This window comes from Patiria miniata, unplaced genomic scaffold (assembly GCF_015706575.1).
Source record: "Patiria miniata isolate m_02_andy unplaced genomic scaffold, ASM1570657v1 HiC_scaffold_7, whole genome shotgun sequence".
In the NCBI taxonomy this organism is placed as follows: domain Eukaryota; kingdom Metazoa; phylum Echinodermata; class Asteroidea; order Valvatida; family Asterinidae; genus Patiria; species Patiria miniata.
Genome location: NW_024037074.1, coordinates 31,991,182 through 32,098,179, shown reverse-complemented (window position 1 = coordinate 32,098,179; position 106,998 = coordinate 31,991,182). Strand labels below are relative to the sequence as shown.

Below are 106,998 nucleotides of genomic sequence, written 5' to 3'. Positions count from 1 at the left end.
GGCTCTATTTTGCACTGTAGCGTAGGCGTCCATTTTCAAAGTGGGGAAGGGCTTCAGGATTGCTTTTAGGGGTGATCATCTTTGGATGGAATTTTCTCCCGAAAGTCATCCGTTAACCCCCAGAAAATTGAACCGAAAATGAAAGATGATGAAATAAGCTTTAATTTGATGGACGTCTCGAACACCTTGGAGAGTTGTGCGTATTTTTCCCGAATTTCTGAAGTGAGGGCATTTATCATTGGGGTCCATGGAAACTTACTTACTGGTCTGCAATAAGAGAGACGCGCGCACGTGCCGAATGATTTTTAAATTAGTCAGGCAGATGGCAACTTCGTCCCCAGTGCTTACTTTATTTCCAACCGTGTTTCCAATAGAGCAGGTAGTGATAGGCGCGTACTGCTCGACACCATGGGGTCGAAGTTGGGCAGATGGTACTGTGTACTACTACTAGCTGTTTTTGAACACAAGGAACCCGACCATATAGCACTGTGATGTAGCGAACGGCTTCGTAAGTGAAGTTCATGTTAAAAATCTTTCTTGGTTGTCTCAGATCTCGTTAGACAACCAATTTTGATATATTGATAACTGCATGTAGTTACAGACACCCCTGGTCCAATTTCGCTGGATTTCTATGTTGCTTTTCAAAGCTTGAAGCCCTTTGGCATGTCTTTTCGTTCTGTTTTTGTGCAAGTGATTTTGCGTTTCTCCGTGCCAACTATTGAGGGCGCTGTTTTGGATTGGGCGCTTCTTTTGCAAATTTCATGCATTTGGACTCGGAGCAGCAGGTTCGAATGGGCTGGACTACTTAATTCTAGCATGGAGCTATAAACCCATGGTCCAACTCCTATTTATATTAATCACTCACTTACTTCATCGAGATTCGAACCTCTGACTCTCGTTTGAAACACAACACTTTTCCCGATACTTGCTAGCCCCACTTGTGTGGCCTCTGTATTGCTGCGCTGTACGTAGCTGGAGTTACCCAGCCCTGAGTTTTATCATTGGGTTGTCTATAAGGGCTGGAGCGAATTTTTCTCGTAACTTGTAGTATTTGCAAAAATTTTTGGAAAATGTTCAATTTTGTCCCCGTTACACACTAATTGCAACTGCAACTCACCCCAAACTTGCCTGGAATAACCATTACACAGGTCCTTGGAGTAAAAAACGATTCACGATGAAGATTCAGCCTACAATTGCAGTGAAAACAGGAGGAATAACCGCTAACTTGACAACCTTGCTGGATTGGCCAGGACCGCAATTGGTTTGTGCACAAGAAAAATTGTGTACAATGAATGGCGGTCGATTAACAGGCACAGAGAGCGATCGCTGTCAACTACTCGTTTTTGCCGGCTGCGCTGGCTGTTGGCGCATGACGTCACGTGGAAGCGTAACACCCGATGACTGTTTCATGCACTAATATGAGGTTTACCACTCGCATCACAGCTTTGGTACTGGAACCGCAACCAATAGTGCATGAAACAGTCATCGGGTGTTACGCTTCTGCGTGACGTCATGCGCCAACAGCCAGCGCAGCCGGCAAAACGAGTAGTTGACAGCGATCGCTCTCTGTGCCTGTTAATCGACCGCCATTCATTGTACACAATTTTTTTTGTGCACAAACCAATTGCGGTCCTGGCCAATCCAGCAAGGTTGTCAAGTTAGCGGTTATTCCTCCTGTTTTCACTGCAATTGTAGGCTGAATCTTCATCGTGGATCGTTTTTTACTTCAAGGACCTGTGTAATGGTTATTCCAGGCAAGTTTGGGGTGAGTTGCAGTTGCAATTAGTGTGTAACGGGGACAAAATTGAACATTTTCCAAATTTTTTTGCAAATACTACAAGTTACGAGAAAAATTCGCTCCAGCCCTTATAGACAACCCAATGATAAAACTCAGGGCTGGGTAACTCCAGCTACGCTGTACGTTAGGCCACACGTCTGGTTTCCCAATCTTACTGAGGAGTTGAGAAACTTGCACATCAGGACTCCACAGGGGTGTGAAATCTCAGCTTTAAAGCTGATTTCAGCTTTTTTTGTTTGGGATTTCAGCTTTTTTCCCTACTTGCTGTGTACAAAAGTATAGGAGATTTCCAAAGTTCAGCTTTTTTAAACCTTTTCCAGCTGTTTTCAGCTATTTTTATCAGTGGTTACTCACACCCCTGACTCCAGAAAGATGTCTAAAGTTCTCTTAAAATTGAAGAAAGATTACCTTATCTACCCAGAGGGCAAAAGATAAGACATCATAGAATACAACTGTATGCAGTGGTATGTAACAAAAAAAATGCCAAAAAAAATGCCAAAAAAAGGTGCGCCAGTGTTTGGACTAAACTCCTCAGTAGGTTGGGAAACCAGACGTGTGGCCGAACGTACAGCGCAGCAATACTGAGGCCACACAAGTGGGGCTAGCTACTTGCTACGTAGCACACGATTGCTTGTTTATATAATGATCAATCTTTGGACGTATTTAAAGTATGCATTGGAATAAACTAAATAGTCATCACTGGTCATGAGAAATTAAATATTCATAATGACGTATTGCACTGTCATTGGCCGGCTCATGCGTTGTCATGGTTGGCGATGTCATGCGTATAAGGTATTGCTGTCTTCCAGACTCTTCGAACAATGTGACCGGTTGCCTCCATTAGTTCTGCACGACGTGTGCTTCCAAAATGTGCTTTAAAAACACATTTTTTTTCTGAAATTTTGTTCGCATTGCCAGAGCTTCTTGGATTCGTCTTGGGTGAAAGTACAAGGTGAGGTGAAAATTGATGCGTTTGGCAGCAGGTAAATAGTGGCCCAATACGCAATTCTTTCCGCAGTTTCTGATGGCTTATCATGAGTTATAGGTCACTGAAGGGAAAAATTAGTGATGGCCAGATATGGGAATCTTTACCAAATGAATTGTGACTACGCCAGGGTTCTCTCATTCTGAGGGCTAAGGTAAGGCTCAGAACTTTTCAACCAACACTGTACTCAAATCTGGTCGAAAGGGTCTCATGCATTTTAAAAGTTTGAGTGTTTTTCATATCTGTGCCAAGAGCACTATTTTATTAGTCGGATTGTTTCATTATTCGCAGAGATTGACAACATGTTCAGTGTGAAGAAGTCCGAGGTCCTGTCTCCCCAGTGGCTGGAGAGTGTGGTGACTGCGGCTGGGGTGCTGACCATTGCGCTCTCCGAAGCGGACGAATTAATTGGAGCAATGCTGACCACAGGTACTAGATAGAGAGAATGAGAAATTCCCGCTGATTGTTTTTGGTGTTTTACTCAGGGGCGTAACTTGGGTGAAACATCTAGGGGGGGGGGTACCTGGGGGTGCACACATTCTTTCAAGGGGTTACTGACAGTAATTAAACTGCGGCTTGCCTTTTTCGTTTTTGGACTGATAAAGGTCTGCCTGCATATATATGGGAGTAATTGCAGAATACCCCGCCACTCGGAAATACACCCCTAAAATCTCTGGCGGTTGGAATCACTGGAAAAGAAACAATTCAAGTCCATGCCAGCTACGCGGATACTGAGTGGGGGTCCATTATTTGAGAACGAAGCAACACAAAAGGAATGGGAGTTGCTGAAAAAAATTGTAAGTCCAAACCAACCACCCTGTTGCCGGCTACGAGGCTACGGAGTGGGAGTCCCCTTGAATATGCTTGAGAACGAAGCAACACAAAAGGAATGGGAGTTGCTGAAAAAATTCTAAGTCCAAACCAACTACCCTGTTGGCGGATACGGAGTGGGAGTGCAGTGGAGCATGACACATAGTGCATACAAGTAGCGCTGAGAAGGTTTATTGAGGGCAATCAACCGTGACTCCGTAGCCGGCTACGAGGTGGATAGATTGAGTGGCGGGGGTTTCTGCAATTGTGCCTATATATGGACGTAAATGCTATAGCTGTTACTGAAACACAAATCACAGGGAGTCACGCTCCCGTTGTTACCAAATCTTACCAATAAAAATTAAAACAACTGGATTTTTCTATTGTTGTGCTTTCCGGAAAAGATGTTTGTGGAGTCCGGTTTTTAGGGCAGGCATGAGAATGAATTTCAGTGAAAAAAAAAGGAAACTTGTGCAAAAACAGGGGAAAAAAAGATGTGAAATCGGGCAAAAAAGCCCCCAAATAGGCTCAAAATAAATAAAAACGTGGACATTTGGGCAACAAAAAAACCAGGAATTCCTGTTTACAGGAATATTCTCATGCCTGTAAGGAGTTAGGGACTCCGCTAGCCCAGGCTGGACTCTGTTGCGTACCGACGCGACGGTCAGTCGTAATGCAATGAAGACGTCGTCCAACCTGGGCTCATTTTGAACCTATAGTTTAAACTCCAGCGTTATATGTCGAATTCCTGATGATCATATGCGCCGGAGTTACTCAAGCTATCTCTAACTAACGTTATATATTTGTTTCGTATGACTGCAACAGTGGATTTTGTTCTCAGTATCCCTGGAGCAGAGCCAGTAACTATACCTCAAACAGCACACTCCCAAGAATGAATGTATAAATGAAATTATGAACAGCTACAAAAATCAGCTTATAAACTTATGAAAAACATACTCACAGGGAAGACATTTCTTGCGAATAGGCCTACCCACTCGGTAGTATGGCATTCACTGTTTCAAAACTTGCAACTACAAATGCTACTAACGGCGAGCTTGATGTGTTCATGAAATTCACAGTGCATGCATTCGACATTATGCAATTATGCGTAATTATTGCGGCGTTTGCCCAACAGTTTTGGCATGAAAAAAGTGTAAATACTTGGCGTAGCGTACGTAATAATACAGGTTGATACGTTACTTGCTTTTAGATATGAACACTAGTCCAAGCGCTCATTTCGACAGCGCGGTGTATAATTTTTTTTTTTTCATTTCAAGATTTCAAATTGGGGGGGGGGGGGGGGGGCACCTGGGGGGCACGAACATCCGCTGGGGGGGGGGGGGGGGGGAGAGACGTGCCCGCCCCCTCCCCCCGTAGTTACGGCACTGGTTTTACTTCAGTGTTTTCTGGCCTCCTTTGTAAGCACTGAGCAGTATATGAAGTCTGATTTAAAATGGTCATTAATTAGAAGCCAACAATTTTGAAATTTGTCCATGAGCACTTTTATTACTATGTTCTACATTGACTAATTGATAAATCCACCAACCATCGAATTCTTGGGCAGTTTGGGGCAGTATAAGGAGTAACTGGCAGGGTGCTTTGGGGCGGTACTGGGCGTAATGGGTTAACCCTAATCCAAACATTTGGGACTCTCAATATACTCCCAAAACTTCAGATAGTAAAAACATGCAACATAAGATATTACTGGCACATGAAACGACCAGTCCAACACCCCTTTATAGTACTGCATCAATCAACTCATCTGGTGCCTAGTCTCTATTTCTACACATTCTCTCAATAGTCATGCCACCAGACTACTCAAGGGTCACTCTTTCCAAAAAATGTTGGACATGTACATGTATGTACACACACTAGTCTCTGAGCCTCAAATTGATTTTTTTTTTACTCTCAGATCAGGTGCAAAATGTTAAAGAAAAGTCTCCTTTAATCCTAACTCCCTAGACCTTTTTGCTAGGATGTACATGTAGCCTCAATCTTGCAAAATCTTCCAATTGGCCTCATGGCAAAAATAGCATATAGCCTCAATCCTGCAAATTCCTCCATTATTTCTTGAATATGGTCCGTGGAGGGGTGACCACTGCCTGAATTCTGCAAAATCCTGCAGCAGTGACTGTCAATATGTTGAGGCTTGGCCAGTGACATCCTGCAGCAGTACAGAGGATTTCAAGCGTAATCCAGGCCTATATCTATGCATGGCTGAGCAAAAACAACACAAGGTCCGGCCCAAGACCTTAACATCATACGAAATCAGTAACACACTTTTGCCATGTTACCTCAATCCTCCAAATTCCTTCACTTTGGCAAAGAGGATTTTGAAGGATTCAGGGCGGTTAGGGTTAAAAAATTGAATTGATACCTCAAACTTGGCTGGTGAGGAGTATTAGAGGACCTTGTCTTTGCCTCATGAACTTTTTTTTTTTTAGAATTTTGTCAGCAAAAGTAAAGAGTGAGTAAAGTTGGCCTGATTTTGTTTTGCATATATTTTTCTGCACTTAACGTCTTCCAATTATTCAATCGTAATAATAAAATCAAATACCAAAACCTAAGAAATAAGTGTAAAAGGATTAATACGTTTTTACATTTTCCTCCACAGTATTTTTGGTAGGATTTCTTATCCAAGAGATGGCAAAAGAACGGGAGGTACCACTGTTTAGAAAAATACATTTCAGGTGAGAAGAATTAACATTAATTCACAATAAACCATCCAAGATCTTTAACCACTTAATGCCAGAATTATTTTTCTACTCGACTTGACTTTATTTCTATCCATGATAGGTACATATACAATAATTATTATACAAAACCATGACAACATAAACTACTTTTCGTGGTGTTAGGAAATATAAAGCATGGAATTTTGAAAAGAAATTAACCGCTTCAAACTCCTCACTGACTGGATTGACCTGAAATATACCATAGAGCAAGGACCCAAGGAGTTCGTACTCCAAGACTTCAAATATAAAATGATCGTCGCCGCGTTCGAAAGCTACAATAGAAAGCACCTGGCGCCAGCTTGCTCAGTTGCTCACTACGCTAATCTCGACACAATAGAGATCCGCGCTCACTAATGCCAAAAAAAGGAGTTTGCATGGCTTCGTAGACAGTACCATGGTAAATACGCATGCACAGTTGTCATACATCGCTAAAAATGAATGATTTTGAAGTGTTTGTTCGGAGTTGGCTAATACTGGCTCACAATGTGGTCAACATCACTGAAACAATCATTTCATGAAGAACAAAATGCTCTGTACCTTTAGTGTGAAAACTTGTGAAATTTTCCAAAAAAACACATTTCATCAATGATATATTGCCAATTAAAATGTCTGAAAATACATGAAACCTTATCTGAAAGAAATCCAATTTATCTCCAAATTACAGGGACAGATAACGCTTTTAAGCACCAACAACTGCACATTGCTAACTTGAGTTCATAACTCACATCTAACAACTGCGCAGTTGTAAAAACCTATCTTGTCGTAAAATATATTTTTCAAAAAAGAGCAGTGATGTGACATGACTTATTATGCAGCATATAGGGAGGTTGTTGGTTACCAACTAAAAAGGCGGCGACGATCATCGTGTTCAAAGGCCGCTGGCATTCACGCTTTGAATGGTCGAGGCTTGCGGTCACAGTGCTGTAGCTATAGACATTCCCGAGGGATTGGTATGTTAATGGTCAAAATGTAAATCGCCCAAGAGTTCTGACTCCTTGGGTCCTTGCTCTGTGAATATACAAAGCAAACATTTAATGTGGTATGACATTTTCTTCGGAGGCAAATGGCGAAGGCCTTGCTAAGGCTGAAATATTAGGCCACTTCAGTTTTTTGATTGGGAGTATTTTTGGCCAAAAAAACCCATTTTTGAAAGAACCAAAAGACATTGGCCAAACTTTAAAAAGTCAAACGCCACAAATACTGACTCTTGAGAAGCATTCATAAAGTAGTTGTTCGTTACTTCACGCCGTAACTTCATGTCATTTAATTATTTTGCAAGAAGTAACGGAAATTCAATATTCCGAGAAAAAAGTCCAGGGAAAAGTCCTGGAACCCTGCACAAGTAACCCATGCGTGATATTGCGTAATACTTGGCAGTCTTCCAGTTCAATTGTAAATGCTTTTGTGGTACTCAGTGGTCTTGTGTGCTATAGTTTCAATGTGATGACTGGCCAGTGTATTGTAAATATGCTCCAAAGATGCTATTAAAAACTGTGTAAGAATTGGTCATGGAAAGCCCTTATTTTGACCTGGAAAAGTCCTGGAAAGGTCCTGGAATTCCATTTAAAGATTTCCGTGGGAACCCCGACATTTCAGTTTTTGGTTTTAAGAAAAACCCTCGTTTAACCCTCTTGACAGACCGCACAGCAATTCCGGGCTATTGCTAGGCAACCTTCTCACCCCCATGGTAACGGCATCCGCACTTCTGCGGGTCGACGCTCCGCAAGTAAACCAGTATGTGGCAGCAGTCCTTTTCCTATGTGCAGTGGTACCAGTGGCCGTGCTTCTGTGTGCAGTCAAGAATTTCAGACTCTCTGGTGTTTCGAAGCAACGTTTTGCACACCAGCTTTGGGTCATTCCCGTCTTCGGACTTCTTGTGTGGTCATCGTGGTCAGAACACCAGTTATTGTCCCTTGTCGCTTTGGCCGTGACAGGTTGGTCCTTTTTACACAACTTTTATCGGAGTAATGGAGCATGAAAGTTTGTTTCATCAGAGTAGAAGATGTTTTGTGGTAACACCATGTAGTCAAATTGCTTTTGTGACTTTGTGTAATTCTGACTCGAAGCTTCAGTTCAGACAGTTCAAATATTGTAAGCTCTGACAGGAGACTCATCAAGAGACTTGGTCTTTGGTCTCCTGAAGATGGAAAAAGCTTGTTTTTAATCATTTTATCGTTATCACAATTTGTATCGTTGAGTACCTCATTGTGCAGAAAGTTCAAATTAATTAGACCAGCTTTTGTTTGTTGCACCTCCTAATTGTATTTCCAAAACAAAAAAGTCACAAGTTTTAGACTGGTTGTAGACTAATGGAGAGAGTCGGGCAGTGCTATTGTATAGGATTACCCCATTTACTTTTTTGCTGGTCCTAGAGTGCCAGACTAGTGTCCTTTTGCACCCATCTCAATGACGGACTGACTGACTGACCGACTCCTGTGATTAAGGCTGCATCCGAATCAGCTGTCTAGAGCTAGGTCTAGGTCTGCGCCCATTGAAAATACGCGGGGACGCGCTGACAATAGACGTAGCCGTAGCTCTGGAAGCCCGTTTTGGATACGGCCTTAGACTGGTTGTAGACTGGTGGAGAGAGTCGGGCAGTGCTGTTGTATAGGATTACCCCGTAACGCCCATAAATGTGCTAAACCAGGTTAAGTGTGTATGACCAGATGCATGTGAAGACTTTCTTGCCTGGGTCTTGTTTTTAACGCATTGTCCATTTTGTTGGCTGTTATTTTCAGCCTATTTCTTCCTGACGCGGTTGCTGTATTTCCTACCCAAGAGTTTCACATTGGGTGAGGTAGTCCTCATCTCCGAGGCCTTGACGCTACTCACACTACAAGCTGCTTTCTCACTGACGGAAGGGGTTGGGAGTCTACTCGCTTGCTTACAGGTCAGAGAGTGACGCCTTATAATTTCTGTATTGCTATTTACCCTAATAATCCCAAATCCTCCAAAATCCTCTTTGCAAAATGGAGGATTTTGCAGGATTGAGGCTACATGGCAAAAGTGTGTTGCTGATTTCGAAGGACGCACTGTGTCAAGGTCTTGGGTCAGACCTTGTGTTGTTTATGCTCAGCCGTGCATACATTTTATACTTGAAATCCTCCGCACTGCTCCAGGATGTCACTGGCTCTGCCTCAACGTATTGACAGTGATTGCTGGAGGATTTTGCAGGATTGAGGCAGTGGTCACCCATCTAAGGTCCATATTCAAGAAATAATGGAGGAATTTGCAGGATTGAGGGCGTATGCTATTTTTTACAAGGAGGCAGTTGGAGGATTTTGCAGAATTGAGGTTACGTCCTAGCAAAAATGCCTGGGGAGTTAGGATTAATAACCATCCTGCAGTCTTCTGCGCTTCAGGTTTTACAAAACCACTTTTTCCCCTAGAGTTAACACCCACACTTTAAAATTCCTTTGAGGTAATCTTCTGTGGAATATGGATAACGTAAATCACTGCTCAAGTCTTTTGTGTAGTTAAGCGCAGGGCAAGCAGGCAGATTCGGTCACGCATCACTGTTCTCCACAGTGCTGCTGAGTGATTCTCTGTGACACAAGTTACTTTAACACCTCGTATCCCTTCACCTGAAACTGACCTGCAGGTTTTAAAGGTTTTAGGGGTGCTGTGGTCCAATGGTTACGGTGTTCGACTCGTGAACCGTGGTACATGGGTTCGAATCCTGACCGTGGGAACATGGTGCTGGTGGTCTTGAGCAAGGATGTAAAGCCGTAGGTCCCGTGTGTTGTGTAATGCACGATAAAGAACCCAGTAACACTTATCGCTAAGAGAAGGGGTTTGCCCCGGTGTTTCTGGCAGTGGCTGCAATATGCGCCGCAGCACCTTGTAACCCAAGGTGCTACATAATGGGTTTCATATTTCTCATATTGAGGGCCTCCATGGAAAGCAGTGCTTTGCACTGATCGGAGTTAACCCTCATTAAAGATGACGTAAATAAATTACATATTGCTCTGAATAAGTGACTTCCCACTAGGAGGGTTAATTCAATTTTTGTTTAATGTTATTGTACATGTACTAACATTTTCAAATCAGGTTTTGCCCTTCACCGACGTATAAACGCTGTATACTCGGTGTGCTACCTCCTGAGTGAAAGTTGGAAAAAAATCACTCGGGTGAAGGGCAAAACCTGATTTGATTTACAGCACCCCGACGCAAAAATTCCATCTTATGAGTACTAACATTTTGTTACATTTCAAAAAGTCGTTGTTTGCAGTAGGCCATGCTGTATTGGACTCAAATTGGCCAACCTACCTTTAAGCGTTAAGGTTCATAATCCAAGCAAAAACTGAGGTCTCATATACATTGTAGGTGCAGTCAAGTATAATTTTGTTTTTGAGTTGAAAATATCTTCTTCCCTATGCATGGAGGGAAATGGGCATCCCTCTTCACACAACACAACAATCACATCTGCGTTTAAATACTATTGCAATCACTGAAATGCTCATCTGACTTTAGGACTTTCTGTTGTTGTGTGTACAGGTTTTGGTTCTAGGATGTGTAGTCATTGCTATAGCCATTTATCCAGTCGCAACAAGATTACAGACTTTGTCACATGGTCAGCGTACCAGCTGCAAACCATCAAAGTGAGTAAAGATAACGTCACACAATCTCAAAATCAAGCAAGAGTTTGACCGGCTCACTGACTAAATAACGCACTTGAGAGACGGGCAGTGCTATCGAATAGGATTACCCCTTAACACTGACCCTCCAGGATATATGTGACACTTGTCTAAATGACAAGCCTGCCCAGTGCAGCAAGATCCATCAGGTCAAATGTCTCAAGGCCAAACTGTCTCAGAGTCTGTGGTCACCAAACGTAGCAGGATACAACTGTGGCATTGTTAAATGGGATTAGCTCTCATTGTCTCAGAAGCGGCCGTTTATGCACTGGTGTTGATAGATAAACGCATCAAAGTGCACCCGACTTTTCCACCTGATGCACTGTGTTGCGTCTGGCAGGGTTAGGGTTAACGTCAGTGAGTGGGCAAAATCTAGCCCATTAAAATGTAGACCAGATGTTTTGTACCTTTCGCTCACTAGTGACTGACTAACTGACTGACTGTTACTTGTGAACTGGCAGTGCTATCATATAGGATTACCCCGTAATACCATCATGACTGCGCTGAAAACCAGTCCCACTGTGACGACAAATGCATGAAAAAACTTCCAGTAAAAAAGCCATTCTAAAATCAATCGAATAGAATTTTGTGTGCCCTGGTACCAGCTTTACTAATCTTGTCTTGTTACATGTCATATCAGAGCCCAATTTCATGGCTCTGCTAACCACGGAATTCCGTGCTTATGATCACTATTGTGTGGTAACCACGCTATCAGAAAAATTCTGTGCTAATCCTGTAAGCACAGAATCCTCTAGTTACGAGATGTACGCATGCGCAGATGCCAAAATTCCTCGCTAACCCCTGAAATACGCTTACCGAAAGCACAGAATTTTTCTGCTACAGTAAGCTGGGATTTTTCGCTAACGGTAAGCAGAGCCAAGAAATTGGGCCCAGGACAGTGTATTTCACTTTTGCTAAACTAGTTTTATATTTCAAATTTCTAGGCAAGCCAACATAGCGTACTTGAAGCTGTCAGCATATTTCTACCTGTGCCTTGCAGCAGCCGTCGTTCTCGTCCTTCTTCCCTGGCTTGGATACTTGCTTGGACGTGGCCCGCTCCGCTGGGGCATACTCTTTGTGATTGCGACCAAAACAAGAGTAAGAACAATGCACTTCATACGATGGAATTTTTGCGTCCGGGTGATGTAAATCAATATTAGGTTTTGCCCTTCGCCGACGCGCTCAGATGGACAGTGGACTTGTTATGAACAGTTCGGTTGCGGTACCTGCTGCTGTATCAGATTCGAACCAGCCAGCCGGCCCCGGCAAGCTCGGTGGTCGCTTGGTGGGATGTCTGCACTATGTAAACAGGAGGTCGTGGGTTCGAGTCCCACCTGAGTGGTTTGTGAAATTTTTCTCACAATCACTTGGGACAACACTGAGTATACAGTGATTATAAACTATGAGAAGGGTGAAGGGCAAAACCCTACAGCGAATTTACATCACCCCGATGCCAAATCCATAGACACTTTTTAACTTTTATTCTCACAAATACAAACTCCGAAACCTGTTCTAGTCCCAGAGAGGGCCAACCTGTGGCCCATTCCAAGTACGCTATCACTGTACCGGGTGACCCCCAAAAAATTGCAACCCTAAAACATTTGCCTTTAAAAAAAAGGGATTGGTGGATTTTTATGTTTTTGGTATCAGATTAAAGCTGAGAGCTTTTTTTTTCAAATACTGAAAAAATCATGAAAATAGCACTTTGGGTTGCTGAGGAAATGCCAATTATGTAAAAGTAGTCATTTTTCACTGCAACACAGTGCATCGGGTGGGAAAAGTCTGGTGAACTTTGATGCATTCAGGATCAGCTATCAACACCAGTGCATAAACGGCCAGTTTGAAACAATGAGAGCTGATCCCATTAAACAGTGCCACAGTTGTATCCTGCTGCATTTGGTGACCACATACTCTGAGTGTTGCATGTTGCTACGTTTGGCAGGGTTTCTAGTTAAAGCCCTTGACAGTTGTAAAATGCTTACTGAAAAACACTCAAGAGGACCATATCTAGGGCCGCCCACAAAGTTTAACTGGCACACTCTGCTTGCAACTTATGACCAGCACGCACAAATTTCAACTGACGCGGAACACAGTTGCATCTGGCTATTTCAAATATCCGAATATTTGGTCAAATGCAGTTTCGAGTAATCGAATACTAAACTACTCGAAAATGGACAACCTTACACTCAAGCTGTCCTCTTCAGTGGAGGAACCATTGATACAAATATCGGCAAAGAGTCAAGTCTCCATACAAACAGCGAAAGTCAATTTTTAATTTCGATCGCATTGTTACCACTACAGCTTATTCTACAAACGTTTTCAGCCAATCCGAATTAATTCGGCCGATTCACAATGCAGTGCGCCACCAAGAGTTTGCCACGGAGAGTTAATTTTTCCCAGTGCATTGTGGGAGATGGTCGACAAATTAGCAGCGCGGGACATTTAAAATTGTTTTGACTTTTTTCCGGTCAGTTGTTTCGTAAGCGTATGATTGGAGGATCTGTTTGCCCTTTTTCTTTTCTTCTTATCAATATGGTGTTTTTTGTAAGGCGGCAGAATGCTATGCTCCAATCTATAACATACTAGCTCAAATTGTCTACTGACACTCATTCAAATGGACCATGTTTTGTCGACTGTAAACCTGAAAAATGGACTCTCCATGGCAAACTCTTGGTGGCGCACTGCATTGTGAATCGCCTGAATTGAATGGAATTCTGTGCACTCTGGGACCAGCTTTACTAGTTTTGCGTTGTCTTGGTATTTTTTCGTTTTCTCCCAGATTCTGTTGTTCTGTCTGTGGGTGCTTCTCGTCATGGGAGCAGTGGGCGTAGTCACGCTGTGGGGGTCCTCATCTACCGTCGTCAGAAAGTACTTCCACCTCTTGGCTGTGTGTATTTACGTCCCTGGTATCCTTTACGATGTGCACTTACTTCATCTAGCATCGGCGGGAACCCTTTTCATCTTTATTGTTTTGGAGGTCAGTTTTTCAATGAAATATCAAATCAATCTAAGTCTACAACTTGCGAAAATGATCCGAAACCATTGGACTGTACCCAGGTACCCGACCACCGATATCAGGAACCGGTTCTGCATTATGGGATCGTGTACCCTAGGACTTCGCTCGTACCCCCGCCTTGCAAACAGGGTGCTGGGAAGGGCTGATGAGCTTCACAGAATCTTGTGAGGGAAGTACGATGGCATTCTGGGTAACTTATCATGACCTTTCCATGCATTAAATGCAGCTAGCATGCGCTACGTATTATAAACAACTGCAGCTAGGGTGTGTGTGTGCTGCATGCTACGACACAGATCTGATACACCGGGCCCTCTGGAGACATGCACACAATAGGGAACAAAAGATTGTATACGTCTCCACAAGGTTTTCACGAAATAGATATATGGATTTTACTCAAAAACTAGGAATTTCCAAGGTGGGTTGATCCGTCGCAAACGGAAGAGTTTTAGAAAAGGGATATTAAGTCCGCATTTTAGCCAAAGAAATTAATTCTGGTTAAAATAAGAGCATTTTGAAACTGTACTTTCAAACTCGAAAACTTTAGTACACGAGAACAAAGAAATGTCTCCACAAGGATAAAAATGTCAGTATTGCAGGTCATGCAAAATCTATCCAATGAGAGCTCAAAGAGATCAGCCCTTCCCAGCGTCCTGTTTGCAGGGCCGGGGGTACGAGCGAACCCTAGGCCTAGTTTTTACTAGGCTTGTCTATACTTGCTTTTTTTTTCTAATGAATTCTGTATCTCTCTGAATATTGCAGTTCCTAAGGATTTTCCGCGTGTGGCCCATCGGTGACATTCTACACGATGCCTTCCAGGTGTTCACAGATGCTCAGGACTGTGGGGTGGCCATTCTGACACACATCTACTTACTGCTTGGAATGGCCTTACCTGTCTGGCTGTACATGGAGTCCCCACACAGTCAATTTGGTAAGATATAGTGGTGTTCCCTAACGTGGCGCACTTCGACGTTTACCCCGACTTTCCTCATGTAGTGTTGCCAAACTTCTTTGTTGACAAACTTCAAATTCATTCAGTGAAATACTGGTACTTTTACCTTATAAGTAATGCTTGCTATTTAACCTCTGTGAACAATTTCGGTGTCATGAAACTTGATCCGAAATTCAAAAACAGTGGCGTCCGGAAATTGTGCACAAAATCGGTTGAGTGTTTCCTAACGTGGCGCACTTGAATACATCTCGGAAAATTCCAAATTAACATTTAAGAATTTCTGTAAAGTTAATATATTCTGATAAACCTTTATTATCTCTACTTTACGTACCCAACTAAAAGTTTGTCAGAAAATCATTTTCTTATTTTTGGGGGACATTTTCCAAGGGTTCACTGTGCACTTCGAAATAAAATCGGAAAATCACACCGAAATACATTTTTCTTTTAACTTTGTAACGGGTAGATAAACTCGTGATTCATGAACAGGAGTGTTTAGAACTTCATGAAATTTCACTTTCTGTGAAATTTCAGGTAAAACTTTTGCTCTAGATTGGCGATACAGACGAAAATTCAAAGTGCGCCACGTTAGGGGCTGCGCCATGTTAGGGTACATCAACAATAACTGTTTCTAAAGTGGATTTTGTTAGGGCTGTGATGGATACTCGACTACGAGGTACCTGGTCCATTTTATTATCCAAAACATTCTTTGAAGATTCGGACAAAAGCTTTATGAATGGGAAATACGGCTTTTTGTGTCCAAGAATTCCTTTGTTTTGAGTACAGTTTTTGAAGTCTGGGTGATTTTTTTCCCTCCAGAGATGATCACCCCTAAAAGTAGTCCGAAAGCCCATTGCCAATTTTGAAAAAATGATCCCTCCAATCCCATTGCAAAATACTGCGACTTTTGGGTCCGATTCCATCCCCAAATTTCTCAGAAATACTAGTTAAACAACTATTTTAGACCTGGTACCCTTCATTTCGACATCCTCTCATGTTTAGGGGCCACTTGAAACTCTCAATTGAGAGAAAGAAACTGAGGGTATACAAATCGTGATTTGGCCGGCGTAGTGTTTATCTGAATGTGTATAGACCCCTTGTGTAGTGGTGTGCATTTACTGGTAGTATGGGAACCAGGTACCCTATTGAAGTAAACCACGGATACTCAGAAACCCATAAAAGAAACCCAAACCAAAATCCAAATCCTGGAAATTGCCTGAAGGGTTAGCTTTATGGTGTAAACTGCAACTTTTACAAGTGTCATCTGTCTCGCGTTACAGTGCACATAAACATGAAATCTGTTTGGTTTTCCATGTATAGCCAGGTTTTCATCTTGAAAATTCCCCACAAATGGCATTAAAAACCTTTCGGACCACCAACATGTTATTACAACTTGGACTTTTGTTGTTGTATACATCAAGAACTTAGTCTGAAACTCTGTTTTGTTGCAGGGACCTCGTTGGCCATTTACAGCGGTGTTCTGTCCCTGGGCGTTGGTGACACGGCTGCATCTGTTGTAGGTTCCCTATACGGCAAGATCAGATGGCCAGGTAGCTAGGCATTCCATCCTCTCCTTCACTTGTCTGTTTTTTTTAGCCTAATTAACTCTTTTCAAACAGAAGTAATTGCCTAATATGTATGGGCTTATTTCTTGCTGGAAGTTCCTTAAGTTGCCACTGATAATTTACTAAGTTGGTAAGATGTGACCTGCTTTGTAAGAAGTACAGGTTGCCAAAAAAAGTTACCTTTACCATTCATAATTGACATTGGACAATATATGAAGAGAATTGTTGTTAATTTCTCATCTCTTGATGAAAGCAATAATTAGCTCCCCCCCCCCCCCCCCAAAAAAAGACTTGTTTTCTCCAGAGTTGAAGTCAAGTCCTGACATGCAGGGGTAACATTTATCAAGATTGTTTCGGATATCAGGTTTTAAAAAAATATCTTTTGGAATCTGGAATTCCTGACATTTTACAATAAAGGCTTATGTAAAACAAATGAAATTGGTATTTTAAGGAGTGCTTTAGGCAAATACAAGCATATGCCACAGACCCTATGTTGCTCTGGGGGCCTCAGCAGCCCTTACCCTCTGCCGATAATTTTTAAGATTGTTCATTTTCTCCCAATCTCTCCCCCGCCCCCTGCCCAAGTCAATCACATGTCCCTCTGTCTCAGTCAACTAATCAACTATTCCATTGACATAAATGCATTCGATTTCTTTTGTCATTGTTTATTATTGTCCTGTTGCTTGTGACCAACAGGTAGTAAGAAGACTGTGGAGGGGACATGTGCGGCCATCTTGTCTCAACTGCTCGCCTGTCGTCTGCTCTTCTACCTGGACCCAAGCCTCTCTGCTCATCCCCTAGGATGGTCTGGCGTCCTATGGGTGGTTAGCTTAACCTCCGTCTTAGAGGCCGTGACCACGCAGATAGATAACCTAGTCTTGCCGCTATTCATGTACTCCCTGTTGCTGAGTTTATGATAAAGATTGTGGCCGATGATTTTTATGCCAAAGACTATGGCTATGTCCAAATTACATGACTGTGGCTTCCTATGGCTATGGCTTCCATATTTACGCATGCACCTATGGAAGCGGCTGAGAGCCACTTCGCATTGATGTGTGTGATACAGCCAGCCATAGTCATGTACATTGAGGGACAGCCTCTGGATAGTACGGGTGCTTATTGCTTATATATTTAACCACGGTAAACACATTTGCAGTTTCTGTCCAATTATCTGACGGCCAAGATCAAAGAAGTTAAACATGTGATTTCCCTAAGTTATGTCAATTTTAATAAGTGGGAGGTAGTTAAATATCTTATCTGTCAATGGAAAATTGTGTACAGAATTTTTTCAAAAGTTTTTACCTGGAACCTTTGAATAAACAAAACTTAGTTAAAAATACTGTTATGTTAAGGAAAAGCTTTCAAAATATTTTCAAAAGTTTTCACTAATCAAATATTTTTATACTTGAATCATAATATTTTTACTCTATTTTTATACTTTTTAACAAGTGTGTCTCTTGGGAAAAAAGAAATGTATACGTAATTACAGTAGAATAAAACCGAGTTGGTTTTTCGAAGGAAGAATGCATGTTTATATTGTGTACATGTGTTTGTGTTCATTTTTTTCTCAAGAAATCTACTCAAGGATTAAATTGACCAAACAAAAATGTTTTATAAGAACTGGGGAAAAGTTGGCTGTAGCTTGATGCATGAGTTTAGTTTCCCCACTGGATTTAAAGGGAATGTACATCATTGGCTTTTGCTGTAATTTTCAGAAATGAACTAATTGACGGGTGAGTATAATAGATCAACGAAATGTTGGCAAAACCAAGACAAACAAAAAAAGTTAAATTAGTCTGGTTCCCTGACTCCACTAAAGATGAAATGGGTACATTTTCAATATAGAAGCCAGAAAATTGTAAGGTATAAGGGAACCAGTCAAGCTGGCCTGCACCCGTTCATGAACTTGTAACCAATAGAAAACAAAATTTGGACTGAAAAAAAAATGGTACATTCGGAGCAGTAGTTGAAAAATAGGTAATTTCCAGCAGTGGTCGACCGACTACCATTGGAAATTTATACAAAAATACCACTTTTCTTGAAAATGACTTCACACCAGGTGACATAATTTTACAGGATGCTTTAGACTGTCATTTACCAACATCCTATTTCGTAAGAAATTGGTAGTTCTGTTTTTCGATGTTTGCAAATGTATATTCCCTTTAAGGAACACAGACATTGCATTGTTTACAAATAGCGCCCTCTCTTGAAAGAACGTGGCATGCACTTCCGGGTTGTAGACCGTACCATTAGAAAGTAGGGGGAAAGGGAAATATATAACATTCAAAATCAAAGTAGTAAATAATTATCCCAGATATTGTTATAGAAAAGTGTAAGCACTCCATTGTTATATTCGATTCAGTATTTATTTAGGGAAAGCTCAGTCAATAATTTCCAATCATGAGCTGGAATAAAATAATTCGCAAAAAAGGGTTCCCTATCAATTGGAATAGAATAACCTGACAACAAGCGCGTCATAGGATACAAAATGGCAGCCCCCAGTTTCGTGTAAAGTTTTTGCGGAACTTGAATCAACTAATTCTGGTGTTTTTGAAGGGTTTTATAGTTTACAACACACATTATGAGTTCACCTAGGCCAAAGTCGTCAAAGCCCAAAGCGTACCAAGCAGAGGCCCGATCTGGCTCGGGTGCAACGAGGCCGAAGACCTCGGGCAGCGGAGTCCAGCATAGAGGGCCGACCAGCATGACCAGACAGACGAAGCAACCGCCCGTGGGAACAGCAGGCGCGTCCCGTTCCCAGCCGGCCAGAGCCCAACCCAAGTCAACGGGCCCAGGCACCAAGGCCCTAGTCCCACGAGGCTCTCGTAATGCGCCGGGCCCAATGGAAGTCTTTCGTAATCCAGACAAGCGGATCGCAATGTCCAAGCATAATGGCCTACTCCATCCGGAAGGTAGGCCTACTCATTTTGCCTTTTTTGGCAAGAATTAATTCCTTACTGGATGGAGCCTAGCCCCACTTGTGTGGCCTCAGTATTGCTGCGCTGTACGTAAGCCACACGTCTGGTTTCCCAATCTACTGAGGAGTTTAGTCCAAACACTGGCGCATATGCAATGATATGGACTCCAGAAAGACGCTAAAAAGAAGAAATATTACCTAATCTACCCGGAGGGCAAAAGATGAGAAATCATAGAATACAACCATGAACAGTGGTATGTAAAAAAAAATTGCAAAAATATTGCAAAAAAAGGGTGCGCCAGTGAAATAAACTCCTCAGTTGTACTGGAGAACCTGGCGTGTGGCCAGAGATACAGCGCAGCAATATCGCGGCCACACTAGTGGGGCTAGATGGAGCCTATTTTTCTGTGCACCAACAGAAAGCAATAACAATGAATAACATGTCCTAAAAGTCAAATTTAGCCGGGAAAATATTGAAGCATTTACTGAGAAAACAATTGGATTTTTTATTTTAAGACCAGTCTCATACAGCACACTGTTTGTGCACAGGGTATCAAGTGATGTCCAGGTATACCGGGAACTCTTTCCGCCAAATGTGCTGACATTATTTTCAGTAGCATTGTGTAAAGGTCTCATCTGGCTATGTACGAATGTAATATGGCGTACCACCTTTTCTTCACATTTTATTCTAAGAAATATTTCGATAATATTTTCAAAAATATATCTCAAACTAATGGCAACATATGAAGTCAAATTTCTCACCTCCAGGCTCCAAAGTTAAATATATAAGATAGACTTCTTTTCCTTTAATACAATACATATTTTGTGTTTTGGAACATTCAAAATACTAATTATCAGACATTCATTTGAAGACCGTTACTTTTGCGTGGTTACTGATTACCCCTAGAACCATAGTTCTTTCGTTGGACTCCTTACCTCACACAGACCCAGTGAAAATTGGGGTGCTAAAACTCCTTTTTTTGACATTTTTGCTGGTTCATACTTTGTGAGAAAGAGAATGCAAACAGCAAAGGAAATTGTATGACTTCACGGCAAGAGTTTCAAACAGCAAAACCTTTTTTAGTTGTAGTGCATCAAATTTCAAATTTCAGGTTACAGTATGCGGCCCATCATCCCCGCTGAGAAGGCCGAGCTGATATCTGTCGCCCGCGCCATGAACCGCGAGGAGTTTGGACCACGCCTCCAGAAACTGTTCCATCCTGAGACAGAAGCAGCCACTGAGGCTATACAAACCGGTAAGCACTAAGAATAACGGCTTCCTTAGGCCTAGCCCCATAAATGTGGCTGAAATACTGGACACAATTATCAGGCAAATTATCACATGTACAAGGTAATCCTACACAATTGTACTGTCTGGCCGTCTTCATCAGCTAACAGCCAGGCTAAGCCACCAGTGACAATCAGTCAGTCAGTCAGTCAGTCAGTCAATGAGATAGCCACAAGGGAACCGCAGGAATGCCCTCTGAGACTAGCAAAAATGCAGTGATCAAAGATCAAGCAGGAACGACAAAGATGGGTAGTAATTAAAGGGAAAATACAACATTTGCAAACATCAAAAAATAAAACTACCAAATCATTTTGAAATACCTTGCTTGACTGTTAGTGAATGACAGTGTAAAGCATCCTGTAAAATCATGGCACCTGGTATACTGTCATTTTCAAGAAAAGTGGTATTTTTGTATCAAGTTCCAACGCTGATCGGCCGATCAGCGTTGGAAACAACTGGCTTTTTTTCAAATACTGGCCCTAATTGACCATCGCACTTGTTTGCAATCGATTACAAACCTATGAACGGGTACGAGCCAGCTAGAGTGGTTCCCTGACCTTACAATTCCCCAATGTATGTAAACTGCTCTGTTTCTTCTTATATGGAGTCAGGGAACCAGACTACAGGAAAATGATCGTTTTTCTTGAATTTTATAGCATTTTCGAACCCAAAACCTTAAAAAAGTCAGTGTAACTATATTTGCTATATATTTCCAACCCCCCAATTCCATCCATTTCTGAAAACTACAGCAAAAGCAAATGATGTATATTCCCTTTAAGAAGATACATCTACAAGAAATATTCTTATTGACCATGTCTGTACTTATATATCATTCTTAAAAAAAAAATCTGTTTTATTTCAGGGGTCTACATAGGTTGGAGATGTCCAGAGTTCACCTGGGATTGCATCCGAGTTGGGAGGGAGTCCAGATGCTTTTGTGGCCACATTTTGAGTGAACATGCACCGTACAATGGTGGGTCCTTTGTCGGATATATGGACTCTGAGCTAAGCACCATCGATATCAGAATTTTCAATAATCAATATATCGGAAATCCAATATCAAGAATATTCGATATATCGAGTATCTCATGCAAAAGTTAAAGACCATATAGAAGACACTTGGATTAAACAAAAAAAAATCGTAAGTCATAATGTTCCATGCTTTTCTATGGAGCATATTGCTCAAACTTTTTCTCAGCACTGAGAGTTTGTCCAGAACGGGCGGTTTCTTTTGAGGTTTTACATTGGGGAGACCACGAATTCCAGCAAACGCAGAGCACAAAGCCGCTTTGCATTTCGTGATTGCCGCCGGCTTTTATTTCATTATACAGCAAACGTTAAAACACAAAGTAAAAGCACAAACGGGAGATTTATTTTGACAATAATCTGACGCATTTTCAATATATTCGAAATCATTCCTCAATATTGAAAATTTCGATATTTAAAAAAAATGATATCGGCGATATTAATATCAAAAGTACCCCCTCAACAGTTACAAAGGGAGAGTTGGAGAGACCACTGGGAGGGGCATTTAAATCTCTGTACATGTATACTGCCTGTATGTTTTGACCCATTGTTTAACCCATGTATTAGCACCTGTACTACATTGTATTACATTGTATTATTCACTGTTGAATTCATAAACCATAGAGTGCTGGGGCAGTTTGGACAGTACAGGGACTCATATGTTAAACAGAAAGTTGAGTACAAAAACTTAAACATTGCAAACAATTTGGGTCCCCCATATTTTGGTTGTCCAGGAAGTTTTCTGAGTCTTTGTTTCTTTTTTTTCTCCCCTTTTTTCCAGGTCGAAGTGTCCAGGTCCCCTGTCGACACTGCCCCTGTCGGGCATTTGCCTTCATCCCCGGCAGACCGGAGGACATCGGGGAGTTTTGGTTCCAGCGACGGCGGGACTTTGATCCGACGACATGGCGTGCCAAGTGCCGCTGCAAACACACCCACGAAGATCACGACTGCACTGGGATCAGGAGGTGTAGAATGAGAAGTATGTTTATCTTTGCAGTGTTTAATTGAGCTAAGTCCATCACAAGTTTGTCATAATTCCGTTCAAAAGTAAATCACAAGTCCTTTCATGAGTCCAGTCACAAGGAGGGACTCATGAGGACTTGTGATGGACTCAACTACAACAATGGTTTACCATGCAGCATTCCAGGCCAAGTTCGCGTAAGGACTATAGTTGACCAATGGTTAACCATAGATCGACTAACGCTTGCCCGAACTCTGTCTAGTCGACGGTGGTTGACTACGCTAGTCGACTATTTGGAACCAACCTACTGGGGCTGGTTGCATCGCTGGTAACCAATAGCCGCGGGCATTCATAACGCTAGCAGAGAGCCAGGATCCAGAAGTTTTGCGATGACATTTTGACCAGCGTTTGACTAGAGACGTTCGCACGTTGCTATCAGTGCGCAGGCGTAAGGTATGTCACAAATCAACCACTAGTCGACGAATGGTCCTTGCCCGAACTTGGTCCTAGGCAGGCTTGTCCTCACAAGTCCCCGTAAGTCTATCACAAGTCCTCCAGTCCGAAGTTAAGTCACAAGCTATTCGAATGAACTGCGACGAAGACGTTCCTTTGTGATTGTTACTTACCGGGCATGTGAACTGCCTTGTGATTTACTTGTGACCAGACTATGATGCTGAGCACATCGATATGCTACAAGTTTATTAGCGCCGGACTAACAAGAAAGACACAGCAATAGTGACAATGTTTTTGTTTTTTTCACATTAACCCAAGGCAAGCTTCAGCGAAAACCATTTTCTCACGTAATAATTTCATCATTTAATCAGAATATTTTTTTAAATATTTTTTGTAGGACTCATTAGACTACAACTTTTTTTTTTCTGGGGGGGGGGGGCTATTAACATTTGTTCCTTGACAATTTTAATAAAACAATAGAGAGTTGGGGCGGTATGAGAAGTGGCAGAGTGTTTTGGGGTGGTACAGGGACTAATACGTCTAGGCGCAATTCGTGATTTTTCTTTTTGACGGTTCCTTTTGTGAGATGACATCTGCCATTCAAGCACAAATATCCCATATACTTTACTTAAACTTACTTATTTGATCAACTGTTTCCCCAGGTTGTGGGTGCGGCGCGTTCAATTCCAACTTCCTGTGTGCTGCATGCAACAGACACTGGGAGGATCACGTGACGGTGTTCGAAACAGAAACCGAACGACATCAGAAAAAAATCCCATACGGTAAGCAAAGATCCTATTCCACCTCTGTTTAGGTGTAGAAAAATGACTATGAGCAGTAAAGGGCCCATGTAATGTTTCTTTAATCAGTCCTTGAAAACGCACCTTGAAAATTCACCTGCAACCCCACACATATCCTGACAAGCTTGCCGCAAGCTTTAAGTTGTCCATGTACAATTAGCTCAGCTAGCTGTTAATTGAAACAGTTCATGTATCGCAGAGTATTTTTTGGGGCAGCCTCAATATTATTCCGTTTCTCATTTTTCTTCCCAGGTGAGGATTACCTGCCGTTTGCCGAGATGCCGGACCTACGCAACATGGCCCTGACGGGTGTGGACAGCGACCCTGGGATCTACAGAGATCTGGTGGAGGGCCAGGGCAACATACCGAGGGGCCGGCCGGCCATCGGGCAGGACACCCCAGTCAAACCGCCCAAGAACAGTGGATTCAATCCGGTGTGGGACTGATCAGACTAGCTATGAGGCCTTTTCACACTATGGTCCCGATAACCCGAGGCCTTTCACATTATCCAAAATCTCGTGAGTCCTCTTGTGTCCAACACAGAGAGTTTGAGAACCTTTTTTATACTAGCAAGAATCCAACACAGTTCTACATGGGTCCAGCGCTCTGCAAGTGTAACCTGAAAAAAATTACACACTATGGGGAACTTGCACAAACTAATACAACTAAACTAAACTTAGGATCTTTGAAGGGAAAATTTGCAAGGAAAGTGAATTAATAGGGACAAGAGCAAAATTCTAAATTTCAAACCAAAAAAAACCCAAAAACCAAAAAAGGGAATTTATTTACAAACAAATTCAAGACTTAACAAAACTAAGTGAAAAAACCAAAACAAAAACCAAAATAGGACTGAACTCAGAAAAAAGAGAGACCAAAACCATGAAGACTAAAAACCAAAACAATCTAAAACCAGAAACTTCAAACAGACCAAAAACTAATACCAAGAAAACCAACACTAAAAACCAGAAGTTCAAACCAACACAGTGTGAATTAAGTGGATCTTAACTTTAGACTTGTGTTGATTTCAACACGTGTAGGTGAGACGGGAGCAGAACTGCGTCCGATTGAACACCTACACCAGTCTGTACATTGGTTTTCCCACCCGTGGTGTCTGGGTAGAACCTCTCAGCTCATGCCCCAACCAAGGCTGAGTTATGCTGGTATGGAAACAATGTTTGATTCTTTCTAGTGCCAAAGAGGTTTTCAAAATCTCAGGGTTTAGTCAATCTGGGCTGAATCTTGAGATTTCCAATAGAGCGAAAGTATACCTCTAGTTTGAACAAATAGAATAGCCAGCGCATCTTCCGTAGGACCACAATGCAGGGACAGTTATATATGTAAATCAAATTTGATCGAGAGTTATATCTCATTGTCAAGTCTCAAAAAAGGCACTGTAATGACACCAATTTTTTGTTGGGGGGGGGGGGGTGTGATGTGAATTGAAGGTTATTGATGCAAGCTCACACGTTGCTGTCATTTTAACATTACTTTCACAGTTTTAAATTTTTAGATTGAAGGAGAGTGACTGCTCGTACAATTTTGCTTCAGTAGATGTGATATTTCTACAGTTTCACTTCAAACCCCTAGATTAGGTCATTACAGCATCCTGACACTCGCTAATAAATACGGCCTATTGAAAATAAATATGCCACCTTAAATATTGCTGCTATGTCTGTTTTAGGGATAAATTGTACACATTATGAGCAAACTACAAACTTAACGCTTAAGGAATATGATGCACTTTGGAGGTTAAAATTGTTCCTTAGGACAAACTGTTTTAGATTATCGATTAGGGACAAAACAACAATGAATATAATACGGGAGAGGTGCCTGAGGGGGGCGTGTGTGTGTCATTTTGTTGGCAAAATTAATTCTTACATACTGGCAAATTATGCAACAGTCAGCCTTTAACAGCAGCGACATTTTAGTGTCAGATAGTGTCAAGTCCTGTCAACTGATGAAAGCCTGGAAGAAACAAGGGATCAACAAGAAAAAGTTAAAAAAACTTGTAAGATCAGTATTTTTTTGCCAGTGATCAGGGGAGTCAGGTTGGCATTGTGGTACTTTCCTCGCCTTCCACCGCTGTGACCCGGGTTCGAATCCCGCCTGGGCCAATAATATGGATTGGGTTTTCAGTCCCTACCTGATTTCGTGGGTTTTCCTAGAATATTCTTCTGGGCTTTTCCTCCCACCTCTAAAACTTTAATTTCGTCTCATTGTCTTCTCTCTACAGGTTTCTTCAGGCTTGCGAGCTACATTACCTAGGGTACTCTTAAGGATTCCTTGGTTTCATTATCAGAAATAAAATAATAATAATAATTATAGTAACAACTTTTATCCCAAGTGAGTACGCCATAATTTGTTGATGCAGTCAGCTTATGGAGTCTTTTTTGAACCAACTTCAATTTTTAATTTGTTCCTAGTGAATGTATATATTTTCATTTGAGATAAAACAGAAATTTCTCAGTTGGATTACAGGAACTTTAAAAGAAAAGATTAAAATCGAGAATGCAAATTCAAGGATAAAACTATTTTTGTAAATATAGTGTGTATTAAAGAAGCCTTGTGTGTTCCAAAAAGTTTTATATTTTGTCAAATAAAAATATAATTTTTATTTCATATTGTGGCTTTTTATCTGTCTGCCATTTGTTGGATTAATAAATTAAAAGTGATGCGATCAAGCTAAATGAGTCATTTGTCTGGAACTTTCATTTGGAGATTCAGGCCAAAATAGGGCCACTTCATCACATCACTTCATCATATCTCTTGGTGTGCCAACCTCCATAATTTTTGAACTAAAGATGGTATCAGCACGTGGTTTTCACATCAGTAATGCTGAGATTGTGCTCTTTTCAATTCTGTAAAAACAAAAAATTGTTACCAGGGTCGACAAACGACTCATTTAGCTTGATCGCATCACATTTGTGTTTTAATTTGAGGGGTTTAACCCCTACCCCCCTTTTGGAAGCACAAAAAGGAAAATAACAAAATAGCATTGTATGCCTGCTAATCATCACCCCCTTGACAGCTATCCCCCCCCCCCCCCCACTTCAGAGTCAAGCCTGGATCTGCCCCTGATATGCATTATAAAATACTTAATGTAATTAAGTATTGGGTGGGGATAGTTTAACTTTAGAGGCTGCAAACAATTCTGTGAAATCTGAAACTACAAAGGCAGTGGATGTTTTAGAAAAGTAGTCTATGAGAAATTCAAGGAAGTTATGCAAATGCCATAGAACTAAAAAAAAAAGGAGTGATACTATTTGCTGGAAAACAAAGGAAAAAAAGGAAAAACCAACCAGACTCGGAAACACCAGAAACACCGAAAAACAACCGGACAACAGAAAACAACTGGAAAACACCTGTGAAGTCAACCAAAAAAAAAATCCAGCCAAAAAAAACCCCGACAAGAAAACACCCCTCCCCCCAAAAAACCCAGAATCTTTGGCTCTTATAAACCAAATAGTTCCCGGACTTATATATTTCCTTTAAAGAAAAATCATCCAAATTGCCATGGATCAAAACATAAATGTTTATAAAGAAAACTATACATTAAAAAACCACAAAGAAAACAAATTCACACATTGCGGTGATTTCCGGTTGTTTTCCGTGTTTAATTTTTTTTTATTGATTTCTGATGATTTTTAGTTGATTTCAGGTCTTTTCTGGTATCGAAGTGGCTATCGTTACGGCACTCGTTGTTTCGCCCTCTACGATTTTTTTTTGATACGCACGCAGGTATATAATTATTTGTTTCCCCACGTTTTATCGAGCAGTGCGCCAGCTCAGCCGATAGAGGGTAGGATTTTGCACCGCGAGGTTGCGGGTTCGAATTTCAGTTTTGCACTCGAATTTTTTTCCTTTTCTAACCTGAGGCTTTGGAGGATTTTTTTTAAAAGGGAAATAAAGTCCGAATTTCATAAAGTTCAAATTCACTTTTTTCCTTCTAATTTTATATTTTCTTGTCATGTTTTTTTTATAAAAGTTGCCAGGTTGCAGTCTACCGTAACGATAGAAAATGGGAAATGCGTTACGGCTGCCGTAACAATAGCCACTGCGTTCTGGTATATTTCTTGTGTTTTGTGTTTTCTGGTGTTTTTAGGTACCTGTAACTAATACAATGCTAAAAAATAAGGCGAGGGAGGGTGAAGTTGGTTTTTAGTCAATTTTATGTTATCTTTCCCTGTTTGTTGGGAGATTTACCTCTCTTGCACCCAAGTGACACCCTTGCCCCCCCCCCCCCTCTCCCCCCTCCGCCGACCTACCTGTCAACCTCCAATTCGGTAGAATTTCGTGATCGTATATTTTTCCTCTTCGGCGTTCCATCAAATACCGAGCGCCGGCCGGCTGTGACAGTGTACACAAAAATAAAAAGCAGCGATGGGTCCGGGTGAAAATGTCATTGTCAAAATGGCGGACGTCGGCTGAAACCGCACACGACCATCACAAACTTTCCTGCAATATTGACGCCTTATCCATTGGACAAGGCGGCGTTTACATATGTAAAGTTGATTCCAGTAAGTGAAAATATTCAGAAATCTTGATTTTGTGATCAGTATGGAACGTTGCGACTGAGTTTGGTCGACCGTAGGTTGCCATTCCATTCCAACTTCAACTTGCAATGAATGACTAGTGATGTTTGTACACAACTTAGTCTCGGTTTAAGTAGCCCCACTAGCGTGGCCTCGGTATTGCTGCGCTGTAATCTCTGGCCACACGCCAGGTTCTCCAGTACTACTGAGGAGTTTATTCCAAACACTGGCGCACCCTTTTTTTGGCATTTTTTTTAGGCAGTGTATATTTTGCCGGAGACGGCAAACCTTTAGTAAACGTTAGTTTGCCGGATATGCACTGAACATGCGCAGTTACTGTTTTTTTGTACTTAAACATTTTCCGGTGAAAAGTTTTAGTCTGGCTCCATGCCAAAATTATCGTTGTTACCTCGTATTCACAAGATGGGATTCAGACCATTTTATAATTTCGGACTTTATTTCCCTTTTAAAAAAAATCCTCCAGAGCCACAAATCTGAAAAAGAAAATGTAATACTCTGCAAAAAATGTTTGAGACATGTTAAAATAATAAAAGAAGAATATTCTTATTTATTTGGGGATGAGAACAAAAAACTTAAGAATGTGGTGCGGTCGGAATCGAACGCGAGTCATCCCGCTTACTAGAGCCTTTGCTTAACCATTACACCAAACGTGCTACACAACTTTTGGTGGGAATTTAATACATGTTATAACTCAGCCCTATCTTAAAGAGTACAGCGCCCTCTGTTGATATGGATTGCCGCCGGCAAACCTTTAGTAAACGTTAGTTTGCCGGCGTTACCTCCGGCAAAATATCCACTACCTTAACTTTAACGTTTGCAAAACAAAGGGCTGATATTAAAAGTGTGGGTTACTCTGAAGATCTTGAAAATGAAGCGAAAGAAATATAATATTAGGCCTATAGGCCTACTAAAATTCTAAACATCTCAACGACTCAAGCTGATTTAACCAATCAAACTTAAATAAATATTGAGGAAATCTTTTTTGTTAATTAAATACTAATAGTTAACAATGGCAATGTTATTAAATTGACATGTTAATTGTTGGGTGCGATCGGTGGATCTGCGCTATCACTCGATTGTGCAGAAATGATCAACGGGCGGTGTGATCGATCGATGGTGGCGCGATCGATTGACCGATCGCGCCCAACATTATGATGTTCAAGATTATGGTGATTTTGTAGTTACAGGGCCCTCTTTAGGGAAAGATTCCCATATATGGCCATCACTTGTCACCCTGTGCACAAACCGTTTGAGACTGGTCTGAAAATTTCTAATTGTTTTCTCAGTAACTACTTCAATATTTTCCCTGCTAAATCTGACTTTTTGGGACAAATTATCACTTTCTGATGGCTGATTCTGTCACTGAAGGGGAAAATTAGTGATGGCCAGATATGGGAATCTTTCCCTCTGGAGTTTTTATTTTAGTGTTTTTTATCTTTTCCAAATGACTTCTGCAAAAGCAGACTTCTCTTAATTCTATTGACACTACGTTTTTTGGGTAATTTTGAACAGTATCTTTTGGTACAAATTGCAAATTTCTTCCGCATTTGTGCGTCGCGGTGATCCCCATCTTTATTTTCGTATTCCTTTTTGTCATCTTCACTAGTTGTCTTACCCCGAAATTTCTTGCAAAAATTGTAACCCTGCCCTCTGTCCATCACACTTCTGTGGGGTTAAAAAGTTGCTAAATAATTTAGTAAGTACAATAAATTAAACATGGATTTGTGTTTTCTTATGTGGCGCGAAGTTGAAAAGCTGTAGGGGGCCTACGTACATTTTTTTTCTGTCATTTTTTTCTGTAGCTTGAGAGTTGTGATGATCAGGAAAGCATGATGTCATCCAACATGCCAATGAAGTTGAAATGGATGGAGCATCTGAACGCTACCTGGGTGACAGAAGACTGGGGCCAGGTAGCAAACAGAGATGGTGCTTTGGAGTTATACGACCGCCTGGTCACCAACAAGGAGGTGATCAGCACCCCGCGCCAGACGTTGCACCTTCAAGGACCCCAGTTACCGGATTATGAACGGGAGTCGCCGTCGCGGGAAGAGCAGGAGCATTTCTTGGAGGCCTTGCTGTCTAACCAGCTTAGCCTGGCTCGCACGGTGTGTTCCGAGTCGCCCTTCGCGTCGGCGCTCCAGAAGCGGCTGGCTGTGCTGCGGCGCATCTTCCACGCCATCTCCAGTAAGTTCCACGACAAGGAGAAGGTCAAGCAGCAGCTGCGGCTGCAGCAGGCCCACGCTGGCGCGGCCGACGAGAAGACTGCTCTGAAACCCGTCACCTTCGGCACGGATGCGCTTGTTGAGATGGGGGTCCGGACGGGACTCAGCCTGCTCTTTGCCCTCCTCCGGCAGAGCTGGATGCAAGCCCAGCCCCCCGGCAACCCCAGCATTTGCAACGATGTCCTCCAGACGGCCATGGACGTGTTGAACTCTCTGCCTCCGTTATCCTTGGCCAACGAGAGTAAGATCCCATCTCTGGGCACCGAGTGTCTGAAACAGGTCACCATGTTCCTCAAGTCCGCCACCATGCCCAACTCGGGCGCAGATGCTTGCGGCAAGCAGCTAGCCTGCCAGCTCGTGATAGGACTGGCAGCCCAGCGCGGGTCACTGCAGCATCTCTTGGACTGGGTTGAGATGGCTCTTGGGTCTTCCGCGGCAGTGAGCAGCGGTGCTTCCCACGTGCGCGAACAAAGCGACAGACCCAAATTTCGAGTGATCGCCTATGATTTCTTCACCAACGTGCTTGGCCAGATGCGCAGAGCCACAGTAAGTTGAATATGGGTAATAAGTGACCCTCCTACTGTTTGATCAGTCACAGACAGTCCAATCCACTTTCCCTCTCATAACTTGTACACAGGCCAGTCACTAACAGTCGGGTCATTTTCTTGTAATCACTGTGACTAGTCAAATTCCATCAACAGACAAAAGCAAGTACATGAACATTTAACTGGTAGATGCAGCTGGCTTATCAATCTCCTACAGTCAGAGTATAGCTGTATCAAGTTATGTAAACAGCCACAACCAGTCAATCCTGCTTTATGTAGGCACAGAGCACTCAACTGTTAAAAAAAAACTTGCCAGGACCTCACAAATTAGAGTTTGTGGTTGCTTTGAACTGGGCATCAGGAGAATTCCTAAGAACTTGGCCACAGATTCAAATTCAGCCCAGAATATGTTTTATATCTTGACGTCCTACATATAAGATTTTGAAGCAGACTTCTAAAATTAAATCAATGCTTTTGACACATTGCAGGGGTCGTCAGCAGACAGAGGCTCTGTCTTGTCGGAGTTGAAGCAAGAGGATGGTCAGTGCCCGCTCTACCAAGCTGCGCTGTGTCTCATTGAAGAGGTACAAGTATAAAAGCATGTTTGCTGGTCCCAGAGGGCCAGCCTAGGGTCCTCTTTGCACCTGCTTGACTGACTAAGTGACTGACTGACTGACTGTCACTTGTTAGCCCGGCAGTGCTATTGTATAGGATTACTCTGCAACGCCAATGAATGGGCTAAATTTCCATTGTGGAGACCAGATGCATGAAAAGATTTTTAGTGAATAGCTACTTTACAAGGCTTGTCTTATCTTGTTTTGTATTTATTTATTTATTTATTTATTTATTTATTTTTACGTTTTGCACTCGAAAGTGAAATTTTGTTCCATGCTTTTCCTGGCAACTGAGGGCGCCGTTGCTTGATGTCATTCAACTCTTCAGTTTTGGGGTTTTTTGTTCAAATTGCGAACCCAAATATTTGCGCATTGAAAACATTTGTGAGAAAAGTTTGCTCGTTGCCTTGCTGTCATGTACTGAAACAAACAAATCACAAAACCAGAAATTTACAACGACAAAATATCCGAAATTCCTGTGCTGAAATAGCTGTAGCTTTGCGGTTTCTGCCCAAAATGACTTTTTTGCTCATAAATATGGAAATTTTTATTAGCATAGAAACCAAAAAGGCATCTTAATACCTTAAAAAAAGGCAAAATGAACATTAAAAATGAACTTTAATAGAAACAAAGGTTCATTTTCAAGGGTTGCATTAACAAAATAACATGGGCACTTTAATGTAGCTCTGGTAAATACCGATATTCTAGGTCAAGTGAACATGTCCACAAATGTCAACCTTGACTTTGTTTGCCAGGGTTGTGGTGTTGTGACATTATTTAACTTTTGTCTTGAATCAAAGGTGTCCCGCCTGGCCATGGAGTACGCTCGTACCTGCGTCTGTCCTAGCGAGAGGAAAAACAGCAGTCTGAGTGTGTCGGAGAACAGCGAGGTCTACGTGTGGGGCAGTAACAGCAGCCATCAGCTAGCCGAGGGTAGCCAAGAGAAGATACTCCAGCCTAAAATAGCCGGACTCTTTGCACAGAGCCAACAGGTAAAGGTTTTGAATCTCTTTGGGTAATTTAGGGGAGACTGCCAAATTAAACAGGCAGTACCTCAAGGTTTACCTGGAGGTTTTAGGAGGTTTTACAGAGTTTACTGGAGTTCAAGTCAGTAGAAAATCCTGCAGCCCACAATGGCTGGACTCTTGCATGGAGCCAACAGGTGAAGATTGCATATATTGGAGTATATTAGAGGGACCACAAAATTTAACAGGCAGTACCTCGAGGTTTCCTTGAGGTTTTAGGAGGTTCTACAGAGTTAAGTGGGGTACCTATGGGTTCAAGTCAGTAGAAAATCCTGCAGCCCACAAATGGCTGGACTCTTGCATAGAGCCAACAGTTAAAGATGCATTTATTGGAGTATGTTAGAGGGACCACAACATTTAATAGGCAGTACATGTACCTCGAGGTTTACCTTGAGGTTTTAGGAGGTTCTACAGAGTTTAATGGAGTACCTCTGTGCTCAAATCAGTAGAAAATCCTGCATCCCACAATGGCTGGGCTCTTTGCACAGAGCCGACAGGTAAAGGCTGCATTGATATCCTTTGGAGTAGTTTAGTATAGACTATACAGGGCGAGTATAAAAAAAGGAAACCCAAATGGCAGGATCAACTCTGAAAGTGTTCTTTCAGCAAGACGAAAACAATTCACATAGGGATGTGTGTGAATCCATTTCGTTTTGCTGAAAGAAAGCTTACCTTTTTTGTGATCCGTGGACAAAACTTGGAAACGGTGTTTGTGTTGACAATTCCCTAACTTGAAAAGTACATGAGCAAGTTGAATGATTCTTGTACTAAAAGAAAGCTTAGTGACTGGGTTTTTATATCCTTGATTGTAAAAGTGCTACAGGCAAAACTTCATTCGAAAAGTGGTCCTGCCATTTGGGTTTCATTTTTTTTTTACTCACCCTGTAGAGAGTTTAATGGGGAACCTCTGGTTCAGTCCAAGAGAAAATCCTACAGCCAAAGATAGCTGAATTCTTTGCACAGTCGAAATATCGTGTTAAAAAAAAAGAAGCAATAGCATAAGTTTACTTCAAAAACTTCAAATAAAGATTGTAAAAATGTAATTTTTTAATAATAGCATCATGTTAGATCTTTGAGACACAAACACTCTGTGGCACACAGTTTTGTGAACGAATACCTATTTTGAGCTCTGCTTCAGACAAAAGTGTATTTTCTTTATGAATTTTGTAACAGGTGGAAGCAGGCCAGTACTGCACGTTTGTCATCTCTGCTGACGGTGCCGTCAGGGCCTGCGGGAAAGGCAGCTATGGCAGGCTAGGCCTGGGTGATTCCAACAACCAAACACAGCTCAAGAAACTCAACTTTGAAAGCCATGTCATCGCAAAGATATCCTCATCAAAGGTAGGCCACGGTTGTAGGGTTTCTATGCCTAAATAATACATATTCATGAGGCAACCATGTACCATCTGAACTGAAAGAGTGTTTTCAGATCCTTCTAATGGTGTAGTTTATTCACAGTGTTACCATTACAAAAACTTCAGAAAAGTGCTTAAGAGGTATCCACGCACAATTTGAGGTATGGAGTGCCATTTGGTCATGTGGTGAAATGGCTTGCAGTTTTTTAACTTGGACCAGATCAACAAACAGGCATAACTTTCTTATTTTTGAACATATGGCCTTGATTTTTATATCACACATCATAGAATAAAGTTCAAGGAACAAACTTTACACACAACACCTTTGATTTTAGTCACTCATTGGCAGTGAAATCTGGGTTGAAAATAGTGAGTTTTCAACTTGTGGTCCATTTTTCATGCTCTAGTGAATTCCGAATGACTGAGCAAGCAATCTGGTTCTGGGGAGAGATAAGTCAATAAAAAATGTGTTTAATAAGGAAACCCTTGTGTCTTTGCAAATGTGTCATTGTATGGAACAGGGTTCCGACGGCCACACCCTCGCCCTGACATCCGAGGGTCAGATCTTCAGCTGGGGCGACGGCGACTACGGTAAGCTGGGCCACGGCAACACATCCACGCAGAAGTACCCCAAGCTGGTACCCGGCATCCTGTCCAGCAAGGTGGTGGTGTGCGTGTCTGCCGGGTACCGGCACAGCGCCTGCGTCACGGAGGACGGACAGCTGTACACGTGGGGAGAAGGGGATTACGGGAGACTAGGTGAGTTATCAAGAACAAAGCAGTGGCTGTATTCAAGTCCTCAAACCACAAGTCCCAGTTCAAGGCTCTTAGTCTTGTGTCTGAGTCAAGTCGCGAGTCACTGAGAAAAATTCGAGAAAAACCTGACACAAAAAACTCATTGAAGAACAGGTAAAATAATTGAAATTGTAGAGAGCGGCATAGTGACCGCAATGTGCTTATTTGCAATGGTTGAGGAATTTTGGAAGAAGCATGGTAAAATTTTGTTATGAAATTAATTTTTTAAAAATAAAACCCTGTTACTTTGCAAAAGGTTTTAGAAATAGCAAATTTCTCTTTTTGCCGTCAAGTCTGAGTCACATACATGTACATGAAGTCGTAGTCCCGAGTCCAAGTCTAAATTAGTGTTAATGACTCAAGTCCAAGTTTGAGTCTTCAAGAGTGTGCCTCAAGTGGAACTCGAGTCCGAGTCCAAGTTATTGTTTGACTCAAGTCTGAGTTTTAAGTCATCAAAAATGTGACATGAGTCGGACTTGAGTCCGAGTTTGAGATACGAGTCATACATCTCTTTCTGCCTGTCAAACTGTCCCAGACATTAAGCTGAATGGCTTGTGTGGCACATTAGTCAAAGTTTAAAAATTATTGAGCGTAGGAAGTACATATGTATTGTATTGCAGAGTGCACTATGTATTGCTTGCAGTTTATATGTGTGTTTTATAGCATAGAGTGCATTCATTTTGGGCGCATTATAACCCACAGATTTGCTTTCATGATTGACCAAGAGCGTGTCACATGTTATGAATGGACAAAATACTATAGACTGCCTAAAACACTGCCTTGCTCTGAAACATAACAATACTCATGGTAACCAATGTACCAACCGAAATCCTGCGCATGCATATATGGGCGTGTTCATCTATTCAAACTGTGGACGAAAAATGCCAGAGAACAAAAGAGAACAATATCGTCCACGATTCCCAGCATACGTCCATGATTGGGGTCGTGTACAAAACATATGAGAGTCTTCCTGAAAAGTTAGAGTACAAACAAAAGAGGGACAATAGGGAGTCCACGATCGTCGGTGAGAACACGACTACATGTGTGCATTACCCCGTAATGCGAATGAATGGGCTACATCCGGCCCATTGTGTAGACCAGGTGTATGAAAAGACTTACAGTGGATAGCCATTCTGAATCCATTGAATTCAATTTTGTGTTGTTATTTTTTTCTTTTCGCAGGACATGGAGACAGTAACAGTAGAAACATACCGACCTTGGTGAAGGACATCAGTAACATTGGCCAGGTAGTCTGTGGCAGCTCACATACTATAGCCATATCGCAGGACGGACGGACAGTCTGGTCATTCGGAGGCGGCGATAACGGTAACTTGAAACAATTTTTTTGTTCAATGTCAGGTAAAATTTGGATACTGCCTCAATCCTCCAAAATCACCCGTTCTTTCTTGACTTTGTTCAGTGGAGGGTGACCAAATGCCTCAATCCTTCAAAATCCTCCAACTCAATTTTAAAGGGAGTAAACGACATTTGCTTGTGCAGTAATTATAGAAATGGATAGATTTAATAAAAATAGTATTAAAGTTTAAAGTTTTGTGTTCATTGGTGTTGGGAAAACCAAGAAAAAAATGCTGTTCTTGTAGTCAGGTTCCCTGACCCTACTTCAGACAAAATGGAGCAATTTATAGATACCGGGGAATTGTGAGGTCAGGGAACCAGGCTACCTGGTTTGCACCTGTTAGCAGATGTGTAACCTATCGCAAACAAAATGCGGGCTAACTAAATTTGGTAAATTGGGAGTAGTATTTGTAAAAAAGTCACTTTTTTCCAACGATGGTCAGCTGACTATCATTGAAAATTAATACAAATATTTCACTTTCTTTGAAAGTGACAGCACACCAGGTGCCATGATTTCACAGGATGCTTGAGACTATTATTCACTTACAGTCAAATAAGGTATTTCATAATAATTTGTTAGGTTTCTTTTTGATGTCTACAAATGTTGTATATTACCCTTAAGCAGTGCTGATGATAACCAAAAGCAGTGCGGATGATATCCAGTACATTGAAGGATTAAAGTTACGCATGGCTGAGAATAAACAATCGGAAAGTACAGCTTATGACCTTGACACAATGCATCCTCAAAAAATAAACAGACACTCAATCCTCAAAGATCCTCTAACAGGACCTGGTTGATTTTGGAGGATTGAGAAGGGTTAGTGTTACCTTTCAAACATTTAATGCGAGTGGCAACTTGTTCTGTTTTGCAGGCAAACTTGGTCACGGCGACACCAACCGAGTGTACAAGCCCAAGATGATCGAAGCCCTGATTGGTCTAGTCATACGCAAGATAGCCTGCGGCAGCCAATCATCTCTCGCCCTCACGTCCACCGGACAGGTAAAGTGATTATCTCATTGTGGATTCAGTACACAAGTACCTCCTCGATGGTTACAAAGGGAGAGTTAGGGGGGACCACTGGGAGAGTCTCCTGCATGGATTGCTGACAGCACCTGATGCTCACGCATCAACGCCTTGGGTTTTGTGGACATTCAGAATATAATAGTGCATACTTTACACTATTTGCGCACAAACGAGTACTTCTCATATATGTGAGCAATGCAAATTTTATGGGACCCCACTCACAAGCCAGTCAGAGTCGACTTTATAACTTGTGACGTCATTTCGATCAGAAATGTGGACTATTAAAGCTGTCGATTGGTCAATTTGACTGCCATGTTTTTGTAGTACAACAACGGGTTACCAAAGATTTAACATGAAGATACCGGCTGAATAGTCAGAATCTGGAGGTCAAGACGCAGTCTTGTTTTGCATAATTAATTGCCAAATCTTGCGTATCATAGAATTTTTTAACATTGATTTATAAGCAGATGATTTGATGGAAGGGAAATGGACACAGTTCTTTGGGGGCAATCGTAATCACGTCTTCAATCTGCAATTTTGTTCAGTTCATCTTATTAGTTGGATATACTGTATGGTTGGCATGTGTGTTTGAACATAACAAAAAAATACTGTAATTACTACTAATAGTTTCCCATATTTTGTAAAGACTGCAGACCAAGAACCTTCCTTCAAGCTTGTTGGCAGCTATGTTGGTTCCCCGTATGATTTTGCTCACAATCAGATACTGTTCTGCACATGTGCAGTTGGAACTGGCTTATTGTGTTTATGCCTCATCACCATTGCATCCAGGTCTTTGCGTGGGGTCACGGTGCTTGTCTAGGGTGCGGCTCCGCCGAGACCACAGCCCTTCGCCCAAAGCTAGTAGATGATCTGCAGACCACACGTATCGTCGACATAGCATGCGGGGACAGCCATTGTATGACCCTCAGTCACGGTAAGCAAGCAATATTCCCTGGTTCCCTGACCAGACGATCCTGACGTCTCACAATAGATCGTACAGGGTGAGTCGAAAAAAGCGGAACCCAAACCCCAAAAAATATATTTCATGTTGAAAAAAATGTGTAGCACCAAACATAATAATGACTGGAAAGCCAATTTCATAAGCTACTTTTAGAAGAAAAAATTACTGAAATTGCTCAATGTATTCAAAGAATATCACCATTTAAACGCATTGACACTAAAACCTGTTTCGTCCAAAAAAAGCAGTTTATTGTGTATTCTGACTGTTTGGAACAACAAAGAAAATGACACAGAATACTTGTTTCAAAACTGTCAACCACTGTAGTACACAATATCTTTATTAACAACCCTTGTTAGACAAACCACATTATTTATAGAATCCACTTTTTTTTAAAAGATCGGCCTTCAAAAGGACTTTGTTGAATATTTTTAACTTTTAAACTGAGGTTTTAAATATGAAATATAATTTTTGGGGTTCCGGTTACCCTTTTTTGACTCACCCTGTAGTTTCTTAAGACTTAGGGCTTAAATCCCGGTTCATACTCGGCGCGAAAACGAGTGCGAATTTGTGACGTCATGGCAAGTATTCGTGCTGCAAATTTGTAAAAGTTGAACATATTTCAACACAGGGCAAATTTCGCAGCGAATGTTTCATGACGTCAAATTTGCTTCGCATTCGCATGCAGTGTGAACCGGGCTCAAGACTTCCGGTGAATAGCCATTCTGAATTTATTAGCATGATTGAAAATAAGTTTTGTGGGCTCTGGAAACTGTTTTTCTAGGCCTGCCTCGTCTTGTGGTCAGAGTTTTTAACTTTTTTCTTTTGCTTTTATCAAGACAATGAGGTCTACGCGTGGGGCAACAATGCCATGGGTCAGTGTGGGCAGGGTCACACCACCAGCCCCGTCCTGAGACCCAAGAAGGTCCTTGGTCTGGAAGGGGTCACTGTCCACCAAATATCGGCTGGGACATCTCACAGTATCGCCTGGACTGCCCTGCCAACCGACAGGTTAGTTTGTGGTCATGTCTGGACTGTAAAATGTAAATTTGAATTGAACTTCTGCTTGTTGTTGCAGACCTCTTAAAGGCACGTCAGGAACATTGCGGACCTACCGATTAACAAGAAAAAAACTTGCTTAAAATGAAGATAGGGATGGTACCAAATACCCTATGAAATTCTTCTGCCTGAAATGGTATTGACGAATACAAAACAATAATTGAAGGTAATCTTGAACAACATTGTGCATATGGTTCTCTGGTTTCTCGAAATCAGCAAGACCTGCAATAAAGATCTATCATAGCTGAAAGACTGTTTGCATGTTGCCAAGATTGCTGTTATTTTCGTCCGATGTTTATTTTTCTTTGTGATTTTATTATAAGATATGAAGTTGTCAAGGATGTAGTTTTGTGGAGAATGTGCTTGGATTAAAGAAATCAGTAATCTTTAATAACCCTAACCTCCTGGGGTATTCTGGATAAAGATTCTGTCGACGCAGCAACATGCAACACTTGTTTAAGCAACTTCCATCAGGTCAAAAATCTCAAGGCCAAACTGCCTTAGTGTCTGTGGTCACCAAGTGCAGCAGGATACAACTGTGGCATTGTTCAATGGGACTTTCATTGTTTCCAAATTTACAGTTCATGCACTGGTGTGCGATGGCCCGATGTAAGAAGGTCCCACAGATTTATCTGCATCTGATGCACTGTGTTGCATCTGGCAGGGTTAGCGTTCATTTTAAAAATGACCTAGCTAGCACTCTTGGAAAAATAAATCTTCAGTCATTTGGTCACAATAAAGTTCAAGAAAACACTGAAAGACTGCATGAGTGAGATGGGGGAAAAATGAATACATGTATACGATTTCATTTTGAATAAAAAAACTCTTGTCAATCTCTATAAACCCTGATGAATCCGAATGTTTTCACTTTTGACTTGTCAGGCAAGTGGTAGCCTGGCACCGTCCATTCTGCGTGGATCTACAGGAAGGCACGTTCTCCTACCTGCGCTCCTTCCTGGAGCATTACTGCGACGGCTTCGATCACCCGAATCCACCAGCGCCTTTTCCGACTGTGAGGTGAGTGGAGCGTGGCCACTCCTCAGGAGCTTCCCCAAGATCTTGTTAAAAGTTTCACCAGACCTTGGTTTTGTTCACGTATGGAGTGGGGAGCGCATGTTTGCTTTGAGAGAAAAAGAAGTGAAATGCTTGTTACGACTCGTTTTGTTGTGAAAAGATGCCAAAGTCCGTTACACAAGGCCAATTGGTTGGTGTATTTTCATTAGGCTTTTAATGCTGCAGAGCTCCTGTGAGTGTTAGGCTGGAGACAGAGATGATGCCGGCAAAGAAGCCGGAAGTTTCAAACTCCCTGGCTGCTCAGGTTTTATCATAGTCACAGTCTTTCCATCAAGTCCTGTATTGATTCCAGAACCTCAGTTGATACTTTTTTCTTCTGGCTAGGGAGCACCAACACTTCGTGTTACTCTGCCTGAAACTGCTCTGCACCCATCTCCAGTTGGCCCTGGCAGGGGGACTGTCCAGCAGCATCCTAGGGAGCCAGGCCAGGCCCCTCAGGCACCTGCTCTTTCGTCTCATGGACTCCAAGACTCCAACTTCGGTTCAGAAGGTAGGCCAAACTGACTGACTCACTTGTGAATAAGGCCGAAAATCCATGTGTCCGATTTCGATGTGCGTGACGCATACCCGGAAAATCCATGTGTACGTATTTCTCTGCAAAACGATGGACCTGAAAGCTCAAATAGAGAGTACGCATCAGTTTTGCGAGTAGAAAAAATTCAAGTCTCAATCAAATTTGGAATAGCTTTGGCAAAGTACACATTTTATGAAATAAATATTGACAAGAGTTAACTTCTCCCAATAAAATACAAAGGGTATGAATATTCAATGTTTTATCACCGGATGATTAGAAAATTAAGATTGAGGCAAGCCTTATTTTGTTTCAATAACATTCACATAGAAACTGCTTTGTTTTGAAGCCCACCATAAATATTTATCTTTTTACCCCACCGCTACATCGTTTCTTGCAGTTTCACACAAAAAACTTAAAATGCTTTTTGTATGCATTATCCATTTCAAATGCTACCTGAAGCGTGTACAATTTCAACGGATAACGCAGTACGAATAACGCAATGCGCAATATGGATACATGGATGTATGCGCGTTGGTTTTCAAACAACTGGTTTTTACTCATCACGCAGTGCGCACTACGTTTTTTAACGCATTACAGAGACACATGGATTTTTGGCCTTAGACTTGCTTACAATGTAAGTCCCATCTTGGCCCAAAAATTTGACTTGTATGACTACATGATCCCTTAGACCTAATTGGAAACAAGTTTTGTTCCTGATGCAAGAACCCAAACAAGATTGGCCAAATATCGTCACCGTTTTCACGAACAGCCACATATGTTAAAAAAAATTTATATTTTTTTCGAGTTGATTTTTTTCACTATTTTGCTTTGAAACATTGTACTTAACCATTTTGACATGTTTCTGTAAGCATTACATCATTAATTTCCAAATAACATTAATGATGCAAGGGGCAGATATCTCGAAAACTGAGTTTTGAGTTTTCACGAAGAGCCACATACATTTTGGCCCTTGAACGCGTACAAAACCTATTGAACAGAAAGGGCCAATATGTAGGAAACTTGAATTTTCATTTTCACAAAGAGCCACATATCTTTACTAATTAATTTCACTTATTAACTAATTAATACAGTAGTATTTATTCTAATTACTGGGTTCATGTAAAAATTCAGCTCTCATAGAATCATGTGAAGTTTTTTTTACTGCACAAAGTTGTTGCAAAGTAGTATTTCTTGCAGTTTTAAAATATGAGAAACTTCTTTTGCGATTATCTCGAAAACACTTTTCTTCAAAATCAACATAATATATATAGTATGTGGCTGTTTGTGAAAACGGTGACGATATGTCCAACTTTGGTTACTTTTCTCAGGCAGTGAGTGAAACGCTGTCCATTGGTGCCCCTTTACTCCTACCACCACTGAGGGAACGTATGGAGCTACTACAGTCACTGCTCCCACAGGGACCCGATCGATGGGACAGCCTCTCCAAGGGACAGGTACAAGTCTAACGATAGCCATGCGTATCAAATTCTGTTTGCGTTGCAACATTTTAGTTTCAGACTGACAGTTATTGATACCTTTTGTCTTTGTGGAACACTGTGGTCCAATGAGTACGGTGTTCGATCGAGTGGTGCTATGGTACATGGGTTCGAACCCTGTCGAAGCATGGCGCTTGTGTTCTTAGGCAAGACACTTTACAACAATTGTCTCTCTCCACCCAGGAGTATAAATAGGCACCTGTGAGGGTAGGGACCACTTGCACTGATCTTGAGTTGCTGTAGAAAAAAAATATGGTCTCATAGCCTGACGAAGAGGGGGTACTAATGGTGAAGCACTTTAAGACCTTTGGTATAAAGTGCTATATAAGCACCATGTTATTGTTATTATTATTATTGTGGTTTCCATAAAGTGCGCAAAAATAAATTCTGCATTCAAAAATACCTTAAGACGGTTTCCTCTTGCCTACTTTTTCGAGAGCCCGTCACGTGGGTGGTTTTAAGCCGCTGAGGAAACAACGGCTGCTTTTAAACACTTTATTCCTGCAACACTGCATTCCGCGCATCATCACGCGGTACACGCCATGCGCCAATCTCCATAAATGGAGATTTATAAGCACTATGTGCTCGAGGCACATACCATAGACATGGCCAGAGGGGTGTTTCAGAAAACATGAGGTCAATTTATTGAACAAAATCGTTGGGAAATTGTGACTTTTGACTTGTTTTAACTTTTTGACCGAAATGCCCATAGCCAGTTTTAAATGTACTTGTTTAAAACCAGCCAAGCACATATTTGTTCCATTATTATTATTCTATTTTCACCCATACAGAGAATGCAGCTGGGGATCATCCTGACCAGCCTACAGGAGAACCTCCACGTGGCCTCCCTCCTGGGCTTCACCTCCCCCTTAGACTGGGAGCCGGAGCCCGAGCCCTCTGACCCTTCAACTCTGACCCTAGCCCCGGGTCAGGACATGCACCTGGCGGAGGTGCTGATGAAGACGCTGTTACGTAACCTTGGCTATCACACCGTAAGTTACAATGACAAAAAATGCAGAGGGAACCGCAAATCTTGCATTCCATTTCAGGTTCCAGTTTCGTGGAGATGCTAAGAAGTAAAAGATTGCTCAGCAAACTTTTGTTCTATTAGAAAAAATCAGCTTCGAACAATTTTTGCTCAGCTTAGGAGCATGAGTATGGGCGCACACTGGCAATAGCACTCATATGGGCAATTCCACGGTTATTCACGTTACATTTTCTTAACGTGAGTAACCGATTTTGTGTGTCTTGTTTATCATACATAACACATTTTTCTGGATATCATATTTGGTGCTAAGGTAGGTCTAGGTCTACTCTATCTACCATGGGGATAACAGTTATTAAACCTTTTCAGTAAGGTAATTACAGCCCAAGGAAACTCAAAAGTACATCAAAAATGTAATGTGAGTAACCGTGGATTTGCCCATATGTGTATCTCTTGTCTTCGTTGAGAGGGTACTTCAGCAAAGAGTTCATATTGATTCCTGATCAGATTCCTGAGTGGAGCGGAGCATTGAATTCATGGTCTGTGTGTAATTCTGCAGGTTGTGGCGGGTTTGAGTCCAGCCTGGGGTTACAGTGCGCACGCCCTTGGGCAAGGCACTTTGTCACTCATTGCTTCTCCCCACCCAGGAGTACCTGTGAGGGCGGAGATGGTTATTGTGATTGATTTTAGCTGCTTTGCGCCGAAATGGCAGCATCGCGCTGTATACTCCCCAGGGAGCTGAGATGGTCTTTGGAATGTTTCATTGGCCATATGAGCAGGGTAATAATGATGTAGTGCCTTGAGCACTAATACTGGTGGATACGTGCGCTTTATAAATACACATTATTCGGATAGTTTTTCCTTTTTCTTTTCTACGCTGACATAATTTCATAAGCACTGCATACTCAGTGCTGTCCAATGGCTTATGAAAAATTTTACAAGCTCACTTTAAGTGGGACTCGAACCCACGACCTCCTGCTTGCTAGTGCAGATGTCTAACCATTCGCCAACCGAGTGTGCTGGTTCTAATCTGCAGTGGGTACCACCATCAATTGCTATATTGCGTAAAGGAATTTTGCGTCAGACAGCACCGAGTACCCTGTGCATATAAAATTCGATGAAGGGCCTAGAACGAACCCCAATTTCAATTATTATATTTTGGTTTTTTTGTTGTTGCCTTGATCAGGAACAAGCCTTCGGCGAGCTAGAGAAGAACAGTGACAAGACCCAGAAGTCCATGGCCTGTGACGATGGAGCACCTCCAGCCCACCTCAGAGAGTTACTGTCCTCACTGCAGAAACATCTGGTGGCTTACTGTCACATCAATGCTAGGGATGAGGTAAACCCAGTCAAGCTATATTAAATGACTAGAGTGCTAACTCCTCATTTCCTTACATGGAATGCTTCCGAATGCGTTCTGGATGCAGACATTTTGAATGGATCTGAATTATCGTAGATGGTAGATGGTAGATCTTAGATACTTAGTCAAATCCATCTCGATTCAAAGCACGAGAAAATCGCTAGTAAGCACACAACAGTGACAGGGGTGAGATTGCCAGTATTTTTTTACTGATTTCAGGATTTTTAAAGATTCTCATTTGAAAGTCTAGAATTCCTGAGGTTTTAACGTAAAGGTGTTTTACCTGTAAAAGTTTATATAGAACAAAAGAAAATGTTTTTTTTAGGGGTGCCTTTAGGCAAATTCCAATCTAAACAATATACCCTACTTTGCTCAAAAACCCTCAAAATCCTCTGCTGATTGTTTTGTGGATATTTCATTTTTCTCGCAATCTCACTCCTGCAGTGATTTTGTTCAACAGTGAGGGTTTTTCCTTTTCTCAAGTAAAAGGCGCTCATTGTGTAGGCTGCAAAGCCCAGAAACATGACTTACAAAATTTATGTGCTAAACATACACCAGCTGAAAACCTAACACAAGCAATGCATTTGTATGAGTTGTTTTAACCATAACCCTGATAGACGCACCACAGCGCATCAGGTGGAAAAGTCTGGTGCACTTTCAGCTACCAACACCAGTGCACAAACGGCCCATTCTGAGACATTGAAAGCTAGTCCCATTGAACAATGCCACAGTTGTATCCTGTTGCGTGCGGTGACCACAGACTCTGAGGCAGTTTGGCCTTGAGATTTTTGACCTGATGGATCTTGCTGCACTGGGCAGGCTTGTCACTTTAATAGACAAATGTTGCATGTTGCTGCGTTTGGCAGGGTTTCTAGCCAAAATACCCTGGAGGGTTAGGGTTAACCTGGTACTCTATTTTTGCTAATCAAATGTATTCTATGCCTAGCACACTTATGTACTCCATAGACCTCAGTTTTTAAATTATATGTTCACCATACTGCTGTATCAGTTTGCTCTTTTCATGTATTAGGCCAAAAAAAAAAAAAGTTGGTCTCTGGTCAGCGCGCGCGTCGATTTTAATCATGCGCGTCGATCTTTTTTTTTTCCAAAATGTTCCGCGGTAGCTCCAACAGCGCCCTCTATTTCTGCACCTCCTCAATTTGTTTTACCAAAGAGCACCAAAGAATGGGAAATTGCACCAAGGCAAATGATCGAAAGCACCAAGGCAAATTATGGAGGACACCAATGTACATGAGGACACCAAAAAAGCAAAATAGTACCCCACCTTGTCTGTACAATCCAAGCTTGAAGAAAAAAAAAGCAAAAAAAAAAAAGCCGCATCGCCGCGTCAATTCCGGAACTTTGGTCTGACCAGGGACCAAATATTTTTTTTTTTGGCCTTATGTAGATAGACTTATCTGAAATTTGAGTTACTAATATGTTTTTTTCCGAACAGATTTCAGCGAGCGTCGGCCTTCTGCACAAACACCTGAACCTCTTGCTGCCCCATGCCGTGGAGGTCCTGCAGAGATCTGTCAAGCTTCTCCAGCAGAGTGGTGGGATGGCTGCCCAGGTGGTCCGTAACAAGCTCAGGGGTACGTGTGCAGAACAAATCTGAGGGGGGCGGGAGGGAGGAAGGGGGAGGGCAGGGGGCAGGGAGGGTAGGGGGTGATCGATATTGGTCATTGTTATCATGCTAAGACTTCATTGTCCTTTTTACTCCCCCGGATGTCTTACACCTGGGCGTGGTACACAAACCCTGATACAGCCTGGCTGCGTTAACAAGATTGACTCGGATGGATCCACACCAACCTAGATTAACTGATTCCTTATTGTTTCTTTCCCTTCCTTAGATGTCTTGTACACCTCAGCAGCCGGAGCCATGCTGTCGCAGCTTCTGCACTCCCTGCTGCTGCTTCCAGTCAGTGTGTCGCGCCCCCTCATGCTGTGCTTGCTGGCCCTCCTCCCTGAGCTGGACCAGCTCAACCGACTGCTACCCGCAGCGGCCCTACTGGATGAACATGAACTGGAGTGGCCACTGCACGGTAAGGGTAAAGTCAGGAAAAATCTTAAACTTAAGGACGGATATTCATATTCATATTCTAGGATAGTACAAAATCTCATAAAAAGGGAATGACATTTTTAAAGAAGGAGTTGTTGTGATGTTTAGATAGATTTGACCTTTTTTAAGCAGGAATCCCATTGGTAACATATTTTTTGCAATGTGCCGTTCGGTAGCCATGTTTTATTTCAAAATGGATGCCATTTGAGACCTATTTTGCTCAATACGTTTGCTCAGTGAAGGTCATATGGAGTTCATTTGGGTGGCAAACCCCACATTTTGATATAAAGAAATCTAAATATGAAACTCTTCAGCATGCATGCACACATGGATGTGAATGTGTTTGGAATTTCCAAATTATGAATACTTTTCGACTTAATCAAATGTTTCATAACATCAAGTTCTTCTTGAATTCGCATTCGCATAGTATTACATAAAAGCTGTCTTAAAGTTACTAACAAAATGTTTTCGCTGGTGCCAGAGGGCGAGCCTATAGTTAAATCCGGCGGCAGCCATTTTCTGAAGTGGCACCAGGCTCACGCGAGTCGCGCTCAGGTAGGTCGCGAGCACTCTGGGCTCCTTCAACCAATAGGGTTACCAAAATGCGCGTTCGCCTCATCTTTAAGAATGTGTGCAGCATGTGCATGAGCATGACACCACCACAGTAAAAGCTTCTAATTCTGGTTGCTGGATTCCACTACAGGCCTCTTTGTACCTGACTGACTGGCACTTGTGAATTAGACTTGCTTAAGTCTTATCTTGGCCCACAAATTTGAAACAAGATTACCTGTAATGCCCACTGTGTAGGCCACATGCAGGAAAAGTGTTCCAGTGAATAGCCATTCTGAATCTATTGAGTAGAATATTGCGCATTCTGAGACCAGCTGTACTAGACTTGCCTTGTCTTTGTTTATCTCTTCTACCAGGAGCCCCAGGCAGTGTTGAGCCGGCTGCTTTGCCCCTCCCCCAGCCAGCCAAGGGGTGGGTGTGGCTGGTAGACTTGGAGCGCTGCTGTGCCTTGGTGGTCGGCCGTTGCCTGGCCGGCATGCTAGCCTGGGTGCCAATCTCCAAAGAAGAGAGCGAGACTAGCGGCTGGATGGTGTCAAGGCTACTGAGTAACGGTCTGGAGACCAACATCAAAAATCTGGGTAGGCCTTTGATAAGAATCATGTCACCGGTCTTTATGTTACTGGAAGAGAGAAAAACCTCATTTGAATTGGACAAGACCGTGTAAAAAGTTGTGTATTGTGTGACGTTAGTAAGTAAAGTCTGTCATGAGCCAATGTGGTCTATCAGGCCGGCATTTATGTCCTATTTCTGTAGCATGAAACGACTTAGAATATTTCTGCTCCCCGTGGATGGGATGCTAGTGCAACGCAAGTTACTCCCCAGCTAATGGTGGTGACCCATTTATACTCCTGGGTGGAGAGAGGCAGGTGGGGATGAAGTGGCTTGCCCAAGGACACAGCATATGACCAGCAGCTGGATTTGAACCCCTGACTTCATTTGAGTGGAAAAGTTGTTTTTGACAGTGCGAAGCTGTCTCCTGATGACGGGGCAGAGCTTACTGTCCAAAATGTTGAGTTTCCCCCGGTTCTTTCAAGAACCTCCCGAACTCACAAAAAAGATTTCATGTCACATGTTGCAATAGCAGTAATCAATAGGACCTTGTGGTATTTTCACTCATAATAGTGTCACTGTTCATTGGGTTGTCAAATTAAGTCAAAGATCAAAATGAACAACTGTTTTCTGAAAAAGTTGTTAACATATTTCATTGGATTGGGCCGCAAAAGGATGTCACAGTTGATAATTTCTGTATTTTCTATAATTTGTTGAAGTTCAGGAGAGAAGGAATTCCAAAATGCAAGTTTTTAGAAACAAGAATGTGGAAGCAAATAATTTTTTTTTATGAAATTACTGAAGTGAAAACATTTGTTAAATTATTAAATCATAAATTTGGAAACTAACAAGTAGATAATTATTCTAGTTCACACTGATCAGCACATTTTAAAACCTGTTAGTTAAAAAATATTACTGTTAAAAAGTTGGGTTTTTTTTGGAAATATGCACCACAGTGAAACTTGTCAGCAAGGTTTCCGAAGCGGCCATATCCGGTGATGATGACTACGACCTGTCTGACTTCAAGATGACCCCTGACCTGGCGACCTTACTTGACCTGGCCACAGGCAGGGGCAGGGAACCGGCGCTGTCCATATGGAACAGCATGCAGGACTATGCACGTAATAAGGGTGAGGCTCTAGGATACCAATGAAACTGAATCTCTTATTTGTTTTGTGTGCATTTTTGTAAATTTGACATTTAAAATGGTTAGATTTATTTCAGTAATGGAGTTGATTTAGATGTGTAAGATTGTGTGTTTTTTTTGTTTTATTGTAGATTGGGACACCAGTGAAGAAGTACAGGAGGAGTTATTAGACCGTGTGTCGCGGTGTCTGTTAGCCTGTCTGCTCAAGCATTGTAACCTGTTGTCTGTAGCTGCACACAAGCAAGGGTGAGGTCACACGGACGTTGTTCCCCTTTCTTTCTTGGCACATTGAGTGCTTTGACAGCTTTGCCTGTCCCCCCAGTGTTATCCAGTAGACCCCATCTAATAGATCCAACAGGAGGATAGCTTTTGTTGTTTAAATTAAGCGCCAGTGAAAGCACAAATTGTCTACTCGTGTGTAACGCAGAATAGCAAAAGACGTTCCCTCACTTGTCACGTCAGATGCAAAGGCTCTATGGGGTCCGTGCCCCAACAAGAGAGGGTGCATTTTACTGTGTGCGCTTGCTGGTTCGCTTATGTTATTCTAAATGTCAACAAAGCCATAGCATCTTCGTGTGAGTGATAGGCGTCGTCGACAATGCATTCGAATGTCTCTTCCGATGGTCTCGCCCAAGTCTCCCTTTCTTGCCCGTGAGGGGGTACTAGTGCACGAAGCCCATTGTGCTGCTGACCGTAACCTTTGCACTGCATTGTGGGTCATAACAGGTTTGTGTACATTCAGTTCTACGTATTTCATGCCATACGTGCATGGAACACTTGGAGAACTTGGAACTTACTTCCACACATAAACAGTGGTATTTTTGTTGGCATTATATGAAGTGTTCATTAATTTCTGGCCTGATATTGAGGGGGAAATACAATACACATTGTCCCAACATGCAGGTCTGGGACCAAGCACTGGCGAGCCATCGTGGAGGTCTACCACAGCGTCTACAAAGTCCGGCGAAAACTGGTGGCGGTGCGTATCATGCAAGGTCAGAGGTCAACCACGGCGGCAGAGGCCCGAGCTATGCCAGGCCCGTCCACGTCCGAGGTCAGGGGTCAGACAGAGGCCATGGATCAAGACGAGGAGAGGGGACACAGGGGGTCCAGGAGTAAGAAAGTGTTCCCTCGAGTAGCCATAGAAGGTGAGTGGCTTCTTTCAGAGTGGTACACAAGTCCATCACGAGTTAACGCGCAAGTCAAAGAACAAATCAATCACAAGTCAAAGAACAAATCAATCACAAGTCAAAGAACAAATCAATCATAAGACAAATCACAAGTCAAATCACAAGTCAATCACAAGTCAATCGCAAGTCAAATCACATATTTTGTCACAAGTCATATGGCAACTCAACTCTCAAGTCAGTCGTAAGTCAAATTACAAGTCAGTCGTTAGTCAATCATAAGTTAATCCTCAGTAAATCACAAGTCAAGCACAGCTCAGTCAATCACAAGTCAAATCAGAAGTCAATCACTTTCATCACAAGTCAAATCACAAATCAAAAAAAACAACTCACAAGTGAGTCACACGTGAAATCAAGTCGTTCAAAGGTCAATCATAGGCCTATCCCAAGTCAAAACATTGTAAGTTAGTCACAAGTCAAATGGCAAGTCAAATCACAAGTCAATCACAAGTCATATTGCCAGTCAAATTACAAATCAAGTCACCTCACAAGTGAAATCACAAGTCAATCACAGATCTTTCATAGGTCAATCACAAGTGAAATCACAAGTCAATCACAGATCAATCATAGGTCAAACCCGAGTGAAATCACAAGTCATTTACAAGTCAATCAAGACAAATAATAACAAGTCAATCTTAAGTTATATCACAAGTCGGTCACAAGTCAAATCATGAGTCAGTCGCAAGTTCAAATCACAAGTCAAATCCCAAGTCAAGTCAAAGGTCAATCACAATTGAATCACAAGTAAATTTCAGCTCTGTCACAAGTGAAGTCACAATTGAAATCACAAGCTTATCACAAGTCACGCACAAGTCACTTGTCAATACATAGTACTAAGATCCCCACATTTTTCGGACAAATTCCGATTCTTCTCTGGCCCATTTTCCTTTGTGACTCTCAAATTCTGCTATTTCCAACATTCATGTGTGTGCACAGAACCCTCAGACGTGGACCAATCGGAGAGCGAAGGGGATGGTGAGAGCGCCCCCACACCTCCCCCGGACAAGAAGACCAAGGAGCGCGAGCAGTACAGCTTCTCGGAGACCTGTAAGTCCATGATCGCGCGCTGCATGTTCCTGCTGCTTGGTGTCAGCGCGGCCATCCCATCTAACGAGGACAGAGACGAGAAATCTCTCCCCATTGCCGAGCTCAAGGAGAACAGTTCTGAAACCTCTCCAGGTAATCTTCTGTTTTGGTTCACAAAGTCCTTTACTAGTTTATGGTACACATAAAGACCTATTTGTTCCAGATCACTCACAATATTCTTGTTTAGTTAAATTTAGTTGTTTTGTTATTTCTGATTTGATCTAATTATTGTATTGCGCCATGAGCATCATTTATGGCGTATACCGGCGCGTTATAAATTGCCGTTATTATTATTATATTTAACGGTACGTAGGATCTTTTTCTCTCAAACTAATACTCAGAGTCTTCAGCAGGGAGCATAACAAATAACCTGTTGGAGTTCCAGCTCAGTGGATACTGTACATTATTGAGAAAACAGAGAAAATGTATGCTAGATTATTTGAGTCTCATAACTGGATTCCGTTGCTAATGCACAAAAAAGTGTGCCCACGGACGCACTTTTTTGCAACCACCTTTCAATTATTGTTTCTTCAGAACGATATTATTGTAGGCAGAATAATTATACAAGCTGTTAAACCCTCCTTTTAGTTGCAATCAATGTGACAGTGTTCAAGCCCATAATTGTTGGCATATTGATCTATTACTTTAAGATGACCTTAAAAGACGGCAGCCATTTTCTGCGGTGTTACAAGGTTCGCTGGGGTAGTACACTTGCACTCTGGGCTCCTTCGACCAATAGGAATACCAAAATGCACATTCGCCTTGTCTTTCAGAATGCCTGCAGCATGCGCGTGAGTGGGACACCACCGCAGAAAAAGCTTGTAATTCTGGTCACTGGTTTCCACTATACAGTCCTGATAATAAGTCATCTTCATTCTTGTTAATTTAACAGCATTATCAATGAGCCATTCTTTGAGTGAGCCGGACCTGGGGCAGACAGATGAAGTACAAGCTTTGCCATCCAGCAACAGGGTAAAGGACATCATGGTATTGTTAGAATTCACCCAAATAACTTGGCTTTGGCTACTAACAGTAATGCACAGTCTATGGGAAATGGCTTCAGTCACCTCCATAGGCACGTGTGTAATGACAAGCCGTAGCCTGGGATCCAGCCTTAGGTTTGTGAAGTGGCCCTTTCCCTTCCATTTCCAGTGTAAATGGTTCGAATCTGACCTGGTACAAAGCAGTGTTGTAGGTCTCGAGACCAGTGTTTGCTGGCCTTTGTCTCAGTCTTGGTATCTCATGGTCTCAGTCTTGGTCTCGGGCGCAGACATCACAGTCTTGATATTTTGCTAGTCTTGGGATCGAGACCACCAGTATGCAGCATACAGAATCACTGATACTAGTGCAGCTGTTGCATCGGGTCCTGTGTGCCCCTTGGGTGTTTAAAAAACCCATATCCGACATCACAGCAGTCAACAATTGTTAATTGTGATACAACCTTTTTATACCAAATCATCCCATATACCATCAACAGCAATTGTTTTGCTTCTTCTTCAGGAGTCCATGCGAAGTCTGAAATCCTCCCGCAGTGAGCCTCTACCTGACCTCCAAGTGGATGCTAATCTGGACTCCTTAGAAGTGGTGCGAGCCACCTGGAGACGTCTACATTGGAGACAGGACCAGAATGGCTCCCTCATGTCTGTCCAGTCAACGGACCAACAGGGACATGGCTTTCTAGGTCAGTCATCTATAAAAGAAATCATCATTTTTAACCATTCTTTTCTATTTTGCCTTGCTCTGTAACACCCTCAAAACACACTTCAATATTCACTTTAAGGTTTGCATTTTGCGCATTTATGTATAGTATCCGCTGAGCCGAACTTTTCACAGGTAAAGTTGTTGTGCATCCTACTTAAAGATACATCAGGATCATTTGCATTTGTCATAATTTCATGAAGTGATTTAAGGGCTAGTAATTTATAGCAGACATCGTTCCACTGAGTTGTTCAATGTTGTGTGTCCATTGGTGCTGGAAAAACACAAAAAAGCGATATTCATTTTCAGCCGTCAAGGTGCAGCTTGCGAATCTGTTGTGCATAGAACCAATAGGTCACAGGGAGTGCCCGAGTACCAGCGCTGTCATGGGAAAGTAATACACGCTAAACATGAATAAAACTGCTGCAAACTGCTTACTCACTGGATTGATCTGAAATATGCAAATCAACAAATTTCACAAGACCTGCTTATTTGCCTCTGAAGCAGGTCTTGTTATTAGACCGAAACGTCAGGCCAGCTAATTTTATTCATTGTCAATACTGATACAAAATTCCTCTTTTCTTGAGAATGACAGCATACCAGGCTCAATGATTCCACAGGATGTTTCATTTACTTACAATCAAGAGGGCTATTTCATAATATTTTGGCAGTTTCGGTTTTGAGTGTTGGCAAACGATCGTATGCACCTTTCAGATTTTGAGAAGTTTTGTTGCTTCAAATGAAAAAATAAAAATACACAAAAAGTAAACAATCCCTTGTACCTTTAGGCGCATTATTTCCCGTCAGAATGTCCATAGATTGGTTGGGACTGTTTTTGGTAAACAGAATTTCGTCCAAGTCCAATTTGTGTTCGCGAGTGCTGACCGAATTGCAATGAATCGTTGTTATCTTCATTTTTTTTTTAGGTTCAGTGAAGCACATCAGCAGTGACATCATAGGCTTTGCCTGCGGGGAGATGCTGACTGACACCCACCAGCCCTCCACAGATGAGGAGCAGTACTTATACTGCACTGAGCCAGCCGCCATCACTCTGGCTATGGAACACCAGCAGTGTAGAGCTGAGGTATTCACATCACAATTGAAGATTACATCTACAGGGTTCCCATAGTCATGGAAATCCTGGAAAATCCTGGAAAATCCTGGAAAATCCTGGAAAATCCTGGAAAATCCTGGAAAATCCTGGAAAATCCTGGAAAATCCTGGAAATTCTTGGAAAATCCTGGAAAATCCTGGAATTTTCTAAGGAAAGTCATGGAAAAGTCCTATTGTTTTGTTACTAAACAAGGACTCGTGGGAACTTGATATTCCAAGAAAAAGTCATGGAATCCTGCACAACACATACAGATGGAACCATTCCATGGTAAATGGATGTTCCATTGCACGGTCACACATTTGGCAGCTCTGACCAATCAGATGACGAGGATTTATTCAGGTGTTGTATAAAACAAATAATGAATGCTTCACATTCCTGCAATGAAAAGAATAATTTAATTCGGAGAAAGATGGAATGTTCCATTCCACTCGGCTTCACCTCTTAGAATGGAACATTCCCTCTGTCACCTCACTAAATTATTCTTACCATTGCACTCATAAACATTTATTATTTGTATACTGTCAACATGTCCCAGTTCCATCAGCACAGCATTGCATGTAATGGCAATAACTTCTCAGAGAAAATATATTAAAGCATGATTTAAGGGAAACATTTTCGTGAAAGTAGTCAAGCTAGTACGGTTGGCATAAAAATGTTAACACAAATTGGAGCAAATTGGTCTTGTAAAATATTACATAACTGTTAACACAGCAACACTCGTTTCTATAAAGAGGTTGTGGAATGCTCGAAGACATTTCCGTAATTTTTTGGGTATATGTAGCCTAAGGTGTGATGAAATAAAAACGACTATTGTTTCTGTCATAAAATGAGTACAAAAGGTACTTTTGAGAGCTGTTTTTCAAGTCCTGTCATGCCTGTTTCGAACCGAACGTGCAATTTGAGTAAAAGTCGTCGTTGCGGGCAGCAAACAAAACACAGTAAATCGTGACGTAATAAACAGGACTCCCGATGCAGAGTAGCATAAACGAGTCCTGTTTATTACGTCACGATTTACTGTGTTTTGTTTGCTGCCCGCAACGACGACTTTTACACAAATTGCACGTTCGGGTCGAAACAGGACCTGAAAAATAGCTCTCAAAAGTACCCTTTGTACTCATTTCATGACAGAAACAATAGTCGTTTTTATTTCATCACACCTTAGGCTACATATACCCAAAAAATGACGGAAATGTCTTCGAGTATTCCACAACCTCTTTAATTTGTGTCCAACAGACCAGACTGGATGCACTCAACCAAATCCTGTCCCTCCTGAACGGCCACGAGGGGGACGAGACGAAAAAACTGACCACCCTGGACATCTTTGGCCACGCGGTGGCGCCCTTTAGCTCCATGTCGTTGCTGGCGTCCGTCCACCTGCAATTTCTGATGGGGACGTTTGGCCTGAGCTGCCTGGACCCTAGTCTGAATGGGGAGGGTCGACCGCCCGCACAGCTGCATCATTACAGGGTAGGGAGAGCCTTGGTTTTTTTGCTGTGGTTCCAGAGGGCCAGCCCAGTGTCCTTTTTGCACCTCATGGTTTTGACGTTGTCAGCTTCAAAATTATTCCAGACCCAAAGCCATATCAGAGATAAAACCAAAGTTTCACTTCTTGTAAACTGCTACATATATCTTTGGTAGAAACGTCCAAGCAGCACAATTTAAGTCTTTTGATCTTCATGATAAACTGGTGCCTTGTGTTCATTCTTCCATTCTGTAATTTTTTAGATGATGTTCAAATATCAGTGACTCGAAGTGACTCTAAAATAAATTTGACTCAACTCGACTCTATTCGACTCAACCACACACTGTGATTCTACTCGACTTGACTTGACCTTCTTGACCTAATGATTCAAGTCGACTCGAGTCACTTCCTTGAAATGACTCGACTCGACTTGAATAACAAAATTCAACGACTTGTTACAACTCTGCACTTAATACTAACTATAACTTGTGAATTAAACTGGTTACCTATCCCACTGACTGACTTTCACTTGTGAATTAGACTTGTTACCTATCTCACTGACTGACTGTCATTTGTGAATTAGACTGGTCTGTGACCAGCCATACGTGGCTTGCCTTTTCATGTCAGTGATGTATCGTCCTACACCAGATGTGCATTAGTCTGGTGACTCTTGCTTGATTTACCTTCATAATACATGTGTAGGCAATAAGTCAAGTTGCCATACGAATGGCAAAAGTGGATTTTTGTTTCATTTCTGTCACGTAACGACTACAGCTTATTTTTCAAACATTTTAGCCACTTTGACTCATTCGAATAGACTTTTATGCGCTTTACCAGACATATCTTGTCTTGTCCCCTTCACAGGATGGTATCCGAGCAGCCAATAAGACCACGCAGCTGGAGATCCAGACAGTGGCCCATGAGATTTATGACCATCTTGTCACCACGCTAGCTGGCAACGTAGAGGAGCCTAAGGCCTGTAAAGGTGGGATACTCATTGTTATCTTCAAGCAATCTTGAATCCTTCATCGTGATTGGTCAATCCATGGTAACCAAATTATGGTATTATCCCATCACGGTCCATATTGCACTTTGTGTATCGTGCCACTCTAAGATGGGTGTAATTCCTACTGCACTCACGTTTAATATGATAACAAAAAGATTTGCATGGATTTTCACTGTTTGTTCAAAATGTATAGTATTCACTGAGCTAAAACTGCAACAGGTTAAGTTGCCATGCATCTTTACTTTAGATATTGAACAATTTTGTCATTTCAAACAAAAAGATAAATAAAAAGCAATGATTCTATGTGCCTCTAAAGTCGACCTTGCGACAATAGAGAATGGACTGACTTTTCAGGATCAAGCTGTGTCTGAGCTACGACCTGAGTGCAATTGCGACAATGCTAAGACGATCCGCAAGAGTCAGCATTAGTATCGACAGTCTCAAAACAAGAAAATTTCAACTTCTGCGCCTCAACGGCACATGTTTCCAGCTGACAGGCATCAATCGCAGTCCACATGTGTGATGCTACGACGTCGTGCACTCAACCCGATCATCTAATTTTGTTGTGAATCGTCATCAGGTCATTGGTGGCTTAAGCATGGTTGCGTTTTTTCTGTGTTGAGATGCCGCTTGTTTCACAATAATCATACCAATTCTCAGTTTTGTGACCTGAGCATTACCTTTCTGCTTGATGCCGACGTTTCCGTCGTGGCGCAAGCAAATCCCAGGTTGACCTAAGGCCGGCCTAATGGATCAGCCAGTTGTATTAGAATCATGTTCATGTATTTTCAATTCGACAGGTGCCTGGCACCGACTGCTACTGGTTACCATCTTTGCCCTGAGTGTCAAGTACCAGCCGCCAGATGTCCTGTTAGCCGTCTCCAGCGGTATCCTCCCCTTACTGGCCAGGCTGTGTGGGGAGGGCAGCCAGGCGGTCCTAGCTAGGCCTGTCCAGCCCATGCTGACCGGTAGTATCCCCTCCATGCACTGCGTGCTGCAGGTGGCTAGCATGAGGCTGCTGCAGATACTGGCCATAACTACAAGGCAAGTTAACCCATTAACTCCTGTACTACATTGTATTACATTGTGTTACATTATTCCTTGATGAATCCATAAAACCATAGATTGCTTGGGTGGTGTGGGCGGTACAGGGAGTAGCAGGCAGGGCCTTTTGCGATAGCACAGAACTTATTTGTTTGGGAATTTCTGTAAATTGGGAAGTACATGTCAGACACTTTAATGAGCTTCTGTTGGCAATGTGAATGTGACACATCACTAATATGTGACATCTAATGCGCAGAAAACACCAAAACTAGGGTACACCAAAACACCAAACTAAGGTACCGCCACCTATAATGACCTTATACATGTGCATCATGTGGTGGGACGTACGTTGGATTGTACGGAATTGCCTGTTTACAGAGCCTTTGTACTTGTCATAAAATAAATGCTTCATTTTTGGCTCTAAAACCCAACTGCCATGTAACGATAATATTTGGAAAGACCAGTTTTAAGTTTTTCGAGTAAGTATTGAACATAGTGTAATCATCACATGAAAGAATAATATGTGCAAGAACTACTTGAAAACTAAAAATAATTACTTAAAAACACTGCTCAGTGATTAAACAGCGATGTTAAAACCCCCACGTGCACACAGTACACGCCTCGTGCGCCGGCTACATAACAACCAAGTGCTTAAGAAACACAAATACGATCTTCTGTTGAGTACACCATGTATGTCACATGCACCATAGAAATGGCCTAAACACAAAGTAATATGGAAAAACAAAATCATTGGAAGTTTTTAAAAAACTTTTCTGACTTTTAATAGCTTTTTGACCAAAAAGGTACTAATGAATGGTGATAGAACAGGTATAAAATTGATGTTTCAAACCAGTTTGTGCTCTGGTAGCTGATTATTTGTCTTGGGCCATTATCGGCGGCCAGGCCCCTCACCGATTTTACCAGCTGCCCAGAGAGTCTGTCCTTAACAGAACTTATAAGTCCTTTCTGTCTTGTAACCCTGACAGCACCCACGCTGACCAGCTAAGCGAGTCGGTCATCCAAGCCCTGGTCAGTCTTCTACATGAGCAGCTCTGCAGTCTCTTCTCCATGGCCTCGGGGGAGAGTGAATGGAAGACCTTGGCCGACACGACCCCCAGGGGCAAGACCCAAGGCAAAGGGGCAGGTGGCAAAGAGAAGAAGACGAGCGCTACGGGGCACCAACCAGGTAGGGTACCAGTTACATAGAGCTGCAAAGCAGAGAAATTTGCTTAGCAAATTACTGGGCACCGGCCAAGTAGGGGACCAGTTACATATAGCTTACAACACCGAAATTGCTTTGAAAATTACTGGGCACCAGTCAGGTAGGGGACCAGGTACATATAGCTTCAAAACACAGAAGTTGCTTAGACAATTATGGGGAACCAGTCAGGTAAGACTCCAGTAACATAGAGCTATTAAGCACAGAAATTGTATGCTAATTACGGGACACCAGCTATGTTGGGGGCACTTCACACACAGTTGCCTAGCACAGAAATGTGCTTAGCCAGTTAACGGTCACCAAACAGGAAGGGAACCAGTAACATACAGTTGCCAATCACAGAAATTTGCTCAACATATTATGAGCCACCAGCCAGGTAGGGTGCCAGTTACATGTACATGTACATACAGTTGCCAATCACAGAAATTTGCTTAGCATATTACGGGGCACCAGCCAGGTAGGGGACCAGTTACATACAGTTGCTGATCACAACTACTCTCCCATACCTGCGGGTCATGCTCTTGCAATGTGTGCACTCAGGAGTATACTCATGTTAACACAAATGACTCGCTCCATGGGTTTTCAGTCCCTATACCTGATTCCATTGTTTTTCCGTAGAAGATTATGCCGAGATTTTCCTATCACCTCTAAAACTGAAGCATCCTCTTCATCTTCCCCCAACTAGGTTTCTTCAGGCCAACAAGCTGCAGTGCCTGGCACTAAGAAGAATCCTTGGTTTCATAACTTGGTTTCATAACTAAAAAAAGAATTGAACTTGTGTTCAAACTTTGACCTATTTCTGTCGTCTTCATAAAGGCAAGCAGCGTAAGGGGAGACATTCTCGCCACTTGGTGCAAACAGCCCTGGGCGACTTCCTGGTGTTCCTGCGCCGTGTCGCCCTCAGTAGGCCAGTCTGTGGGAACATGGCCTCGTCTGATTGGACATCGGTACTGCTCGCTATTGCAGGACACCAGCCAAGCACAGGTACCGACAATAAAACAAGATTAGGCTTGCCTAGAGCAAGTTGGGGTGAGGGGCATCTGTTGACTACTGGTTGATTTGTGACGTAACTTATAAGCCTGGGCACTAAAATCAATGTGCGAGCACCTCTTGTCAAACACTTGTCTAAACGTCATTACAAAATGTCGGGGTCCTGGCCCCCTGCTGTACATTATGATGTGTGCAGCTATTGGTAACCAGGGATGGAACCGTGCCGTTGTAGAATTAAAAATTGTTTTTTTTTTGTGACCCATCGGCCCAAGTAACTGCTAGTGTTGACAAATACACAGAGATTTGTAACCAGAAATCAGGAGTCAGCAAAAATATTATACTGTTTAGCCTTTTATTTCAAAATAATTGTCAGTCTTTTACATTGTAAATAACAAAGTAATAGAAAGTTAAATCAGTCTCCCACCAATGTCTAGTTTTGAGAAAAAAACCTGAGAATGTTTTCAATTCCCCACTGGATAGGATTCAAGCCCATCACAAATTTAGTCTTCGGGTAATGCCGGCACCCACTTGTACTCTGGGTCAAAAGAGACAAGTGTAAAGTGGCTTGCCCAAGGACACAACATACAGCCAGCAGCTAGGATTTGATCATGAATGACCAGCCCTAACCACTATGCTGAATTCTCGTTGCAAAAAATGCTTGAGCAATATCTCAGTCTACGTCAGTATATTCTGAAGTTTTTCATTGTTGTGTTTTTTGTAGGTTTACCGAGGATTGAAAACATCCGCACCAGGCTACTCTCGCTGCATCTGTTGGAGGCTGTCCTTCCTGCATGCCCTATGGAAACTCAGGAGGGGCACCAGTATCAGGTCAGGGTACCAGTGACTGACTGTCAATTGTTATCATGAAATACTGTGTTCATATTCGTCATGGAAATGGACTTGATTGGCAGATATTTCAGTGTAGGCTTGTTTGTTCAAATATTGTCCCATGTCCTTTATTTTGACTGTCCTATTTTAACCCTTTAGCACTTGTACGAAATTGTCTTACATTGTGTTTACTCTGCTATAAACCAATAAAACCATAGAGAGCTGGGGCAGATTGATATACGGGTTACAAACTCTAAATACAATACTGAGCATTGTTTGTTGGGAACCGTGTTCGCTTAAATCACTTGTTTCCTTCTTCATGTACATTGTACATTTGCAGGTGGTACAGCAACTTCTGAATAACCTTTCAGAGTGCATGTGGCGCGCCCCGCAGGCCCTGGCTCGCCACCGATCCCACCAGAAGCCTGCCCCTGACCCTGGCACCGTGCCCCCCATGGTGAACCCCGGCAATGACAACGCCAACGCCAGGCGACCATCGTCCTCGGTCTCGGAGAGTGGGGACGATGGCGATGACAGTGACAGTGACGATGACATCGCGTTGCAGGACACCGTCTTTGACGCGGAGAAGGCGGTGTGTTGCAGCGTGGAGGGAGGCCACACCCTAGTCCACGGCTCCGGTGGGCGGGGCTACGGCCTGGGGGCCACGGGAATCACCGCCGGCTGCTACCAGTGGAAGGTGGGTCACATGTTACGGTTGTCGCATCGTTCTGGAAATACACTCTCAATGCGCAGCACTCACAATGAAGAATCCTTCGTAGAACTCGCGCAATCAGTAAAAGCTAATGGGCAATTCCATGAGAATGTGGACATTGATGAAAAATAGAAAATTTATGAAATCTTCAAATTTACAAGCACCTTAACATCAAATGTGACCCGTTCTGTCAAAATCAGACTTTTCTAGACATAAGGTCAAAAATGAGATTTTTGCATATTGTTAAAATATGTACATTTTCCTTTGAATAGGTGGTTTATTTTTGAAACCGGTCATTCCTGGGCAAAGTTATGCTATTTTGAAGTTCATCATGCCGAAAAGTAGAAAACAGAGAAAATGGCAGTTAAAGTTTGGGGTCTAGTTTAAGACCTGTTTCAAGTGACATTCCTTTTACTGATATACCTTAACAAATCATCAAAAATGCTATATTTAGAGTTCAAATAAGGATTTCAAAATTGTATAGTCTATTTTAAACATGTTCAGGATTACAAATATGCAGAAATTTGAAAATCGAAAAAAATCACCCCGCAGCATTTTTTTGGCCCTATCTCAATTTCAACCTCTGCCCAGAAGCATCTGTTTTTGACAGAACAGGTCACAAATGTGCTATCCAATTGAAGGGGACAACGAGGCCTTTCATTTGTGCCAGTGAGATGGAATATGGTATTTTTTTTGGTAAAAACAATATGGTATTTTGCCTAAAATTGTGGATTGGAGGTAGTCATATTGGCACCGTGTTCTTAACATGCAAATTGCAAGTGTCATCAGAATAATGTTAGTTGTGTTAACCAATGTGAGTTAGAAGTCACTTTGACCAGTTCGCGTCGGATGACGTGTATACACGCAAAGGTTTTGTGGTATTTGGAACGGATGACGGATAAACACGCAACGAGTGAGGCCGGAAATATCTGTCTGCGACCCGCTCACAGCGAGCGAGCGAGGCCGGAAATATCAGGGTGTGCTACCCGCAGATGATGGCCTGAACCCGTCTGGCATCAAGGTTCATGAAAAACAATCCCGCGCCCGGGTTCGATCAATTTCAAAATAATCCCGGCGCGAACTGGTTAAATCGACCAAAGTAATCATTCAACTTAAGATTAGACAACTTGTAATAGATGTTTGAATGACATGGCACTTATTTGTTAACACTTGACTTCAACTCGGAGTTGCAGTCCCTTGTTAAAAAAAACAAATTGCTAGATTATTTTTTTTCCCCCTTCAGTTTCACATTGTCAAAGAAAACAAGGGTAACGAGGGCACGTGCGTTGGAGTCTCCCGGTACCCCGTCCGCGACTTCAGCCACCGGACCACCTCGGACATGTGGCTGTACCGGGCCTACAGCGGCAACCTGTACCACAACGGGGAGCACTCACTGACGCTGCCTGGCTTCACCCAGGGGGACTGCATCACCTGCGTGCTGGACATGGAGGCGCGCACGCTGTCGTTTGGCAAGAACGGGGAGGTGAGATAACTGACAGGGTTCCCACAATCATGGAAAGTTAAGGAATTTTGTAACTTTTACTAGGAGTCATGGAAAATTTATATTCCAAGGGAAAAAGTCACGGAAAAGTCTTGAAAAGTTGTTCAGATATTCTTCACCAGTATTTTCTTTACTGCATAATTGTTCTAGGAGCCCAGGCTAGCTTTTGATGATGTCGAAGCGACGGAGCTGTATCCAGTGGTCATGTTCTACAGCAGTAACCCTGGGGAGAAGGTAGGCTATGGGTCATTGTCAATCAGGGTCATTGTCAATTTTCAGCAAGCGCAGGCACACGCAGATCTCGATCGGCGGCCGAGTTTAGGCTGGCGCATGTTAAACTTGATCAAGTTCGAATAGTTGAATATTCAATCAAGTAGTCTGTATAATCAAATACTACATTATTTGAAAATGCACAGCCATTAAGAAAACTTAATTGTTTATCACCCTTCTCCTTCATGCCACCATAGGTAAAAATAGGTGAGATGCAGGTTCGAGGAGCGCCGCGAGACCTGCAGCCGGGGGAACCCCTGTGCGCACCCACCTCTTCCGTCCTGGCTGAGGCTCACGTGATGCTACTCAGATCCCTCCATCGCGAGACGTCCTGGAGAGACACCATCAACCATGGCATCCAGGCAAGGCTGGGGCAGATACAGAAACTCCACCAGTCTGCGCTGGGATCTGCCTGCCCAGAGTGCGACGGGAGCACTCCCGCTGAAAGCAAGTCCAAGAAGTCACACGCCGATCAGAAATCGGAGACGACAGGTGGGAAGTCGGTGCCCAGGAAAGCGGAAAGTGATGATGTTAAGCCGAGCGACAAGAAGGTTGACAGGGATGGCGAGCCCCTGAAGAGGGAGAGTGTGTCGGATTCAGAGCTCGCCAAAACAAAATCGGACGAGGCTGAAAAGAAACCGGACGGTTCAAAGGAAAAGGAGAAAACCCCAGACCGCGGGAAGAGTGAAAGCAGAGGGGATGAGCCGGTGAAAAGTGACAAGAAAGTTCTTGATGGGAGTGACAAGGGAGAAGACAAGTCAACAAAGAAAAAAGATGGAGACTCCAAGGCTGAGAAGAAGGCCCAAGAAAAGAAGGATGGTGGTGAGGACAAGAAGGCAGGGAAGAAGGAGGAACTTGTGGATGATAAAGAAAAAGGTTTGTGTCAAATTTATTGTTTTTTTATCTTGGAAAAAGAATCTACTAGGATTGAAACATCAAGTTTACAGAACTTTAAAGTTTTGCAATTTGCAGTAGCTTCTGATTTCTGCCATATCTCAAAATATTGCTTGTTTTGTATTACATTGTACTATATTGTAGTTACTCCTTGATGAATTTATAAAACCATATAGAGTTGAGGCGTTATAAGGAGAAATAGGCAGGGCGTTTTCTAGCAGTATAGAGACTAAAAGGTTAAATTGATATCAATTGATTAAATTTGTAACAAACTCACTTTACAGTTCAAGTATATGTAAGTCAAATTTTGTGATACAGAACTGTAGATGGGTGTTCATTCATTTCTTGAAATTTACTTAGGGCAGTTAAAAAAAACCTAGTGAGCTGAAGTTTGTTTAATCAATATTAGAATTGAAAAAGTGAACGATCAGTTGGACAAAACTGCTCAAAGTCTTAAATAGGGTGCATAACAACTAACCTGTGGTAGTTGTTAATTTTCTTCCAAACGATACCACTTCAGACGGAATAATTTCACAGGGTATTTGATACCAGTCCAATCTTCACTTTGAAGGTTTCTGTCATTAAATCGGTGGCTTTAAATGCTGGCGATATGTTTTCAGATTCGGACTCTACAGACTGGATGCAGTTGTGTAACTCAGTTCTACCAGTCCTGGCAGTCATCGGAGGCATCGATAGGGGCTTGAGAATCGGCGGCCGCTGCGTGCATAAACAGACATGCAGAGAGGCCACCCTACTGGGCATGCTCAAAGAGGGCGGGACCTCAGCCAAGGTGCAGTGGGAGGATGCAGACTCTACTATCAGGTATGTGTCGGCATGTTACCACATAACTATCTGCATCCAATCAAGATTTAGTCAATTTGTCTTTTTGCTTTGTCATTCATTAACCCTCCTATGCAGACATGCATTCTGTGCAAAGTTGTCCTTTCAGTCAAAATCAATCAAGTGACTGTTTTCAACAGTTAAGAGCTCCCAGCCTGCATATAGCAGGATTGACTGGCTGTGACTGTTTATGTAACTTGATACAGCTATGCTTTGACTGCAGGTGATTGATAAGCCAGCTGTGCCTACCACTTTTCTGCTTTTGTCTGTTTTGTCATAGTCCTTGCTTAAAATATGATCTGATTGTTGGTGAATGTGTATTAAAAGGCATGGCAAGAGAAGAGGATTGATTTTTTGACTGTTTTTGGCTGTTCAAATAGCAGGAAGGTTAATTGTAATTCGCGGTGCTGTTGTCAAGTACAGTTCATTTGAATAGCTTAGTACTTAACTTAACTTAACTTAGCTTAGCTTTAGCTTAGTACTTTACTTGTGATGGCTTATGATGACTTGTGGTGGACTTGTGAATGCTTGTGATGGACTTGTGAATGCTTGTCACTTGTGCGGACTGTTGTGCTCCGTCCCGGCTTAATTGTCCATGGAATTGATTCCATTCATGGGATGATTGGGTCGGGATGGAGTGTAGTGAGTTTGCGCGGGTGTCGAGACTGCGCTGGTTCGTCTGCGCTTTGGTGCATTTTAGTCTTTTACTTTTCTTAAATGTTTTAAATATATATTGAATGTTATTTCTTCATGTTTTTTCAATATTGTAATAATTGTTGCAATTCAGTTTTTTTGCTGTGATGACAATTTTTAATAAACCTTTTATGAATGAATGAATGTGATGGAGTCAACTATGACAGGGGTAATTCCTTCTGTTAAAGATACCAAGGTCTCCTCGAAAGTGGCACTCGAGCTTGGAAAACTAAAGGGAATGAATGAATGGGAATGAATGGGCTACATCTGGCCCATTTTGTAGACTAGTTGCATGAAAAGACTCCCAGTGAATACCCATTCTGAATCTGTTGACAGAATTTTGTGTGCTTTTGAACCAGCTTTTACTTTACTAAGTTTGCCTCGTCTTGATTTCTTTTCTTTTTTATCAGCGACTGTGCTATATCTAATCTGGAGCCTTTAGAGCCGGTGGGGTTCGAACCAGCTCATCTGAAGGGCATCAACTCAACCATGCTGAGTGACCTGGCCCTGCTGTCTGGAATCGCTGACGAGAATGCCCAGAGAGATGCGGCCAAAGCAGACCAGCCTCCAAAGCATGTCGGCGAGGCACAGACTGGAGCTGGGAAAGAGAAGCAAGAGAGGGAGAAGAAGGAAGGCGATGTCGCCAAGACTGATGCCTTTGAGAGGTCCCTGGATGCAGAAATTGCCAGGGCGATGAAAGAGGAAGAGGAGGAGGCGACCGGAGAATCTCAAGTCTCTGCCCAAGTCAGAGAGTCCGATTCCAGCGTTGAGGGGACAGACGTGGACAGCCTTGCATCTCTGAAAGACAGAAAGCCTGTGACTGCTACAAAATTATCAACTCTGCAACTGCATCTGGAATCACCAGATTCCAAACCAAACCAAGGTGCTGCTGCTTCAGGTAGAGAAGGCCAAGCTGTCTCGGCATCCATCACCAAGAAGATGGTAGAGGAGGTCTTGGATAGCATCTCCCAGGGACTAGAAGATCCCGGACCGAGGAGGTCGTCCCTGTTAAATCAGACCCCAGAGCCTTGCATCGGGGAGGAGATGGAAGGCACATCAACTGACTCTAGCTGCCGGGGTTCCCCTATCCTCAGCCCCACAGATGCTAATCTGTCCGACACCAGCACTCTCTCCGTCCCCGCTGAGACGCCTAAGGTGGAGCAGCAGCATCCCATCCCTGCTACCAGGGACACCGCTGCCGCTCCGAAACCGGGACTAAAACTGGATGACCTGGCTAGGCAGACGGACGCTGAGATGAAAAGCATTATGCTGGCTCACCTGCAAGTCGGTGCCCTGAAGGCCCTGAGCGTCCTGATGGGCTGCAGCAAGTACATCGAGATGCTGCTGGTCCCAAAAACCCCAACGACAGAAAAGCCAGAGAAGGAGGCTCCACCTGGTGGTAAGCAGCGGAAGGGTAGCTCAGGCAGCGACAAGGACCAGGCGGAACAGGCAAGAGCTAAGGAGGAGTTGGAAGGCCTACGGGTAGCCATGCGTACCATCATGAGGCAGCTTGTGAAGCGAGCTGTCATGCCATCTCCAATCAGACGTGTGGTATGCATGACAGAGCTCGAGAGGGCGCATGCTATGCTGATCAAGCTCACAGCTCAGGCTCCCTACACAGATGGTAAAACCACTACATCTAAACTAGGTAGGTAATTTGATCATTTTGTCAGCAATACAATTTGTGGTATATGGCATTTGTATTGATTAACTACCCTTATTTAGGGAGCATCTCAAGAGTCACAATGCTCGAAACATTCCTGCGAGAAAACTGCCTGTTCAAATGGTAAAACAACACTAAAGAGGCTTGGGTTCACTGCGCTTCCTCTCGTAGGAATGCCCAGTACACAATAAACAAGGGCTTGTCCTAGTTTCCAGTCATAGTTCAAGCCGATCACAAGTCCATCAGAAGTCAGTCAAAAGTCTGGACACAATTTGTAGGGGATAGACATTGATAAAGGAATGTCTTGAGACTGAGTGACTTGTGAATGACTTGTTATTGTAAGGACTTTCGAAAATTGGACTGTTTTATTTGATAGTACCAAAGGAACACGGTGTGTTCCCAATGAGAACATTTTCAAGAGAAACAAGACTGTTTCAAGTTTAGGAACACTAATGCAGTATGGATTTGTTCATGAGTAAAAGTCTAAACGGATTTTAATGGTCCCATTAGGCAGTTTAGGCAATCCTCTTGTGGCCATCCAATGGGTCTAAGTGCCTATGCCACTGACCGACTGACTGACTCATTGACTGACTGACTGTCACTTGTGACTTAGAATGTTATAGACTGGGGAAAAGAGAACGGCAGTGCTATCATAGGATTAACCAAAAAGACCTTGTCTTTGTTTTCCCGCAGAAATGCTAGCCAGCCAAGGCCGCCGTCTGGACCGGGACACGGTCACGGCAGCCGCAGCCCAAACTGATGGCCAGGACCGCCAGAGTTCCTCCTCCTCTACCACTGTCTCGGCCCCGCCCACCCCCTCTTGCTCCCTCCCGTCTCGTAATCGTCTGAGGGGAGTCGGGATGAGGATGCTGTTCTCCCGCAGTTCGCAGAGGGGGACAAATGCCGCTGCCATCTCACCTCCAAGCTCACCACCCCATTCTCCCCACTCACCCGAGGAAGACGCCCATAGTGAAGGTAAAGAGTTCAGAGGTCAGAGAATCAAAGGTCAAGGGTCAGAGAATCAAGGGTCAAAGAATCTAAGGTCAGTGGTCAGTATCAAAGGTCAAGAAATCAATCCTGTTTTCCTACCATGCCTTTTACACATGCTAGTCACCAACAGTCTGGTCATATTTCTTGTAGGCACTGTGACAGTCAAATTCCATCAATGGACAAAAGCAGGTGACTGGTAGTCGCAGCTGGCTTATCAATTTCCTACATTCAAAATGTAGCTATATCAGGTTTCATAACAATCACAGCCAGTCAATCCTGCTTTGTGAAGGCAGGGAGCAGGCAACTATCAAAAACAGTCACCTAATTTATTTTGACTGCTGTGCTGGCCTTGTTGAAATTGCCAGCCAGAGAGGAAGGGTTTTCATGGAGATATCTGTGCACATAATCTTAACATGATCTTTAATAATAGGACATGGATGGTCAATGGTTAAACAAATGAATAGTTTGAGTATTTTTGTTATTGATTCCGTTCTCTGAATTGTCTTTTTTTGTGTTATTCTGTTGTCTGTTTCTTCAGCTTCACAGTCCCGCCCGCCCCCGTCCCCGCCCATTGCAGCTCAGCTCCTGGAAATGGGCTTCAGTATGCATCATGTGCTGAAAGCAATGGCGGCAACAAGTAAGTCAGCGGGATACGTGTGGTTATTGTTGGTCAAATGAAATTTCCTCCTTATTTTCTTTTTATACTGTCTACCATGGCCAATATAGAAAACAATTTTTTTTTCTGTTTTCTAAAAGGGCGTTTCACGGAATGATAAACTTTAATAAAAAACTTTGAAGCTTACTTTTAAGCTGTTACTTCTATCTGAAAATTTAATTAACAAAAATTAATTGAAAATTAATTAAGTACACAAAAATATCAATTTGTCTAAGTACATCCAACACCATGAATAGTTCCTTTTTAGAATTATTGTATAAAATAACTGATAAGTTTTATCATAATTAAAGTCCGGTTTATGATTATAACTTTTATCATGCACACTGTTGAATTGTCCAAAATGTACGTCTGACATCATGGAACTGCCCAGAATATAACACATAGATAGATAATTAGTTTTCTAATTGAGCGCAGGCAGTACATCTTAAGGTCACTGAGAAATACTTGCCTAATTTTTATGCAGACACGCGTGGTGACCTAGACGCCCAGCGCATCAACATCTTAAAGTCACTGAGAAATACTTGCCTAATTTTTTTGCAGACACCCGTGGGGACCTGGACGCCCAGCGCATCAACATCCTAGCGACTTGGATGTTAGAGCACCCGTGTCTGGATGAGGAAGATGACCCTTCACCCCTACAGCAGCAACAGCAGCAGCCATCGCAGGGTGCTGCAGAGCAGACCAGCAGCAGGCAGCAGTCGGCAGCTGCACTTAACAGGCCGTCCAGACCTACCGATTCTGACAGCCCGGCGGGACGATATGACGAATATGAAGAGTGAGTGGGCAAGGTTTTTTAGCTTAGTGTGTCATATTCTGCTTTACAAGTCCAAAAAAAATTGGGCCCTGGATTTGATGGCACTACTTTACGGCATTCAAAAATGATGGGGCATGTAATTATAGCTGATACTCATGCTATTATCATTCTCAACTTAGGAGTGGTTCTTGTTTGATACCGGCTAAGTGCAGATTTATTCCCATTCATAAACACCTTTCAGTCAAAAAGTCACAACAAGTCAAAAATTCACAAATTTCTAACGATTTTGTTCAACAGTTTAACTTTTTGTGAAACACCCCTCTGGCCATGTCTATGGTATATGCCTTGCACGTGTAGTGCTAAAAATCCCCTTATATGGAGATTGGCGTGTGCACGGCACATACTGCGCAACCCTGTAAGCACAAAATCTTTAGTTACGGGATGTACGCATGGGCAGAAGCCAAAATTCCTCGCTAACCCGCGAAATGTGCTTGCCGTAAGCATGGCATTTCTTGCTACAGTAAGCATGGATTTTTCACTAATGGTAAGCAGAGCCAAGAAATTGGGCCCTGATCACTGATCTCTATATAAAGAATCTTGATAGCGGATACCCATACACGAGTCACAGGCTTGAATTTACATTTTGACCAGTTCGCCCCCGGTCTTTCAAAAATGGCCGCTTACATACAAACGTTCTGCGCGTGCATACAACGTGCATACAACGCGCGCTGTATCATGAGTTGACGCACATTTTGATCATGTACATGTATTGTGATGAAAAGGACAAATTTCTGTAGTGAGTATATTTCCAAATGTCGCAAAAATTGAACTGCGGCATTCAAAAGTAAACCATGACGTTTGACAAATTGTGAACCGTGGTCAGTGGCGGTGGACAAAACGTAAACCAGGTGAACCACGATCCGGTCTCTCCAATATGGCTTCAAATGGCGTTCTTCTGCTGCTTTCTGTACGCTATCCAGTCGTTATATAGAGATCAGTGGCCCTGATGCATGAAGAGACCGCTCGTGAAGAGCCTTCTGTATCAATTGAATAACATTTTGTGTGATCTGGAACCAGCTCTTAGTAGGCTTGTTTATTTCCTTGCGCAGTTCCAGCTACCCAGAGACAGAAGATGTCACCCGACGTCTCAGGCGGACGCCGTCCGTGGAACGTCCCCCGTCCAGATTGGAGCGTTACCGGGCTGTGGCGGACCTGTCCACCCTTGCCAACGCCATGGCTCGCAACATGGACAGAACACCCTGTGAGTCTGATCTTAACACCTCTCATTTCAATTCCATATTGGGTTCTGCCCTTCACCGACAGTGTTTCGTAAACACTGTGCACTCAGAGAGTTTGTCAGAAGAAAAATTTCACAAGTTTACTCGGGTAGGACTTGAACCCACAACCTTCTGCTTACAAGTTGGCAATGCCGTAAATTCGGACGTACATGTCAGACACTTTTATGAGCTGCTGTTGGGAAAGTGAATGTGATACATCACTAATAATTGACGTCTATTGAGAAGAAAACAATTACAGACCAAACTAAGGTACACCACAACCTTAACCACTTTGCGCCAGGATTTTTTTTGCCAAAAATTTCAAAATTTTCTAGCCAACTTCTGATATACAGCCAAACGCCACAAATACTGATTCGCAAGACTCATCAACAGTATTTGTATGATATATCTTGCTGAAACCTCATATGTTTCAATAGCTCCTTGTAGGCTAAAAATTACTGGTTTTTAATTTATTTATTTGTTATTGTTTTTTTAATTGCTAGTTTTCTAGCAGTACAGAAGTCTTTACTTCAGAATATTGGCCCACAATTTTGGCCCACAATTAGGGCAGATCTGTTTATGCGCGCAAAAGCAACACACAACAGAATCTTGCAGATGCCCAAAATGGGGAAAACACATTTTTTTTCTTGAAAACCTGTGAAATTACAGCATTGATCAAAGTTCGGAGAAAGTTAGGAGGACAAAAATAGAATTTGATTTAGTGCACGGACATTTCATCTGTAAATAATTATATTCATGAAATGCCTCTGCTTCAGAAAAGTGTCATTTCAAATGTGAAAATATATATTTGGTTGAATTGAAATTGAATTGGTTTCGTATCGTTATCCTGTACCTCGGTTATATCTTAGATGTCCACCCAGATGGCTTGTTTGGTGAATCGGACAGGCAGGACCTGAGGTACGAAGTCCCGCAAGACGACATCGTCTTTGAAGATGACGACATGGACTTGGACGAAGAGGAGGAAGATACGCTGGTTACCGACAATGCAGGGGACCGGGAGCTCTTGGGTCTATGGTACCCTGAGGTAAGTGAACTTATTTTCTATGACAGGAGATCAAAATCTCCTTCTTGGTGTTGCCTAGCTCTTTCTGTTGGCAAAGAATGTAGAGTCTTGACAAACTGGAGGTCAATTTCATGGAGCTCTTGAGCTAAGAAATTCATGAAACACAGAAACAAGTTACCAGCTAAAATGTCATACAGTTGATACTCCATGTGACTGATTCTTGCTGATTTTCTCTCAATAGATACAGTTTTGATTGTTATTTTCTACTTCAGGCTCCAGAAAATTAGGCCTGGCTCAGTAATGTTCTGGGATAGATAGTCCAAATGCTTCTTAGCCTCATAGTAGACACAGTTTCTCAGCCCGATCATGAAACTACTGCTGACTCCCAAGTATTCCTAATTGGACATGATTTCACATTCATAGATTGGCCAGCATTATTTTAACTTTTAACATTCAGAGGCAAGTTCTCAAACTTTGAGTTTGGCTTTTCATCTTTGGCTCTGGAACCATATGTAAGCCTGATTTGTTTGAATCAAATTGTAAGACTTCCAAATCAAGCTTTTTATTACAAGGTATGAGTACTTCCACATTAACGGCTTCTAAACTATTGTGAAGACAAGTCGTGATTTCGTAAACCACCCTCAAATCAGGAGACTTGAAGCCTGAAGCCAAAGTTGAACATATACCCGAGATTTGAGAAATGACCCTTATTGCACATGTACATATAGCAGTCAATTCCTAATTGGTTTTTCATTCCTAATTGGTCTTTCATTTCTAATTGGTCTTTCAGTTCTAATTGGTCTTTCATTCCTAATTGGTCTTTCATTCCTAATTGGTCTATCATTCCTAATTGGTCTTTTCATTCCTAATTGGTCTTTCATTCCTTATCAGCTAAGCCGTGAGCTGAAAGAGAACGAGAGCCAGGTGACCTGTGACCTCTGCGGCCTTTCATTCCTAATTGGTCTTTTCATTCATAACTGGTCTCTCATTCCTAATCAGCTAAGCCGTGAGCTGGAGGAGAGCGAGAGCCAGGTGACCTGTGACCTTTGCGGCCTGACCACCACCCAGTTCAACCGCCACATGCGGCTTCAGCACCCAGGCTGCCGGCAAAGCTGTGGTCACATGGGTTACCGTAGCAATGGGGCTTACGTCGGGGGCTGGTTCGGCGGGGCCTGTGGCACCGGTAACCCCTACTATCTCATGTGCAGCGACTGCAGGGAGAAGTACCAGTCAGGGAGCCGGGGACTGGTCAGCATGTCGTCAGACTTCAGTACGACAGCTGAGGGCCCTGTTGATGGTGAGTTCCTATCAGAAACTAGCAAACCTTCGTCCTTTAATATCAAATCAAGAGAAAGCTAATGTTGTCAATGAAAAAAGTTGTTTATGTGGTGCAGCCCCTAACATAATGCATGTTGTTTTTTCTCCTGTAGTGCCTCACAAGATCAAAAGATTTACCGCATATGTCACAGGAAGGGCAATTACAGCAAGTTCTTTATATTATGCATATTCATTGGGGATAGACATGTTCATAAGCCCTGAGTTGACAAGCCCATTAATCTTCCTCTCCTCAAAGAAGATTTATTTGAAATTGATATATTTCTAGCAATACAAAATTTAGTCACTGTCCTTGAGACATTGAATTAAAATAAATCCACCTATATTGAGACATGGGTCCTTCTATACATTGTGGGTCCATTCCCTGTCCCTGGTACATCGTACATCTGGATCTGTAATTCTGGATACACTCCTTAATACAGTCGTCCTCCAAGAAAGTTTATAAATAGCAAACTACCTGCTTAACAGTTATAACATTGTTTGAAGTCATTCTTAATGATACTTGAATGGCATATGACAAAGAACCAAGGTCAGAAGGACAGGAAAAATTTCACACTTTGGACCCTAAATGTATACAATGACCCATACTGAATAGTTGCTTTTCAAATTTCAAACTATTTGCACCCTCAATATGTATAAGGTGGATATTTGGTGCATTTGAGTCTTACAGGTAATAAACAACATTTTGCAAACATAAAAAACCAAAACTGCCAAATTATTATAACTACCTTACTTGACTGTAAGTGAATAATAGTCTCAAGCATCCTATGAAATCATGGCACCTGGTGTGCTGTCATTTTCACGAAAAGTTGAATTTTTGTATCAATTTCCACTGATAGTCATTTTTCAAATACTACACTCAATTTGCCAAACTTAGTCAGTCCTCATTTTGTTACACATTGGTTACACATCCATGAATGGGTGGAAGCCAGCTAGTCCGGTTCCCTGACCTGACAATTCTGCGATTTCTATAAATTGCTCCATTTTGTCTGAAGTAGGGTCAGGGAACCAGACTACAATAAGATATTCTAAGTTTTTCCAGCATCTATGAACACAAAACTTTAAACAGGTCAGTGTAACAATACTAATGCTATAAAATACTAACCCCCAAATCCATCCATTTTTGAAAATGTACAGCAAAAGCAAATATATTACCTGTAAGCCAGGTGTACAAAATTCATTTTTTTTCCGTTTCTCGCCAGACGATCACGACCTGGTGACAGAGGATGACAGCAATCAGATATCAGGCCAGGAGACATTTGATCAGATCATGGGTCGGCTGGGACTGACTGAGAACCGATCCATCCCTGAGCCGGTCCAGTTCCCTGAGCCTGACCCCCTCGGTGCAAGGAGTGCCTCAGCAGGCGTCAGTAGGAGTACTGGAGGTACCTACAGTCTCGGTCAGTGTATAATATGAATTTGTATAAGCAACCATAAAAAGTATAAAAAGTTGCCAGAATTATTTTTTTTTAATATGAAAAAGGGGAAACAGAAAATGTTAAAATGCCATTATTTTTATGTCATTTTAAAGCTTGGAATCTTATAGCCCTGGGGAGTATTGGTTTGATTTTCAAAAGCATTTTGAAATTATTCGTGTTCAAATAAAGGCATGTCAAAAACGTAACACAACCAACTTCAAGGTAAATCAATCACGCACATTTTTTCTAATGTGGAAATGCTTCATCATGTTCATGATGTGACGATCTCATTGCCTTTTACTTTCTGTGTTTCCTTTTCTTTTTGATCCACGTAGACTACACCTTAAATAAATTCACAACATTGTTCTTTGTTTTAAGTTCAAGGTGTTTTTAATATAAATCAGCTGGATTTTTTTGTTATTTCAGCAGCTTGTTGACTCGAGTTTGCATCTGATGTACCGCATCATCGATTTTTCTTGAAATCGGTTGAGTTTTTTTTTCGACATGCCTTTATTTGAGCACAAATAATTTTAAAGCTCTTTTAAATATCAAACCAATACTCGCCAGGGATAAAGTTAAGATTCCAAGCTTTAAAATGGTATAAAAATAATGGCGATACGTGATTCCGCGCCGACGCTAGAGCCTTGCCAAAAAAAGTTGCGGGTATTTCGGGACTCGCTGTAAAACTATCTTAAGAAGCATTATTATGGTCTGAAACATTTACAATATATTTTAGAAATATTAAGGATCACATAATTGAAAAAAAATGAAAATAAAAACGATACTCCCTACTTCAAATTTTTTTTGTATCTCCACTTCAAGCTCTGCCTACAAGTGTCTTCATTGGACAGAGCATTGTTACAAATTGTAGGAAAACCTGTGCATTGACCATCTTAGCGATTGAAATGAGTGCACTTTTTTGTTACCACAAAGTCATGTGGACAATTTTTGTGTGTTACAATTGTTTCTTTAGATGGGAGCAGCCACCGCGATTCGTGCTTCATGAATCGGATGAGCCTAGGGGAGCAGGTCGCGCTGCTGTCCACCGCCCATGAGAGGGCAGTCGCCCTGAGAAAGACCACCGCGGCTGCCCAAGTCCTGCTAGCTCGCTCCATGGTCATGAGGGCGCTCTCGCTCTTATCTGTCAGGTAAAGACAGTTGTTATCAAGTCAATTACAACTCATGTCACAAGTCAAATCACTAGTCAAACTACATGTCAGATCACAAGTCAAATCAGAGGTAAAATCACATGTCAGATCACAAGTCAAATCAGAGGTAAAATCACATGTCAATCACAAGTAAAATTACAGGTCAAATACACGCAAATCACAAGTCAGTCATAAGTCGAATTACAAAACCCATCAATAGTCCAATCACAAATCAGGTCACTGGTTGGATTACAAGCCAAACTACAAGAATGTCACAAGTAAATCACAAGTGAAAGCGCTAGTCAAAACGCATGTAAATCACAAGTCAGATCACAAACTTGGATCACAAGTTCAATTGAAGGTCTATCACAAGCCGAATCACAATTCAGTCACTAGTATATCACAAGTCTGACACAAGTGAAATCCAAAGTCGGATCACAAGTCAACTTGAAAGTCAAATTACAAGTCAAATTCACAAGAATGTTACAAGTACATGTAAATCACAAGTCAAATCACAAGTAAAGCACTAGTCAGTCAAATATGGAATCACAAGCCCATTATAAGTCCCATATGCCATGGTACATGGGTTCGAACCCTGACGGGGAATATGGTGTTTGTGCCCTTGGGCAAGACACTTTACTACGATTGCCTCTCTCCAGCCAGGAGTATAAATGGGTACCTGTGAAGGTAGAGACCAAGTTGCACTGATCTCGACTGCCGAAAAGTGGACTCATGGTCTGATAAACAGGCATAATAATTGTGAAGAGCTTTGAGACCTACCTTTGGTGGAAAGTACTATAGACAAATCGGTTGGCAGCCATTTTCTGCCGTGGTGCAAGGCTCCTTCAACCAATAGAAATGCGCGCGCCTCGTCTTTGAGAATGCCTGCAGCGTGCTTGTGAGCATGACACCACCGCAGTAAAAGCTTCTAATTCTGGTTGCCGGATTCCACTATATAATCACTCCACATTATTATCATAAATGAATGTGTATCATGCCTTAGAGCAGTGCCATAAAATTGGCTGCAGTGTATACCCATTAACATACTTGTCTGTGTCATGTCCAGCGGTTCGGCCTGCAATCTCTCCGAGGGTCTGGAGCAACTAGGACTCTCAGACATCAGGCTTGTAGTCCGGCTGATGTGCCTTGCTGCAGCGGGCAGGACGGACTTTGCAGCCACCACCAACCACCCCACGGCGGTATACGGTAGTCAGGTCCCACTAGAGTCAGCGTCCACTGGTACGGTGGCTATGTCATCCAGTCTAGCCTACCTGAGTTCAGCCATCGGATCCCTGGCAGCGTGTAACCCCAGCGCGGCTAAGATGCTAGTACAACTCTGCACTAAGGTTTGGATTTCAGATATTTTGTTTATTGTAATTTTTTTTTATTTTAAGCATTTTCAAAGGGAAGAGAACATTTGAAACATGGTTAGCTGGGCACCTGTATTTCCAGTACTGTTATGGAAAAGCTTGATGTCATGAAAACTGTCAAAAGGTCCTTAGGACAATTAAACTCTTTAAGCTCAAATTACAAGCTTAAAACTTTTTTTCACAGTTAACAACTTTCAGATTAATTCATAGAGTGTTTTCTGCAGCACATTACTAAATTTTTGCAATTTTGCAAGTTGAACACTCATTGCGTGTGGCCTCAATGTTGGTCTTGCAGCTCAAATTTGGTTCAAATAAAAAGCATTGTTAACCTTAAAATCAACCCATCTTGTGTTCAGTTTTAAAGTTCTGCCATTTTAAACCTGTCGGATGAAATGTTTCCATATTATCTACACTAGGAGTACGTGTGCCCATTTCAGAGATTACGTCCTATTTCTTCCATTTGGCCTACCTTAGGACCTGCTCTCAGCTGCATGCGGCCTCAACGTAGCGGCCATTGATACCCGCCGGGCACCCACCGCTACCAGGGAGGACCCCGGCTCGTCCGATCAGCGAGCCCTCTCCTCACCAAGCTTTGCTGTCACCCAAGCCTTGGTCTCGCTACTCGCCGAGGGACCCAAGGCACAGCAGAGCAACAACCAGGGCCAACAGCTGGAGACTGCCTCAGGTTGGTAGCTTGACAAAAGGGATTGGGTGAAGATGCAGTTGTAGCCCATTGTGTGATGTCTTTTGATATGTGAATTTATTTGGGAGAAATTTGAATGTTGAATATTACAAATTTGTGGTTTTTGGTTTTTGGTGCTGGGGCATTTTGGGGCGGTATAAGGAGTAACAGGCAGGGCGGTTTGGGGTGGAACTGGAAGTAATGAGTTAAATTATAATTCAAATTAGCTTTTAAATCTCTATTTACTTGCGACATTTAAATTTAAAAACGTATGAGCTATATGTACGTATAATGTGCGCACAATACAAAACCATGAACTCGCAGTCTCACACGAGTGGCCGGTCTTGTTGCTGTCAGAATACACCGCGGCTTAGCAAGATTCGTGTCAGACCTTGCTCCCACTATTTATAACCATTGTCTTCGTCCCGGCCATTATCAGCAACCAGGCCCCTACCCGGTTTTAAACCAGACATTTATACTGTTCCGCCACACTATTATTCCCTTATTACTTCCCCCAAACCGTGTTTTGTAACGCCAGGGTTTGTTTGAATCTGTTAGGATGAGTACTGCACTAGTAAACTGACTGTGCTTTACGTGGGATTAGGCATACCACAAATAAACAGGGTCCAACTGTTCATGTGCACATTTTACCATATGGTGTTGGGATTTGCAAGGATGAGGAAGGTTCCTAGCAAATCACCCTAGGGAGTTAGGGTTAATGAAGAGTTGGAAGCGTTTGTTTTGTATAGGTTGGATAGACACCAGTAACCTTTTGATGCTTAATAAAAAATAACAAAAAGACACTCCCAAAGCATAAGGTCTTTTATCCCTTCATTATTTGTTGTTTGCATTCTTTTTTCCCGTCAGATTCCAACCAAACCAGGAAGGACCCGACAGCTGACCCCGTGGCCCCGGCAGTGACCCGTTCAGCCCCGCTCCAGCTAGCCAATGCCCTGGCGGCTTGCTGCCTGTCCAGCCGGCTTGCCAGTCAGCACAGGGAGTGGGCAGCCCAACAGCTGGTCAAGACGCTGTCTGGCCAGGCCCGGCCATCGTCAAGCCCGGCGGTCATCACAGCTGACCTACATGGGGACATGCCCCCGTGCCCTGTGTCACGCATAGACGCGCACCAGGATGTATTGACTGGTTGTGTGTGGAGCCAGGGGAAGGCATTACTTGCAACTAGGTATAGATTCCTTGCATAATTACCTGCTCAACGGTAATAAAAAGAGAATTAGGAGGATTCGAATGCATTACTGCAATATGCCTGTCACTATATTTGTTTGTGCGTGGTAACATTAAAACACGGGTGAGATTTGTCACGTTCCTGATTTCTGGATTAAAAACAAATACCTTTGACATCTGAAAGTTGTTAGATTTACCGTAAAGGTTTCTGAAAAGAGATGGGTATTTTCAGGGCTACCTTTTAGGCAAATACGTACACAATTATCTACGTTTTAATTTATTTTTGTATGTCGCCATTCGAGTTAGGATTGACAGGCTTTCGAGTCACAGTGTTTTATTATACTTTTGTCAATCCTGGCCAGCTTGGATTGGGTTGTTTTTGTTTAGATTTGTTTATTTTTTGTGGATTGCTTGTTGTATGTTTGTAATTTGGCCGAATAAATAATAATAATAATAATAATAATAATATACCCTAATATGTTGTTCTGGGGCCCTCCGCGACCCTCAAACCCTCTGCCGATTACTTCGTGGATTTTTCATTTCCCCCATATCTCACCTCTCTGGAAATCAATCGTGTACTTCCCATATGCGTGTGAACCGCTGTGTGCATGCAATGTGTCCCGCCCAAAAAAGAGGTCACGAAGTGCCATCTACTATTTAACTGCTTTTAACTGCTAATTTAATTGTTGACTGCTGTGATGTGGGATATGGCATTTTTAACACCACATATTCCACATTGCAGTCAACAATTGTTACGTTATATCATGCCAATACCTTTTATGCAAATGGTTGTAACTTACTGTGTGAAAAATACATTAAATCACTGCGATGTAACCTTTGATAACTGAAGGTTCTGATGTCCTGCCGGACATATTACATGAGAGTGAGCGTTTGACGTTGCAGTGTTTTACTGCGCAAAGCTATAGCGCGCCGGCAGATTCCACACGCGTGCGCAACGCGCGCAATGACTGCAGTGGGATATCACCCTCAGTGTGTGACATGCATTGTTATTGTCCAGACACGTGGCCGTCCTAGACCAATGAAATTACAGTATCCAAGCACACGATATAACAATATTGCATGAATTCCATTGGCTGTAATTGTTGAAAATTGTTTTCTTCGTCCATATCTTTTATCAGTTTGTTGCATTTCGCTGGTAACATAGTTTTATCCTGTTTTTCATTTCTGTTTGTGGATGTGTTCAATTTTTGTACTGGCATTTCATACCTTTTTGTTTTTACATTTTAATGATAACATTGTTTCCCCCATTTTTCAATTTTTTGTTATATAGTGGCAGCGATGGAGTTGTGAGGCTGTGGGGTTCCCTGACTCGTTCCCAGCCCCTCCTGCAGCAATCCTGTTCCTTCACAGATAACGACGAGTACGGGGCCTACATCAGTCCCAACCGACATGGCTTACCGTTGACCAATCTCTGCTACAACGCCAACGGGAGGGTCTTTGCCGCGTCGCTTGAACACATGGTCAATGTGTGGTTTGTCACGGGTAAGGGAATGGATTTCTGGAGTCATTTCATTGGAGTATGGGATTGCTTGAAGTTGTTAATTTTCAAAGGACTGTGAACCAAATCATTCAGGTGCTAAGCCCCAAAATTTGATGAGTTGAGAATTTTTCGCTCAGCTTCAAAAGGTAACATATTTATATAATATTGCATGGCTTTGAGGGGGATATAAGAATATATTGCATGAGCTACAAGAATTGGACTTGTGCAATATTGTTATATGCAGTAAATTCTTGTATCCCCTGAAAAAAAGCCATCCAATGTTATTATTATTATTATTTATATCAGGCTGTCTTGATCTGCAAGAAATACATTTCAGGACACTGTCTTTATTTATCAAATTTTGTCGAATGTTCTTCACTTACCGAAGCAACTTTCGTGCCGCTCAAAGCCGCCATTGTGGTTGTTGATATCAGTGCTCACATACCCTGCTGCGCGCTGTGTCTGTGTGCGACAATGCCGTGTGCTATGCCCTGTTGACTGGTTGACAACTGTGAGTTTCTACATTCGTGATTAAGCGGGAACCGGCGAAATTTGTTCAAATGCCTGGATGAGGACAGTATCAAGACTTAAAGTTTGTTAATTTGAAGTAGAATATATTTATATAAAATCTTGGATATGAGTTTTTCCAAAAATTCAAATCCGCTATAGTAAATTTGTATGCCGCATTAAAGAATTTTCTTAAATACAACGGAAAAAAACATCAAGTCGACTGAAGAAATTACCGGTACATCATTTTTTTTGGCTTTGTTAGGAGGCAGAGGCCATCTTGAGCTTCAGCCCCAGCTGGTTACCGCCCTCGCTTGGCCAAAGTTCAAGGGCTTACTGGAGGGACGCGCAGGCACGACAACGGAGATGCTTGTAGTGGGTCGCATCGATGGAACCCTGGGATTGATTGAGGTCCTGGACCATTCCACTTATCACCAGGTGGAGCTGGAGCAGTGCTACCGACAGGAGGGTGAGAAATTCTCAAAAATAAATTCCAAAAATTGTTCATAATGTAAGTTTTGTGAAATATCGATATATGTGCAAACCAGTTTGAATGGTAATACAGTGTCATTAGCTGTTAGTGTGTAGTGTCCATACAGTCGCCGCATTTTTCATCCTGAAATCTTGATATTTTTCCTGAACCTTTTCTAGTTGCTGTGACCTGCCTGACGTGGTACGATGAGGATCGGCGATTCGCTGTAGGCTACTCAGACGGAGTTCTGGCCCTGTGCAGCCGAGATACCTTTGATCCAGAACCCATCATAACACTCAATGCACACAAGGTAAACTACCCCAACCCCAACACACTCCCCCCCCCCCCCCACGCAAGTGTGTATTTGACTGCAATCAGGGACCCCCTATTGTCCCTCTCTTGTTTGTGCCTTAACTTTTGAGAAAGACCTCCCATATGTTTTGTACACGAAACCACATTGGGGACCTCTCGGGAATTGGGGACCCTATTGTCCTCTATTGTTCAACGTCCCCTATTGAATGCAGAAACAAACTTACCACAACCACCTCTATGTTAAAAACACTAAAGACAGTGCTGTATTTGAAAAAAATAAATACCTTGATAAAATAGTTACAAAAAATGTTTTCCCCTAAAGTATCCTGAAGGTAGTTTGTATTTTTTACTCAATTTTTTTTATTGATATTGTGGAAGTTTTGTGTTTGGGAAATGTAAATTCACATGCACAGAAATTGTGATTGAATGTGGTCCCCGATGCTAGAGGATTAAAACCAGCTAGTCGACCCCAGCAAGCTCGGTGGTCAAGTGGTAAGACGTCTGCACTAGCAATCGGGAAGTCTTGGGTTCAGGTCCTATTCGAGTAAGCTTGTGAATTTTTCTCTCAAGCACTGGAACAGCACAGAGTATATAGTGTTTATAAAACACATGTCGGTGAAAGGCAAAACCCACTATTGAATTTATATCACCCCATCGCAAATTCCATCTTATGAATTGTCTGGTTGGAGGTTTGAACCAGCCAGCCGACCCCTGCAAGCTCAGTGGTCAAGTGGTAAGAAATCTGCACTAGCAATCAGAGTAGGCTTGTTAATTATTTCTCACATGCCCTCAGGCAAGACAGAGAATACAGTGTTGGTCAAAGGTAAAACCCAGTATCAAATTAATGTTTTCCCCCTTTCAGACGGCCATTGATCAGCTGAGCTGGGACCCTACCGGTCATCTTCTGGCTACTTGCTCCCAGGACCACGAGGTCAAGGTCTGGACACAAAAGTCCAACCGCTGGCTGTGCCTGTACGTCCTCCGACACGGCTGCCCGGTATCCGCTATCCACTGGTGCCCCTACCTGAACCATCCTAACAGTCCAGTCCTGCTGCTTGCTACGTAAGTTATTAGAACTCAAAAGGGTTTATTAGGTTTGTACCAACAGCAAGTACCAGCTTTTTTTACATTATACATGTGTTGTGGGTTGCAAAACAAAAAGCAACATTATGGACAACGGGACCCCCCAAGTTGGTCTTTGCCCACAAGGAAAGTGCTTTTGAAATATGAAAATTCAACAGATACAAATACGAACAGTAGTAGGGTGGTAAGGGTCTGCAATACCCATGTGTAAAAAAAGTGTGGCTTATTGAGGGTTGAGGAAAAAATCGGGACATTTTGCTTAAAATGACTTCAGATTTGTTTCGTCTGTAAAAATATTATCAAGGTGGAAAGGTGACTGGTTGTAGGTTGGTTTAGAACTTTTCGCAGTAATTCTTTTGGGAAAAAAGGTCATCCTGTTGAAACTGTTCGTCTGGCTTCAGACTCCTTACTCATAATTACCAATCTGTGAATCAATAAAATGTGAAAAATCAGGATTTCTAAAGTCTGCTTGTCAGAATTTCCTGTTGTAATTTTTCTGTCCTTCTTTGTGTTACTTTACATGATATCAAAGCAGTAATATGGGGTTGGCAGTGGTGAATCATATGAAAAGAGAGATTGCTCACTTTAAGTTAGCTTCGGCCCAAGTTTTTCCACATTTGCCCAAATCCCAAACTGTTTTCAATGGATTTTTTAAAAAGAGCTTGAGGTCCTAGTTTTATCCAAGCACAAGTGAGGTGCAATTCCACTCTTTCCACATTTGCCCAAATCCCAAACTGTTTTCAATGGATTTTTTAAAAAGAGCTTGAGGTCCTAGTTTTATCCAAGCACAAGTGAGGTGCAATTCCACTCTTTCGCAGTGTCAGACTTTGTAGGGTTCGGTAAAGTTCCAACTGATTTGAGAGTTAAGAGTAATGTTTAGAGCAACATTAAAGCATTTTTGTCTTCTTCTTTTTAACAGAGGATGCAAAGATGGAAGCGTTAGGGTTTGGAGAGTTCCCCACAGCGGTGTGGACGTGACTGTCCCGAGACTGGGCCAACGCGAGGACAGCCGTCATCAACAAACAGTCTCACCAAATGAGGTACTGCTGAAAACTGACCTTGTCTTACACAATTAAAAAGTTGAACAAAGAAGGTGACTGGAGGCTGGATCCTCTCAGAGTGTTCCCCATATGCTATTTCCCAGGTTTGCAGCATTGCTAATGTTGCTAGCATCAGGGTTTTGGGCATGATCCCTGTATCTGTAAATGGGCAAGGCGGTTTTGGGCGGTACAGGGAGTAACAGGCAGGGCAGTTTGGGGTGGTACAGGGAGTAACAGGTGGGGCAGTTTGGGTGGTACAGGGAGTAACAAGCAGGGCAGTTTGGGGTGGTACAGGGAGTAACAGGTGGGGCAGTTACGGGTGGTACAGGGAGTAACAAGCAGGGCAGTTTGGGGTGGTACAGGGAGTAACAAGCGGGGCAGTTTGGGGTGGTACAGGGAGTAACAAGCAGGGCAGTTTGGGGTGGTACAGGGAGTAACAGGCACGGCAGTTTGGGGTGGTACAGGGAGTAACAAGCAGGGCAGTTTGGGTGGTACAGGGAGTAACAAGCAGGGCAGTTTGGGGTGGTACAGGGAGTAACAAGCAGGGCAGTTTGGGTGGTACAGGGAGTAACAAGCAGGGCAGTTTGGGGTGGTACAGGGAGTAACAGGCACGGCAGTTTGGGGTGGTACAGGGAGTAACAAGCAGGGCAGTTTGGGTGGTACAGGGAGTAACAAGCAGGGCAGTTTGGGGTGGTACAGGGAGTAACAAGCAGGGCAGTTAGGGTGGTACAGGGAGTAACAAGCAGGGCAGTTTGGGGTGGTACAGGGAGTAACAGGCACGGCAGTTTGGGGTGGTACAGGGAGTAACAAGCAGGGCAGTTTGGGTGGTACAGGGAGTAACAAGCAGGGCAGTTTGGGGTGGTACAGGGAGTAACAAGCAGGGCAGTTAGGGTGGTACAGGGAGTAACAGGCAGGGCAGTTTGGTGTGGTACAGGGAGTAACAGGCACGGCAGTTTGGGGTGGTACAGGGAGTAACAAGCAGGGCAGTTTGGGTGGTACAGGGAGTAACAAGCAGGGCAGTTTGGGGTGGTACAGGGAGTAACAAGCAGGGCAGTTTGGGGTGGTACAGGGAGTAACAAGCAGGGCAGTTTGGGTGGTACAGGGAGTAACAAGCAGGGCAGTTTGGGGTGGTACAGGGAGTAACAAGCAGGGCAGTTAGGGTGGTACAGGGAGTAACAAGCAGGGCAGTTTGGGGTGGTACAGGGAGTAACAAGCGGGGCAGTTTGGGGTGGTACAGGGAGTAACAAGCAGGGCAGTTTGGGTGGTACAGGGAGTAACAAGCAGGGCAGTTTGGGGTGGTACAGGGAGTAACAAGCAGGGCAGTTAGGGTGGTACAGGGAGTAACAGGCAGGGCAGTTTGGGTGGTACAGGGAGTAACAAGCAGGGCAGTTTGGGGTGGTACAGGGAGTAACAAGCAGGGCAGTTTGGGTGGTACAGGGAGTAACTAGCAGGGCAGTTTGGGGTGGTTCAGGGACTAACAAGCAGGGCAGTTTGGGTGGTACAGGGAGTAACAAGCAGGGCAGTTTGGGGTGGTACAGGGAGTAACAAGCAGGGCAGTTTGAGGTGGTACAGGGAGTAACAGGCAGGGCAGTTTGGGGTGGTACAGGGTGTAACATGCGGGCAGCTTTGGGCAGTACAGACACATTAGCTTGTTTTGTATTTGTGTGTCCAGGGTCAAGGCGGGGACACCAACCAATCAGACAGCGCCGTTGAGGTCTTCCATGTCAGAGGTCACAGTGAGGCCGTCACTCAGCTAGCCTTCAATCCCAGCTCAATGCTCCTGGCCTCTGGTTGTGTCGCCGGCTGCATCAACATCTGGGCACTTCGCGTAAGAATCATGGATTCTGTCCACCACCTCCCCCCCCCCTCCCCCCATCTCGGGAATGTAATGACTTTTGGTGTGCTTGTTGCCACATACAAACGTAGTATGTTTGTACAAATATAGCTGAACAAAGCGTTTCTAAAGTTGCAAACATTCCGAGTTTCCATCCCTGCATGAGCGTGTTTTGTATACCTGGTCAACAAAAAACATGACAAATTTTATCAGTAACCAATGTCAACCAAAAAGATGACAAATTTTATCAGTAACCAATGTTGAAAATATGACTTTTAGTCTGAACACTACAGAAAGTTTGTCAAAAATTTCGAATTGTAATGTTATTATTTGAATGATCTGTAGAGGTATGTTCATTCCAGAAATGCATTTCCCAAAACAGGCAATGCCTTTTTTTAACACTTTCTTAAAATCACGAAATAGAAACGGGCATAATTATGCCAAGGAATAAAATAAGTTTGCAAATTGCTGCGACACTGGTCATCTCTAGAGGATGCCATTCTGAGCTGATACATCAGCTCACTAATAGTTTTAGATATTGTCAAAGTTTTGATCCTATTTACCTTGTTTTTATGGCGGTATTCTCAATTTTGTCCTCTTCAGGAGAGTGCCGTCTTACAGACCCTACAGGGTGACGGTCCAGTCCAACAGCTGTGCTGGGTCAGCGACGCCGCCGGACTTACCGCCTGTTTCCAACGCTCCAAACAACTGGTCATCTTGGGCTACAACGAGAACGCATTCATCAAGAACCGCGTCTACGCCGCAGCCCGCATGGCGCTGCTGAGCCAGGGCATTGTGGGATTGCACCAGGCGCCGTGCCTGCGGGCGTTCCTGGAGCGCCTGCCCAAGATACTGCAAGACCAGTACTCCTATGAAAAGGTAACGGTGTTGTAGTCCAAGTGATGACGAGAAACACATCACAAGTCTGGTCACAAGTCAATCACAGGTCAATTCACAAGTCCAGTCACAAGTAGCAAGGATGAACAATAACCAAATAATGCCTTTGTCTCAGTTCGTTTTAAATAGCTTGTGAGTTGGGACTGGATGACGTGTGATTCACATGTAATACACTTGTCATTCATGTCATGAGCAACATGAATGACCAACGGGCATTTTAAACAGATTTTGCCATTGAGTTCAGGGCCCAATGTTATGGCTCTGCTAAACCACAGAATTCCGCACTAACATCATTCCTAATCTGTGCTGAAAGCTCTAGCAGAAAATTCTGTGCTAACCCTGTATGCACAGAATCCTTTAGTTTGCAGGATGTATGCATGGGCAGAAGCCAAAATTTCTCCCTATCCTTAAGCTTGTAAGCTATACCGCAAGTACGGAATTTTCTGCTACAGTAAGCGGGGATATTTTGCTAATGGTAAGCAGAGTGATGAAATTGGGCTCTGTCCTTGAAGGGATCATGAAATTCAAATGTACCTCAGCCAGATAATGTGATCAATATTTAGCATCAATTTAAGGTAGAGAACTGATCCCCAATTTCCACACTCACTTAGAGTCATCAAACAATGCCCCATGCGTTTCTAGATGCTCCTCATTCAAAAACTGCACCTTAACAATGTTTGGTTTTTTATACAGACCTACATTTATGTGAGGGAAAGTTAAAGGGAATGTACAACATTTGCTTGTGCTGCAATTTTCAGAAATAAATGGATTTGGAGGATTAGTACGTTATAGCAAATATTGTTACACTGACTTGCTTCACGTTTTGGGTTCATAGATGCTGGAAAACCAAGAAAACCAATCATATTCTTATAGTCTGGTTCCCTGACCCCACTTAAGATGAAACAGAGTAATTTATAGACTTAGAGGAATTGTAAGATCAGAGAATCAGTGTAGCAGGCTTGTATTCTTCACAGGTGTGTAATCAATTGCAAAGAAATGCAGACAAACTAAATATGAAAAATTATGAGCACTTTTTGAAAAAAGCCAGTTTTCTCCAATGCTGGTCGGCTGACCAGTGTTGGAAAAATACAGTTTTTCTTGAAAATGTCAGCACACCAGGAGCCACAACTTTACAGGATGCTTTAGACTGTCATTCCCTTACAATCCAGTAAGAGTTTCGTGATAATTTGATTATTTCGTTTTTTGATGTTTGCAAATGTTGTACCTTCCCTTTAACCAAATGTACACATTAGGGTCCGTTCTCATTTCCTGCGAAAGCATAAGCAAAGCAATTGTCATGATGTCAACATTTGTAGTTCCATCTCGATGTTCATCAACACTTTTAACAAATTTCCTTCACGCAGAATTTTGATCTTAACTGGCTTTTCTATTCCAGGTCCATGTATTGTGCGGTGACCAGCTAGTTCACAGTAGCTTCCTGCAGTGTCTAGCCTCCCTAGCCGTAGCCCTTCATCTAGACAAGGCTCTCTTCTACCCGCCCAAGTCCCTACAGAGCCAACCCGATACCGATTCCCCCCACCACCATGTGGCCACGGAGTGGACCTGGCTGGCGGCATTCTGCACCGCCCTCAAGTCGGCCGGTGCCCTCATGAGACGGGAGGCCCTGCCGACGGAGTTCGCCGTGCCCAACATGGAGCCCCTGGAGGGGGGCACCGAGGGGCTGGAACTGAAGCCCTGGGATAACAGCCAGTGGAGCCTGACTATGGACGAGCAGATCATGGCCTGGGCTACCACCAGACCTGAGGTGAGTCTGGGAACTAGACTAATTGTGTGTCTATAATCCTAACCCCCCCCCCCCCAACACCCGCATCTTGTAAACACCGGCAATCGAGGACCCCCTATTGTCCCTAATCCTCGTTCCTTTATTTGTACTCTAACTTTTTAGCAACAGCTGTCATTGGTTTTGTACACGAATTGGTCAGACTATGTGAGTGTTTAATGCTTTGAATCCAAAGTGGATTACTACATAATGTCTAATTTGTATAAGCCTTTGTTCTTGGGTGAAATTAGCCATGAAATTGCTCTCCCCATGCTGTTTGTGAGTTGCACCCTGATTAATAGATTTTGTTTTTAAATTGCTGAATTTGCTAGCAATACAAGAGTTAGTCACTTTACAAAAAAGCCACCCAGGGTCAAGCTTCATCAGCAATGCGTTTGAATGTCCCTCCCAGTGGTCTCCCCTGGCTTTCCTTTTGTAACCGTTGAGGGAGTACTTGTGCTTAGTTGGATTAAAGATCATACTGGTACTATACACCCCGTGAAATTATTCCGTCTGGCTTGCTGTCCTTTGCAAGAAATCAAGGAATGTAGGTGATTTCCAACGATCAGTCAATGTACTAAGTTTTGGAAATAAAGAGTTAAGTAGACGAAATTGTGCTTTGTTATCAAAAGGTTCCGCATGGTTTTTTACTGTTTTCTCGAAAAATTTGCTGAAACTCTGACAAGTTAGATTTTGAACATTCTTCTATGGATTTTTTAGTAGTGTTGTTACTGGAAACGAAAAGATGTATGAAAAGCAAATGGTCCTATATGCCTTTAACCAGTGGTCCTTGATCAAAGTTTCTGAACACTGAGTATGGAACCAGAAATATTGAGCCTTACTGTACTTCCCTATTCTAGGATTGGCAGCTAGGAGGCAAGTGTGACGTCTACATGTTTGGCAGCGGTAGACACGGCCAGCTAGCTGAGACGGGTCGTGGGACCAACCTACCCACCATCACACAGTCCTTCTCACAGGCACAGCAGGTTGTTATTTGGACAGAAAAAGGCTTTATTATTGTTATTATTATTATTATTATTTTTCTTATTTATTTCTGGTAATGAAACCAAGGATTCTTCAAAAGCGCCCTAGGCACTGTGGCTCGCAAGCCTGACGAAACCTGTAGAGTGAAGACAGTGAGAAGAAATTACAGTTTTTAGAGGTGGGAGGAAAACCCCAGAAGAATATTCTGGGGAAAATCCACGGAATCAGGTAGAGACTGAAAACTAATCCACATATTGACCCAGGCAGGAATCAAACCAAGGTCACAGCGGCGCCAACCTGACTCTCCCTTGCTAAGTTAGGCAAAGTTAGTCTTGCTAACTTTGCAACTCAGTAGTCGCTAGCAAGATTCAAATTCTTAAAGTCTTGTCTTGGATTTATCATCATAGCATTGTTTCTATTTTAGTGTCTGTGTATCTTTTTCAACTTAAGACAGGGTTCCCACAGTCATGGAGAAAACCTGGATTATCCTGGAATTTAAAGCTATCATGGAAAGTCATGAAATATTGTTTGTTATTAAGGTGTCATGGAAAGTTGATATTTCAAGGAAAAAGTGATAGAATCCTGCACAGCCCATATGTGATGATGCGTATGGATATTTGGCTATGACAGTCTGCCAGTTTGCGTTCCAGTTTACCATACTTCCTGTTTATGTATGTTTACTTGATGCTTGCTGCTCAGCGGTCTTTTTGTCAAACTAGTTAGAAGGCTGAAAGGTATCAGCCAGTGTATTGTACATAGGCTCCTAAGATGCCAAAACAGCACAGGAATTGGTAATAGAAAGCCTATAATTTTGTCCTGAAATAGTCATGGAAAATCATGGAATTTTATGTTAAGACTTCTGTGGGAACCCTGTTATGATGACCTAAGACATCGATCACAGAAATCACAAGGTAGTTTGAAGGCTCGGAACTTCTTGTTTTCCCATGTGTATTTCAGGTTGTATGTGGCCAGAATTGCAGCTTCATCATCCACCGTAACGGGACAGTGTCTGCCTGCGGTGAGGGCAGCTATGGACGGCTAGGCCAAGGCAACTCAGATGATCTACACTCACCAACGGTTGTCTCAGCACTTCAAGGTAAATAATAAGTAGTTTTCTTTTCAGTCGTTCATGAGCACTGGCAAATCCAATGAGTGGGGGGGGGGGGGGCGGATGTTGGCCATGGCCAACCCCCTCCCCCTAAAAAAAAATTTAAAAAAATTAAATAAAATAATTTTCTTTTTTAATTTAACAATTAAAAAAAACCCAGAATTTAAATTTTAAAAATATATTGAAAAAATTCAATGAAGTGAAGAATGAAGTGTTTTTAAAATAGATGTTGACATTTTCACATTCCCTTCCCTGCACGGCTTTGTGTAAAATTATTTCGAGAAAAATATACCAAAAAGGTTTCCTCCAATCTCAGTTTATTATACTCCCTGTTCAGGTGTCGTCAGGTTTTCAACCTAACATTAAAACTAAACCTCAGAAGTTAAACAAAGAAGTAATTAATTAAAAGGGGGAAAAAAAAAATCTCTGTAAAAGTAGGGTTTTTTAGTGGGTTACAAAGTGGTTAAAAAAGCAATTGTGCCCATGCAATTTGGAATTCTTGAGCTAAGTACAAGAACAATTCAAATATACCCTTTTTTAAATCAATTTTCTCATTGTCTTAGGTTTTGTGGTGATTCAGCTAGTGACGTCTTGTGGATCAGACGGTCACTCCATGGCGCTGACAGAGAGTGGGGAGGTCTTCAGCTGGGGGGACGGGGACTACGGCAAGCTGGGCCACGGTAACAGCGACAGACAACGCCGGCCACGACAGATAGAAGCACTACAGGGAGAAGAAGTCATACAGGTCAGTATCGTCACGGAAACTGGAATCCTCGATCTCATTTGGTCGATTGCTCAATCCTGATTGACGGAATTATTTGCTGTAATTACACAAAACAATGCACTATGATGTTCAAGACAACATAATTGGTTTGTGTCTCTAGGGCGCACTATGAGGTGCTATTTTTGAATTCTAACCCCCAAGATAGATTGCTTATATGAATTATAATTTAATTATTATTTGAATTTCATTTTTGAAATTTTTTGCAATAATGCTAGAGGCTGATTTTCATCCTTCTTTTTTTGCATTTCAAGATGGCGTGTGGATTCAAGCACTCTGCTGTAGTAACTTCTGACGGCAAACTTTTCACCTTCGGAAACGGTGACTATGGCCGCCTGGGCCATGGCAACACCTCCAACAAGAAAATACCCGAGCGAGTCAGGGCGCTAGATGGTGTCGCTGTCAGACAGGTTTGTGTTTATAATATTTCCTTCTGAAAAAAAAACCCAAAAAACTTTCAAAAGTCCATTTGCTTTGAATTCTATCACGAAGGCCCCCTTCAATGGTGGAGAGCATTGTGCTAGCTATTGTTCAGATAATATGTCACAGGGAATGGTATCTCCATTGAAGGGGGCCTCTTGAGTGCCTGGATCAGAGAGTTTCGATATGAGAAGGTACCAATGCCCGACACCAAATATAGTCCAAGAATGGGGAGAGCATTCTGTCCTGTTATTCTGGGGCTACTTTAATGGTATTGTCAATCTAAGTGAAAGAAAAGTAGAGAAACTGGCGACAGTGCACAAAAGTCCCATAGTGTTACTGACAGTATACGAGCTGAGTTGGTCCTAAAATGGCGTCCAGACTGAAAGCTATTTTAACACTCTCCAAGTAAGCTTCCGACCATTTTGAGTTTGTTTCTGCATTCAATAGGAGCCGTTGAACAATAGAGGACAATAGGGTCCCCAATTCCCGCACAGAGCCCATCATGAATTTTTCTCACAAGCGAAGTGCGAAAATGTAATATTAAATGTTGTTTATCATCCAGGTTGCTTGTGGTCTGAACCATACCATGTGTGTGTCGGCGGATGGCAGCACTGTATGGGCATTTGGTGACGGAGACTACGGTAAACTGGGCATTGGGAGTACAGCTTCCAAGTCATCACCGCAGGTATGACAAGGCAAGCTGGGCAAGCTGGGCCCAAAGCGCACACAATTCTATACCATTGAATTAGAATGGCTTTTCACTGGAAGTCTTTTTCATGCATCTGGTCTACACAATGTATTTAGCCAACTTATTAGTAGTCCTGTAAAATAGCACTGCCAGGCTCACCAGTCATTCAGTCAGTGAGTCAGTGGGATAGGTACAAAAAGGACACTAGCAATTATTGTAGAGACATGGGGTACCAGACTTTCAGTTTGATAAATATGTACATGTTATGTACATATCAGATTGATCTTGAATTGTACGGAACCTAGGAGTTGGCCTCAAAATTGCCGAAAGTTTACTGGAATATGTTTAATGTTATATTGTGCATTTAATTTTTCCTGACTGAGCTTATTTGAACATGGACATTTTATGGGAAAAACTAAAGCAATACAGGTCATAGCATTTAAAAAAATTGCAACTTGACAATCATTACAAAATAAAAATTTGGACCTCAATTTCTGTTAAAATCGATCACTCACAATACAAATGGATAAAGACAAACTTTCTTCAACCTTTTGTTTTTATCGCAGTCTAAACACAGCACGTTGTGCATTGAACCAAATTTTAAATCATTCTCCCAAATCTCTGGTTTTTTTTGGTTTAGAAAGTTGAGGGTCTCTCAGGGATGAGCATTAAGAAGGTTTGCTGCGGGACGCAGTTCTCTGTGATCCTGACCAAGGATGGACGGGTCTTGACAAGTGGCCAAGGTGAGGACAGAATTGGTCGTAAGCACATCTGATACAGACACCAGAGTTGTGGCAATACAACGATGTATCAATAAGGGAGTAAATGTGAGCTTGGTTGGTTTTAAACACTATGTTTAAGACCGGTTGGAGTCTGGAATGCTGATAACGACCCGAGCCGCTAGGTGACCCTAGCTATATTATGTCAGGTCTTCAGTCTAGGGACCAACTGCATTTGAGGAACAATAATGCCAATCTGGTCTTGGACAGAGACTACCTAAGCAGGGTCTGTAGGTAGCAATGAAAAATTAAAAAAACAACAAAAAAACATTGTAATGCTTATATAGCGCTTTCCATCGTATCTACAATCTCAAATCACTTTACTATTATTACCTCATTCATCAGGCCACGAGACCATGCAACAGCCGATATCAGCGCACATTCGGTCCTCTACTCTCACAGGTACCCATTCATACTCCTGGGTGGAGAGAGGCAATTGTAGTTACGTGTCTTACCCAAGGGCACAAACACCATGTTCCTGGCAGGGTTCAAACCCACGCACCATCATGCTTGAGTCAAACACTGTAACCACTTGACCATGGCATTCTAAAATGATGTAAGACCTGACGAAATGGCATTGAGCTAGTTCAGATAACCTGGGGAAGCTAACCGAATGTACTCTGAACCGTTAACGTTAACATGTGAGGATTTGATCTTTGTTGTGATGGCAGATCGCTTGACGGGACTGCCCGAGAGCCGGTCTAGACTGTCCAATCGACCCCAGCCGGTACCAGCCCTTGCGGGTCACTTCATCGAGGATATCGTGGCAGGCTCAGAACACACCTTGGCACTAACGAGCTGCGGCAATGTCTGGGTCTGGGGTAACAACATGGACGGACAGGTTCGTTTGTTCATCTGTCTAGTTGTCTGTCTGTCATAGCCAAACTATTTGGGTTTCAAAGCCCTGGCGTGGTTTCTGATATAGGCCTCATCTTTAGCTATGGAAACGTTTAGAAGATTTTAACATTGCCCTACCCATGCTCTTCAACGATGTCTGTTTCTCCTGACAAGTTGTCAATTTGTGTACTAATTTAACGGGAAAAGCTTCATTTTTCTATTTCAACCCCAGCACCTAAAAGCCCAAAAGATACACCTAATTGTTGCAGGGCATGTGGTGTGTCTCCTCCACTGGGCTCTCAAAAGTGGTGAAACAGCGCCCTCTCTTTCCGCACACGGAGCTCATTAGGTTTCTGCAAAATCTTCGAGAAGCATTTTCACAGAAAACAAGCTAGTTTAGATATAACCCTTAACCATGGAGATTGAATCATGGTGGTGTAAATTGTAACACTGGGTTTACCGACATAGTTTTATAAGCACTCTGAACTCAGCTTCGTCCTAGAGGTTTTAGAAAAACCTTTGATTTTTTTTTCCTTCAAGTTCTTGGACAACATTGAGTAAGCAGTACTTATAAAAATTACCTTGATCGAGGACTGAATTGAAATATTCATTAAAGTTTCTTCCTAACTAGGTATTTTTGTCAACCATTTTGCATGAATAAGTCTTGTTAGAAAAAAAGCACATCACAATAAGTAAAAAGAAAAATCGAAAATGACAGCTTTTAAATTGAAATGATATTTTTTTTCTATGGTCAACAGTTGGGCTTGGGTCACACCAACACTGTCAGAGAACCTCTCCTAGTGACCAGCCTGCAAGGCAAGAACATACGCCAGGTAAGATGAGAATTTACAACTGTAGATTTCTCGGGTTCGAATCCCTTCCTGAATCCACAGTTTTGAGTGGTTGTTTCCTACCAACTATTTGTTGTGACTTTGGGTTTGATTCCTTCCACAGCCACTATGTGCATGGGGTTTATCAGTCTCTATCAGGTCTCAAAGCTCTTGCCCAGTCAATTTGGTGCAGTGCATCGTTTTTCCAGTGGCCCTGGTTTGATTCCTGCCTGGGTGACTATGCAAATGTGGTTCTTCAGTCCCTACCTGATTTCAACTCGGCAAAAGCTCAGAATTTTCCTTTTTAGTTACTTCCGATTTGCATGCCTGAAAATAACATAAGCCAAATGCATATTGCTTTAAGAAAGATGACATGGGATAAGTACAGTAACAAAAGCTGAAAAAAATTCTGAACAAATTTCTGAACCTTCGTCCTAATGTGTTTGTAGATCTCGACAGGAAGGAGTCACTCTGCTGCCTGGACTGCTGCCCCAGTACCTGCAAGGGCACCGGGCACCCCTCAACCCCTGCAACTAGGTCAGTTTAATAATTACACATACTTGAAGTTTGCAATGAACTGGTAAACCTGACTGATGCCGTGACTCACTAACTGACTAACAGTCAATTGTAACTTAGCCTGGTTGTTGACTGATGAAGAGAGCTGGGCAGTGCTATTGTATAGGAGTACCCCGTAATACCAATGAATGGGCTATATCCAGCTGGATGCATGAAAAGACTGCCATTGAATATCCGCTCTGAATCAATTGAATGGAATTTGTGTGCTCTGGAACCACCTTTACTAGGCTGTCCCTGTGTTGTTTTTGTAATTGCCATTTTTCTAGCATTGCAAAGCTAATGACTTAATAAGACATTGTACAAAAAAAAATTAGCCCACGTCATGAATAATTAATTACAAAGTTGAATTTGGTGCCATAGTAGAACAAGCTGTAGTGGCAACGTGATGTCAATGGAGAGTCCATTGTGCTATTTGCATAGAGACTTGACTTTGCTTATGTATCACAATACATGAAAATACACGAAACAAGCGGTGCCAGACTAATGTGTATGTTGTGTAGGTGCTACATGTGCATGTGAGTTTTTTTATTGATTTATTTTTTTGTCATTGTTATTTAAGGTTTGCCCCAGAGTGTTCCAGCTCAGTACACCGCCCTGAAGGAATGCAGTACATCCTCCATCAGATCACGGCTGCGCCTCCTGCATCACTTCTCAGACCTCATCTACGCGTCTTGGCGGCTGCTCAACCTTAGCCCCACCCAGGTGAGAACAATCAAAGGAAGACGGGTTCTTTTTTTTTCTTCTCCTTTTCAGTGCAGTTGTGAGAGGGGGAAAAAAGCAGAATTTGCATAATTTAGGAGACACAAAGGCCAGAATGTGAACTTCTTTTCATTTGTTATACATGTATCTTGGTATTTGGACCATCTAGTGAAGTCCACCGCAAATAATTCAAGTTTCTTTTATATTCCATAACTTAAGATGGGCAGAATTTTATGTTCAATGTCTCATTCAAAAGTGAATAACTTTTGCATTACTAGAACTGAAAATAGCAATTAAGAAACAAAATCATATATTGTTGCTTCTTAAAGACTCGAAGGATATTTTGAAAGCGTGGCATAGACTGTATCACGTTACCCATGTCATCATAATGTACCATTGGGCAACCGATCGGCAACTCAAACATTTAAGCATTTCTTGCATATTATGTGGCTCCACATTAAACAGTATATGTCAACTCTTGTACACCAGTCACATTTCAAGAGATTCACATGCAGTGCAGAAGAGAACAGTGTGCTGAAAGTCGGCATCACATGACCACAAATTTTTGAATTTGTAAACAAATGTGATATGGTCTATAACAAAACAGTTGTCTGTTGTGATATAGTACATGTATGCTTGTGGGCAGCAAATTGCATTCGCCTCGGATGCCATTTGCACCCTAAAGGCATAGGAATTGCCATGGACTACATCACACCAGACGACAATTGTATAATGAACCACATCGCAGCAGACAGCAACATGGCCAACCCTCTCCTTTCCCCCTGCAGGGATCCGCGTCAGCATGTAGCAGGGGCATGACAGGACTGACCGACGGCCCTCTCCGGCCACTACTAGCCTCTAGGGTCTACACACTGCCTATGGTGCGGTCCATCGGCCGGACGATGGTCCAGGGGAAGAACTACGGCCCTCAGGTCACGGTCAAGCGACTGGCAACGAGGTAGGCTGATAGGAAGGACTGAATGAAAACCTAAACATCTGTGAATCTGTTCACGGCTTCTACTTTACAAAGGGCAAAGAAAGAAAATGGCTGACACTAAATGACTATTGCCTGCGCAAAGACATTACAAGTTTCTTCAGAGTTTGAAAAATGTTTATCGTGAGTTCTCCATGCAATACTGGCAGACGAATGTCCATGAAAAATGACCTTCGTTAACCCCATTCTGTTCTACTTACTCTACCATAAGGAAAGGGCAGGCATGTCTTTAGTCATGCACAGCATAAACTGTATCAAAGATGAGCGTTTTTTTTTATGAAAAAGCAAATCTCATGTTCTACTTTTCCCCCTATCCAAACAATATGTCTTGTGTGCATTCAAGGGGCAGTCATGGCAGCATTTCTATGTGAAAATGCAAAATACAATTATTGAGATGTGTGCCCCTTGCATCAGTAGTGTTATGAAAGTAAGTTGAGTTTTTAGTTATACAAGTAAGCCAATGTGGCTTCATTTAATAATTATGTTATATGTGAGGTGCTCTGGCAAAATGAGACGGAACTGGGCACAGTGAAGAAAAATGCAAAAAAAAAAAAAAAATTGGGGGTGATTTTTTTCTCGATTTGTGCATATTTGTAATATTTGATATATCTACTACACACATTTTAAAGAAATAGTATAAAAATCGTGGAATAAAATATTTTAAAGGAAAACAATGAGCCTCTTACATTTTCACGACTACAAAACAGTTGAAGCTTTAAAGGCCTTTTTTCAGTATTTTACTTTTCTAACACATTGATAAATGCGCATTTCAAACAGCCATAACTTGTCAACAGAATGTCTGATTGAAGTGCAACACACAGTATTGTAAGAAGAATTTTTTCCTTTTTCCTAAACCTGCAAACGTCTGCCCAGTTCTGTCTCTTTTTGCAAGAACGCCTCACAAATGGAAAAGTTTAAGGCAAAATAATGAGAAAAACTCGAAATTGAGAAAAAGCGGATATTTTCAAACAACGGTCCCTTCATGAAAACAGTGACGTTGCTGAGTTAGAGTCCCTAAGCCAGTCAGGCCTAAAATCTAAAAATAAAATCCAAAGACAAGGCTGAGGATTTAAAGATTTTGAATATAGTCTGTAGATTTTTCTTGAGCCGTTTTTCTGATTTGCCCTTGGCAGGGGGCGCAAGTGCAAGCCCATCTTCAGCCAGATAGCAAAGCAGGTGGTCCGCATGAAGCCAGGGGATCTCCGGCTCCCGGCTCGGGCCTGGAAGGTCAAGCTGGTAGGGGAGGGGGCCGATGATGCCGGGGGCGTGTTTGATGATACCATCACTGAAATGTGTCAGGAGTTGGAGACGGGCGTGGTCCCGTTGCTGATTGCCACGCCCAACGCTGCAGCCGATGCGGGCAGCAATCGTGACAGGTGAGTTGACCCAACTGAGAATTTTGAAAGCCACCTCCAACAATAATTGGGAAAAGCTAAAAGAATTCCTTACTTTGTTTTTGATGTCTGCTATGCTCAATGTTGCAACTAATGCTAGTTGAAAATTGGGACAGGTCAGTTTGCCCAATTGAGAATTTGTAAAGACCTGTAACGATAATTGGAAAACGCACAGTAACCTAAAGCATCGATAATTGCAAAACCTATAAGAATCCTCACTTTATTAGTGTTGCTATCAAGTCCATCACAATTGCCCTATCGCCATTTGCGAGTTAGCCTCGCCCCTTAGACAACCCTATGAAATTTGTGTACGTTAAGTTTTGTTTGTCTCAGATTTTGTGCATTACGCATCAATTTGTATATTGTGTGATTAGGCAATATTTCACAAGGTGCGTTGACGCGATTCTATCGCGATAGGTTAATTCCACACAAGTCCTCGCAGGTCAATCACAAGTCAGTCACAAGTCCATGACACAGTCAGTACTTTGTTTTTGTTTGTCTGTATGACTGGACCTGTGAATGTACTTGTGGCTGGACTTGTGATAGACTCAACTACAACACCGTGCTACAGACAATACCCCATCAGGCCCAATTTCATGGCACTGCTTGAAGTTGCACTAACTATAGCCGAAAATGGTGCTAATCTTAAGCAGTATTTCATGGCCTGGATTTGCTACTGGTTACATGCGCATTGAAGATTTCTATTGTTACGTCACTAATTACCACTTACGGTCTCCATGAAATAGACTGAGGCTCTGTAAGCAGAAAATCATGTACTTGGCAGCGCCGTAAAATTGGGCCCATCAGTGGACTCAGAATATCCTGTTTGATTGGGGGTGTTGTTTTTTTCTTTTCTTTTTCCCCACATGCCAGGTTCCTGCTGAACCCATGCATGTGTACAGAGGAGCACCTCCTACTCTTCAAGTTCCTAGGTGTCCTCCTTGGGGTAGCAGTCCGCACCAAGAAGCCCCTAGATCTCCACCTGGCTCCCATGGTCTGGAAGCAGCTGGCCGGGATGCCACTGACTGTCGAGGATCTGGAAGAGGTAAAGAAAGGATGTCAATCAAGCCTGAGAGGGAACCAGCCTAGTGTACCAGACTGATGACTGACTCACTCACTTCACTCTCTCACTCACTTACCCACTCACTCACTCACTCACCCAATTGGGGACCTCTCGGGAATTGGGGACCCTATTGTCCTCTATTGTTCAACGTCCCCTATTGAATGCAGAAACAAACTCACTGTCTCTTGTAAATTAGGCTGGATTATGGAGGATTGAGGACGACTAGTGTCATATTTAATCTCTGCCACAGTCTTTGTAAAGCTTTTACCTGTTCTGTTGTTGTTTCAGATGGATTTTCTGTACGTCCAAACGCTGCGTAATATACGAGACATCGACAAGAGTGGCGTAACCGAAGATAACTTCCATGAGGTGGGTGGTGTTTGGAACAGACAAACTTTGAAATTAACTTCCAAAAACTGTGTTTCTTTCTTGGTATTTTCCCCTTTGTGTTTGATGAGAAATTATTTTGAGATATTTTAAAAACTCAAAAGTCCACTTGAGTGTTTTTAGTTGGGGGGAAAAAGGTTTGTTAATTTTTAAGGATAACTAATAACCAATAAGTCACTGAACTGTCCCATACTACCCTGCCTGTTGCTCAAAGTGAAGATAGGACTGGTATCAAATACCCTGTGAAGTTATTCTACCTGAAATGGTATCGTTCAGAAGAAAACAATTATTGTAGGTGCGTTAGCAATGGAATCCAGGATCGAGACCCAAAAACTTAAGCATACAGTTTCTCTGTTTTCTCAAAAGTTTACGGTATCCACTGAGCTGAAAGTTCAACAAGTTTAGTTGTTGTGCACTCTTCTTAAGATTTTGAGTAATTTTGTTGCTTCAAACGAAAATTGATCCTTTGTAAATGTAAACACCTCTAATTTCTTTTGTCAGGTGATTCCCCTGGAGTGGTTTGAGGGCCAGAGTGCAGACGGCAGGTTTGTTCCAGTGGTTCCTGGTGGACGCAGTATCCCACTGACATACAACAACAGAAGAGAGTACGTTGAAAGGGCCCTGGCTTATAGACTGCATGAGATGGACAGACAGGTCAGTTACACTAACAAAAAAACGATACCAGCACACCCAACTATCTGAAATCCCTTTTCTTGGGACAAATGCTTGAAATTTTGCACATTAGTCCCAAATCATTGTAAAAGCTGTTTGCAATTTCCCGGGTTTGCAGCATTGCTGATGTTGCTAGCATTTTGACTTTGGGCGTGATCCCTGGCTACATGGCATATACGGGTTTACGGGTTCTGACTAGCGCCTCTTGAACAAAGACATTGACAACATTGGGAACCACCAACATAGGGATGGATAGCTCAGTTGGTAAAGCGCCGGAATTGCAATCCGGAGGTTGCAGGTTCAAGCCCTGCTCCGGTCAATTTCTTTAACTTTATAATTACTTATTGTACCAAATGAAGATACTGCATGCTAAGGCCAAAAAAAAAAAGTCTCCGGTTTCTGGTATGCGCGCGCGTCGCCGTAGCCATGCGCGTCGGCAAAATGAAAAAGTTTTTTTTTCAATGAAAGATGATGTCTCAAAACCGCCAAACTCACTGGTTTGACTGGAATTCTGCTGCTGCGCAATTTCAACGTGTTTGTAGATGGGGTTATGATCGAGAATAAGCTTTATGTGGCCTTTCTGGACTCCCATATATTTGCACTAAGTTTAGTCGGGCACCATTTGCAGTCACCAGCCGACATTTGAAGCAAAAAAGTCTGGTAAAAAAAAAAAAAAGCCGCGTCGCCGCACCACTTTTTGGACAAGCTCCATACCAGAAACCGGAGACTTTTTTTTTTTGGCCTAAGGTGTACAGTGTTATCAACTCCCTATAGAAATAGTTTGTCAGAAGTCTCCAAAGTAGTCATTGTCCAAGACTGCAGTAGGATGTTGTCCCCCTAATGCAGTCTGTCTTAGGTAAGCCTGGTCCGTTCGTAGCAGTAGAGGGCGCTATTCACAGGATGAATCAAATCCTGTCTTGGGAATGTTGGCACTTAGACCCAATAAATTCCAAGCATACTTCACGCATGCTATATTCAAGCTAAAGTGTGCGCGAGGTGTGCTCAGAAGTTCTTGGGTCCAAAGTTTATCAAAGTCTTGGACCAGCTGAACTGGGCTTGCCTTTTCTTTTCCGCTCACAAAATTGCTAAGCATTGTTTTCTTGCTTACCAGAAATTGAGCCGTGGTACCAATTTTGACTTCCTTTCATAGGTTGCTGCTGTACGTGAGGGTATGTCATGGATCATCCCTGTCCCACTCCTATCCCTACTAACGGCCTCTCACCTGGAACAGATGGTCTGCGGTATGCCGGACATCGACGTGGATATCCTACAGAGAGTCGTCAGGTAATTATGCTTACCACCGAATTCTGCGCTTATGGTCTCTATTCTCTGCTTACGGTGAAGTGCTTAGACTGCTAGCTTTAAGTGAGCACAGAATCCTTAATTATGGGATGTATGCATGAGCATAAGTAAACAATTTGCGCGTGCTCTTGAACTAAAACTCAACAATACCGCAGTGTCCTTGCTTACAGGAAGTAGAGCAATGAAATCGGTCTATATTGTAGTATATTGTATAATATATTGTACTATATTGTATTACTTTGTGTTAAAGCACTGAAAAATCAATAAAACCATAGAGTACTTGGGCGGTTGCGGACGCTACATTGAGTAATAGGTGGGGCGGTTTCGGGCGCTAGAGTGACTAAAGGATTAAGGTCATTTACTGTAACATAACTTTGGTCCAATTTGCAGGTGGGGGCACTGGAGGGGTGCCACTCAGTGAGATTTTTATAATAAAAGCTCATTTTTGCTTTCCCCAAATTCTGAGGGACGGGGAAAGAGGGAGGGTAAACAGGCCTCGATTAAGGGGAGGGGGTGTGCCCTCCCTAAGCTACTATGAGGGTCTAAGACATTTTGGCAGTCTTTTTGCGAGTGGTTTTTGTCACATGTCTCACTTAATGTCAGTCTTTTATATTGGCAATGTGCGAGTCATACTTCAGAGAGATAACTTTAATTCCTGTCCCCCAGGTACCGGGAGGTTGATGAGACCCACCAGCTTGTCCAGTGGCTGTGGCAGACACTGAGAGAGTTTAGCAATGAAGAGCGGGTTCTCTTCATGCGCTTTGTGTCAGGCCGGTCCCGCCTGCCTACAAACATCGCCGACATCTCCCAGCGATTCCAAATCATGAGGGTGGAGAGGGTACGTCAGATTTTTCCTTTGTACTGTCCATTTTTTAATTTTGTTTTGTTATGCATTTGCTGCTTGACTTTTTTTAAGGAAGTCTTATATTGTCTGATTTTGAGGAGCGCTGTGGTGCAATGGTTACAGTGTTCAACTCATGTGCCATGGTATGTGAGCTCGAACCCTGACGGGGAGCATGGCGCTTGTGTTCTTGGGCAAGACACTTGACTACAATTGCCTCTGACCACCCAGGAGTAGAAATGGGCACCTGTGAAGGTAGAGACTAGATTGCGCTGATCTCGAGCTGCTGCAGAAAAATGGTCTCATGGCCTGATGAACAGGGGTAATAATTGTGAAATACATTTAGACTGTTGGAAAAAAGCACTATAGAAGCACCGCATTATTATATTGTATTTGGTAGAATGTCAATTTATTTCAGTTGGTGCTTTACTTTTAATCCAAGGTAGGCCATCAGCCTGGGGGTTTGGTCAGTATCAAATCAGGGCATAAATTATTATAGTGCACATGCGCAAGGTAGACCCCCCCCCCCCCCCCCCCGAGTGGTAACAAGCATTCTGATGGACATGTTGAAAAAAAGGTGATTACACCCAAAAAGCTGCCACCGTTGAAATGCTTTCACATATTTTCCAACTCTGGAGGTGTATACCTTGCCAAAAATCGCTATGATGATTGTTCCCCTCATTTGATACCGGTGGCCAAAATTTTGGACCGAGGTTGATGGCCTAAGGGCAGACCACCTTTTCAATGCATTACCCCACTCTTACAGACAGTCGATGGGTTACCGACGGCGCAGACCTGCTTCTTTCAGCTGCGCATTCCGCCCTACTCCAGCCAACCACTGATGGCCGAGCGCCTACGCTACGCTATCTACAACTGCCGTTCCATCGACATGGATAACTACATGCTGCCGCGGAACACCGACACAGGGAATCTGTCTGACAGCGAGTATACTTGAGAGACAAGAACCTTGAAGAAACAACGAGCAGCTTTAACCCATTATCACCTGTACTACATTGTATTACATTGTGTTTATTCACTGAAGAACCCATAAGTGCTCGGGCAGTTTTGGGCGCTACAGTGAGTAATGGGAAGGGCGGTATATGGGCGGTACAGTGACTGAAGCGTTAAAAGAGATATGTGAAAGCAGTATCAATTTTTCATAAAGTGCTTTATAATAACCATGCTGAAATGTAAAAGTGCGATTCCCTGGAATATATAAACCCCAATACCAAAACAATGTTCAACGGTGTAGCTCTTACTTGTAACTAAAAAAGTAATTCGTTCGTTCGTGCGTGTGGTGGCCAACTTGTTCAATATTGGTGCTTTAAACGAGCAAACTGGAAGACAGCCAGTCTGCCGTGTCATCATCTAGATGTATGATGCCTTCGAAACCATGGGGAGCCTGGTAGATGTTGCAGTTTAAGACGAATTGCTCGATGGTTTGTGCTTCGCTGCACTCACAGGTGTCGGATGGCTCAGCTCCTATTTTGTACAGGAAATGCTTGATACGGCCAACACCTGAGTGTATTCTGTAGAGATTAACCCATGACTTGATGAATAAGTACCAAAAAAATTCAATGTGTCTGAGTACGTCAGACGGTCAGACACCATGGTGTCTACTACATGAATAACAGTTGGATGAATAATTTTTTTTTTTCAAATCAGTGTAATAACTAACTGATACGTTTTATCAGAATTAGAATCCACTTTATGATTATAGCTTTATATTATGCACACTGTTGAATTGTCCAGAATGTTTGTCTGACACAGTGGAACTGCCCGGAAATATGTCATCAGTTTTCAGCTGTTACAATTGAAATTACAGCACACAAGCAGTGCAGAATTCATGAATGCTCAATGTCTGTCATTGCCTGTCCAGTTTTTGCTCAGAAATTGTGCATTGGATCAGTTTTGTTATGCACACTGTTGAATTGTCCAGAATGTTCGTCTGACACAGTGGAACTGCCCGGGAATATGTAATTAGTAAACAGTGCCCTCTATTGCCGCACCGCCTCAACTTTTTGTACCAAGGAGCAGCAAGGAATGGGGAAGGGCACAAAGGCAAATGATGGAGGGCACCAATGTATATGAGGACACAGACAAGCAAAGCAGTACCCACCTTGTCTGTACAATCCAAGCTTGAAAAAAAAAAGCAACCAAAAAAAAAAAAAAGCCTAAAACTAAATAAATAAAGTGCTTTCAAAACCTACATGTAGTACATTTACATTACTATTACTACAGTGTCCTTGACAAGACAGTGTCATGCACTCATTCTGCTATGCACTTTACTGTCTATACACATGGCAGTCTAAAGATTGTAGCTGTAGAATGTCCAGTTCTCTTTTTTTTCAATTCCTAGAGATATAGAGTACCGAGGTGTGACGTCATTTAGAACCAGAAAGTGTAGTGCAAAGGAATGGAGTACGCGCGCGTGTTGCTTCACGGGCTTAATCATGCAATAACGTGTTTTACACACACATTGTGCCTGTGATGTATTCATTTCGGTACTCTATTGCCTTTATTAGCCCATCACTTAAACATCTCACTTTAAATTCAGATATTGATCCCAGAAGAATGACCCTAACAAGGACAATAATATGCAAAAATAAATAGACTTGATGTGGCTGACTTAAACGTAAACATGGTTGTGCTAGGAAACTTGCAAGTGTACTAAAGCTGGTCCCAGAGTTCACACAAATTCTATTACATTGATTCAGGATGGCTAGTAACTGGCAGTCTTTTCATGCATCTAGTCTACACAATGGGCCGGATAAAGCCCATTAATTAGTGTTACAGGGTCATCCTATAGGATAGCACTGCCTGGCTCACAAGTGATAGTCGGTCGGTCAGTCAGTCGGTCGGTCGGTCTTTCGGTCAGTCAGTCGGCCGGTCAGTCAGTAGTCAGTCGGGGAGTCAGTCAGTCGTGGGGGGGGGGGGGAGTCAGTCAGTCAGGGAGTCGGGGAGTCAGTCAGTCAGTCCTTGAGATAGGCACCAAGAGGTCACTAGGCTGGCCCTCTGGGACCAGCGAAAATTGCATATTTAATGTGTGGTATGTATAAGTACCATGTTTTGAAGTTTCCTTTTTTAAACTGTTGCAATTTGATTTGCAAAGGGTTTTATCATGATAGATTGACAATGTACACATTAAATTATATAAGATGTACTCAAATTTGTAAAAAAAAGAAATTAAAAGTTATTTGCCAAGACATTAAGCATTTTTTTTTCAGTTGTGGATGATCGGTGTCTATGTATATATGTATAACTAAAATATGGTCTGAGTAAAGTCATCCATTGTATAATTTAAAAAAGAAAAGATTTTTTTTTATCAAGCATCACTTTTGGGTTTGTAAATAAAATTGCTGATGATGTTGCTGTTCTTAGAAGTATAACACCAAAACATACAAGTATTCCCACACTGTGTTTTGGTTTTGGCGGCAAAATGCAATAAAATGTCTACATTTGTTGCTTTTTTTTAACAGTTTTTTTTAAATTATTTTTTTTGGGATGAAATGTAATGTTACGTTGCTAAAGTTTACATTATTACTTCAGTACTGTCATAGCAGAGTATGGTAGCCACAAATGGACACCCTGGAAATGAATGTCTTTCAATTTGCAATTTTCAACCTAGATGTCCTTGCAGGGACACCATAGCAAGGGAATGTGAGTTTTATGCTGAAAATAAAATACGATTCTTGCTCGCACACAAGCATTGTGTTTTAAGAGGTAAACAAAATGTATTTTGTTCTGCTACAAGGCTTCAAGCGGATATTAAACGTCAGAAAAACAATTAAGGAAAGATTTAAATTAAAAAACACTGGTACGGTACATCCTGAACAAAAGTGATATATGTATTGTAGTAAAGTAGGGGGAGGGCTCAACCCCCAACTCACCCCCACCCCGGGACCCCAGGTCACGTGATAGCTTAATGCTCAAGTGACTTGCGCAGAATTC

General features: G+C 42.5%; 3 protein-coding genes and 1 non-coding gene across 8 annotated transcripts; all 4 read left to right on the top strand.

Moving 5' to 3' along the window:
- Positions 1-471: 471 nt before the first annotated feature.
- Positions 472-18,026, top strand: LOC119746181 (dolichol kinase-like). 5 transcript variants are annotated; one of them, XM_038222994.1, is made up of 12 exons: positions 483-508; positions 2,717-2,750; positions 3,075-3,212; positions 6,208-6,283; positions 7,967-8,262; positions 9,067-9,218; positions 10,826-10,929; positions 11,910-12,063; positions 13,745-13,942; positions 14,741-14,909; positions 16,379-16,477; positions 17,189-18,026. In XM_038222994.1, the coding sequence occupies exons 3-12, from the start codon at positions 3,086-3,088 to the stop codon at positions 17,407-17,409; spliced, it is 1,596 nt and encodes a 531-aa protein (XP_038078922.1). In that variant the 5' UTR covers positions 483-508; positions 2,717-2,750; positions 3,075-3,085; the 3' UTR covers positions 17,410-18,026. The 5 variants fall into 5 exon arrangements, with proteins under 5 accessions (XP_038078921.1, XP_038078922.1, XP_038078920.1 ...); XM_038222992.1 differs by having other exon boundaries at positions 2,717-2,781; XM_038222991.1 differs by lacking the exon at positions 483-508 and adding an exon at positions 763-835.
- Positions 18,027-18,955: 929 nt separating this feature from the next.
- Positions 18,956-26,618, top strand: LOC119745965 (protein FAM221B-like). The gene is made up of 6 exons (XM_038222686.1): positions 18,956-19,404; positions 20,522-20,665; positions 21,560-21,670; positions 22,505-22,702; positions 23,800-23,919; positions 24,190-26,618. Exons 1-6 carry the CDS (start codon positions 19,074-19,076, stop codon positions 24,381-24,383), a joined length of 1,098 nt encoding a protein of 365 aa, XP_038078614.1. The 5' UTR covers positions 18,956-19,073; the 3' UTR covers positions 24,384-26,618.
- A 1,678-nt stretch (positions 26,619-28,296) lies between these two features.
- Positions 28,297-105,129, top strand: LOC119718849 (probable E3 ubiquitin-protein ligase HERC1). The gene is made up of 74 exons (XM_038188269.1): positions 28,297-28,454; positions 30,293-31,258; positions 31,746-31,841; positions 32,672-32,863; positions 34,070-34,237; positions 34,773-35,010; positions 36,229-36,372; positions 37,275-37,402; positions 38,216-38,360; positions 39,224-39,395; positions 40,326-40,460; positions 40,842-41,007; positions 42,360-42,485; positions 43,319-43,519; positions 44,699-44,851; positions 46,329-46,467; positions 46,726-46,917; positions 47,861-48,082; positions 49,010-49,183; positions 49,332-49,446; positions 50,104-50,348; positions 51,324-51,566; positions 52,366-52,445; positions 52,974-53,154; positions 54,098-54,255; positions 55,519-55,752; positions 56,612-56,732; positions 57,554-57,797; positions 58,784-58,983; positions 59,833-60,000; positions 60,728-60,834; positions 61,175-61,531; positions 62,790-63,029; positions 63,198-63,281; positions 63,515-64,193; positions 64,832-65,033; positions 66,155-67,392; positions 68,101-68,382; positions 68,936-69,034; positions 69,614-69,848; positions 70,937-71,088; positions 71,974-72,149; positions 73,128-73,425; positions 74,666-74,863; positions 75,855-76,029; positions 77,096-77,375; positions 77,874-78,084; positions 78,949-79,264; positions 80,555-80,766; positions 81,537-81,740; positions 81,923-82,053; positions 82,918-83,117; positions 84,058-84,178; positions 85,851-86,006; positions 86,616-86,891; positions 88,306-88,674; positions 89,550-89,675; positions 90,631-90,769; positions 91,345-91,526; positions 91,817-91,972; positions 92,548-92,670; positions 93,314-93,416; positions 94,124-94,293; positions 95,048-95,122; positions 95,569-95,656; positions 96,255-96,447; positions 97,203-97,352; positions 98,522-98,764; positions 99,656-99,827; positions 100,134-100,214; positions 100,734-100,886; positions 102,055-102,188; positions 102,873-103,044; positions 103,814-105,129. Exons 2-74 carry the CDS (start codon positions 30,320-30,322, stop codon positions 104,000-104,002), a joined length of 15,366 nt encoding a protein of 5,121 aa, XP_038044197.1. The 5' UTR covers positions 28,297-28,454; positions 30,293-30,319; the 3' UTR covers positions 104,003-105,129.
- Trnaa-ugc lies at positions 101,151-101,223 on the top strand. Its single transcript has one exon. It is a non-coding gene; the product is annotated as a tRNA-Ala (tRNA).
- Positions 105,130-106,998: the final 1,869 nt, after the last annotated feature.

What these genes read in the sequence shown, in the direction of transcription:
- LOC119746181 (XM_038222991.1), top strand. An exon ending in TGGAGCAATGCTGACCACAG is followed by an intron (nt 3,213 to 6,207) that starts GTACTAGATAGA and finishes TTTCCTCCACAG; the next exon opens with TATTTTTGGTAGGATTTCTT. An exon ending in CGGCAAGATCAGATGGCCAG is followed by an intron (nt 16,478 to 17,188) that starts GTAGCTAGGCAT and finishes TGTGACCAACAG; the next exon opens with GTAGTAAGAAGACTGTGGAG.
- LOC119745965 (XM_038222686.1), top strand. Translation starts at nt 19,074, where the DNA reads ATGAGTTCACCTAGGCCAAAGTCGTCAAAGCCCAAAGCGTACCAAGCA. An exon ending in TGGCCTACTCCATCCGGAAG is followed by an intron (nt 19,405 to 20,521) that starts GTAGGCCTACTC and finishes TTCAAATTTCAG; the next exon opens with GTTACAGTATGCGGCCCATC. An exon ending in TGAACATGCACCGTACAATG is followed by an intron (nt 21,671 to 22,504) that starts GTGGGTCCTTTG and finishes CCTTTTTTCCAG; the next exon opens with GTCGAAGTGTCCAGGTCCCC.
- LOC119718849 (XM_038188269.1), top strand. Translation starts at nt 30,320, where the DNA reads ATGATGTCATCCAACATGCCAATGAAGTTGAAATGGATGGAGCATCTG. An exon ending in CCCTCAACCCCTGCAACTAG is followed by an intron (nt 95,657 to 96,254) that starts GTCAGTTTAATA and finishes TTGTTATTTAAG; the next exon opens with GTTTGCCCCAGAGTGTTCCA. An exon ending in AAATCATGAGGGTGGAGAGG is followed by an intron (nt 103,045 to 103,813) that starts GTACGTCAGATT and finishes CCACTCTTACAG; the next exon opens with ACAGTCGATGGGTTACCGAC.